This window comes from Nymphaea colorata, chromosome 1 (assembly GCF_008831285.2).
Source record: "Nymphaea colorata isolate Beijing-Zhang1983 chromosome 1, ASM883128v2, whole genome shotgun sequence".
Lineage (NCBI taxonomy): Eukaryota > Viridiplantae > Streptophyta > Magnoliopsida > Nymphaeales > Nymphaeaceae > Nymphaea > Nymphaea colorata.
The window spans coordinates 975259-1115677 of NC_045138.2; the positions used below are offsets into that span (position 1 = coordinate 975259).

The following is a 140419-nucleotide window of genomic DNA, read 5'->3' on the forward strand; positions in this document are numbered from 1 at the left end:
ACTGATAGGTGTCTATAGTCTATATATATTTCTACAGTCATCATGATTGGATAATGTTTGGATCAGTTCTTTTTATGTTGCTACTGTACATATTCTTGTTGCAGTTTCATATCCCCATATGACATTGTCCTCTGTGACATTTTAAGTGGGAGCACATTCATCCCAATGGAACAAAAGTGTGTTATGTTGTCTGTGCGCCACTACCTGCCCCTCCTTTTCTCTCGGCTGCCATATTTCAAGCAACCATAAGCGATCTGTTAGTATTGTTTTGTAGAAGTGACTTTGTTTGGCAGGAGTATGTAACTTTTTTATAAAGAGGGAATATGGATAAATTTCTACTTGGTCTTCACTGCATGCTGTAATGGTAATTCTGCCTTGCATTTGACCATCATTATGGTCAACGTATCTTCTGTTTTAAGTTGCTATGATTTTTCTTTTCTTTGTAGGATGATAGATTTCTGCCATAATGTCAGCACATCAAGCTTACTCCTCATCGTAAAGAAGTTAATGTGCCCATTGCTGAATTGGTTCGTATTTCCAATATAATAATAACGATCCATGTGTCCCTGATCCCTATTGATCAAAATTAGCGTCTTATCTGAACCTAACAAGTAAATCAGGCTCACTTCTGATTTTAATGTGGAAGTTGCATGCCACTGAGGATTTGTTCTTGGACGTGAATTCCTAATTGAGATGGTAAGCTAGCCGACATGTTTCCCTCCCGTGAAGATGAACATTCATGCAACCGTTTACTAGTTTGTCATTTTTACTTGCGAGTTCAATGAAACTGCTTTTGGGGAAAAACCAGCCTACGTGAAAAATGCATGTATAACCATATTGTGCTTCATGTAACTAATGGATGATGGCATACGAACTGCCAATTGTATAGTTTCCATACGTTAGGTTGAAATTTCAATTATTAGTAGTTTTGTCATTTTTATTTCTGAGTCCAATGAAACTGTTTTTAGCCAATAGAGGTGAAAATGCATGGAACGCAAATGATGTGTATTGTGTTTCCGGCAACTAATGGATGACAGAAAAGGAACTGCCAGTGTAGCTGCAGTTGCTGTTGCCGAACATAATCTCTTGAACGTTGTGACTTTGGTGATGTTTGCTGTTCAGCGTTTGTTGTCAATGTAAGACCATCTGATGATAATTCTAGCATCTTAAAAACTGAAAAATTCATTTCAAGGGATATCCTTATAGGATGGCCCAAAGGCGATCAACTTTGATCTACTTTGTCTTCTTTCTTCATTGTTGAAACAGACAGTAAACTGTAAGGAAGTTGCTGATGCAGCGGGTAGAAGTTCCTTTTGCTGGGTTCTCATTTGTCTGTTGGCCCTTCTTCCCTCATCTATTATTAATTATGGATGTTTTCTGTTGAATTTGCTACTTTTAAAGCTTTGAAAAGAAGAAAGTGAGTTATATCATTAATGTGGGGATCAATATAGATGTTGTCATGGAAGAACTGAAAAGCGTTTAGATAGTGCATAGCGGTCATTCCCGTCTGTTTCTTTTCAGATCCTATTCTTTTCCAATTTTTTTCTCTTTTTCCTCCTCAGATTGTCAAGCTTACATCCTTGATTTTAGAGGGGCTGCTCTGCTCTGCAGTTTTGTGGTGATTCCCTGCTGAACTTGCGGCCATGCGCTATGTAAGAAACCACCATAAGAAAGCTTCGGTAGTCAAATGGCAGCGTGGAGACTTGATCCAAGGTCTTCAATTTGACACTTTTCACATTTCTCTTTTATTGCCTGTTCAATAAATGTGGTTACTATGGAAGGGCGTTTGGATTTCCTTTGCAATGGGGAAGCCGGCAAGCGTTCCACGGTGGCCGGCTTTAGACTGTTTATACTGCTGATTAGCGTAATTTGGTATGGATCTGCTTAAGCCCAGCTTGGCGATGAAAAAATAAAATGAGAATCAACTGTTGAATGGTGATGCTTTGACTAGAACGACCTTTCAGTGGGCAGGTGATTGAAGAAAGATTATAATAAACAAAGGTAAAGATGCCGGTCTTATCATCTACAATTTTTCTTGTAGTTTTAACTGGTTTAAAGTTTCACTTTCAGATGTAAGCGTTGGAATTCAAGTGTCAAACTAAGACATATGGGGGTGGCTGAAAAGGTGAACACGGTTGCAGGTGCGAGACGGGACAACTAATTTTGTATTTTCGTAGGTATTTTTTTAGTTTTTGTATTTTTGGGTATACTTTAGTACTTTTTATTTGTTAATATATTTATGAATATAAATAATGAATTTATATGTTTATTTAGCTAAAATTTTATTATTATACGAATATTAACACACACACACACACACACACACATATATATATATATAACACTTGGATGTGTATCTCTATACCTAACTTTTTGAAAATTCCCGGCACCCGTATCAGCACTCAAAACCGGTGCTCGTACTAGAACTTATGTTACTGTGCTGCTAGATACTTGAATGCGACCACCAAGTTTCTTACTTTTCTTTAAACTTGAAATGTCAAAACTGTAGGTTCATGCCTGCATACGCTTGTCAAAGAAACTTGGTGCCCATGGAAATCAAACCAACAACCGGTCTCTTGCGTCTCTTGCCGCCGCTGATCCAACCATTTACTCCAATTTTCTTGGGACTACTGGATAAATCTAGTTGCTTGTTAAAGATCAGTAGCTTGAGTCTACTCTATAATTGATCACTAGTAAGATTAGCAATTGCAGTCGGATGGCCAATTACAGTTCAATATCTTTTCATGTGTGTTACTTCGGGTGAGTGAAGAAATCATACTGCCCGAGTAAAGGCCAACCCCTGGCGGTTCGTGTGTATTACTTGTTAAACCAAAATTACATGTACTTCTAAATGGGGTATACCGTTTGAACCATGCTTTAGTAAAAAAGGTTGATAATATTTGTGTATCTTCTGGGCTCTACTTGCTTCAGTCGGGCTCTACTTGCTTCAGCCATTCTCCCTTTAAAATCTACTTTTGTTACAGAAAAAAATATATTTTTTAGTTGAAACAAATATCAAAAAAGTCATTTTCTATAGGACTGCTAAACACACCTTTTTTTTTCCCATATCTTTTTTAGCAAAATCACAGGAACTTTCTTTGCACTCTTTATTTTTCATTAAAAAGAAATCTGTCTTCCCTCGTGATGAAATAGACAATGCTTTCTTTCACAGCTGCACAAATTTGGCAGGTGCCTTGGAGACCACATACATGAGTTGCATTAACTATGAATAACTGCTGAGATGATACTTGGCCAGGATGGTTGGACTTAAGCTGGCAAATCTGATTGGCTTCGGCCTTTGGATGCCCTAAGTTTTAGGCCCCACCTTTGGTGATAAAAGCCAGTGGAGCTAGGACAGTGTCGCGTTATTTTGTCCTTGTCAAATAATTGACCTGACTAAGAACACCTGGCTTTTCATAAGGCAAATTTTTTATTTAAGGACCCATATTTTGCCTACGTTTCAGAAAACAGTTCGTATGATTTTTAATTTGCTTGATGTATGTCAAACTCTTGTTGCCGTCTGCCAAAAGTGAGGATCTATCTTTTTCTCTCCTAATTAAGTTAAAAACTCAGTCGAGAAAATTGACAGTAATATCATTTTTTATGTTCGTTCACCCGGCTCGGCACGAAATTATGAATAAGCTCTACCAAGGATTGCCAAGCATTTTCAGTGAATTCAAAAGGCCCCAAGGGCCATTGCTCAAATGGGCGAACTTGGGGCGCATTTAACAGCATGTCTCTGGTTTGAATTTGTGGGGACTATATTCTTGTACCATAAATGCAGGGAGCTCTACATACAACTTGTACCCTATACCCTATGTGCAAGTTGAAGTATGTGGAGATCTCGCCACCTGATATCTACAACCTGGGGTCAAGGGGAAGGAGCTTCAACTCTCATTTGGGCAGTGAGAGTGAGATTAATCCTCTTGCTCACCCAGAATTCAAGACTATGGAAAGTAGATTTTTGCTATGATGAGAGTGGACTCTAATATTTGGCACTTATTTGACAGTTGTTAGCTAGGCTTATTTGTTTCAATAAGCACATAAGTTTTAATCTTCTCAGAAAATCCCAGCCAGAAATAGGATAACAAGTAGAAAAAATTCCGTTATTGACGTATAAGCTGGAGACCAGCTAGTGTGCCTGAGCCCTTCTCATTTGAGGGCCAAGGCACCTCTCCACAAAGTCCCTTTGCAGACCATGATTCTGGGTCAGTGGCTTTCCATGTCTCACAAACATCCTATGTGGGCGCAAGCAGGCGCATATACTCACATGCAGACAGATGAGTAAGTGCTTGCAGGCACATGCATGACATGACATGAGTATAAAAATACATACACACACAGAGCAGAAGTTTGTTTTCAGTATTTCACTATAGCCTTACAATTTTCTTATTTCAGAAGGGATATCCCTTCTGCAGTCTGCACACACGCACACACAGAGTACAGGCTTTCATGCTCATCATAGCCATGTAGTTTCTTCAATTCCAAAAGAATCCTATCTACCCACATAACATTAATACATCAGCAGAAGAGTAAGCAGCAAAAAAGAGAATAATACGTACAAAAAAGGTATCCCATAAGCAATATTCACCAGCCACCTCTTTGAGCTTCCACAAAATGGATGTGGGTTCTAAGCCAACCATCCAAACCCACAAGGGTTGCAAAGAGACTAAAAATATTAAGGATCGAATGCTCGATAAGCATCAAGTCTTGTCTCCTGCACTTTTCTCATGGCTTCCATGCTGCAGGAGGTGGTGGTGTCATTGGTGTTATGGGAGGAACAGCAGAGAATATTGTGTTCTTGTCAATCCCATTTGCATTCTCGTGCTTTGACAGAGAGATCAATGCAGCAACCAGCCCAGCATTGCCCGCTATAGTAGGCTCTGTATAGTTGTAGTTGGAGCGAACATCATGGAACCCATCGTTCTTGTCGGGTCCACCAACCATGGCACCAACAAGCGTGTGAGGGTCCGGTTTTGGACTGTCAAGCCATCTCCTTCCACCTTTACAGGTGTACCGGGTACTATCCTTGGGTATTGATGCAGCACGATGATGGACGTGTTTAGGGTAATGATCACCATAGCCAACAAGATAGCTCATCTTCCTGGGGTTCTTGCCAAGAACGTAATCGATCTGTGGAAGCCAGAAATTTTAATAAGTACCTAAATGACTTTTCAGTTACAAGCTAGAACATTTGCTAAGAATTCAACTGTAGCTGTTTATGGAGGAATATATAGAGATTCAGACAAGACCCATATCTTGTGAGCTTAAGATGTAGTAAGGTCTAAGCAGATAGATTATTATTAGCAAAGGTTACTTGAAATAATTACTCTTGTCACAAGCCAAACAGTCTCATTCATGAGACACAACCAGATGCTAGAATTGGACAGTGAACTGCTGGAATTCAACCAATCAGACTCGGTTGAAGCTAAGCTGATGATCGACCGGATTTTTGTCATGAGATGTTCATACCAAGGTTTTAGTAATGTTAACAGGAACTGGTTTCAACATTTCAACTGAAATTGAGCCATAGGATGCAATCACTATAAACTGTGCACCATCCAGCATGAATTGGGAACATTAAATTGAAGGTGCATATCTACTCTCATTGGCATTATCGCCATGAACCCATCATGTTTTTGGAAGTTAAACTCTGTACTTTATGAAGATACGCATTTTGGAGCCAAACCTAAATTGATGGAACCATGAATTATAAGTCAATGGACCATGACAGTCACACCTTGGGAGCTCCTGTCTGCATTTAAGCATCAATATTGATATCATTTGTCTATGATATCCTGTTCTTTGTGTGTGTGTCTCTGTGTGAGAGAAAGAATTGTTCACGTGTGATTTGCACACTTATGTATTGAAACTCAAAATCACATGTTTTGGGCATAATAAGAAAGAAACACTTTAGTACCTGAGTTCTTGCAAAATCCCGGAGAACATCGGTGGTAAAGAAATTAGGCCCACAGTACCAACCAGGTGTATCTGCAGCGTCAAGATAATCACTGTAAACAGAAGCAAGGAAGGCTGCATTGACAACATGTTGGAGAGGTTGTGGCCTTCCGTGGTTCAGCTGAATTAAGCCTCCTGTAAAAATCAACATCCTGTTCATTAATACTGAGATGGCAAAAATAACGGAGAATAGATTAGAAAGGTTCTAACTGGAAGGTAGAAAATACAGACCCTTAGTCCGGTTGAAGCTAGTGAAAACTGGTAAAAATGAACACATAACTATGTTGGTCTGGTTGTGAAACGTCCGCAGTATTTCTTCATATGGATAGCCAGGACTCAGAAACAATCTCAACCTGCTTAACAAAACCTACACAGAGGAAAAGGATAGTGTGAAATCCTAAAGCAAATCCACAAAGATGTAGTTTATTATTTCCAGAATAGTAAGCTCTCCACTCTAAGAACCTGTCAGGAGAGGAAAGACAACAGACTGCAACAAGTCCACCTATAGAGGAACATTCTTGAATTACTATCAAGATTTTCATTGCACAATTATAGATGAAAAGGAAACTGGTTGCACATGTGCACTGAGGGTCTGCCCGCAAAATCCATTTTTGGAAGAAATAGATTCAGAGTACACTTTTAAAATTTGGATTAATCCAATTTCATTTTTAATCAAAATAAGGAAAATAACAAATATCTTACTTGATGCATCATAACTTACCACAACTTTTTATAAGAGGTGAAACACTAATTCCTAGTGTTGAACAATGACATGAAGTCGTTTCTTGCAATATTAGTTCTTTAATTATTTTATTTTTTATTATGGATTCTTTTAGTAAAGTGGCTGCCGCCCCTAATCTTCTCTTAAATAGAAGATTAGGGTTTAGTAATACAATCTTCTTCTTTCTCTCTCAACCCTTGCCGTAACATGGTATCAATATGATGCTGTGTTGGGATCCCATACTGGCAGAATGTCATGATCATGGTAGCATACATAATATATTATCACATATCTCCACAACCAACAAAGGGACTACGCTCGTCCTACTGACAATATTGATTATGGTAGTGGTGCAAAAAGGAGAAAAGGGTCTTCATTTTACCTGAGCACCAGGAAGTTTGTTATCCCAGTTGAATACACCATAATCAGGGCCCCCCCAAAATGCTCCAGCATGTTTAGCAATGCCAGGGGTAGTTGCCAGTTTCAGGTAGGAAATATTCCCAGTTGCATAGTACATCCATGCAGCACCCCACTCATACTCATCATAGTATCCACTAGAATTATAAAAGTTTGCTGGATCAGTGCCAGGAGGACTGTATCTGCCCCTTTGTTCTCTAGAGAACTTGAACAATGCAGTGGCAGCATGAACAAGTTTCTTTGAGTATGCTGCATTGTCCTTAAAAACAATTGATGCAGACGCCATTGTGGACGCCATCTCTGCAGCAAGATCAGAGCAGCTATGACATTGATATACGGGGCGCGGGTAGTTTATGTCTTCTGGCCTCATCCAACAGTAATGATCATTTGGTTCAGGACCCTTGGAGGTGTCTCCAACACCAACCTGGATGATATTCAGAACTTTAGTACACCAGAAAATGGCAGTATGTACAGATCATAAGAATCAATCGGCAGAAACGTGTGAACGAGTATAGCCAATGCTAGCCCAAACATGTGCCCATATAATCATTAGATGGATCATTGTGAAAAGCATTAAAAAGAGGTCCAAAAATTGAAAGGAGAAGTGGAGCAAAAAACTGTGTTTGGATTCACCTGAGCAGCAATCACATCTATGGTATCTGCAGAGGAGTTAAAAGTCTTGAGAAGATAATCTGTTCCCCACTTGATCAACTCTTTAATATGATTGAGTTCACCAGCAGCTTCATACTTCGCACTGTACTCAATTACGCTCCAACTCAACAGGGTCAAGGCATATGACTGAGGAAAGTTGAACTTGATTGCATCTCCCGCATCATAATACCCGCCAACCAGACTTTTACGATAAGCATCATCGGAAAAGCCATCCCTCATTCCAGAGTTTCCTCTCCATGACACATTGTTTCCTTTAGGAAGTGGCCCCGCTGCATCATAAAGTTTGGAACACAGATTTCACAAATGTTAGCATGGATGGAATGCACTATTGAACCAATCAATCCATAAATGGCATGGAGCATTCCAGTTCCACAAATAGTCCTCAGACTAAATACCATTCTCACAGCAGTTATGGCTGCCGATACTGACTGCCTGTGCAGGATTAGGCAGGCAACTTCCATCTGCACCATCTGCATAGATTGGAGGCTTGCACGAATGCATGTGCACGCCTGCACACACACCTGGACACACGAACACACACACGCACACACGGAGAGAGAGAGAGAGAGAGAGAGATGGTTCTACAAGCAGAAACAGACAAGGCATGACCCCATGATACTCGGCAGATGGATTACAAATGACAGATCTCTCTCACGCACATGATGCATATTGAGATGGACAGTCTCCCAGCTTTTCTCGCCATGGCAACACACCAGACACTTTATCAAACGAATGGAAAATAAAATAATCGAATCCCGCAAAGATCAGGGAAATGAACCAAGTGATGATCAAGAAAAGATGTGAAAAAGTTCACAGAGTTGTTTATCTGAAACTGGATCCCCTTCGACTTTTGTAGTTTAGATGAGCAAAAAAGAGACAAATTTCAAGGCATGACGAAAAAGAGGTTCAATAACTCCAGAAAAGAAAAAAAAAATCTAAGTTTCAAAATTTTGTAACATTTAGATGAAACTAAAAGAAACCAAATTCATGCATCGCGAGCAAGAAATTTAATGGACCCATAGTCTTCTTTCGAGTATTTAGATAAAATTAGAACGTATCAAATCTCCCCATCCACGGCAAGAGAAACAAAGAGTCCAATGGGCCTAATTGAATATCAAAATAGATTATTAGATAATTCTCAACACAACCGACTGGTTTTTTTTTTTTTTTTTTTGCTAACACGGCCGATTAAAATGAAAGGACAGATCTGATTACCCATGTATGGTAACCAAGAAATTCAGGATATTGGGGTAGAAATTCTGCTAAAAAAAAAAGGAACTCCCTTAAAAAATGAGAACAAAGAAAAAAAAAATTAAATGACTGAATCAATTGAAAGTATTTGAGGACAAATAGAAACTTAATTGTAGATATCCATGGCATCCGAGAAAATCTGTGTTTGGAAATTTGAAGGAAAACTACCAACTAAGCAAATCAGCCATCTCCGATATCCAGAAAAGGCTGCGATCGATCAGAAAGCTTACATTTCTGAGCATTGAAGAACATGAGCGCCTTGTGGAGCGCCTGAGTGTAATTATCTGGCGGCGGCGCGGGACGGTGGTGGTGCGGCACCGTCTTCACGATGAGGGTGATCAGTCCGGCTAGCAGACCGCAGGCAACGATTGTCCCCACCGTCCAAACGAACAGCTTCCTACTGACGATCATGCACCCGAGATCCACATACTTCTTCTTCTTCTTCTCGGTCGGGCCGAGGAGCCAGCTCTGCTGGGTCTCATCAAGCTGCCGGGAGAGAGCACCACGGTCGTAATCCTGCAAATTCCGGCTCCGATCATCGTCGGTCGCTGAATCGGCGTTGATCTCCAGGGCGCCACCCCAAGGGTCCCTACCATACATGCTCATCTATCACCTGCCTTTCCGGTCAAATATGTGCCAGGAAAATTGAATTCTTCAGATGGTTTCCAGGAAAAAAAAAATGCAGGAGAAAGATCTCGTAATTCTGATAGCCTTTCCCTCAGAAAACTGGAATTCCTAAGAAGCAGTCCACTAAGGCTACTTGAAAGAGAAGGATCTGGTTTCAGAGGATCTTCACTGGGGAAAAGATGATCTTCAGGCTAGGAAAAATGGAATGTTTGTGGGTTTTTTGTAGGGAATTTGGCAACGAGAAGGTGGATCTTTGGTGGGTTTTCTAGGAAGAGAAAGGTGGGACTTTCCTGGTTTTTCCTCTGTTCCCCCGGAAGAAAGATATGAATAATTCTATGCTTCTGCTGTAAGTTTCCGGTAAGAACAGATCGAATTCTCTGGTTGGTAGCAGTGAGCTTCCCCTGGAGAGGCAATGCCGAGACCGCCTTGGTTTTCCGGCAGGGGAATGCCGGAAAATTGGTCAGTTGGAGTGGGACTAAAAAGGAAGGAAGGATGATGGAAAAGGCAGAGTAATGAGTAGAAGCCAAGCAACAGTCTCTCTCCCTCTCTCTCTCTCTCTCTCTCTCTATTATTGTTTAATTATTAATTAATTTTCTTAATGTTTTACTGCTTCGTCTTCCACACTCTTGAGAGAGAGACTGTAACACTCCTACTAACCACTACGATGGAGAATAAGCAGAAAAAAAAAAGAGAAAATTTCCATTGAGGTATCCCAATTTTGTCATAATCTCAAAAGCGTGCTTCACTTTTACCAACAATACGTAAGATCCTATCCTTCCAGACCTTACAAAAACAAGAGCCTTTTGACCGTTATTTCTTCAAAAAGTCATTAGTCAAAAGAGAATAAAAGTGTGCCTGTTTTCGCAAATCGCTTCGTAAATGTGCAGTTAAACGAATATTTGTTAAAACAGAGGCTTTCCTGAAAGGTGATTTTTTTTTTTAGTTATTTTGTTTTATTGGTGGATCTAGATTCTGTCCGTTCGGACGACAGACGGGAGGTTTCTTTCATTCTTAAGATTAAATTAGTGGAAATAATTGAAGGACAGATCTACCCTTCGAAAATTATCAGTTTTCCAGATAACCTTTCCTGTCCGAGCATGCCCCTAGTCGGTTCCAAAAATAGCCGTTCTGCCATTCCGCAATTTGTCCTTTTTGCCTTTGTGTCTCACTGACCGGATCCATGCTTCACAGCTAGATTCACTACCGGAAACTTGAATTTTCAAGTTTGGTTCCGGCGAGGACTTGAGGTTTGGATCGAACTAATTTGGATCCAGTGCGGCCATGAAGATTAAATTTGATGATAGTGAAAAACAATCTTGATCAATGTCATATTGCATCGACGACGAGGTGGCAGATCTAGAAAATTTGGCTAAAGGGCATCATCAATATGTAAGTAAAAAAAAAACTCAAAAATAACAGTACAAAATTAAGAAAATTTTTGGGTTTTGTGTGGGCGACTGCCCACACATAGCCCACACCTCCCTCCTCCCTTGGCATTGACCCATGTCGAACCAATTTGATTACGTGGGGTCTCGTGAGATCCTTTGTTTGGTGCCAAAAATATTGCTGTGAGTGTTTTATAAATTCAACTCAAGTATTACAATAAATTCATGAAACAATGGAATATAATGTTTCATAAATCTAACCAGAGATAAATTAATGAACTACTATAACAAAGCGTTCATATCACATCAAACCCCTTATTAAAGGAAAATTGGTCTAGATTTTGACCGGTTATCAAGCTCAGCATGTGGCTTAGACAACCGATTCAGCAATCAAGTTCAAGATCCAACGAGGATCCAGTCCCATTATGCACAACAGGGTCAGATCTTACCCCTTTCAAATCCGAATCTAGAGTTCCACTCAAAATCAGATTAATGAACTCGACAAAGTCAAGTCCAGTCATGGGCGAATCCAACCCGAGTCCGGACAGTATGCATCACTGCTTTATATGCTAATAGATATCTGATCCGAGTATCGTATTCTTATCTGGATCCAGCACCCATTTCTCACCCCATATCCAGCAGTAAAGGGAAAAGTTTCCGTTCATGAACGTTAAATGGCAGTTTTGTTATACTTTCGCATCTGAGCTCCACTTTCTACCGTTTCTTCTCGTGATAGGACGCTCGTGCGTCATTATGGGAGACGGCAGGGGTACTACCGTAATTTCCTTGCCAGGCTAGCACCAGCTCAGCTGCCTTTGGTCCAGAACCGTTCGTTTTCCCAATTTTTAATTTGTGATTTTAAAATATTTGCACTTGTCTGCTTTCCGCTAATTTATTAATTATTTAATGATTTTCCGGTTTCTCAAAATTTATTTATACCCATTTATTGCGTCAGCTGTCGGTGGCCCTCTCTTTCACTCTGCAATGGAAAGTCCATGGACGCATGTTTAGTCAGAGGTCGCTTTCGGCTCCTCACTGGATCGGGTATGGATCCGGTTCTTTAAGAGTTTGAACCCCGTGGGCTCTTTCAACGTAGAAAGAGTCTCGTGGAATCTGGTTTTTATGATGATCATATCTTCGTATGCTGCCAAACTTGCAGATGATTCGGAGCCGTTTCTAGACTACGAATTAAACGGAAGCTCAATTGGATCTGGATTAAGATCCGCTATTGGAAACCGAGCAGGTAAGGCTTTGTCTTGGGAATTACGACCTATCCAAATCTATACAATCTATTTTAATTCTCTTTATGGGTGTCTTAATGTATATATATTCATTGTTTTTGTTTAATCGTCCATCATATTAGATTAGAGAATCTTATTTAGATGGGAAAAGTTAGAAGTGTGTGTGTTGAGCTTGAGCTCGATTCAGTTAAGGCTCGACAAGTTCGTTTGAATAGAATTTGTATTCATCGTTACATGTTCAGCTCAAGATCGACAAGATTAAGGCTCGACAAACTCGTTTAAATAGATCTAATATTCATCGTTACGTGTTGAGCTCGATTTCGACTTGATTAAAGTTTGACAAACTCGAGTAAAGTTCGAGCTCGACTGGGCAGTTACGTGTTGAGCTCGAACTCAACTCGATTATTTGAACGAGTCGACTCATGAGCTCGAGTGCGACTCGTTAAGCAAATGACTCAACTCAAACTCATTCATGATCCGAGCTTTAACGAATCGAGCTTGAGTATCTCTACTTATTGTTCACCCCTAACTACTAGCCAATGTCAGATTTGGATCTAGATCACCTGGATCTCGAAAATATCCATAGTGGGACACCACCACTGGCACCCAGTTGTAGCCATAGAGCAAGCTGCCTGCTTCCACATAACACAATAAATGACAAACATGAGGGCAGCTCGGTGGTGGGGCCCAGCCTTGACCTTACCTTCCTCTTCCCACCATTTAATGTGCTGTCAAGTAGGTGAGACAGTGAGAGACCTCAATTTAATTGTCATTGAGAGCCACACATAGTGTTCTTGCCATAAATATAGCATAACCTAATGTGATATATAAATTTTGTTAATTGATAATGTGTGTGTGTGTGTGCATGCTTATGAATATGTGTGTATGTAAATGAGGTAATTGTATGGGCAGTTTAATCGATGGTTCATAAGGTGACACATATTCAATTACTTTTAAAATATTATTGATCTTTAATTTTAAAAAATAAACTTTTATTTACACAAAGCTATCAACCAAGTTGATGAAAGTTCTTTAGTTGATTTGCTTAGTTTTTCTATTTATTTGGTTTATATATTTTATGAACTATATTTCTCTTTAATTCCTTGATACTTACATTTCCATGCGAGCAGGTTATTAGTAATGGCCCCTAAAATAAAATGACCAAAATACCCTTGCTAATTAAATGACATACACCGCCCTACCTAATATGTCGAGTTTTGGTTCATATTGAGTTGCTAGGCAGTTTTCGGAAGAATGACTTACTTTGCAAAATTTATAAGGACTGTTTCCAGAAATATGCTAAAGGCTTGCCCTTTCGAGAAAGATTCTAGAGAAGGGAAGCTGCTAACGTCGGCGGTCCACGAGGCCCCGAGGGTCGATTGTTACGTCACGGGTCCAATAAAAACTATTAAATTCTCAACACGCCACTCGAGATCGACTCTCAGTGCCACCGACAGCAAAAAAAAAAGTGATGTTTCGCCCACACGACTGCACTTGAAAGGAGAGATTTTGTTACTTTTTTAATATTTAACAAAAAATGACCTCAAACATTGGAGGAATAACAAAAGTAGGCCCATGCGTGAATGTTTTGCATTCGTCCTCGTAAGTTAGCAAAATATTAATGATAATCAGATTATTTTTGGGATTTGAATTCAATATGAAGTTTTGCAATTGAGTCTTAACTTGCATGTAAATTATCTTATGCTAGATGGATCTGGAGTAAAAATTTGAGTCCAAGTCCGAGATTGAATCTGAATCCAATTAGATGTAATTCAATTCGCCCGAGTTTGAATCATTTGCATGTCAAGCATTTCTTTAGTTTTTTTTAGCAAAATGAGAGTGCAGTATTACCTGTTTTGCATTCAATCTTGCTATGAAAATTTTGAGGCATCAGTTTGATTCTAGTTGATATTCTCTCCTGCCCCGACCCTCACAACCCTAAACCCTAACAGTGAGGGGAAGCGACAGGTTGAGCTCGGCGTCTCATGCAGAGGCCTCCCAGCCCTACGTGTTTGCGTTTTTAAAACATGAAGCTCATTCAAAAAACAAGAATCAATCTCTTAACATGTAGTGGGCAGCAAAGTGGTCCACCTCGGTCCACCTCATCTACGGATTCATATTTGAATATTTGAGTGATTACTGTCACGTTTCAGTACGCATTACATCTGAACCGTAAAAGGTCACAAAGCATGTTTTGTAATCCAAAGAAGCGAGTACAAGGGAGGGCTAGTGGCCTCTCTTTGAAGGGTGGAATGAACCACTCACCCTTTTTAAAAAAAAACAAAAAAAAAAGTGTCGTCGATGTGTTCGGAAACCGCGCTTTATTTTTTTTTTTTTCCATGTGCCAATTTACTTGCCGACAGTGTGCCATACTGGCCCACCTTGCTTTGTTTCTCTAAGCACAGTTTTCTATTATGGCAATTAGACCACGATTATGCACATGGATTTTATGTATTTTAATGCTATGGATTTTATGTATTTTAATGCTCTATCAATGATTTGATATTTTATGCGATCGGCTTGATTGCCGAGACATATGGAAACGTAAGGGGCTTGGATCAGGCATGATCCATTTGACCGGAAAACATAGGGATGTTAATGGATCGAATGACTCTAATTATTGATCTTATTTGAGATCTATTTAGTGGGATCAGATAAAGAAATCCAGATCTGACTACTAATTGGACTGGAATTTAGTATAAACTTACATAATGGAATCTGAACCCGAGTTTTGATATATGACTGGGAACTGATAAAGTTTTAACAGAGTTTAATACATTTAGATGTCAGATCTTATGTTATCCAGATAGGAATCTGGATTTAAAAGAAAAAATCGTATGAACCTGAATCTAAGTACATAAAAATCCAAATTAAGTGAACGCTGGATCCAACCCTAATCTGGACCCTCCGGGTCAGTTTGGCAGCAGTTACAAATTGTTACTATCCAATGAATGGGACAAGTTCATAGAACAGTTATAGTATGTTACTGAGCCCCTTCAAATCCCTACATTGGATCTGAATTTTTGGATTTAGTATAACAGACTCAGACCATTACCGTTCAAATCGAGGAGAGGTTTGTACCGTGATCTGCGTCCAAGATAAATGTGGGTTTCGACTTGGAATCTCAATAGACGTGAAATTTATATCTGACACTAGTCTCTTCGGTTTTGGATAAAAAAGTCATATTGAAATCCAAGTCTGAAACCAAGTCCGATTGAGATGAATCCAGTTAAACTTTGCTTGGTAAAGCAAATCTGACATGGTTCCGTTCAAGTTGATCAGACCCATGACCTTCAAGTTGAATGACGTCAAGAGTTCGATACCAGGGGATTTTGCCCCACTGCATCTTTCTGAATAAGGGTAAGCTGAATATCAGGGGGAATGGCCAAGGACCAAGACACAGTTGACCAGGGGCAGAGCCAAGGGAGGCCGCATGGGTTCTGGCTCCACCTCAATTTTTTTTTTAATTTATGTGTAAATTTTAAAAAATTAATTCAACCCCCCTTATAAAAAAACTTTTAGCGTTGCCCGTATAGTTGATACCAACCCAAGTCCAGATGGGGCGGCCACTGTATGTGCTCTGAGTAATGAACGTGCTGGCCCAGATAAGAGTCAAAAAATTAGCTAGAGCCATCCTGGTCTGCTCCAGGTAATGACTTGAGCTGACCCAGCCGGGTATGAAAGAGAGCTCTTTCCGCACAGGGCCTGGTCCGGTCGGACCCACTTCGTGCGATCTGAACATAAACAAGCCCAGTCCAAGCAGGCTGTGAAAGCTCATCCGAAAAGAACCTGACCCAGATCCTGCCCATTTTCTATTTGAGTTCATGAATGGGTCTGATCAGGCCATGAGCCCAGCTCTAGACGGCCTGTGCCAGCCTGAACCCAACAAGAAGACCTCCCGACGTTAATGCTCCCAGTAGGTGGGGACATGTTGTGTATATTCTTCCCAATGCTTTTCATGTCATCTTCCAAATGGGAGGTGATCCTGAGTTGTAGTGGAAGGTTTATGACTCATGAGTATCAACCTTTTGTGGAGTAGTTGAAGTAAAATTGGTAGAGAGAGAGAGAGAGAGAGAGAGACGATAAAATTGGTAGAGAGAGAGAGAGACGATAAAATTGGTAAAGAGAGAGAGAGAGAAAAAGAGAGTCGATAAAATAAGAACGCAGACAAGAAGTTCCTTAGACACAAGAACAAACCTAAAATGAAGTATAAAGTAGAATGAATGAGAGAAAGAGAGAGAGAGAGAGAGAGAGAGTACCAAATATGAGAAAACATGACAACCAACATACAATATTTCATAGTGAAGTGTCCTTGTGACAAGTAACTTGTCAAGAGAGAGAAAATGTCAAATATGAGAAAGTTCACCAACCACTATACCATATATCATATCATGACAAGTAACTTTTCCTTGTCAAGGGAGATGGAAGAGGGAGAGAAAAAGAGAGAATCAGTATATGAAAAAACGCAACACCTATCACACCATATCTTATAGTGAAAGTCTCTTGGCAAGTACCAGTTCCTTCTCAAGAGAGTCCTCAGTTTGTAAGAAAGAGTTACGCAATCTATATCAAACTAAGGACATATATGTGGGCTGTTGTGAGCATTTGCCTATATATATATATATATATATATATATATATATATATATATATATATATATATATATATATATATATATATATATGCTCCCATCCCATCTGCCTAGAATTTCTGGCGCGGCATTGTAAGAGAAGCCTACTAACACTGGTTGACCAATAAACATTGAGAAAATAAGAAAGTAGCGCCAGTGAATATCAACCATTTGACGATCAATAGGTAAAAAATAAAAAATAGTTGGTGGCATAGTTCATACACCAGAACAAATGTATGATCGATATCTATGCATGCCCAGATCCAACACTAAGATGATCTGCTCTGAACTCGCTTTTTTCGGTACTTTTATCGACGTCTGCAATTGGACGTCGATGGAAATGCAGACTTTAACGATGTAGTGTAGTCACGCATCTTTTCACCAACGTCTGCCCCTGGACGTTGGTGAAAATTCACATTCACTGACATTTGTCTTCGGACGTTGTTAAAAGTCGACGTGCGTTAGTAAATCGTTTTGTTCTTTGGTAGCATGTCCATGGTGACAATGAGAGTCTGAGACTAACTACAATTTTCTCCCAAACTCCGTTGCTCTCAAGGATGAATGCAGGTAGGCTTGGGCGTCGGGCTGGGCCTGGGCGTCCGGAAAAACCTGGCCCGGGCTCGATAGGCCGGCCCAGCCAGTTAAGCCCATTTAAATTAAAAATTTATTTTTTTAATTTTTTAATAATATTTATTATTAATACATATTTTTTATATTTAAAAATATTTTATAATTAAACAAATATTTTTTAATTTTAAATGGGCCGGGCCCTGGCTAGGCTCACCGACCCGACGGGGCCATGCCCGCCTGTATGGGCAATTGCCCACACGGATCAATGTATCTCATTGTCAATCCCAATAGTCAATGCAAAATGTCTTCCGATTTGGCTTACGTCGCAAGTAAATTTTACCTTTAATGATTCAATCAGTAGTTTAACCTCTTGAGAGAGAAAAATGAAACGTGAAGATCATATACAATTAGTTCTAACAAGTAATTAATGTGGGAAGGCATGTGTTAAAGTATTACTATCTCGACATGATATTAAAGTAAAAGATTAATTAATTTAATTATGTTAAACGTTAATATTAAGTATTTTTATAAGGTAACCTCAAATATTACTTTAAAGTAAAAGTGTGAAAGTAAATCGCTCGATGCGTAATTGTACAAATTAACCGTGGCGAGAACAAGTTGATTTATTATAAAAGAAACAACAAAAACAAAAAACATTCTGTAATAAATTATTTAATGATTATTCAACCTAACTGAATGCTACAAACAAAAAGGACAAATATTGATGAACTGTAATAAATTTACTAGATAAATTATTTTATTTTTTCAATTTTGCAAATAACTGATTAATCTCGTTAAAGTTTGTCCAATGTCATTAAAGCAACTGATCAATTAGCTACAAATTAACATCAATTAATTACTCGTACCATATGACTTCGACTTTACTTTAATTAGTAGATGTTGAACCTCACATATGCATTATAGTTCGAATGGTCACTTACTATTTCATATAAGAATTAAAATAGAGTAAAATATTCCACTGTTGTAGCCAATCTAAGCCCAGGAATTTGGCGCTCTCTTCCTTTTCTTTTTCTTTGTTCATTTGAGGTCCAAGAACTCAGGAGCATAACATAACTGGTTAGGAAGGAGTGACGAGAAGGATTACACACAAATTTTAAGTCCTCGTTTCGATTTCCATGTGTATTATTCTCCTGCTCTTCAAAAGGTGGGGGGATGTCCTGTTGAGCGGAAGGTAGCCCATTACCCATGTAAGCAGGGGTGGCATGGGTCCTCGCTCCACCTCAATTTTTTTTAAATTACATTTAAATTTTATAAAATTTTGCTTGTCCTATATAAAAATTTTGGGAAAATAAATATTTCGGCCGGTGTTAAAATTTAGAAACTTTAATTCGGTTCCTTTCATGAAAAATTTCTGCCTCTGCCCCTGCATGTAAGCTTTCCAAGCCGTGAGTTGTTGAACTCTCTCCTTACCTGAAATGTTAGACATTAACAATGTGGCTTCAACTTTTCCACTTAGTTCCGATTTGTTACTACTTAGTTTTTTTAAATACCTCTATTTATGTTTTTATGGTCATTAAAATGAATACGAGGCACATGTGGCATTATTACAAAGTAATAAATTAGCAAATTTATAATAACTCTGTTATTAGTAATTCAGGTTAGGATCACTAATGGAGAAACTTTTATTATTTACTTCTGAAGTTTCTATTTGCCATCTCGATATAGTCTAGCAAACAAAATCTTTTGCTCACCTTATAGAAGTAACTTATTTAAACCAATAGTATTTAATGTTTACATAGATTTCTTTCGTATTGCGCTTCCATTTCAATTCACCTCTTTCTTTGAATAGCAAATATGAATACCCATCTAGTCTTAATAATTTAATTCCTTTTTTCATACATTAATGTTTTTATGCTTTTTATATTCTATTTATCCTTAGTTCCCCTTTTCAACATAATCTTCCAATTCTTTTGGTTCATCTCAGTTGGGGACCATGTCATCGGGACATCTCTTTTCACAATTAAAAGAACGACGTGTACTGAACTAGCAGACTATTTCATTAGCTCAAGCTCAACTGAACTTGAGTTCTTAAAACTCGAACTCCGCTCGATTCAGCTCGAATGGAAGATTGGCTTGAGAAAAAGTTATTAAAAAATTATTTTTTAGAAGAAGAGACATCATATAGACTTGAACATGGAACCTCTCCGTGTATACCCATTTAAACAACCTACTTTTTTTGATAATTTTATAAGGCATATTTTCTTTCTTGAACTTAATTGAGTTTAACCGAGCCGAGCCCACTTAACTCTAGCTCGATTCGTTTACGTTGTCGAGTTCATTTCTTAATTCAAACTCGACTCGTTTAATAAATGAATCGAGTTCGAGTCAAGTTTATCGAACGAGTTCGAGTGGAGCTCGAGTTAGCTCGACTCGCCTAATTTATCGCTTTTCACTAAGGTTCCAAAGTAGTTCACGTGAGAATCCTCTTTCTACTTTTAAGTAAAAGAGTCAAATGTTTATTTTTTTTTTCTTTTCATTATACAAGAGGAAAACTGTTTTTTTGGTATAAAACCTCTAAAACAATATCTTTATGCATCTAAGGATTTCTGGCTTGTTTTGGAGTTTAGTTAGACTTATATGTACCCTTCAACTATATCTTTATGCATCTAAGATTTTCTGGCTTGTTTTAGAGTTTAGTTAGACTTATATGTACCCTTCAACTAAGATTTTCTCGCTTGTTTTAGAGTTGAGTTGGACTTATACTATAACTAAACTAATGAAATGTTTAAAAGATAAACGTTAATAATGATAAAAAAATTGGACCATTAATAATAATTTCATACTTCTTTTTTCTAAATATTTAAATGCGAGAAACAAAAGGCGATTTGAAGTTAATAATAATCAAAACTTGGTCCATTTTTCAATTTTTTAAAACTAATATTTTAAGTTCGTTTGAATACGATAAACAAAAGCCCACGATTCAAATAATCTATCCGTAGACCCTCGTGGAAGAGTGAGAGGGACGGCGGAGATTGCTCATACACCGAGACAACAAGAAAGCCAACCTCACCCAATCGTTGCTCTCCCCGGCCTCCCTCCAAGCGGATAAAAAGTAGGCGCGCTCTTCTGCTCATGCTGGCGAGTTCTCTCCCTCTCTCGCTAGCTCTCTCTAGGAAGCCATGATTGTCGTCCTCGCGGGAGAATCCTCGCTTTCTCCTTCACCTCTCCATGCTCTCTCAATTTCTCCGCGATTCGGTACGTGGTTATCGATCAGATGCAGGAGGAGAAGCAGTCGTCCACGTTGTCTAGGGTTCCATAGAGCGGCCATTTCCAAACCCTTAATTCCGGGGTTTAAGCATGCGTCGGTTACACATTCCCGGCCGAAGGCGGGCAGAGAAGGAACGGAGACGTGGACTGCGGCAGTTTCCGATTTCTCAGATGTGGACGCGGTTGCGGAGATCGCGGAGGGAGTCGATGGCGATACTGTGAAACTCGTCGAGGTTCGGTTCGTGTCTGCTTGGATTACTTTCCACGTTCCTACATTTTAGAAGTGTTCAGCTTTTTTACGTAGTTTTTTATGTTGGAACTTGTAAGTTTCAATTGGGAACTGGAACACTGTGTAGGGTTTATTGCGGGTTTATGTCTGTTGGTATTGGTTGAGTTCGTTTTTGGATGCGAAGAAGTTGATTTATGTACATTGGATAGATCGAGTTCTTTGTCGTAAGTACAGCATTTGGTGAAACGAAAGAATGTGGAGTCTCAACGCGTCGTGGGAAATTGTTATCATTCGGGGAATTTCATTAGATTGAGAATTGAAAATGTGTTACTTCCCTTTGCATGTTGACGGTTCTTTTTCGTATGGCCTCGTTGACATTGCAAATTGGCGTGTTCCTTTTTCTTAATTGCGTTTCAATTATGGAAGAATTTTCAGGTTTGGTAAGTTTCTTGTGTTTACCTAGAGATTTAATATGGATAAATTACCAACTGAAGCAATAGATATTAATTGCAAGAGTCTAAGGTCCTGTGTTATTGGAATAAAACGATTTGTTTTTTTCTCCTGCTATTTTGAAGAGTTCCTCTCTACAAGCCTAGAAGTACCAGTACATCTGCTGCATGCCGCTAGCATCAAATCATTGTTTTAGTTTTTTCTTCCCCCAGAAACTGAAGGATGGAGAGCAAGAAAAATTGGTGAATTTGCAGCGGAAAGCAGACATACAGTTGGATAGGATGCTTACAATGGCCTCAACTTGGAGTAGGGTTCTTCTGTCTCTACAGGGGAAGCTGAAAGGAACCCAGTGGGACCCGGAGAATTCTCATCGGATTGACTATAGTGAATTTCGCAGGCTTCTTGACTCAAACCACGTGCATTTCATGGAGTACTCAAACTATGGTCAGACGGTCTCAGGCAAGTTGTGTCTTTTGACTTCTTAAACATTTTTTTTTTTTACTTTGTTCACCTTTCTTTTGCTTTTAGTTTTTATGATTGGTCCAATGTATTGCAAAAAGTGATATTTTAATATGTTTTCATGAGTTTAATATACTTGCTACTTGTACTGCTATGCTGATAAGTTTTAATTGATCAGTTCACCGAAAGTGCTACTTACATTGTACACTGATTAAAAAAGGTGAAGTGGTTTTCTGTTTAGAAGAGGTTGGTTTTAAAAATAAATCTCAAGCTATCCCTTTTTCCTGCTGGATACATTTGCAGTTATTTTGCCATATTACAAAGATGGGAAGCCTGAGGACACAAAAGATGATTCAAGGAGGGAGATCATATTTCGACGACACGTGGTTGATCGTATGCCTATTGATTGCTGGAATGATGTGTGGAACAAGTTGCACCAACAACTTATAAATGTTGACGTTATAAATGTCAATCCAGTTTCTGCTGAGGTTTATTCCACAATTGCTACTGCTGTCATCTGGTCCATGCGTCTCGCCCTTGCAATTGGTTTATACTTCGCTATTGACAGAGTGATGCAACCAATCTATACAAAGATAATACCCTGTGATTTAGGAAAACCACCAGAAAAAGTTCCCCGGCCCCTTAAACGCCATGCACTTGGTTCATTAGGTAAAAGCAGGTAACTAAAAACATCCTCATCCACTATCATAGCAAGCAGATGTTCCTTTTTTTCTTTCCTTTTGGTAATTGGGATGAAGAACTTTATCATTTTAATAATTTTATGAATCTATTAGTTTGGCATGCTTTAATGAATAATCATCTGTTTGTTTTGCCTCCTGCTTCTCCTTCTCCTTATCTCCTGACCCATCTATATGAACCCTGCTTGGGCTGTCATGTTTTTCTGTTGATTGCATTTGACCCAGGATCGTTAAATGGGTTAGATATTGAGACAACTACTCTAGCAAATTAAATGCAATTTCTAGAAAACTGTAGCTTTTATAGTAAGTCTTGGAAGTTCTATAAAGAAGACCCATACCTGTGAAATCTTGGTCAGGATGAACTTATGGAGAAATATGACCATGGACCATTCCACTAATTGTCCTATTATTTCTTTATTTTTCTTTTTTAAATGGAATAAAAACCTGCGTCTATGACATGAATCAGACTTCAGAGTTACGTGAAAATCTTACTTTTGTAGGCAACTTGTCAATATATCTTCCATAATATAATGGTTCTTACATGATACATCATGGAATGTGCAGTTTCCTTGCAACTTTATCGTGAGTCGTGACTAGATAGAGGGAAGTTCTTGCCAATTTAGTTAGATGTCTGCTAGCTGAATAGGACATTAGTTTGGTGGCTGAAGGGTTGCTGGGTATAATGACATCCAACTTGCAACTGAGGGTAAAAAGAAAGCATTTTAACTTTTAAGGCTCTAATCATGTGTTTTTAGTAATACGTCAGTCTTGGCCAACTCCCATGCACTAGAGTAGCATGTTAGACAAATATTTTGGTGTTACACTCACACCTTGTTTACATGATCTTTCAAATGGTGTGATTTATTTTAACTTTCATGGTTATTTTAGTGTCACACTCACACCTTGTTTACATGATCTTTCAAATGGTATGATTTATTTTAACTTTCATGGTTCTTGTTCTTTTTCATTTTTTTCTCTTTTATTTTTGGGATAATATCCAGGAAGTTATACGATGTTGCTGGTCCTCGTGATAGTTTGAGTCTTGAGATTTATGAACTGAGTTTCTTGTTATAGCTTTGAAAGGTTGAAAGTTTCTTAAAATGTTCAATTTGAGAGTGAAGAACTAAATGCTATTGAAGGTTTAGAAGTTGCATTGTATCTTGAAGAATATATTTTAGCATGTGTCGCTGTCACTGATTGCTTTTGAATTGCTTGTAAATTTTTTTATGTCATTCTAGCTCTTTCCAGGGTTAGGCTCAAAAACAGTTTATATTTGTGATGTTGAATTGGATAAAACTAGAAAATGATTATAGTGTTTAATGATCTTGGTAAGACGACCCTTCAATAAGTTGCTATTTCATATCATTGTTCACCAGGGCCAAATTTATTTCAGCAGAAGAAACTACAGGGGTTACATTTGCTGACTTTGCTGGTCAGGAATACATAAAAAGAGAACTGCAGGAGATTGTTAGAATACTGAAAAATGAAGGGGAATATCAGAGCAAAGGTATTTATTGTCCAAAGGGAGTGCTCCTTCATGGACCTCCTGGGACTGGTAAAACACTACTGGCCAAAGCAATTGCTGGTGAATCAGGACTTCCTTTTTTTGCTGCAAATGGCACAGATTTTGTAGAGGTAATCACTTTTCATTTGTTTATACATGGTCTCGGACCTTATTCATAATCATTTCTGAACTTGTCTTGCAATGTCATTCTTCATCAAGATGGGTTAGTCTATGTTTTTGTGCCGTAGTTTATGCAGTGGCTACCAGTATCGTGTATGCTTCCAGCATATGTGCCTGTATGAGATAGTTTTTTGAATCTTTTCAAAGCATATGTGGCTGTATGAGAGGTTTTTTTTTTAAAATATATTTGACTTTTATATAGGTGACATACATGCTGATGTTGAAAGTTTAAAACCTTGACTTGCAGATGTTTGTTGGTGTTGCAGCAGCTCGTGTCAAGGACCTCTTTGCTAGTGCACGAAGGTTTGCACCATCCATTATATTCATTGATGAGATAGATGCTATTGGAGGAAAACGTGGTGGGCCAGATGTTGGTGGGGTGAGATGGATGAATTTCCTAATTCTCTGGCTTTACTGCATAGCATGACCTTACTGTGTATCTTTTGTGCCTGAAAACAAAGTCTATGTCATCTTCCATTTGCTAAATATATTGCATTTCTAATAAAAGCAAAACCAAAGAAGTGCAAGCTTAAAGCTCTAGTGTTAATATTCTTCATTTAAATTTTTTTCCCATTTTGGCTAGTGAACGCATCCAATTTTTTATAATAAATTGCAAAAGATTGCTGATGTTTATTGCTGTCTTTCCGAGGAATGCTTAATTAGGTGAATCTGATTTTTCTCACTCTCTCTTTGTGTCTGTTCTAAGCAAAACTGGCCTTTAGAAGTTGAAAAATAAGAAAACGGATGAAGCATTTTAACCATCTGTATGTCTTTCTTTATATATGTCATGGGATCAGGGTTTTCTTTGTATCACACGAATCTGTTTGATGCTTATTTTATAGTTCTTATTTATGGCAACTCAGGGTGGAGCTGAAAGGGAGCAAGGTTTGCTTCAAATTCTTACCGAGATGGATGGTTTCAAAGTTTCAACTGCACAAGTAAGATAGAAATGTATATTTCTGTTTGCGAGTTGGAATATAACAAAGAGTATAGCAGGTTCATTTCATATTCTTGCTTTGCCAGGTTTTAGTTATAGGTGCAACTAATAGAGAGGAATTATTGGATGATGCTCTCAAAAGAAAGGGTCGTTTTGATAAAATTATACGTGTTGGCAAGCCGTCAAAGGATGGAAGGTTGGCAATACTGCAGGTTTGCTGTGGAGATTAAATCTTTTGCATTGCATTAATGTTCTGCAGCCAGTTGGCTTTATTTGGAATATAATTGGAGATGGTTTTTACAGGTTCATGCACGGAACAAGTTTTTTAGGTCTGAAGAAGAGAAAGAGATCCTCCTTAAGGAAATAGCAGAACTTACAGTAGATTTCAGTGGAGCAGAGTTGCAAAATATACTGTAAATTTCTGGTTTGGTTTCCCAGTTGTAGCCATCATCTTACAAATACTGGTCCTCTGAAGAAGCTGAGCTTGCTTTGTAGGAATGAAGCTGGAATTTTGACTCAAAGAAAGGATAAGGACTATATTGAGCGAGATGAGCTTTTGGAGGCCCTTAAAAGGGTAAATGTCTTTTGCATGGTGTTGTTAACTTGTTAATAAACTTAGGTATCCGATCTTTTTGTTGATTTTTAAAACTATGACATTTAATCTTTTTGTGGTTTGCACTTTGCAGCAAAAAGGTACTTTTGAGACAGGTCAAGAAGATCAGACACAGATTCCCGAGGATATGAAGTTGCGGTTGGCTTACAGAGAAGCTGCAGTGGCAGTCCTTGCCTGCTGTTATCCAAATCCTAATCGTCCATTCATTGAGGTTTTTTTTTTACTGTGGCTGATATCTATTTAAATGAGTATTTATTATTTTTGTTAGCCTGGCAAGAGTTATCCATTTTTTACTCTTTTTTGTGCGTGATTGTATTTATTGCCTTCACAGACTGATATTCGGACTATACATAGCCAACCAAATATGCGCTATGCTGATGCCAGTGGAAGGGTCTTTTCTAAAAAGTCTGATTTTGTGAACGCAATTGTGCGTGCCTGTGCGCGTAAGTCTTGAATCATCCTCAATTGCTTGTCCATTCCTCCTGTATCTTCCACAATTTTTTTTTTTGGATCAAAGCTTTATCATTAACTGTTGTTTATTATGCTGCTATAGCGAAAAGACTGTTTGTGGACCTGGAGCATATTATTTTTAGTGTTATATGTTATGCTTGGTGAAGACTGTGTTGTTGCATGATGAGCTAAGATTCCACCCTTTTCTGAAGCCATAACCACACATAGAAATGTTTTCTTTTAATTTTCTTTGTGGACATGACTTGGATATTGTGAGGTATTGGCCTTATCTTTAAAGGTTGGAATATTGCAGCATTTAAGAGCCTTTCATTTCGAAGCTGAAAAACACAAGCAGTGACTAGTAACTTTCTTTGCAGCTATGTCACATGGGTGCGGGTATAGTACGGGTGTGGGTACGGTGATACGGGTTCGGACACGAAAATTTTGAAAATCGTGGGTACGCGAATTTTATACTTTCAAAAATGATAAAATAAAAAAAACATTAATAGTCTTATAATCTACAAAAAATCTCCAAATTAAAGAAAAACGAGAGGAAAATATAGAATCTTATTGGAAGGGAAATATAAAGGAAGGGAAAATAAAGAAATAGAGAAAATATAATTTTAAAAGTTTTAAAATGTAGCTGTACCCCAGCCGTACCCGTACCCATGTCGCCGTACCATCCGACCGACATGGGTACTTGGGCAACAGTGCATACCCGTGTCACATAACTTTGTAGAAAAGAAAGCTGAATACCAAAATTTTTAATAGAATTACATTTAAAATATATAAAAATAAGAAAGGAAAGGTCTGAAGGTGTAGAACTATGCTGTTTAAAGTTTGATATTTTAAAAATATTCTAATGACTTAAAAACTTTTTTCTCATTGTATCCCTTACACACACACACACACAAGTTTTTTGCACTCATGTTTCCTACGTTAATACCTTCCAATTAAATGTTCAAACTACTAAAATCATTTGATGAGAAGGGTACTATGTATATTGGTACGAAATGAGTGTTCCTTCTGCATACCTAGGTTGGCTATAGCATGAATTGAGATCCTTTGCAGTGGGTGGTTACAGTTGGTATCAAAGCCATGTAAGGATGCATGTTTCATAAGATGGTAGCATCCCAAATGCGGATGCCGGCATGAGATCTGTTTTACACACAAAAGTTTGAGAGATTTGAATGGCCATATGCACTCAAGTCTAATACTACCTCTATCCTGGTTTCTAACCTCTCTTGGTGTAAACCAAATCCTGCTACGACATGAGTAGGAATTTGCTACAGTAGATTCTCGAGTAAATTTTGAATCAGGTTGCAAAGGTGCTACTTTCCACCAGTTATTACTGTCACGTGACAATTACTGATCTCTTGATACCCTTGTTAGTGTGCCTTACAAATTTACAATGATACAATCAGTTCTTTTCGGTATTTCAATAAAAACCTTTATCAAATTTCTAGTTTACTGAGTTGTTATGTTACTTGATTGTTTTCTTCAATCATTGATGGGCAGCTAGGGTCATTGAAGAGGAGATATTTGGCCTAGACAATTTGTGTTGGATTTCTGCTACGGCGACTTCTGAAGCGGCAAGGCTTGCCGAGCTGTTGGTTCTGCAAAGTGGAATGACAGCCTTCGGAAAAGCATGTTACCGAGTAGAGGCTGATCTCGTACCAAATGTAAGATCATAAAAAGCATTGCTGATGTCATTGTGATCTGTTTAATGTGTCTATGCATAGGTCTGAAGCACGCAGGATTTTGGTCTCATGCCACACAGTACTCACAGTTTATTATTTTGTATCCCACAGCTTGCACCAAAGCTCGAAGCTCTCAGAGAAGAATATGTCCGTTTTGCTGTAGCCAAATGTTTATCTGCTATACGGGAGTACCGATCTGCTGTGGAGACAATTACAGGTTAAGCAAATTAGCATGAATAGTAGAGAGTAGATTCTTTTATTTCTTTTCCAGATATATTATGTAGGCTTTTATAGTTGAAACTAGACTCATTCAAACAAAAGAAAAGAAAAAAAATATGGTGAATCAGTATTTTGAAAGAATCTGATCAAACTATGGAAAGTGACAACTTTCTAATGATGTGGACGGACAAATAAATATCTTATTATTTTATTAATGAATTCATTGTTCTTTCTGCAGATTTTTTGCTTGAAAAAGAGGAAATAAAGGCAGATAAGATCTGGGATATTTTCTCAAAGGCTCCAAAAGTACCTCAGGTGCTTATGTATCTTTGGTTAATGCATGTCCTTTTTGAATTCTTGGTGGACAAATCTGGTTGATGGGCCTAAGAGGCTATCCTGGCTTGCTGCCATTTGGCTGCTTTTAGGAGCCATTCACGATAGGAAGTGTAGTTTCTAACCTTTTAAAGTGCAATCCAACATTGGACCTTTTCTTTTTGTGTGTTTTTTTTTTTTTTTTTTTTGGGGCGGGGGGGTGGTGTTCCAAATCCTTGCTGATGTAATTTTTTTTATTGGATTTGACACTTGCGAGTCGGATAGTGGTTGGGTTATGCTTACCATACTGACAATCCAGACAGAGCCTTAAGAGGCTCAGCATGTCGTTAGCTAAAGCTGGATTTCTTTAGACAACCTTCTCTTGCACAGGTGAAAAATGTGATTGTTTTTGTTGTCAAAAGCACCATCTTGGTCTAACCTTGTGCCTAGGATTGCCTAGGTAGGGCTGGCTTAGATACTTTTAGAAAGAATAGCTGTATGAGTGTATGTAGTTTTTGCATATTTCAAGTTTCAAACTTATGGATACATTCTTGTTTAAAAGTTTGTGAACACCTGGGGAACATCTTTAGATACTTCCATAAAATAGCTCCGTGTACTTGTTTAGGGGTTAATATTTCAAAAAGGTTAGCTGCGTATACATTTTTTGCATAACGCAAATTTGTGCCTATGTACATTTATTGAGAGAACAGGAGAGCTTTGGACCGATCTGTTTTAGCCTTAGTAGGCGCAGACCTTTTTGACTAGGCTGGGCCACTTAGGCACCCAAGTCACAAAAAAAAATCAAATCTTCTCTCCTATTTCCTTCCTCCTCTACTTTAACTTTTTCTTAATTCTTCTACATTTTTCCAGTTTCTTTTCCTGTTGTTCCTCTTCTCCTCTTTCTTCCTCTTCTTCATCATGTTTTTCCTGTCGTATACTATTTGCAGCCTGGGCACCACCCAATGCCAGCCTAGGCCTTCTTGTAGCGCCGTCTGCTAGTGCATTTGGCTACTAAACTTTCAACACAAATTTTGTTTCACTAAGCCATGATTTTTATTTCATTAAGTTCTGATGCAGCATCCTCTTTTCTGGATTTGTTGCTCCCAGGTCAAGCTTGCCGTTAAGTTTTTTTTTTTTTCATACACACCATGGTCATTTAGGAAGCAATAATTATCGGACTAAGCAAAAGAAACATGAAGCTATGTTTCCAGTAGAGACTTAAGCAGTCTAAGACATTCATAAGCCATTTTGGAGCTAATTGCTGTACTTATCCACATACTTGTGAGCACTTTGTCATTGTTGTTAGAATTTCAATCTTTTTTTTTTTTCTTGCAGCCACCAGTGCAAGAAGTTGATGAGTATGCTGGTCTTGTTCACTCGGGAAGGTGGGGAATTCATGGGGCTTCTCTTCCAGGCAGAGCAACTTTTGCTCCTGGTTACGTTGGCTTTGCCACATTTGGAGCACCTAGACCTATAGAGGTAGTCATGATTAAATACGATGTTTGTTCATGATCCTGAATAGGTTTTACTGCACCCTTATTGTTAATGACCTTATTTCGTGTGCACAGACACAAATTATCAGTGACGACACTTGGAAACTGGTGGATGGAATTTGGGAGAATAGAATGCAGGAAATTAACGAGGGCGTGTCATATGAGATTGAGGAAGCCACAGAACTGCCTCACCTGCTTATGGCTGACAACTTCCTTTGATTGTAGTGCGATTTCTGAGGTACTGTTTTTATTTATTAGTCTTTTCCCTGGAAAAACACCAAAGAAAGACTTCAAGTGAGTGGATTGAATTGGTCACATGGATTGTTATGTTTAATTATGGTGCTCAAGGTCCCTTACGTGTCTAATAAGATGGGATAGGACCAGGAGCCCCTCTCCCAGCAGAGTTGCACCAGGGCTAGGTTCCTGGCGTGTCTTGTCATTACGAGATTGATGCCAGGATGATTACCTACCTGCATGCCATTAGTCAATTGGGTGGCTTATGTCAGCATGTCCAAACATAGTGAGCTTGTGTCTTGTTTGAACGCTATTTTTAAATGCACACTTAGTGCAAAGAACAATATTGCATGATTGTGGTTTACTAGTTCACTTCACAGACCTGATTTAAGATAGCTTTTAGAAATAGATTTTAGTCGGACAGCTGGTGAATGGGCCTCAAGTGCAAGTAAACAGAGTGTAATGTTTATTTACCTTTCTAGATCAATTTAGGTCCTCATATAAATAATTGAAAAATCATTTGTTACATGAGAAGACTGGTTACTAACTTACTGCCTGACCTATTCATGACCTAGCTTCAGCTTGTGTGTCAGGCTGAATTCTGTTCGGCAATTCAGTTAGTCATGAATAAAGCACGAGCAATGCTGGCTGATCCTTGTGTAACCAGTGTTATTCTTTCTTGTATTGTTCAAAAGAGGGTAAGACTTCTTCCTATTTATAACTCTCTTACTGGTGATCCAGCGAAAGTGCTTGGGTTATGGTGACCTTAATTCAAGCACAGATCATCCTTTCAGTGTGGTGATTCAAGAAACCTGCTAGGCATTTGGTTTTGCTCAACCAGAAACTGTTTCTGCTCTTGAAAGTATCATACTTTTTCATATGAAAGATCGTCTGATGCTTCTGCTCCAAAATATCACACTTTTTCACATGAATACTTGACTAACTCGTCTCATGCTTCTCTTCCATTCTTCAGGTGCAGCATGTCATTTTTAACGCTTGACAAACAGTCCTGCAGAACTAAATGAACATTATCAAATCTCAGGTGGAAAGCAATTTTTTCCCTCCAGCTAGATGATTCTCTGAGCTTGGCCTGGAAACGGGAGATACCATAATACATTAAAGTGCATCAGATGTACGGGAAAGACATGGAGCTTTTCAAGAAAGCAGCAAGACTTCTGATCTTACATGCAAAAGCGAGCCAAGGGTGAGTTCAACCGCACAGTGAAGATGGTCATGAGATTGAGCATCTCCATGGCAATGGTGTCTTAAAAGCAGTGTCTGGAGGCGGATAGTGAGTGCGTGGTGCAAATTTTTAGTGGGGCTTGCATCATGTGTGGAAGAGCTGGTCAAGTACCAGGGATTTTGTAGGCAGGAAAATAAAATTGGGGTTATAGGGACTGCACGTGATACGCTTCTATATTGTAGAACCATACATTCCAAAAGGATGCAATTTTGTAACATAGTTTTGCCGTGTAACTTCCCTGTTCATGTCTCAACTCCTTAGGTTGGTAGCCTTCCGAACCATATGAGCACTGGAAGGAAAACAAAAAAAATACTGAAGCCGCAGACCTTGTTTGGTTAAGAAGTCTGCGGGATCGGACCGACTATTTGACACCTCTCTCTCTCTCTCTCTCTCTCTGCGCTCTCACTCTGAGCTCATGCCTTCATCTCACATATTTGGTATCTGCTCAGAGATCTTCAGGCACCGACCGAAGCTCCATCATGTCAAAAACCACAAGGATTTTCTAGCCTGGACAGGTCAAGCGCGGTGTTGTTTGCACTGCATTAAGGTTTGGTATTTTTAGATTTCAAAAGCATTATCACAATTATTGCTTTGGAAAAGATATTGACAAAGTTTTTCTTGGCTATTTTCGGTGAAGTTCTTATAAGGAAAATTTTGGGAAAAAGCTTGGCAAATTTTTTAAAAATAAGAATCATAAAAATAGAAAAAATAAAACAAATGAGAAACTAATAAAAAGGTGAACATAAAAAGAAAGAAAATGCAAAATATTCGTTTTTGCCGAGGTTTTCAAAATCTGAGGAGATTTTCTTGATATTTTTCTTTTACCTGAGGCGAAAATCTTTCAATATTTGTGGCAATGTTCAAAAGTGAGGCGGAGGGGATAGAATCCACCATTCCTTCACAACTACATAGTTGCCTGCTCACCTGCATTGTTTAAGTGATATTGAATCTCTGAGGTGAGTCTCGTTACATGTAGATGGACTGCCTACTCAGGTGGCAGGAAAACAAAGATGGCAGTGGATTTGTCCAAAATGTTCATAGTTGAAAATCACCTACTCCACTCTTCTTCCTTCTCATTTATCAAGTTCATGCTCTCAAATAAATCTGATAGGCGATGTGATAGGCGGTGGACGTCAAGTAATAACTAAAATCCAGTCAGAATTTCAGCTCCACAGTCATTATGGTTTCAACAGTCTTTAATATGCCTAATGTGATGGATTCTCTTCCATATTTGTGGGTTCAAAGCTATTGTCATGGCAGATACGGGTTACTGCAGATGTTCAGCTGACCGGGAGTGAGCATGTGCTAGCTGCTCATACGAACAAGGGAAACTATTTAGTTTTGGTTCTACTTTTTCTAAGAAAGGAATCACTTTTTATAAATTTCTAACAAGGGCAATATTCACATATAAACATTGTCCAATAAGGGCTCGAAGTCGAAGTAAACTTCTATTAACCAGAAAAACTAAAACAGTCAACTAGAATGGTAAGAAATTAATTAGTAGTAGAGAGTAGTATTGAAAAAAATTACACCCAATCTTCCCCATTTCTCCAGTTGATGAAGATTCACTTTAAGCCCTTATTTGACAGATTCCATGAACATTGTGACCATAATTAGAAAAACCACAAAGTGTGGTCCTTTGTGAAATCAAAGGTGAGATGGGCCCCAAAATGCCAATTTTTCATAAATACCAGGTGAAAACATATTCACTCTCAGTATCAACAAATGCCCGGATTACTTAAGCTTCCTGTAAACTTGTGGAATGAAGTTGGGTCCCCGCAACATTGTTGCTCCTACATTGCACATATCCTTCAATTTGCAATAGTTGATTCAACCCATCAAGAGTTTCATAGATCTGCCTTCTATTCTGATGCTGCAAGTCTGAAACCAGAAATTCATGAACAATGCCATCCACTTCAATGGAGCTGCATCCAGGAACCTTCTCTATATCACGCTCTCTCATCATCGCTCGAATTTGCAGCACATCATCCCAATCTCCAATCGACGCATAAACGTTGGACATAAGCACCTGGTATGCAGGATTCAAGTGCTCCAACTTCAGGATTTCCTGTTCTGCAATTTCTGCTACTCTGGAATTCCTATGGAGTTTACAGGATCCAAGCAATGTGGCCCAGATTACGACATTGGCCTTCATGGGCATGTTCATAATGAATCCTAGTGCCTCCTCTAGCTTTCCTGCTCTGCTCAAAAGGTCAACTATGCAGCCATAATGCTCAATTCTAGGATTCAGATGAAAATCTCTCTCCATGGATTGAAAGTATCGAAGACCATCATCAATGGAGCCTGCATGGGTACATGCTGAAAGAACAGCAATGAAGATCACATCATCCGGTTCTGTTCCCTCCTTGCACATTCTGTCAAAGAGTGCAAGAGCTTCTCTACTATGTCCATTGAAGGCCAGGCCTGAAACCATGGATGTCCAAGTGATGATACATTTCTGAGTCATTTCCCTAAAAACTCTACGCGCACTGTGGATGTCACCACACTTCGCATACATATCCAATAGTGCATTACCAACAGCCAAACTCATCTCAGATCTAGTTCTGTCAATATAAGAATTTATCCACCTTCCAAGATTCAAAGCACCTATCTGGGCACATGCTGTAAGAGCACTTGTGACTGTCACCTCGTCTGGTTGGAGTTCGGTTACCAGCATTTGTTGAAACAAGCTCAATGCTTCATTATATCGACTGTTGTGGGCATAACCACTGATCATTGCGTTCCATGAAACCACATTTTTCTCTGGCACCTGATCAAATAGCAGACGTGCAGAGAACATGTCGCCGGATTGTGCATAACCCGAGACCATAGATGTCCAAGATACAATACTCTTTACAGGCATTTTTTCGAAAATGTTTTGTGCCGTTTGCATGTCACGAAGCTGGATATACCCTGCAACCATCGAATTCCACGTAACAACATTTCTTTCAGGCATCTGATTAAAAAATGTCTGTGCCTGTTCAATCTTTCCAAGCTTCATGTATCCCGCAATCATGGAGTTCCACGACACTACATTCTTCTCTGGCATAGAATGAAACAACTCCAGGGCTGTTTCAGCATCTTCGTGCGACATACATGCAGCAACCATCGAGTTCCAAGACACAACATCTCGTTCAGCCATTTCATCAAACACTTTAAAAGATGCACCTACATCCCCGCACTTACAGTACAGATCGATAAGAGTGTTCTGCACAAAGACATTGCACTCGAAACCAGATTGAAATACATGGGTATGCATCATTTTGGCTTCGTTTAGATCCTCAAAAGCTTCCAGAGATTTCAGCAAGAAGGTGAAGGTATAGCTGTTAGGAAAGGCACCAACGCCTCTCATATTATTGTACAGAAAAAGTGCATCCCTCTGATGATTGTGTTGGTTGCAGGCCTTGATCATACTGTTGTAGAGGAAAACATTTGGAGATGGTGCAATTTTGAAGACCAAGAGCGCATATTGGAATTGGTTCAACGTTGAGTAGAGGTGGATGAGTGAGCCCAGCAGAAGGTTGCTCCCTTGGAGGCCGTTCATGAAAATTTGTGCATGGGCCTGATGGACTTGTTTCTTGGAATTGCACTTCTTCAATATTTGAAAGATTCTGCTTTCCATTTCAATAAAGATCAGTAGGGCCACCGGTTTGGAAATCCTAGCATGGTTGCTATAGCATAGGGACCAAGAAGAGATTGAAGACCTTGTTGCCTGATAAAAGAACTATGTGAAAGGAGAGCTCAAGGTTCATGCCGAGCTACTAATCTCTGCATCTAGTGAGTTTTCTTTTACTATGGTGGTACCCAGTGAATAACCTAAATGAGGACTGGTCCAGGTTACGGGTATCTGTTATCAGGATGTAGATGAAAATTTCATACAGAATACAGAGAAATTTCTGGACCAATGCCTCGCACTGCTCTGTCTTGGTGTCAGAGAGACGGAGAGAAATACTATGATGGTTTCTAAAAGAAAGTAAATAGGCAAAATGTTAAAATATTCAATGAAGTACAAGAAAATAAAAATTTAATTAAATGAGAACACTCTTGAGTTGGCCCCTGTGTTTAAGATTCAAAGCTGATCTAAGACTGATCGAAAATCTACCAAACGCCTCCCAAATTGGATCAATAAACTACTTATTTGTCATTAAAACAAAATCTCGTGAAAATAATCTACAAACGAGAAAATATTGGTATTTTGCGGGACATTTGACTTCTTTTCCCTCTTTAATCAACCATCGAAAAATATATAATATACGTAACCATGAAGAGGTAACAAAACGAGACCAAAGGTGCCGTCTACTTTTTTGTCATTTACCAAACTTCCCTTCTGATTGGAAAATTTCCCTTGAGTCGGACGCAAGAGTCAATTTTGGACATGAAATGAGACGTAACCCGACCCATTTACCATTTCATGCCGTCAAAAGGAAGGAGGAAGAAGGTCGTTGAGAAGAGGAGGATTCTCTTTCTCGCGAACCTGCAATGGCTGCATCCGTCTTGGTTATTCTTGCAAGTCTCTTTCTCGGCTTCGTGGTAGCGTTGTTTTGCTATATTTGTGCGATGGTGGTCGAGTCTAGGCGGAACAGGAAGCAGGTGGCGGCGGGGTTCTTTCACCCGTACACGAACGACGGTGGCGGGGGCGAGAAGGTGCTCTGGTGTGCTGTGAAGGCTGTCCAGGAGGAGTACCCCAATCTCGAATGCTTCATTTACACAGGCGACGATGCTACGCCGCAGAGCCTCTCTGCCCGCGCCGTCGATCGTTTCGGCGTCGAGCTTCTTCGCCCTCCTCAGGTAGTCTACGAATTTTCGCCTTCTGTTTTTTGTGGTATTAATTCATTGGATTATTTGACCAATAAAGTGCTGATTTTTCTTGGGATTTAGCAAAAAGACATTTAGTAATTCCAGCTATTTACGGATTTTCATCATTGATTTCATAAAAAGAGCCTTTTCTGTTTCTTTTCCATCTATTTGGTGCTTTTCATGAAGAATGTCTAGAATGAACTTGATCTAGAGCGTCGATTGAAAATTTTTATCAACAAAAGGAAAACTCGTCCACCATCAATTTAATCTGATGCATCTTTTGACCTGTTTTGGGGACGGATAAAAGAAAAGGACCGAATCACATTCACCAGCAAAACATTGAAATTGAATAAACTTATTATGGTGGTTATTGAGGAGTTCGTACACTTCTCAAGTAGCATAGATTCTCTTAAAGTGGTATTATAGAAAATTATCTTAATATAACGAATATCTTCATTTTGTTGTGCTTCTTTTGTGGAGAATATCTCCTTTTTTCATGTGAATGCTTTTTATTATGCTTAGTCCTGCAGAGAGTTGTGATGCAGTCAGAGCAGTAGTAGTAGCAGCAGCAATGATAGCACTAAAGTCTAAACCGATAATGAGTTCCTGGAAGCAGCATGAAAGTGGTTGTTCAAATTGTTTATAAAAAATTGCACATATATGAGTGGAGTATCACCAGAACTGGTCAAACATCATTTTTTCAGACTTTCAGTTCATAAATTTCTTTTTTTCCTATCATTTTTTACTTAGTTGAGCATCAGCATTCTTCAAGATTTCCAATTCAAACATAACTAAACGAATCACGGTAAAGATAGAGAAAAGATTGTGCAGTTAATTTGGTTTTATTTATTTTCTGTTAAGAAGCAGTGCATTACCAATTTGTTATGTTTTGATGGTTAGGTAGTTCGCTTGAACAGACGGAAATGGATTGAGGAAAGCACATATCCCCACTTCACCATGATTGGCCAGAGCCTTGGTTCAGTTTTTCTTTCATGGGAAGCCCTGAGGAAACTGACACCTAAATTTTATTTTGACACAAGTGGCTATGCATTTACCTATCCACTTGCATGGTTGTTTGGTTGCAAAGTCCTTTGCTATACTCACTACCCCACCATCAGTTCTGATATGGTTGCTCGTGTTCGTCAGCGCAACTCGATGTACAATAACAACAATCTAATTGCAGGAAGGTATCTTTCTGACTCAAATCAGTTGACTTATATAATCCATTTTCTGAAATCAACTTGTGGTGAGATTCTTAATATGTGGATGGGGTGCACCGTTAGGCACTGGGACTTATGTTTACTTTTTATTAAGATAGAAGTTTGTTTTGTAATAATATGCTTCTGGTTATAATTCTTTCATTGGTAGCATAACATATAAACAATCCCTGTGGTTGTTTCAGTGTCTGGCTGTCCAAGGGGAAGATCATCTACTACATGATTTTAAGCTGGATGTATGGATTGGCTGGTTCGTGTGCACATGTAGCTATGGTGAACTCATCATGGACAAAAGCTCATATTGATAAGCTCTGGAAAATTCCTGAACGTACTAAAAGGGTTTACCCACCTTGCAATACATCAACTCTTCAGGTGGAAAATCTGCCTTTCATCTTTGATTGACTTTCTTTTTACTTCCAGAAACAGGAGCACAACATTCATAATTAACATGCTTAGATTAATGGTTGATTGATAGTTTTTGTTGTTTTATTTGGATACTGACGGCAAGTTATTGTAGTGGATTCATGTGGGACATCCATATCAATTATGTGTAAAGCTTCAAATGGCTCAATATTTTGTCATTTTGTACTTTTCAGTGAAGTAGTGTCTAATATTTTGCTTTTAAGAAAAGGAAAACTAGCGTTTGTGTGACTGACAGCTTCTTGCAACTGTGGCCAAAGGTCTTCCAGAATTGTGGAATGCCAACAAATTACCTACTCCTGTCTAAACGTATTGGTTTATCTGAATATCAGCAACTGCAAGTCTGCATACATAATGTCTCGCAGAATCATGGTGCTTGCCAAAACCTGATCATCTTTTCTTGTCTCATGAATTAAGTGCTTGGCTAACTAGTTTTAATACATTTCCGATTCACAGCATGAAAAATTTGTGAAAATAATATCTCTGCACTGTAGACTGTTCCTGTGAAATGCTTATTTAGAAAAATATTTTTTATGTTCTTGTTGCTTGTTTTCCTTCTTTTCCAATTTGATTATAGTTTGATTCTGTACTGTCCAGACAGGCACTTTCATTGGAGAGGTCCACAAAACCCCCAAAATTTATATCTGTTGCTCAGTTTCGTCCGGAAAAGGTGAGTGGAGGAACTTTAAGAAATTATTGAATGTTTCAACCCGATTACTATGTACTTCATTATATTTTTGCTTCAAATGGATGCTATATTGTGTTCAGGCACATGCTCTCCAAATTGATGCATTTGCACTTGTCATCAAGAAACTACAAGCAGATGCACCAAGACCCAAGCTCCAATTTGTGGGTAGCTGCAGAAACAGCCAAGATAAGAAGAGATTGTCCCAGTTGAAAGAGAAGTGTGCTCAATTAAATATCAAAGAAGATGTAGAGTTCTATGAAGATCTAAAGTACAGGTTTGCCTCCTACTGTTAGTTCCAAGTCCTTGGGCAAGAAATGTCTTCATGAATCTGAAATGCTTTTGCACTCAATATTTTGAGGTATTTTGTGTCCGGTACTATACTCAACTGCTGAAAAAATGGTTAAGGGTCAATATTCGAAGAACATGCAGTGTGAATCAAAGGTACTTTGTCAATTCTTCTGACCTTACTAAGAGTTTATTTTAGGGACCTGGTGCTACTTCTTGGTGGAGCTGTTTCAGGTTTGCACGCAATGATAGATGAGCATTTTGGCATATGCGTTGTTGAGTACATGGCAGCAGGTGCTGTCCCAATCGGTCAGTTACTGCATCCTTGTTACTTTAAAATCTAATTTCATGCTTTTGTTTTCCCAACCATCTTTCATGTTTATGCTCCCAGCTCATGATTCAGCTGGGCCTAGGATGGACATAGTTGTTGAAGAAGATGGACAGCAGACAGGATTTCTCGCCCATGACATTGAAGGATACGCAGATGCCATTGTCAATATCATGCAGATGTCTGATGCAGAGCGGCTGAATATTGCAGCAGCTGCAAGAAAGCGTGCTAGTAGGTTTTCTGAGGAAAGGTTTTATGAAGATTTTAAGGCTGCTGTACGTCCTGTTTTCTGTAACTAAGAATTTTTGGCTGCTCCTCTCTTTCCGCTAATCTATTGATCAAATTTTTGGCTGCTCCTCTCTTTCCGCTAATCTATTGATCAAAAGTTGGAATTTCTATATTCGTGTTGCATGAAGTTGCTGACCAAGATTGTAGTAGTGAGTTGCTTGTACTTGACATAAAGGTGTGATGATGGCAGGACTCAGATGGGCTCTGTAATTTTCCAACAACGGAGGCCGTTGATGAGGCTTGAGTTGTATTATTTGATTAAGGCCATGTCCTGTTTATTATAAAGGATGTTAGATATAATCAAGTTCATTATCTGCAGTGTGGAATTATTCCAAAAACCCAGTCAAACTACCCATGTTTACTTGCAACATTAGTTGGCACTCTTGGAAATCGATGGCTGTCATCATCAGTTACTGTATATTTTTGCCTGTATGCTTAAGCTGGAAATTTCTGGCATGGCTAGATGCTACACAACTTGGCCATCGTTCTTGTTTAGCTTGTAAAGAAGGCAGCGCAGTTTCTCCGAGGAGCTCCAGACATGACAATTGTCTTGTGCCTTCCGTAAGCTAGATAATAACCCTTTGTAGATGGAGAAAAATGAAAATAAACAACAAAATCCCTCGAAAGAGAGGACTTGTTGGTACCCCTTCTCTGCCCACCTCGACGAAAGATCTACCATGGTGCATCAACGATTGGTTCTCAATCTGGAATTAACGAGGGCGTCCATTTTCATGTAACTGAAGAATGATCCCTGCCTTGGCTTCTCTGGCTTTCCTTGGTAGTGCCAAACTCATTGGAAGATTGCTGCAGTCTGCATTCGAGTTTTTTTAATGACTTCCGTAGGGCTAAGAAGTGAGTAGCCGACTGGTCAAAAAGTGGTGCACTTGTTTTTGCTCAATGAAAGGCTCCAGCACCCAGGAGTTGCCCAAGTTAAACCAAGATCAAAAGGACTGAACGGTTAAGTGAATATACATGTCCTCTTATTCATATATTCCTCTTCTTGAAACTCCAGGGTTCATGTATGCCTGAGAATCTGATCTTTCACTGAAAGAGAAACCTCCTGATTTCTTTGGAGTGTATAACAGAATTTAGTGTTCTACTTATTTTTAATTTCTGCAGCTTCTAGGTTCGAATCGATTATGAAAGTTATTTTGCCCATGTGAACAGGCAGCGGAAGCCAAACATAAAGCAATAAACTTTCGACTCGGCTCACATGACTACACTAAGAGCATTAATTTGACAAGTAACTTTCTGTGATCAAGTTAAGGCATAATATGATTGGTTTAAGCCAGAAAAGCAGGCTGATAATACATATGTCACAAGCCAAGTTTAAATGGACACTGATACCCAGATCAGATCCATTTAGACGTGTTTGGTAAAGAGAATAACATCTACTTATAGGTGAGTCAGGGTTATCCTATTACCTAGGTGAGAGCCAAAGCCCCCTCCTTTCCCTCACATTCAGGGTCTAGAGTTGTGTTGGTATAATGTGGCATGATTTCTGTATGCTTCAACTTGTACATAGGACCCACCCCCCTTACGACACGAGCATAGCCCCTCGTGGGTTCACGCCCCTCGTGGGTTCAAGCCGCTCGTGGGTTCAAACTGGAGAAGAACCTCCAATGCACCCCAAGTCCACCTGTTTGAGCTATGCCGCTCAGGGCAAGAATAGTGTTGATTAGATCCAGTTCACAGTTTGCATTGACTCAAGATGAAAAAAAATTCTGACCTTTCTATCGCATTTTACAAAGTTTAACCGCGGAAAAACAGGATTTCTGTTTTAGAAAAGCCAAAAACCAACAACCGATTAGCTCAGGTTGATCTTAGGGGAACCAGCTAGCTCTGGCTCTAGGTGGCATTCCACCTCTAACCACAACTCATCCAAAATACTGGGCCAGACTCAATTATTGTATCATTTGGTTAGTGGTAAGAGACCTGCCATGATGAGAACAGCATTTACCCAGCTAAGTGGGTCAGAAGCTGAAATTAAGGTCTTCAAGTTGAAAGGGGGATATTGTCCAGGGTACAACAAAGATGCAAACCAACTTCAATTATTTAATTCAGTTGCTCTTGGAATCTTGTTCATTTGATCTGAATCCAAGCGCAATAGTCAGATTCAGGTTGAATATTCAAGAACTTCTGATCCTTTTGCTGTCCGGCTCAGATCTAGATCTGGTTAAGGTGTTCAAATCCATACCAGGATCCCCCCAAAAATAGTAAATAAGATAGCTCCATACCAGAATTCTTAGAGAACAAGTATATCACCTAGACATACCCAATATCACTCTATTTCTGTCTGTTACACATCCACGTTTAAATTGGAATATGGGAGAGATGTATCAATATATCCGATCACATATAGAAAAAAATTAATACCGATTAAGGATTCAAATTGTAATTGACATCCGATCAGATTGTGGATATATATATATATATATATATATATATATATATATATATATATATATATATATATATATATATATATATATATATATATATATATATATAAACAATCAATTTGATTTAGATTCAGATTGAATTTAGTTTTTAATAAAATATTGTATATCTATTGCTCTTACATTTTGAAAGTCAACTGGATTCAGTTTAAAATTCAGATTCAAATTCAAATATCGACTTTTAATCAGATTCAGATTGTGAAATCAGATTTTATATTTGGATTCATATACGACTTTTGTGTATTCACATTCGAATCTGAAATGAACATCTGGATACATCCAACTGAAATATAATCTATTGGCATCCTTAATCTCATGAGCCGGCGAGCCTTTGATACACCGAAATATGCCATGAAATTTGTTTCAAAGTAAAGTGATTTTTTTTCAGAAAAAAAATAATCAACCCTCTCGAAGGCGACTCGGGGCGGGGGAGGGGGGAAGCGTACGACAGAAAGAATCCACCGTTCGATGGCTGGGCCGGCCAGCCGGAGATTGATTAGCACCAACAGACCAATTTTCCGTTGTGCTTGGTCAGGCCATGGTGCAAAAAGATGTACAATGTAAACCAAGCTAAGATTCAAATTCAAGATCAAAGCACATGCCTTTGTTGAGTGGGAGTGCGAGTTCATGGATTACTGGTACGCGATAGATGTTATTGAAAAGTGCACCTCTGTCGTACTACAGGGCACTACATGCTTCCTTGGTCTTGGCCAACTCTCACGGCCCTTCTCGTTGGGCCGCATTGATCCAGGGCTACGTCAATAATAAGAGTTACAGGAATGCTCTTCTAGTCTTTGCAGAGAAGCAGAGTCTCAATTTAAGAGTATCTCATCATGCCATCATTCCCTTGGTACTCAAAGCCTGTGCTGCTCTGTCCTTTGCTTTTTCGGGAAAGACTATCCATGGGGATCTCCTCAAGTCAGGAACGGGGTGCAACCTGTATATCCAGACCGCTCTCGTCGATATGTACTCGAAATGCAAATTTCTTGTTGATGCCCGGAGAATATTCGATGAAATGTCTCAAAGAAGCGTTGTGTCTTGGAATGCAATGATTGGTGGATATGCAAAGAATGGTGACATGGGGAGTGCTTTGGAGCTTTTCGAGTTGATGCCCGAGAGGAGCTCAGTTTCGTGGACGGAGATGATTGATGGGTATGCGAGAATTGGGGAGACTGCAATGGCTAGAAAGCTTTTCGACCAAATGCCAGAGAAGAAGAGCGTTATCACTTGGACTGCAATGGTTAATGGGTATGCGAGGAATGGAGAAATGGAAGCAGCTAGGGAGATTTTCGAAGAAATGCCTGAAAGGAACTTCTTTGCATGGAGCTCGATGGTGTTTGGGTATTGCAAGTGTGGGAATGTGATTGAGGCTAAATTGCTCTTTGGTCGGATGGAGGAGAGAAATTTAGTGAACTGGAACACGTTGCTTGCCGGTCTGACACAGAACGGATGGTGCGAGCAAGCACTTGATGTTTTCCAGGAAATGAGGGCATCGGGCGTCAAGCCAGATGGAGTGAGTGTGGCAAGTGCACTTTCAGCTTGTGCACAGTTAGGTTCACTAGAAATGGGGAAAGAGATCCATCTTTTGGTCGAACAAATAGGAGTCAGATTGAACCAGTTTGTGTCGAATGCACTCATTGATATGTATGCAAAGTGTGGGGATATTACAAAGGCGAGACAACTGTTCAATGAAGCACCCGAGAAGAACGAGGTGTGCTGGAATTCCATGATATCTGGTGTAGCCATTCATGGTCATGTTGAAGAGGTTTTGGAACTCTTTGGTCAGATGAGGTTGCAGGAAGTGGAACCAAACAGGTTGACCTATTTGGCTGTGCTTTCTGCTTGTGCCCATGCTGGATATGTCCAGGAAGGCATGGAACTGTTTGCATCCATGCACAAGAATCACAAGATTACAGCAGGAATCGAGCATTACGGTTGCATGGTCGATCTTCTTGGTCGCGCAGGTCTGCTTGAAGAGGCATATGAATTTATCAACAGCATGCCCATGAAGCCAAACTCTGTAATATGGGGAGCCATGCTTGGAGCATGTAGAGTGCATATGAACATGGGGTTGGCACAGAAGGTTGTGGAGAAGGTAACAACAGAACAATGTGGTGATGATGCGCGTTATGTTCTTCTGTCAAACTTGTATGCAGCCTCTGCTCAATGGGAAGATGCTGAGAAAATGAGGATAATGATGGCAAAAAATCAGATTGAGAAGGTACCTGGCCACAGTTCCATCATGGCCTCTAGCAATGTTGAATATCAGTTTCTTTCTGGTGCTCATTCTGAATCTCAAACTCGTCAACTATATGTAGGGAGATGACCAGTGTATGCTTTTATATATGAACATCTATTAATATCTTTGGTATGTACATTGGTAGTTATGCTCCGGAAGAACTATTGCATAGTTGGTTGTTTTCAGACGAGTACGTTGCATCATCAATCAATGCTTCTAGTGTAACAAAAGAAGACTTGCTCATTACAGGGTCAGAGAATCCTCATGTAGAGCTGAATATAAGTAGACGATAACAGTGACAAAATTGTACATTGGACATGAGGTTTTAATAATACATAACAATGCACGGATCCTTGTATACATTAATTTCTAAAGAACATCAATCTCTTGCATGGCTTAATCTTCCAACAAGGTCCTCCTTAGTCCCTCCTCAAGAATCTGTGTTTTCTGCTCAAGTGACTCGAAATGAACTGGAGATCTCCTTTAGATCCTTATAATGTCTTTTCCATTGAAGACCTGCAGAAAAATGGCCAATTTTACAAAGCTATAAGAACCATGATGGATCCTAAAAAGCTAGAATCATAAATTTAATTTAACGCTTACCACTTCCAGTTATGCCAAACATATACAGTCGGTTGCCAGCAGCAGTTGCACTAATAAGGACGTGGGGTGGTTCCAGCTCATAATGATAATATTTCCTACCAAAATGTTCAGTCACAGCCATGCTTAAAACTTTTCCTTCAACATTTTCTCCAGTGATTTCTGGCCCAAATGCATTAATCACTTTTTCAGGAGGTCCAATATCTTCAATTTTTGCATCTTCTCCAAGATCTATGATAAAAAGTTGACCATTTCATTTCAGCACCAGCTCAGAATGATCAAATTGCAAATAAATTTTCAAAAACAAAAGAAATGAGAGCTCAATTTCAGAAACCGATTCAAGAATTGCCAAACACATCATAAGTCAACCGTGAGCTACCATATGATGCACAAAGTGGTATTGTCCCCCACCATGAAATACAAGACCGTAAGTTCTGTTTCAGTTCGTTTTGATATTTTAAGTTTCATGAACCAGGATGCCATATCACAAATTCTATGCATGTATTTCTAGATGTACTTATTTCTAGGGCATCTAAGCATGGAAAAGATGCATGAAATACAGCCATATCAAGTGGTCAGTAGAATTTACTGGAGCATTACTGTGATGGATCTGCATGCACCCATAGAAGATAACCAGGGAGTAGGTGAAACTGTGAAAGGAAAGCATTTAAATATTGGCAGATGGAGACAGATATATTGAGAGACAGGAACAAAGATAATAAAGGCTTGCATAGTGAATAAGAAACCAATAGAATGGTTGTCATAAACACGAAGGGAGCTCCAGAATAGGAAAAAGCAATAACTACACTTTCTGCTATACTTTTTCCATGAGTAGCACTTGAAGTTTACATTTTAGCACAAAGTTAGCGGTTTTAAATTGGACTTTGTACTGTTAAGCTGCTATTGTTTGCTTAAAGTATGGTAATTGTGTTGCAGTTTATATTATTTATGATGTTTGCATCCATCAATGCATTGAGCAACAAATGCTTGTACATTGTAACAAGACATAGGAAAATCTACATTTAACAAGAGCAGCAAGAGATATAGAACTTAAATAAGGAAAATGAAATAGAAAGACAGATACTAAAGTACCTGCAAATCTAAGGACAGGTGCAACAACAACAAATAATCGGCCTTCTTGGGGGTTAGCAAATCTCAGATCAATCTCTGTGCCACCAAGGTCTGCAATCGACACAGGAACCTGTGACATGAAATCACATACATTCAGACCCTCAGACCACCAATAGAATCTCATGGAATATATTTGGGTCTATAATAGCCATAAGAATTTTTTAGCCAGTTTAGTAGCAGATTGGAAATGTTCGTAGCTGCTTTGTGAAGTACTGTACCTCTTCCCAGTTGGGAGGAACTGAAAATGTGTAGGGTATAATTGGACTCCACCCAACACCATGACCCCCAGACTTCTCATCTGGCCTCCTGTAGGTCCTCCAACCTGTCTGAGCAAACACTTTCCCATTAAAGAATGCCCAAGTGCGTCAAATAAAATTTACTCAATAATTTTCTTAAAGGGATTCAAGCGAATTGACAGAAGGACAAAAAGTCATATATAGACCACCGACTTTGCAGCCTAAAGCTTAACCATCACAAGAGTCGGGTAATCATTTTTCATGCATAAGATAATTAGAACAAGTCAGTTGATATAAGAGAATATCGTATGAATGCCAAAAGGTTGGTATAAGAACTAAACAAATGAAATAAAATAGAGAACCCAGTAGTATATTGTCAAGTGGTTAGTCACTGAAATAATCTACAAAGGCGATGAAAACGAAAAGAATAAAGAGGAGTCCCTTCTAAGAACGAAACAAGCATCATATGTCTTAAGTGGGCGGTCCTTGAAATACTCTAAACAGGTGAAAAATAAAAAGAGAGTTCCGCAAGAAGATTGAAATGGGCGCTGATCATATGACAGAAGAAAACCAACCTCTTTCGTCAGGGCCAGATAAACCAGGAATCCTCCCTGCCAAGAGACCCTGCTTAACTACTGCAGATGCATCTTCTTCAAATCCCAAAACAGCACACAACAATGAAAGCCCAGAAGCAATTGCTGACCTCCTTCCACACAAACCAGACGATTTCAGGCCATTGCTGGAAGCAGGTTTCTTCTCTTCTACACACTCGTCAATCACTGAAGCAGCACTGCCATTAACGGTGGAAGATCTAACGGCAGTGGGTCTCTTTGCAGAGTGGCTAGAACCATCGGAAGATCTGATAGCCGAGAAGCAACTTGATAAGAACTTGGTGTTCAATTCGGCTGCTGCTAAGGGAATCATTACGACTGGAAGTAGATAAGAAACTGAGACAGAGCTTTGAAGGTCCTGATGAATCCTTCCTTTTCTGGAGACGTTAAGTAAGCAAGTGGGCTTCTCTCCAGTGGCAGAGATGCATCGTGGCGACTTCTGGATGGAAACACAAAGTGCGGCTCGAAAAAGCAATCCACCGAATAAGAAGATTTTTTGTTTTTAACCAAAGGACCCACAAATTCTCCGAAATTATTCCGTGTAGAATCGTATCTTACCGCTATTCTATAACACATGATCCCTTGTTACGAGAAATAAACTTTGCCAAAATTGGTGGTATTATAAATTGTTTTGGGTCAAGTCGAATTAATTCTTTAGTTTTTTTCGGGGTTGTTTGACATTAGAAATAAAGTATGAATGTTCTATAAATATGCTTTCAAACGAAAATAAATTCATGAATTAAAGTAGATTTATGAAACATAATGCCGAATGCCAAACGGTGCTTTTATTTATTCCGAGTCGTGACCAGCGACTCGTGACAATTGATATTACCCGAACCGACCCGTAACTTGCGGACCATGGACAAACGCGGAGGCGCGAACTCCTGAATTCTTCCCGCCAAAACGAAGCCCTCCTTCTAGCTTCTGCCCGAATCCTCTCTGTCTCTCTCTCTCTCCTCTGTAACAACCATTTCCTCTGAGTAATCACCTCTCTCTCTCTCTCTCTCTCTATAAAGAGGAAGAAACGAAGTGGGAAGAAGAGAAGGGAGAGGCTAGCGAAAGGGACTCTTAAGAGTCGGGCGCAATCTTGGTCATCCAGGTCGCAGAAAAACAGCGGGCAGCTACTCCGGGAGCCGCCGAGATGTTCTATTCTCACTTCATTCTCGCGAGGAAGGGCCCATTGGGGACGGTGTGGATGGCTGCGCATCTCCAGAACAAGCTACGCAAGTCTCAGGTTACGGAGACGAACATTTCTGCTTCCATCGGTGGGTCTTTGTTCCCACTCTCTCGCTATCCCTCTCAGTTAGGTGTTATTGGAGAATTCTTTTGGGGTTGTTGTTGTTTTGCTTATTACATTGTTCATTTATTGTTCCATTTGTTCTTTCCGGGTTTGACTCCTATATCTTTCCCACTTACTGCTTCCAAAAGGATCTCAGGTACCAGATTTGGTAGCTTTGGCAAAACCCTAAGAGAAATCCGAGTTTTTGGGAATTTCAATGGAACCATTTGGGTTATATTTCCATTTTTCTTTGAGGACTACTCTATGTAAATTAATTAATCGAGAGCATATATCTGTCCGTGAATCTGTCGAATTAAGTGGTGTTAAGATTTTAGTAGAAGGTGTCGTTGTTGAAATCAGTCTTATGAGTTTTTGCTGACGTTTGTTCTAAAGTTGAAGGCTGACTCCTAGGGGGGCTAATATTATGTTATTTTATTTTTCAGCTTCTGCTTTGAAGTATAAATCCGTTTGTATGTCCTTTCTATGCAAAGTAATATTCATTTCGTGTTCCATATTTGTGGAAAGGACTTCTGCACTTCTTCTGACCAAAGAATCATAAATTTTCGAGGCTTAGGGAGTTGATGCAGAAAAAGTGAATTTTATCATTCCATTTTTTAGCTAAAATGGCGATCCAGCTGAAGTATCGATCTTTTCTGAAAATTAACGTGTCAGTTGAACCTCTCTGCTACGTTTGACGTTTCCTTCTATTATATCTTCGTTTATCTTTCATTTTTGTTCATTCATTTTTGAAATACTATTTTAGCAGACTCGATCATGTTCCCGGAGGTTCCTATTGCGCTGAGATTATCTGGCCACCTTCTACTTGGTGTTGTAAGAATATTTTCGAGGAAGGTTGACTACCTTCACCATGATTGTAATGAAATATTGACGAAGCTGAGATATGCATTTGCCTCGATAGAAATTGACCTGCCAGAAGATGCATCAACTGCGCCTATCCACACTGTCACAATTCCAGAGACTCTGGAACTTGATGCCATTAACCTGGATCAAGCAATGTATGGAGTTACTGAGTAAGTCCATATAGTTATTGCTACTGCATCTTGTGAAGTTTTTCAGGTTATGCATTACATTAAATAGTGTTAACTTCTTCTTATTGTTTTAACAGGTTTCAGGACATCCATATCAGAACTCAGGAAGATATAACAATACCAGGTCTTCCTTCCTTCCAAAGTCTAAATATATTATTCTGTAATTGTTTGTGTTGAAATTTACTGAGATCAGCCCAAAGCAACTGAAACTTTTGGACTGAAATGCTTCTCAGTCGGGGTTAGTCTTCCCCAGGAGCATCTCAGTCCAATGACGTCCCCTTGGGATGGAAGAGTTGACTGCATTATGCTGGGAGACTAGCTGCATCTTAGGAAAACCTAGTCAAAGCTTGACGCCTCATCATGCCCTACTAGTTTTTTTCCTCTAAAAATGGCAAATTGTTCATTTCAATCTGTCGAGTGATTGTTTTCCTTGGTCTCTTGATTTGGTTGGTGACCCGTTTGATTTGTCAGTATCTACATAGTTTGAAAATTAGGAGCTTTTTAATAACCTTTTCTCTTCTGTGAAATTATCAGATAAAGTTTGTGGAGAAGAAGAGCTGTATGCCACTTTTAATATAAACGAGGTATTCATGTGCTTAACTTTCACCTGACATCCAATTGGACTCAGTGATTCACATTTTTATTTCTCGTGCAGGAATCCAGTTTTGACAGAATTGAGGAGACAGTTGTTGCTGATTTTGGTCCCTCGTATATGGATGTAGAGTAAGCACATCATGTTTGATAACCCCTTTAGTTCACGGTTCTCTTTGAAAATGTGGGCATGTGTTAAGGTCGGTGGATAGAAGTACACACTACCTTGACCACAGAATCAGGGATCTGAAATTGCACCAGTGTTGAAAGCTGACTAATGGCTTCCCTGAGGTGTGTCTGAAACTACTGATGACCTTTGTCTGACCACAGGCAAGAGGAGGTTCTGGCTAGGTGCTGCCATAATGAAAAGTCAACCTAGAGTACTGTGATTTGATTGAATACTGACTCCTGAAATAAGCTGTAAATTTAATATCAAGTAGTACACGGATGCATATGTTTTACTTGCTAGTTCGGCTTGAACTATTTTTAGCTAATAGTGACAATTGTGGCAGTTCACATCCTTATTTTCCAAGTTACGGCGATGTTGCTGCTGATGATCCTACTACAACAGTCAACGTTGACAAGCACGATGAACAGCACTATCAGTATGACATTGTTAGAGAAGATATAGAGATGGAGATTATGCGTGATGCTGTAAATGTTTCTGGGTCAACACAGGTTGTTAGTGAATTTCAAGATCTTGACAAGACCAACGAAGAACCTCATGTACTTGGTGACCAAGTTGCTGAGGATCGCCACCTCTCTTTTATCAGTGAAGAAACTCCAACACGTTTGGCATCTTCATCACCTAATTCACATCAGTTACCCAAAGATTTCTTCTTACCAGAAGCTAGCAAGGAGCAGGAGAACAATTCATTTGGTGTGTGTTCCTAATAGATTAGACTATTTAATAACCTTTTCACCTTCATTTATTATTTTCTGTTGTCAGAACTGCATAGTTGCAAATGCTAACTTGTAGGTGGTGTCTGAAACAAATTGTCAGCTTTGATCCCAACGCCACCAGCTCAACAGCCAGCAACCAAGCCAAGAAAGGCAAGAAAGAGAAAACAACGGTTTGATGAGGTCATTGTGTTAAGTAATGAGTAAGTGTATTTTCTGATGTATCATTTTGTTTATGTTTTTTTTTTTTCATCTTCATCATTTTTGCATAGAGCCAGCTAATACTTCCATTTATGTTCTGTTAATAAACATACTTTTTCAATTGAGTTTGTTTTATTAGATTAGTAATTAATAAGCTCTTCCTCCCCTTGTCTGATCCTTTATAAACTGCAATGTTAGGTATAGATTTTGCAATTGAATATTTTCTCTTAATTGATTGAAAAATAACCATATAGTTTAATGGAAATTGGAAAGTACCGGATCAGAGAGAAGATGAAATTCTCATCTTTGTATTACAAATTATAGGTCCATGAAGAAGCAGCTAGATGACACACGGAACTTAAAGCGCAAAAGGAGAGCTCCTTGCACTGCTGTAAAGATTCTGCTGTCTCATAGGAACTCTCGCTGGGAGCAAATTTTTCAAGAACCCTTGATTTCTGGTAAGCTGGTTGTTGTGGTTTGATGTTCAGTGTCATGTATGTGGTCTTGTTTGACATGCATTACTAACATGGTAAGTTGGTTTGGACAAGTTGAGAATTTGAAGCGTGAGAGGATGCTTGATTGAAGGCAAAAGGTTACCTACTGCAGAACTTTTGCCAAAAAATGTGGGCCACATATTCTAGCCAAAATGAGGAAACATTATTGTAAGTCCGCAATGCCACTTTTTGCCATAAAAACGGGACAAAATTTTTTCGCTAAAAGGAAGGGCAAAACGTTTCTTCAGATTTTTATTTCCAAAGATTTTGCATAGGCGAAAAATTTTGCCTGGTAAAGCTTTTACCAGCAATCAACTGCCCTTTAAGGGGTGTTAAGTTGATTTGGACTTAGGAGTTAGGGTTCAGCTGAGTTTAACTTGTGCTTTCATGACTTCTCTGGGACTGAGGGTGGTGCAAAATCAGAATCTATGTCGTGCATGAACTTTTTTTTCTTTTTTCTTTTCTCTTTATTGTTGTTGCCATGGCTTCAACTGCACTTAAGATACAAAATTAAGCTATGAGATCCACTCTATTCAGGTATGTCTGCAAAACTTGAGGACTTGTTGAAAAGGAAGCATTTCCCCCCACTGATTGGTCAATCTTCTAGCGAGGTCAATTTTGAACATGGAGAAGCTGAACCTCCTATTAGAACTCCAGTGGATGAGCTTGAAATCGAACAGCCCAGATGTGAGGTTGGCTACAGTAATGATATCGCTGCTGAAATCCTACCCTCTAAGAACTTTACTCCCTCAACTGCAGCAACTTTGGAATCAGCAGTTCACACAGAAAATGATTCTAGGATGGGGTTTGATCCTGAAAGAGAAGTACCAGCTTCTGCTGAGCCAAATCTTTCTGGTATAGATGAATCTGCTATGGATGATGCCCATCAGTTTACTCCAGAAGAGACCCCAGAATTTAGGCTTAGACACAGTTCCGAGGTTAGTTGTTTCTGAAACTTTTAATATTACAGAAATATACTTTCCATCTCCTATGCCAGTTTCCAGGCAGCATTTCGGGGACATAATTCTAGCTCTTTTCTGGATCATGGTAATCTCTCGCTTTGGATATGTATATCTGAACACTACTTTGTTGCAGGATCTGGATTGCTTAGAAGCAGATGCCTCTCAAACTGGTAAGATGGAATCATGGAACACAATAACTTACTCTTGTAATGCTTATTTAGATAGCTATGATCACTTTTTTTTTCCCATTTTGTCGGAATAATTAATGAACTAAAATATTGATCAAACTTGTTAAAATTGGCCTGACTGCCTACCGTATTGCAATTCATTACCTGATTGACGAAAGGCTTCAAACTGACCATTTGAAGTTTCCATCAGTTCCATCTATTATTAGACAAAATCATTTCATGTGAGCTGTCTCTCCTGTTGCAGGAACTACACTAGACAGGGTTGAAAGCTGGTCTGTGAGAACCAGGTATGTGACACTACATGGACCACTCGTTCTTCCTTATGGATAAGGCTAGCCAGTGTCTCTAAAGTTGAACTTTGCGTTAGGGCTGTAGCGCAGTATCTGAAGAAGTCTTTTAAGGGTCCACTAGATTCGCCAGGAAGGTTGAACTTAAGCAATATTCTGGAAGGACGAAGAAGAAAAGAATGTGCCCGCATGTTCTATGAAGTTTTGGTAATAGCTGCATTTTTGCTTGAAGTCATACTTTAGTCAAACATTACTCACATTGTACATGTAATTTTGCTTGCATAAACAGTTAGTTAAACATATGCCTGTTTTGTAAGTAACTGGACAGAAAAAAACTAATAACAAACATTTTAAGTGAATGAATTTGTCATCATTTTCTTACATTTTTTTTTAATTTTTCAATGCATTACCTTATTTATATTTGTTTTTTTCCTCGAACTTGAAGTCTAACCACATATGCTAAGGCATTCATCTTATTTGATCTTGTAGGTTTTGAAAAGCAGGGGTTGTATTGAACTTTACCAAGAAAAGCCTTACGATGACATCACGATCTCTCAGGCACCTGGTTTGACAAATACTTGCTTGTGACTTGGTTTTTTCAGTTTTGAGGTAAAGAGCGGGAATCTCTACTTCTGTTTCTTTAGCCTATAGAACAGCAACAGCCAAACTGTGTTCTAGTCTTCCTGCTGAATTTTGCAGAAGCATAATCATTAATCAAAACTTGTGGAAAAATGTGTTGAACCTTCTATGAAATTTCATCTGATATTTCAAAATTTCATGATTCAAAGACTGATATGAGAAATATATTACACCCGAAAGGTCTTTGCTTTGAAATGCCATATTATTGTCCCAATATTACTGGGAAGAAAAGATGTGCTTTGGTGGTACTTTTGTATGTTTTATATATATTCATAGTTTTACATAAGCTAAAATATTTTTTTTCCCCTACAAAAGCATTTTGAGAGTACTCTGGTAAGGGGTCTTCTGAAGCTGAGTTGAACAAAGCCGATCTTGTTTATTCAACTTTCATTTCTACTCAAATGATCCAGTTTATAAGCTCTAGTTAAAACCATCAGAAGCCCAATCTAGTGTCCTAGATCGTTAAAATGAAATTTTAATTTGCAGGAATTAGAACAAAACTTAAACTCCTATGCAGATTGAAATATTTTGCCTTTCCAGAAAAATCAAATTTGTTTATACGACAAAAAAGTTTGTAAAATGGGCACATGATCTAATTACCTATCACTTTATGAACCTTACCAAGTTTATGATAAAGCTAAAGTAAGCGATGTTGCAAATCATGTAGTGATCTACAGTCATGCCTGCAACATATTAATTTTATTGACAATACCATGCTGCCTCAGCTTTTTCCCTCTACCTTCTCTAATCTCTATATCTTGTTACACCTTTAACTATTCTTTCCTTCTGATAACCGGTGTAGTATCTTTTTTGCAGCTTGCTATCCAGGGAGCTGAGATTTTTGTACAGGAGCCGGAAATTGTTCCACAAGTTTGATCAAGATCACTTTATCTCAGCATCCATCGGTCCCTCTTCATTTTGTTAGTATCTTTTTCTAATAGGTTCTTTTTATTATTTTTAATTAATAATTATGTAATATAATATATTTATTTATATGCTACCTGCTTTCTTTGCTGAGCATCTTCATGAGTGCAATGAGGCTATCGGGGCATAAAAATATGAAATAAACCGGTCTTTCTAGATGTCTTTTGTTCGAGTAACGGCGATCGTCTCTTTAGGTGGTTAAGCTTCAAAGGTAGGGCAGTGTGGACCAAATATTGACGGAACTAAATTGTAAACCTTTTGACCATGCAAGTCTTCATTTGTAAATTCGAGGAAATGTCATTTAGAGTTCTCTCTCTAGACCATAAGCCCAAGAATGAACCTCAGTTTTTTGAAATTCTTGATACTGGCTCAACTTTTGCTGATAGCTGCCAAATGCGGAACTGGTGAGATTTTGTACTTCTCCATGATAGCATTTTAGGGACAGAAGTGGGTAGATCTCTCTCAAATCAAGGAGATATTGTCATCTATCTCAGTCTAATTGGGTTTTATTATTATTATTATTATTGAAGTTGTGGCTGCATTTTTAAGATAGGCTCATAGCTGGTATTGTCGGACGGTTTGGGGGAGACCGGCGTTCTGGGGTTGCGTTCACCAGTGAGGCCAAGTTCCTTAAAACAGTCATGAACTTGATTAAGGTTAACATCTGGTGGGACAGAATCAGCGGGTCGTCCTGTCTGAAGAAATTTGATTTTCAAAGACCCCATTTTAGTCCCGTTGAGTCCTGTGTGCAACTTGGATCAGAAATTCTACGTTTCTAGTGTAGCCGGCAGACGCGCCTCTTAGTACAGCAACAGATCGGTGTGGTTATGTTATGTTTGCAATATGACTCCGACAGTTGGGATTTTGTATTGTTTCGTCGATATTTTTGCACCGTTTGGACTTAAAACTTATTGAGCATCCTATACCTGTGAAACCAATCAGTTTTTCTTTTCCTTGGAAAATAATGTATATCAATTCAAGATTGAGGCTATAATGTTGTCCCAGTTATTATTCTGTGAATACCTAAGAACGTATTATTTTTTAATATTTGGGAACTTGACCTCACCAAAAGGGGGTCTGCGGATTCATCTAACCTTACAAAAGTACGTACAAGTCCCCACAGCTTAAAAATCTAATACGCTTTTAGGCGCAGAATAATAATTGGAACAAAGATTATAGCCTCAATCTTGAACTGATACAATTCTATTTTCTAGATGAAGCGACACAAAGTCCCAAGAGCGGGAATTAGTTTGCATGTGAAGAATATAACCTTATGGAACTCATGTCAAGAATAAAAACCACAATTTCTGATTTTGGTTTTTAAAATGTTTTTTTTTTGCAATTTAACCTTATGAATATGATTTTAAGAATGGGATGATGCAAAACGTATACTAAGCTGATGATTTAGATTTTACTGGTGTGTTTATAATAAGAAAAAATGAACTGTTCCTATAGCATGATAATGAAAAAATCAGCATCTTTTATTAAAACAACTTAGAATCAAAACATGTTTTATATCAAAATAACCTTCATAAACATACTAAGATGTTTATATTTTATTTGAAATAGTTTTTTAATAAAAAACCAATGGGTCTGGCTTATATATATAGTGTGAGAATACCAACTTGCTGCACCCTGTCCGATAGGGTGACTGCCTCAATTGCACTTGCGAAGAGAGTCCCTCTACCGTCTCCCCACATTGGGAGAGCAGACGTCATAATTTGCAGTTTAATACATTGGTAAGCAAATGGAAGGAAGCATATACAGTACAAGCCCGATTTCAAGAAGAGAGACATTCTTTCTATAATTCTACGTGGATGGGTATATTTACAGGTGCATTTAATTGATACAAGAGGATTACAATGAACCGTATTAAATGAATATGGCAAAAATAACAAAATTCAAGGGAGCGACATGGGTGGTTTCCAATCATGGAATGGGATCAAATTTCTGTTTACAACAGAGCCATTGTGAAGCCAAAACGTTTCCGCCGATTGATGGAAGCTTCTCACCTTCCTCTGAAGCTCCCACATGATCCCAAGCATGGCTGAGCAGGGCTGTGTTTCTGGAGCATACACCCACAAGCACCTAACAAGTCGTCCACGTGATATCATTTCTTGAATCTCTTTGTCTGCATGTGAAACAAAGAAATCAGACACCTCCGCAGTTCATATTCATAAGATTTTGTCGTACATCGCATTGGGCATAGGGGTGCATGGTTTTGGAGCTACAAGTAGCTAGAATTTTTTTTGGATGCGAGAATGGCCTACATCAAGAGTTTGGGCGTGATTGTTTTGTAAATCAACATTCAATCAAGAGTTTCCGGTTTTTGCTAAATGGCCAACTTGACTTGGATTTGGTAGACCATCTTTGCTTTAACAATTTTCGTAACTTGAATATCACATAAAATGATTAGCTGCCATAATCTAATAGACTTGTTCATACAAGCCTAAACAGATGAATTGATCCAACTTTTACTGTGGTTGCTCAAAAGGCAAAAGCAAATTAAAGCAGACAATCAAGCAATTTGGAGGATTCTTACCTGATATGGATTCCAGATACTCTAGAAGTTCAATTCCAATTCGACTAGCTGGCCACTTGATCGATATCTGGGTATAGTCAATGATATTCTGGAAAGGCAATTCCACCTGGTCTGACAGGATAACAGGAACACACTCCTGTTGACGTTCAACAAGAGCACAGGTTATTGGATTCGTTATTCTGTAACAACACGTGACCAGCATAACTAACCCCACAAAATAATCATTGTTTAGAAAATACACATATAAAATAGGCATGCAACAAAATACGAGATTTTTTATTCAGTTATGCAAGATGTGACTGTTAAATTGATCCACAAAAGAATCACACCACCTAAGAAGTGCATGAGGGCACCTATTGAAGCACCAGGTAATCAATATAGCGACAGCATGAGCACATAAGTGCAAAATCACACAAACATGAATTTGGAGACAAATATGTACACGTGGATCTAAGCTTTCCTTTTTATTTCGATAATAAGGCAGCCAAATATCTAAAATGGGCAAAATGTACATGCGTATCTAAGCATCAAAGTTTCTATTTTATGGTTCCACAGTTAGGCGTCTGAATATAGCATAAAAGTGAGTGCAATTATGATAAGAAATGAGAGATTACCACAAAAAAAGCTTCATAGAAACGAAGAGTCCATGAAGATTCGCCACGTGGAGACAGACAAAATTTTGCATTGCGCAGGTGTTGAAAATATTCCACTTTTCCAAGTTTGTTTGGTCCAGTCAGCTTCAATTCAGGGGCCTCCAGCTACACCAAAAATGAATATGTATGATAATCACCAAAAAATATAGAAAATCATACAAGGTGTAATGGAAAAAAAGAAAGGGTTAATGAACGAACTCCAATGGAATAGGAAACTGAAACACATTTGACACTGGCAAGGCTGATCAGAAGTCAGCCTGTGTTACACCAACAAGTTGCTTAAGGTCAATCACAGAATAGGCCTAACATGCCCTGGTAATTAAATAATGAATAATTCCATATGCTTCCAATAAAACTTTCTGCATCTAATAGGTGACACCATCTCATTGTTAAACAGAGACGGTTTCTCTAGTTGGCCTTCTTTAGCAATAAATGGAAGCCAATTTCACTTGTATAAAGAAATTTTTTTTAGCATTTTTCATAATTGGCCTACCCGTCTGATATGCAAAAGTTTGTGATAATCTGATTTCCTTAATATTTCATGAAAGAAGGAGATACAGCAAAAAAATAAAAACAAGAAGCGTGCATTTATTGGACATTGACAATCGGTAAGTTCTAGGTCCACCTTCTATTCTCCATGCTATATCATATGCTTCATTGTATTTTAGCCCACTATCAAGGACATGAATGGGCAAACACGATTAAATATTCATGGGCAAGCACATCCGTATACCTGCATCTAGAACGGAGCAAATACACGCGGCAATTTCAAACACATTTACACAGGTGCACATGCACGTATCCTCTTTGACACATTTTTCAGCTTATGTAAAGGATTCAATCCTGAGTTTAAGTAGTGCAACGGCAATATAGAAGGTTCCCTTTTATCCCCTTCGCATTACCAAGATTTCCATGAGTTTTTAACACGTCCCTGGGCTTATGGAATATGATTTATTCAGAGATGGATGTGCATGTCTACTACTAATTCTTTACGCTTTATTATAGTATGAGATCAGGATAGAATTTGGGTGTCAGAGATTATAATAAAAGGCATGAATATACAGTGCTGTTAATTTGAGCCATCCATGATAGCTAATTGAGTTGTCCAGTCTTGCACACCTAGTTAGATCACCGGTTCATGGGTTATTGGGAGAAAAACACATTTGAATATGAACACTTTATGTATGCATGTATCAGTACATACATACATACATACATATAGAGATTCTAGTAATGATCCTTACATTAAGCAATAAATAGAATAGCTAATTTATGTTACAATATGTGACTGATGATCCAGAAAACTCCAATATGGTATACTGCACCATGTTGCAAGGAAGAAAAACCAACCTTGTCTGGGAATGCTTTAGCAAGCTCTAACAACTGAAGACGGCCAATCTTGCCCTGCGCTCGACCCAAGAAGTTTGTTAAATGTTTCCTCTTTGATAGTGGGAGGGGTTGGACCATGGTGGTGCCAGAAAATTTTGTCATCCCATCATCAACATTTCCTGGAATAATGATGTCCTTCCAAGTATCAAAAGCAGTTCTGTCTCTCTTATCTGTCCGATCACCCTATATTAATGCAAGAAGGTTGTCATGTTCAGACCATAGTTAGCAAGATTCAACAAAAGAGCAGAGAACCAAATGTGCTTAGCCTCAAAGTTCTCTGTGCTTTCTTGGTATCCATTGTCACAGAATGGTTGTTTCAGCTTTTAAATCCAAGGATGTCTATATTTGCTGTTAAAAGTTTACATGCTTGAAAAATGTAAAAGCAATTAAAAATCATGAGTCTTGCAATCTCACCAACTTTTGCTAAATACAATTGCTGGGTTACCAAGAAGACAAACTAATTACTTGTTATCACACTCAGAACATGCCTGGATTAAAATGGACATGCAATCAGTAGCATCACTAAAACTTTGTAATTGATTCCAACTGGAAGTCTGCCATGACAATGTAGCAAGATGATTTCTGAAAGGAAAGGATATAGACTTACTGGAACTATTACATTCTAGTATAAAGTAATAAAAAATGCTACTTAGAGATGTTCTTTATGTGGAATACTACAATTAGTGCTCAAAAGTAACTCATTCAGCAAAAAGTTGTCATCCAACATAGTAAATGAATTATACCTCTGGAGAGAGAATGATGGATCGATTTAAATATGTTGCCCAAGACCGAAACAGATGAGCACCAGCACCACTGCAGAGCAAAGAAGATCAATCATTCAGCCACCTACAGATCTAGATAATTTATGACACAATAAAATAAAAAGTTAGCATGAAATTTCTGTAAGAGTACAGTTTCTTAAATGAAAATAGAGAAGGTAACTTTTGACTTCTCTCTGTGCCATGTAAAATTAAGTTTATGAGATTTCCACAAACATATCTTAAAGGTACTACACAAGCGAGAAGGATACACTTTTGTCAGGCCAACCAATCAAACATAAGCTCAAGTTATTGCACAACAAGGCCTAATGCAGCAATAAATCAGAAGGCCGACAGCCAACAGGACTGCAGCATGTCCAACCTTAGGTGCAGATCTAATTGGGATTTATTTGTCCATAAAGATTAAGGAGGGCAGTTGATCTTATCATGGAATGTGATGCCCATTTAGTCTCAATAGTTTGGTTACACTTCATGTAAAAACAATTTTTATCTCAATCTGCTACATGTGGAACAGATCCATAGCCTTCTGCAGTACGACATGAATCTATCTAACTTCAAATAGACTAGGGTTGCCTTAATCAGAACTTAAAAGTTTTGCAAGTTAATATGACCCTTGTCATAATATGTGTTGCAGTGTAGAATAGGGTTGGATACCTGAATCTACCATGTGGCATGTGTGTCTCAATGTAAAGGATAATCAACAAAAAAAAAAAAAAAAAAGAGGTATATCTATTCATTTTAAAGGGTTCAGATACCTTGGAAAGACAAAAATGTGATCACGTCCACCAGAAAGCCTGAAATAAGGCATTTGACTAAGGATCTGGCAAAAAAATAAAAAGTATCAACGTGAAAGGAACATAACCAACCACAACCTTCCCTAACAAAAGGAACAATAATCAGAAAAGAAACTAGATATTTGATCACACCTCTCATGAAGAAAAACACAGCCTTACTCAGCATCTTGTTTTTGAATACATATGATAAAACCTTTAAATTCAGAAAGTGCAAAAAAAAAAAGGCAGGTAAAGATAAAAAGAAGGAAAGAAGAGTATGCAAAACATGTGCCAAGTAACTTGGCTTCTTATATGATAATTTAAATCAGAGCCACAGATATCTCTTTTTATTTTTTCCTTGGACAAAGCGTGATATTAGCATTAACAAAGAGAAAACGAAAAAAGTGTGAAAAGGACACATTTTTTTCAGAAAGACGTGAAAGAAGTTTAATGCACTATGATTGTGCTTTTTCGCATCTTGTATTCCAGTTGCTGAAGCTGTTTATAAACTTTTCTTAGTTGTGTATTTGCCAGTTTCCATTTTCTAATTTTCATTTGTAACTTTTCTAGTTTGATATATTGGATATACCTCATGATACTGAGTGCTATGTTAGTCCTAAACTCCTAGTTGTCATCGTTGAAACTTTGTACTTAAATGAAATTATTTAATGTCATTTTTATCATCACTTAAACAAGGCTTTATTATATTATCTAGTTATTTTATTGTCTTATTAATTTCTCATACTTAGTTTTTTAGGATCCTTTCATTTTTTTACATTGCCTATATTTTCTGGGAAAAACAACTTCGCCAAAAGTACCCGAGCAAAACCTCATTGTCAAAAAACCTGAAAACAATATTTGTAGCTACAAGTAAACAAATGAAAGCATGAGAAGAAAGAAGAAACAAGAACAAACTAACCTTAACATATGTTTGGTTGATCTCTTTGTCAGTAAGGCCACCCATCATCCTCACACATTTAACATAAGAAGGGACAAAGAATAGCTGGGCTTTCTGTTTGTCCAATGTACGGAAGCTTGATTTCAGAAGCAGCTGATGGATTTTCACCTAACAAAGTGACCAAGACCATGTCATCTATAGATAGAAAAACAATCATGAGGATACTACCTTTAGCATAGTAAATCAACAATGAATCTTACTTTATGTACTAATTGATATTTCATGTAACTATTATCCCAATAGTTCCCATTTACTCAAAATGGACATGCCGCATCTTTCAAAATAGAATAGCTGGATGGAAGTCTTCAACATAATGTTCCACCTATCAAACCTTGCTCTTGAAAATTCTCCACATTTCCTAGTGCAAGCTATGAACATGAAAAACTCGTGAAGAAAACCTTTCACTATGGAATAGAATGGCTACGAGAGGGAATAATTGTTCACTATGGAACACAATGGCTTGCTACAATGAGGAACATATTCAAAGAGGCAGAGTTCTCCTTGGTAATCAATTGTACAATCAAAACTTATAAAATCAGGGATGTGCACTGTTGAGTTTGTGAATTTATTATATAGACAGGACAACTAATCTGTATCTCTTCGCTGTGTCATCTTTAAGCAACATCAGTGCTTGCCTCATGGATTGAGGCATGGATGCAAAAGAGGCAAATTTGAGAAACTTAAATGTTTGAGAATACAACAGAAAGCTGCTGATGCAGGTCTGCAGACTGTGAAAGAGAAAACAATGGAGACCAGGTACATTTTAATTGAATGGGCCATGTTTGACGGTTTTACCTAAGGGCATGTTTTAGAGTTGGTGGACACAAATTTTTTTAATGCTAAAATGTGGTGATTTAATGTCAGGTTGAGTTATATACTTTCTCTAGCTTTTCACACATTACAGTAAAAGGATAGTCATATCCTTGAACCATAACAAAAAGTATTTCCATACATTGGATAGTAAGAAGGACACCTTCTTCCCAATAATCGTGACCAAACAACTGCGCAGCATGTTGAATATCCTGTGCCCATTCTAATTAACTATATCAAATGCCAATGAAGATGCAACAAATTTGTATCGACAACTGTACGGCATGTTGAATATCTTGTGGCTAATCTAATTAACTATATCAAATGCCAATGAAGATGCAACAAATTTGTATTCTATAAATAAAACTATAAAAGCATTTGGAAGCTATTATAACTTAAATTTTTTGGTGGGTTCTTTGTGATCAAATTACTTTAGTGGTGATTTCATCATGGCTGTCAAGTTTCACCACCTCATCACTATGGAGTGCAACCTTGTACCTCAAAACATTTTAGCTGCTCAAAATTCAATTGGCAGTCATTCCATTTGGTTTTCACTTCTTTCTGCTTATCATTTGGTCTTGCCAATGTTCATATTGGTTTGATCCAATCAATCAGATGACTGAAGTAATTAGCTTATACAAAAAACCACAAAATAATGATTTGCAAGGAAGTAAAGAAAACAATACCAATTCAATGCAAAGGACCACTCAGACTTTTCAAGTCCTTATGTTTATCTGATCGACATGCATCTCTAGCAACCTTGCCTTTCAAAGGAGAAGAAGCATGGCATACATCACCGCAGTCAAAATTCACAAGCTAATACAATTGAATAAAGATGTTATGCATTGTGGCTCACTTTGAGGTTGCAATGTACATAACAGATACCAACATATATTAGAAAGAGCGAAAATGGAAAAAAAGAAAGCAAAGTTGATTAATCTTATCTCGTTCATGATGTGGCAACTTGGTTAGTTCTAGTAGCCTACAGTCTATGTCCTAATTGTTAAGTAAGAAGCACCATACTACAACCTACGTGGCAAGAAAAAGCAGTGTTGTACGTATCGTATCCTAAATCATAGTGGTACGTGGGAGAGCCCACATACCCGGACCAGCGTACCTGTACCTGGACTGGGTATGTTTGGATTGGTTCCAGGTCAGAACCGATCCAAATCACAAAAAAAACATTGTCTTGGTCTATTTATGTTTTTTTTATGAGATTATATGTAAGAACTATGAAAGGAACATTGTCTTAGTGATGCGATGATGTCAATTTTGTTTTTTAAAATGAAAAGTATATAATTATCGCCATACCGCAATACCAAGATTGGCAAAAACGTCGTACCCGCTTCCCCATACCGTACCAGCACTCACACCCATACCTATGTGACATAGAACGTATGGTACGAGGCCGTATCGTACGATACGTACCGTCATCTTTTAAATTTACGATACGATATACCACCTGTATCGCAAACAGGTGATGTATCGTATGTGTATATCATGTATCGTGCGATACATCCTGTATCACATGACACATGTCTATTTTGAAAAATATGGGGTTAAAACCACCCATTTTCAAACTAATTCTTAAACCTTGCCTCCCTCTTCATTTATGAACATATCTAATAGTTGAAAGAAGGGGAGATTGTGACAATTTTCAAAAGAACTAATCACCATGAAACGTCAATTTGAGGGCAGATTTATGCATGGATGATTGATTCTTGATTAGATAAAGAGGGTTTATATCTTCAACGAAAGATGAAAATGAGAATGAGATGATAAAGATTACGAAAGAAGTTGTTTTCATTTGTTATTTGCATTAACATTGAACAATTTTGTTTTGTGATGTGATGTGATGTATAGTGTACGTAAAACTTGGTTTTTGATGTGTTATGGATCTTATGACTTACTTATGAGTTATTATGCAGATTATCTTATAAATTATGTTTCGTAATGTCTTAGTTCATGTTGTGTTACTATATGATATTATGACCACTTACTAATGTTTGTGAAGTAACTTCATACCTATATTAAGCCTGCCATTATGTATAACATGTTTTTTCATTAAAAAACATAATTTTTTATTTATTTGCTTTTTCTCTATTTTTTCTATTCTTGAATTAAAAAATAAAGATACACCTACGATACATTACTATACTTTACGATACAAGGTATCTATTGGCCGGACAGATACGGCTTAAAGTAGGCTTTTTACAACATTGAGAAAAATAACAACAACCCTCCGAAATGCAATCTTAAAGAGCCGAAAAGAGGAGGGAAACATTAAATTTATCAATCTTGTCTTGCTCAAAATGTGGCAACTTGCATAAGACATTTTGATAATCTATAGTCTACGTGTCAATTAAGAAGCATCATGCTGCCCATTAAATGAGATGAAGAAGAAGAAACAACAACGCTCCACTGAAGTACAATCCTAAAGAACCAAAATAGGGAAAGCGGAAGTAAGTTCATCAATCTTGTCAAGTTCAAAATCTGCAAATTGGTTATATAAGTGGTCCTAATAGCCTAAAACTACGTGTTAAGAAGCACCATAGTAAAACTACGTGTTAAGAAGCACCATAGTGCTCACTAAATGTGGCGAAGAAGAAGAAGAACGACAACTAAACTCCACTGAAGTACAAACCTTGTCGCCAGAGACATAAGATAGATTCTCCATCATGAAAGAAGAAAGCTGGATGTCCCAAACTCTATTCGAGGAACTGGATTTGGCCACTATGAAATTTTCATGTCTAAAGGACGAAAAATAGGATTTCGGGAAGAAAGCAATTCGTTGTACTAATAAAGCTTCAACACGTTAAAAAATTAACAAATATCAATCAATTCTCATGCGAAAAAGGAATAAAATCCAACGAAAATCACCTGAGTTCCCCATTGACCCTTAACACACATCTCCGCAGTGATCTTACCGTCCCTCCCGTGCATCAATTCCGTCAACCCGTCGATCTCCGACTCCTCGTACACGTAGATCTGGAGAAAGAGCCGCGATCCATACCCCCTTTTCGGCCAATTCAACCTGCCGTCGCCAAACACGGACTGAAACCTCTCTTCGTCCAGCCAACGGCCAGAAGACTCCAATGCCACCGGAGAGACCGACGACCGCACGAAAGGAGAAGCCGAGGAAGCGAAGCAGAAGTCGGAGTACCGGTCAAGGAGCCTGGTGGCGAAGAAGGTTAGGACTACGAGGATGAGGGCGCCGATCTGATGGGCTCTGGTGCAGTACAATGGCGCCGACGAAGAAGCCCTGGCCCTGGTGTTGCTTAGGGCCTTCATCTCCCACTTCCTCTTCCTCAGATTCACAGTAGAGAGAGAGAGGGAGAAAGATACGGAGCGAATGAGAGAGATCGTTCGGAGTGGCCAGGGAACACCGTTGAAGAAAATAACGGAGATACTTTGAAACTATCCATTTTAATATCCGTATTTACATATTTCCAACCGCCGTCCTAAGTGAACAACTGGCTTATGAACGAGTTGAGAGTTGAGTGTTCAAATAATTGAGTTCAATTATCCGTCAACACATAATTGTCGAATTGAATTGGAGGCTTAATCGAGTTTATCAAACTTTAATCAAGTCAATATATTCAAACAAGTTTACGAATTTGTCAAGTCTTAATCAAGTCGAGTTTAAGCTCAACACGTAACAATGAATATCAATTCTATTCAAACGAGTTTATCAAGCCTTAATCGAGTCGAACTCGAGCTAAACACGTAACGATCAATATCAATTCTATTCAAGCGAGTTTGTCAAGCCTTAATCGAGTTGGACTCGAACTACTTCCGTCGAGCTATTCTTGAGCTCGAGCCGAGTTGAGCTTGAGGTTTTCATTAGTAGACTGAGCTCGAGTTGAATTAACTCAAGCTCGACTTGGCTCCTGTTCACCCCTAATCAAAAGTACCCGAAGTAATTAAAATATCCGCTCACAAAATATCGGATTTCGAGGGTCAATTGTAGGGACAGATGACTCAGATCGGAGAGATGTCAAACGAGTGGGAACGCCGTTGAAACTTGGTGATTCGGATCCAGATTCAGGACATCCAGTATACAATTCAAATTGAAATCCAAAGCTGGCTGGCAGTTTGGATCAGATACGAATATCCAAAAATTGGGAATAGAAATATAAACCGATGCATAGAGCATAACTTAGTTAAACTAAGAAGTGATAGATAATTGAAAAAAATGGAATATGAAAAAATCAACATAACATTTCTTAATATGAGTTAATATGATACAACCAATTAGAGGCTTCAATGGCCTCTTGAAAATATTTCTCATTTTCTTTTGCTTGAAGTGTCAAGCGAGGGGATCGACTAACAATCAATATATTTCATGAAATTATATTATTGTTTTGGATAGACACATGAAATAATAACATAATGTTATTTTTAGGATGAATACATGAAATTAAAACAGAGTTGTTATCACAAAATAGGAACATAATGTTATAATTAGCATTATTTAGTTGTTGCATCTAGAAACAACATTTTACAATCACATAGTTTTTCTTATATACAAGTAACATGTAAAAGTTTTAATTATGAAAAATTTAATTTGGTTGATGTAAAAATTTGTAAAATATTATTGGACTTATGTACAAATTTTAAAAGTACTATTTAGTCATGTAGTGGCTTGGAAGTCATTTGTAGCATTAATGTTATCGATTTCTATGTGCTGGCAAATAATATTCTACTTCTTCTCAAACTCTTGAGTATTTAAAAGTCAATACGCTTCCTTGATCTGTGAAGTATTCAAAGAAATTTAGTTGGCTCGTAAATCGTTATAGAGGCAACTTAAATTCGATGAATAGTTTATAAAGTATCTACGCCTCAAAAATTTAATGATTCATGAAATAATTTTAAAAGTGTTCCATAAATCAGCCTTAAAAATATTCATATGTTCAACCTGAAATGTTTCTATTGTCCCTTCAAAAGTTGAGTAGTTTTGTAAAATATTTAACTTAAAAAAAAAGGAAAATCAAGGGTTTAATTTTTCATATCCAACTTTCCATGGTTGTTGTTATTATCAATTGAATATCATTTTTTTCCTTCTTACCTCCACTTAGAAGAACCAAGTCTGAAGGAGACAGTACCTTTGCTGCAACCTTCATGTTTCAACTTGATCGCTTGGCCACTCTATAATTAAAAAAAAAGAAAAAATCTCTTACTAACTTCATTAGAATACAAAAAAAAAAAAAGCCTCACACACACACATGGCCCAAATGTGGGCTGTTATGGGACGATTGCAGCTCCTCCTAATTGAAAGTTTAATATGAACAGAACATATATATGACACAATATGTTACCATTGAAACAGAGTCCCTCCCTGCCAAGGCCATTATGTCCGAGCACAAAACAAGACTAGGGCACACCAGTTCCACATGGGATGCCAACGGATCAAATATATTTTTAATCATATCCACTTTTTTGGATATTCACATATTCAAATAAAGAAAAGTCATATCCGAATCCGAATCCAAAATCTGATTTTACAATTTGAATCCGATCCAAATCCATTTTTTATATTTATATCCAAATTTGAGTCGGAATTTTGAACCGGATTTTGTCAAATTTCGAAACTTAATAGCATTAGTTACAAGATATTTGTCTAAAAATGAATCCGATCTGAATTTATATCTGAATCCGATTAGATATTTATGTATATCCGAATCTGAATTAGATCAGATGCCATTTATTAAATCTGAATCCGATCCAATTTCTTAATCAAATATTATTTTTTCGGTTAGATACGTATTCAAATAAGATATATTGACTTTGTTTTGCTGCATCCATCACGTCGAACCCCCAGCATTGGCCGGAGTGGTCTTTTCAAAAGTTTGCTGCATCGCTGAAAAAATAAAGAAACAAATTCGAGGTTTTGCAATCCATCAAATCACATAAATGGAGGTGCATGGCAGTAGATTTCAAAGGTTTTACACTTGAAGAAAGCGCTGGGAGGCACGGATGGAGCCAAATTTTTTCATGAAAATGCCCTAATTATAGTTTCGAAATTTGGTAGAGACCAAAATGTATTTTTATATAAAATACATTTATAACTTTGTAAAATTTATATATAATTTTGTTTTGGGGGAGGGCCAGCCGCCCCTCTTGGTAGCAACAATATATGGTCGGTAGTTATGGCAGCTCAAACATCAAATATAACTATTGATTCAGCAGCAGGGCATGTGGAGGAGTAGAAACCCATTTGAAGGGATCCCCATGAAAGATCCCTTCAAGTGTTGAAGCTAAAACTAAGAGAACGCAAGGGAATTGTGGTTTTTCTTCTAGCCATTGAAGCTAAAGCTATCTCTCTCTTTATTTTATTACAACAGAAAATTGAAAAATAACAAAACAAATAGATTTCTTCCTATAATCTTGGCAATACACTTTCATGGCAAATTTCTCATGAAGACTAACGCTCCCCCATAAGTTGGTGCTCCCATGTTGATGAATGTCAACTTGTTTATGTTATTTTAATATATTTGATCCTCTTATGAAAAACTGGATTTGGTGCTATGTGCATTGGATTGGGTCTTGATTATAATAATATAAAATTATTAAACTCTTTTATTCTGTAATGACCCGACCCATTCTCAAACTTAGGTCTCTAGTATGGCAGATCCCAATTCGCCCCTAGCAGTTTCAATTTTTGTCCAAAAATGCTAGGAATTAGGACAATTAACTACTACAACTTCATTTATAATAAGCCCATGAAGATCCCTCCTAATCTTTATACGGAACTAAAATATTGAGGTGTTACAATCCACCCCCCTTAAAACACATGTCTATGTTTCTGGGACCCTAGGTCCGAGTGTTAAACCGGACTCTGATACCACTGTAACAACCTGACCCACTCAAGAGCTCAGGTCCTTGGTCTGACAGATCCTAACCCACCCCCTAACAATCCTGGTTCATAGCTTTTTTTAGACTAAAATTAAAACTACTAGGGACCGGGTTGTGATCCGCCAAACCAGGGGCTTGAGCTGAGACTGGGTCAGGTCATTACACATTCAATCCCCACATCATTAAACAAGTAGCAGATCTACGTTCATTCACAACATGTCAATGCCATTGTCCTATAATTTGCTTCAATTGATGATTTTCATACTGTTATTTATTTCTTTGTTTTTCAAGAGATGAGACTTTTGTCAATCATTATGTAATATCCAGTAGTAGACCACCTGGTCATTTGGCAAAATACCCAATAGGAATCACAAAATTTTGTTATATCTCGAATCTTACTTTGGGTTGATAGTATGATTTCATATGATATGATCCCTTTTATATACTTGCAAAAACATGGCATCTCCGTGAAAAATGTGCACTAATGGACTATGTGTGGCCAGGTAATAACCAAATATATGAGTTTGTTAACCAATTTTGAGAACCTCTCCATTTTCATTGTCAAGTTTTTTTATTTGAAAATCATTTGGTTTTGCTCATGAATAACCTGCTTTTCGTAGAATGCATGCCATGGGTGTATTTTCTATGAGAAAAGAAGACAACATTCTTTGATTTGGTGACTTCGATTTCTCAAAAATGTTTGACCTTGCCATGTAAGTCGACTCTTGCAATTATAATGTCATCAACATATAATACTAAAAATATTTTGTCATTAGTTGTTGATTTTAAAAATAAGAATATTCAGCTTTGGGCTGAGCAAAAAACTAGAATGATAAAGAAATCTTAGGAAACATGTTATGTGATGACTGCTTGAGTCTATATATGGATTTGTTTAGTCGACAAATAACATTATGCTCTTATAGACAAAATTTGGATAGCAAGTGCATATACACTTCTTCAAGGTCACATATAATAATACATTCAGCCTTCATGGCTTATCAGTGGCGAATCCAGAAAATTAGGTTGAAGGGCACCTGTTTAGAAACATTTATATTTAGTGGGGCACCCATATATGTATAAAAGTGAATATTAATTTGACAATGTACAAAAGAATTTTAAAGAGCTGGTGTAGGTAGTTGCCCACGCCAGCCCACATGTGGCTTATTGTCATTTAACAACTTCATGGTTTGGTGGAAAGCAGATGGCTCGATATCTTTAATGAGATTAGTCAAGAAATGCTGATGTTCAAGAGAGTACATGCGATCAACTAAATGGGAAGCAATTGGATAACAAGCAACATTTCCTTTGTTAGGGACCACACTTGTGATCTGAACTGCAGTTAGATAGAATGACAAAACAAATAATAATCCTTGAGTTAGGTATATGGGAGATAGGGATGTCAACGGATCAAGTTCAGATTCGGATATACCATCTACCATATCCGATTTTTGGATATTCATATATTCGGATTCGAACTTAGATTCGAATTCAGATGAAAAAAAATTTATACCATATCTGAATCCGATCTGAACCCGATTTTTAAGTTATATTTGAATCTGATCCGAATCAGAATTTTAACTTATATCTGAATTTGATCCGAATCCGACTTTTAGGCTATAACTGATCCGAATCTGACTTTTAAGTTATATCCAAATCCGATTTATGACTTTTAAGCCATATGTAAATCAGATCCAAATCTGATTTATGTACAAAAAAATACCAAATCCGATTTATATACAAAAAAAATATATAGTAAATATCAAATGAACTATGAAACCCAATCTTCACATTCACATCATACTAGCTCAAACTTGACTGATGATAATTGTTATACAAAAAATTAAAATTTTGCTCCGATTTGCTCCAATTAACTCAGAGAAATTAAAATAAAAAAGTCAAACTAGTAAATGCATGAAAATGTCTTTCTTCATTTCTTCAACCATACCCAGTACTAGAAGTATTTTTCATACAAAAAATTACTATAGGAAGCACAATGTGGGAAGAAAAGAAGTTACGTCAATTGCATAGTTCAGGTTTTCTTAGTAGATGGCTAGTATCCGAGACAATTGAAACATTTTCTTTTCATTTATTTGCTAATAAGAATGTATTTGAGATGTCATTGCGAACGTAAAAAGCAATCAAAATGAACCAAAATCCAGGTAGAAGCTTTCAGTAACCAACTGCTTTCAGAAGTCTGAACAGCCAAATTTGATTCTCTTGCATGCTAATGTAACACATTTTAATGACATAAAAAAACATCAAAATGACCAGCAAGTTTCTGCACTTGTTAGCCTAGTGCCACAAGATTAATGTCCCAAAGTTCAAAGAGTTCCATGTACAACTTCCAGCTACAACATCACAAATCATCAAATATGGGAACCATCTTTTTGCTCACACCAGTTGAAAGTCCAACTTACGATCTTTCAACAAGTATAAAATTTATAGGATGCTATATACACAGTTGCTATGTGCTTCTAGCTTGACTTCCCCTCAACCTTCTCAATTCTTCAGCACCCCAAACTGGCTAGTCCACTATGACTGACTACAAACAGCAATGCAACAAGCAAGAACTGACTACAAGTCCTCTAAGACAGTCCAAGCGGCAATCCAGATTCCAAACGATCTTTCAGGACTAATATAGAACATGTGAAATAGTTAAGAAATCCTTTGCATTGATGTTCTTCGTACCAACCTCTGTTGAAATTGAAAATGATATGATATCATGATTCCATAATAAAAGCTGGATATCGCAAGACTTCTTGGTCAGCTAAGTACTAAAGTCTGTTCTTGCAGATACCAAACCAACTCAGCGGAACATCTTGGCTACTATAGCACAAATAAGTGGAAACTTCAAAATGAAAAGAGTAGCCTGCATAAGATCATTAAAAGCATTTACCTATCATGTATCACATGCAAGTCTAGCAAAGGAAGATACAAACTGGATTACAGCCATAGGCAAAAAGAAACGGCTGAGTTTCCATGTTTACTAGTAAAATAAAGAGAAATTATCTGCGGGTCAAGGCACACTGCTTATGACAGTCATTTATAGTGTTGAAAAAAGGACAAACTTGGTGCATCCGTCAAGAAGTCATCAAAATGTCAAGATACTTCGGCTGAATAATAATTATAACCATTATCAGGATAAAAAGAACTTTCATCAGGAGAATTACAGCAGTAGACTAAAAGCACTTAAGAAAATTAACTTGGTTCAACTCTCCTCCAACTGCATCAGCCAGAGTACCAATAGCATCGTATACAATTCTAAGGTTTCTCCTCTGCAAATACCAAAATGAAAATCATAGGTTAAGAAAGAGAAAGGGGACAACAGATTGGTAGCTTTGGAACTTCACATTTTTAAAATGAAAACATACACCTTACTGAAATGAAAAAACAACTTGATATCTCCAGACAAGGAGCCAACTCTTCTGCAACAAGAATTGGTCACTACATAAGGCCAACAACTATCCGAACCACATCTCTCATATGCTATAAATTTTCATAGCCTATAGACTAAATCTCAAGGAAACAATGAAATTCTACATCAGAGAAAATAACTTACTGTCATACCTGTAGTAGAGGGACCTCCTCGAAACATTGTTCGAAGTAAAACAAGTAATCATGTTGTTGCTGCTAGTGATGGTGTAAATGTTTCTGGAGTTGATCATTTAGCACCAACTTCAGTGGTTCCTGATGCAGTCTAGAATGAGTCCTAGCCATGATATCATGAATCTGTGTGGGGATCAAGTATCAGAACGTACAAAAGCCATTGAAAGTAGGACACAAGGGATGGCAAACACGACAGTTGGCTAGAGACAGGCGATTCCAACACACTGGAGCCGAACATCCTTCTGCGACTGAAACACTAATGCTTCGTCTTCCTCTTAGAAGCTTCGGTCCAGGAAATCCCCACACATACAGTGAAAAAGAGAGAGGGAGATATGACCCCGTCAAAAAAAAAAAATAAAGGTAAGGAAAAAACAAAGGAAACAAAAAATTATGAAAGGGGAGGACCTGCTCCGGCTCGAGAGCGAAACCTTACCAGGAAAAGGATCTGGGGGTTCGGATTTGGATATGAGGTTATTGTTTGGATTCAGATATACTAGTTAACGTAGTATCCGATCAGGTATTTATTTAAAATCGAATCCGTATCTGGTAGGATATTATTTCTGAAATCCAAATACGATCCGATTTTCTTAATTAGATGCTAAATTGCTTACCATATCCCATTTTTTGAAAGCAATTCGAACGATATTCGATCCGTTGACATCCCTAAGAAGCGGCAACAGGTTGAAGGCTTCAAGGTGAATGTGCACTGCCTTTTCTTATTACTAATTGCTTGCATTGGTGCTCTCCTTTTTCTCTTTCCCCTGGATGACTCTACATTGCTTTGGAGCCCTGAAAGAAAACTAAACTGAATGGTTACTCATGAACTAAAAGTCCAAACCCTTACCCATTCAAGAAGGAACCATATTTACTTCTAGAGACAGCCTCTTAAAAGTTCTTTATTTTTAAATAGAAATCTTAAATATTTATTCTTATATATATATATATATTGTAACACTCCAGAAGTTTAGTCCCGTATCGAAGATGTGAGGGATCTTTAAGGGCTTATAATGGGAGGCTATTAATGAGATGATTGTCCTGGTTCCTAGCCTTTTTAGGATTGAAACCGAAATTGCTAGGGGGCGAGTTGGGATCCGTCGAACTAGGGGCCCGAGCTGACAAGTCCCTTTCGACGTTGTATTGACCAAGAAGGCTGGAAGGAAAGTAGAAGAAATTACAATTCCTTTTGATGTGGTGGACGAGTTCACATTACCGAGTGTGGCCGCTAGGGACTTGGTGAGGTTCAGGTTGGTGTGCAAGTCTTGGCGGCAGCTCATCGATGACCCGAATTTCATTAACAATTACTTCAGGATGCACCATGTCCAGCAAGTTATCGCCTACATTTCAGGACAGAACCCAAAGGCTTATATTGCATGGACATAAAATGTGAGGATACTAATGGCCACATCAAAACAACTGGAAGCCTATCAAGATATTGGGATTGGAATATTGCCTCAAAGACGCAGTTGTTTGGGTGCTGGGCGATTATGAGAGCGAGATATGGACTAAAAGGCACCACATTTCCTTTGCAAGCATTGATCACGCACTTGGTGATGTAGACGAAGAAGAATATGTGAGCCATAGTGATTGCGATAGTGAATGCTTTCCAGATCATTATCCAAGGTTTTCCAATGTTATTGCAACTAGTGATGCGATATATATGAAATTTATTAAGTAAACTTAAGCAGCTGATCAGAGGGGTCATGATGATGATCAACATGCAATCTTTGTGTTACTTTTTGCTATCGATCCCTACTTTTATCTTGCTAATACAATTATGTGATCAGGCGAAACCATTTTGGATCATGGATCAGCAATTTCAATGATTAGAGCCCGTCGACCAAGATTTGCTAAAGCAAGTTAGAAGAAATTACAATTCTTTAAAATGTGAGGATACCAAAGGCTTAGAACTCCTCGAATGCAAGAATAAAAGAAGACGTTAAAACTGGTTTAACTGCCTTAACTTTATTTGCAATTTCTTTTCATGTTTTCTGAATCATGCAATATGTGTCAGCCCCACCATCTACCTCTTAATCACTCACCCTCTCTCTCTATCTATTTTCAGCCGCCGCTACCTCTTTCTGTCTTCCTCTACACCCATTGATGCATCATTAGTTGCTCTCTTCTCCCTATTTTAGAAAACCCAACAGCCAAGTTGGTTTTTTCTTTTTATTTAACTTTTAAAGAAAGAATTTCAAAAAAATGTCTGTTCTCCAACCAACCGTACAACCAGATCCCACCATCTCACAAGCCACTATTACAAACCCAATTCGTATCATTTCCTTGTCGTTACTTTGAGCAATATTTATTAATAAAAACTTAAGTTACACAAGAAGACATCATAATCCATTGAGAATTGACAATATAAAAGATAAATAACCACTTGCTCAAAGTAACTTAAAGTTAGAAAAGTGATACTGGTTTTGATAGATGAGTCCAATTTAAAAAAAAATATTGTTTTTAACTGCATTAAAATCAAAATAATAACATGATAATATTGAAGGCAATGCTCGCCATTGTCGTTTATATAAAACCACCACCACAACTTAATTCGGTTTTTTTTTAATTCATCAGAATAAGACTTTCAGGTGTACACCCCATATGTTTAGTCTCGTGTCGAAGATTGTGAGGGATCTTCAAGAGCTTATAAAGGGAGGCTATTAATGAGATGATTGTCTTGGTTTATAGCCTTTTTAGAATTGGAACCGAAACTGCTAGAGGGCGGGTTGGGATCCGTTGAACCCGGGCCCAGAGCTCGGGAGTGGGTCGGGTTGTTACAGATACGCATAATTAAAAAAAAAACAATATTGTTTTTTGTTGTGTTAATATCAAAACAATCACAGGATGATATTGAAGGCAAGACTCATCGCACAATCGTTTCTTTAAAACTACCACCACTTAATTTAGTTTATCTCTAATTCATCATAATAAAGTTTACAATTGGTACATAGAACGGTAACAATATTTTGAGAGCTCTTCTTCACTACAATAAATTTATCTTTTATGTTGTCAATTCTCAATGCAATTTCAAATCCATTGGCGTGGGTTTGTTCATATTGTCGAAGAGTTAAATTTATAGTCAGCCTTTTATACGTTGCTTGCACAAAGTCGAAGTGGAAAAGAACATTGGATTGAGTTAGCTTCGTAATAAAAATTGCATGTTCTCCACGTTTAAATCTACAAAATTCTCTACATTAAGCGGGATAAGAGATAAATAATGTACTTGCCTATTTTTCATGTCTCTTTCAGTGTCGCTACTAGCCATAAGAAACAAATAAATAAATAAAATAAAACAACACACAAAACATAGAAAAAAAACAAAGGGCACACTGAAAACAAAGATAAAAAGAAATTAAAAAGAACTCACCTATTTATAATAAACTACTTAAGAGTTCAATTATTAATGCAAAAAACACTTAAATCGCGAAAATGGTTTTGACAGATACGTACAATTTACAAAAAAAAAAATATTGTTTTTGACTACGTTAAATAATCATATGATGATATCGAAGGCAAGACTCACCATTGTCGTTTCTATAAAACCACCACCACTTAATTTGGTTTTCTTCTAATTCTTCAGAATAATGCTTTGCGGTGACAAATAAAATGCTAACAGTATCTCGAGACTTTTTCTTCACCTGGCACTTGTTCATGTTGTTAAGGAGTTAAATTTATAGCCAACTTTCTATACATTGCTTGCACAAAGGTGAAGTGGAAACGAACATTGAATTGGGTCAGCTTCTTTGTAAATAAAAACTACATGTTCTCTACATTTAAATCAATAAAATTCTCTACAATAAGTAAGATAAGAGGCAGATAATCTACTTGTATATTTTTCATGTCTATTTCAATGTTTCTACTAACTATAAGTTAATGTTTAACAAAGAAAATAAAACAAGACAAGAAAACGAAAGACACATAGAAAACACAGAAAAAAAAATTAAAGAGAACTCACATATTTATAATGTAACCACTCTAGAGATTCGTATTGTTAATGCATAGAGCACCTAAACAGAATGGTTAGAAAAACAATAGTGGTTTAGATAGATAAGTATAATTTACCAAAAAAAATATTATTTTTAACTACATTAAAATCAAAACATTCACATGATGATATTGAAGACAAGGCTCCCAATGTCGTTTCCATAAAAGTACCACAATTTAATTTGGTTTTCTTCTAATTCATCAAAATAAAGTTTCCAGGTAGTACACAGAATGATAACAGCATCTCGAGCATCTCGAGACTTCTTCTTCACAGTAATAACTTGATATTTCATGTTATCCATTTTCTATGCAATTTCAAATCCATTGTTGTGCACTGTTTTTGTTGTTGGGAAGTTAAATTTACAGGTAGTCTTATATACGCTGCTTAAACAAAGGCGAAGCGAAAAATGAACATCGGATTGAGTCAGCTTCTTTGTAAATAAAAAAATGCAGATTCTCTACATTTAAATTTAAATAATTCTGTAGATTAAGTGGGATAATATGCAAACTATATTCATCAAACACTATTTTATAGTCATTCTCCCATCTTGGGGTCCATCCAATCGCGGCTATCCGATGCATTGGGTGGATTTGATATAAAATTTGATGATTTTTTTTGTCTGGATTTAAACAGAGAAATCCTGTAACTTTTATAACACACCACACAATTCAATGCATCATATGACCATGATTGCAAGAAGGTCAAGATGGCTGGATGATATATATATATATATATAGAACAAAATATGACTCGCGGGTCAATAAAATATAAAGCTAATATGAATGACAAAAGTAACAGTTCCACTTAAAACTCACATTCAATGCAGTCACTAATTATGAGGTCATTTAATAGTACCAAATGATAGTTATAACTTAGTTTCGTTTTAAAAAAGACTAATCTCACTTCTCTAAAAACACATTTCGAGAAAGGAGAGTTGGACACTTCCTTCAAAGCAGTCAAAGCTCGGAAACTTGTTTCTTATTTATATAATGCTTGTTGCGTCTAAAATAAGAAACTTGCTTATCAATAAATTATTTTTACTTCTTGGATTCATTTCTCATTTTTCGTTTCTTTGTTTTATCTTTAGCTTTTCCATGATAATGCACAAGATATTTTATTATAACAAGCACAAACTCTTGACCTCGTTATCTACTCATATTCGTACATGCTTACAAACATATTTGATTAGTGTATGAATGTTACATGTGAATTTTAAAAGCTATATACAAATTGTTATTATGAGGCCTAAGGCCCGTTATTTTCTTTGCCTCCAAGCTCCTAGATTGGGTATGACGTTAGGGAGGTATTCAAGTACATCTCACCCTAAATAGCATTCGAGATTAGCACCCACGGTAGGTCGTGTTTTGGCTATGGGGCACTGTTATAGAAATTCTCATTTTTGAATGAACACAACATATATAAATAAGTAAATAATTGTAAAATGTTTATGTAAAAATAAATAAAAATTTTGTTGTTGGCATTTGCTCACGGCTACCTATATGTACGAACGTCAATATATTCGATTTGAATAGGATATCTGATTGGTCCGATCCAAAAAAATTGAATATGGAAAAAAAATTAATATCTGATTAAGAAATCAGATCGGATTCAGATTTAATAAATTGCATCTGATCGGATTCAGATTTAATAAATTGCATCTGGTCGGATTCAAATGCATATAAATATCCGATCGAATTCAGATACAAATTCGATTCAGACTCATTTAGACAAATATCTTGTATCAAATGCTATTAAATTTTGAAAATTGGCAAAACCTGGTCAAAATTTGGATTCGTATATAACTATGAAAAACAGATTTGGATCGGATTTGTATATGACTTTTCTTTATTGGAATTCGAATGTAAATATGTGAATATATGAAAAAACGGATATAATTAATCGTATATATGATCTAAATGTGATTCATTGACATCTCTAACTATATGTAGCTCCATCATTGACGGCAAAAGTGGAGTCAAAAATTTTTCATGAGGAGGGCCAAATTATAATGTTAAAACTTTAAGAGGGGCTGAAGTTATAATTTTTCAATTTTTTTTTGAAAAATTTACATGTAATTTTTTTTAGGGGGGTGAGTGGGAAGGCCCATCGCAGCCCCCCTTTGACTCTGCCTTTGGCCCATGAGAATCGAAACAAGGACGCACCATCTATACAATCCCTAACCTAGCGAGCTATGCCATGCTCCTTCTTCTTATGAACAAGTACCTATTATGTCTTGCTTATAACAGCCATGAACACAAACTGAATTACTCATTAATTAAATTTATGAATTGAAGAACACTTTACTCGAAAGGCCTCATGAATTACATTTAATGACAAAAAGACTCCATTTATTTCTAATTTATTCAAATTCCTCCGTACAATTAGTCAAGAAACAGTGTCAAGCAAGGTAAGAGACATCAATTGAATCTGGAGCATACTCTTCTGATTTCACCCTGGGATCCGGTTTTTACACCGACCCGACCCATCTTCACCATTGCATTCGCGAAATCTCGATGGAAGGATGAACTGGACAAGTCGGGAACGGACCCGCCGCGCAGCCCAAAATACGAATCCACGACCCGTCGGGTGGACGGGTCCTCGTAGAGTTGTGCATCGGATGCGAGAACCGCGAACCCGAACCGGATATTGTTGAGGATGTTCTTGTCGAACGAAAACTCGCTTCCCTGATCCAAAGGCAGCCGGACATTGACGTCGCCGTTCGCCGGGCAGGTTAATTCCAGTGCCGGCAGGAACGCCGGATTTATGGAGCGGTCGGACCCTCCGGCGGGAGTGAATGCATAGAGGCGCTTGGTCATAAAGAAACATGCCGCCGTGCCTATGCTGTGCCCCCCTGCCAAGTTTGGTAAATTGATCAAGTTTAACCACTTACATGGAATTTCAAAAAACTCAAGAATGAAAATGAGAAGCTCATTTCAGGCTCGATCGGCCCAAGCTAAAAAAAGAAAAAAAAACTGGTTCTGGTTCCATTTGACTTGATTTATTTTTTATATTATTTTTAATGATATATATTTATTATTAAAATATATTTTATATTAAAAAAATTATTTTATATTTTAACTTTTTTTTTTTATTTTAACTAGGTTGAGCTGGGCCTGGTTTCAGGTTTTTAGCATCAGAACCACTTGCATGGAATTTCAAGAAACTCAAGAATGAAAATGAAAAGCTCATACTACAGTTTAAAAATTAAAATATTACGAAAACATGTCTGCGTGAGCAACTTTTTTGAAATATATATAGAATGACGCATCAGATGGAAAAACTGCTTCACTGAAATAATTTTCAAACTCAAGCCCGGTTTCCTTTGTATCAATGATATTTTGGCTTTTGTCAAAATTTTGAAATTATAACTCGATTTTCTCATGAAATCTGACGAAAATTTTTTGTCACTGCCCTTAACCAGGGCAAAGTCAAGGTAGGGTCTGCATAGGCCCTGGCTCCACCTCAACAAATTTTTTTTTTTTAAAAGTTTACATGCAAATTTAAAAAAAATTCATTTGTTCTGCATAAAAATTTGTAAAAAATGATATTTTGCTCCTATTCAAAATTTAATAACTGTAATTCGACCCGCCTCATGAAAAATTTCTATCTTTGCGCTTGCCCTTAAGTAGTATTAGTGTTATTATGTACCATCCCGCATTGCCTAATTAGACGCTGCATCAGCTGAAATTTGAATATATAATTTTTCACAGTTTCCAATACCAGATGAAAACCAATATCACAACATTTAAGTTCAACACATTGAGTCAAGTACCAAGAAGAGTTTCCTTTCCATGCAAGAGTTCTTCCCTCAGTTAATGTAGCGGGTCCTTCTAGTTCATAGAATAGTCATTAGCATCATGCTTTGGTTGAAGAGAAAAGTGAGCTCCTTATAGCTTACTCAAGCAGCCAGCCTCACTAGTTGAGCTCTGCTTTATATAAAATTCACATGGCATTGCAATTAATATCTACAACTACTTTTTTTGACTCTTCCTTGCAATTCTACATGTTTAAAATTGCAATCTAATTCAAGCATGTAAACAGCATTCAAACATAAATCTTTCTATTTTCCTTCCCAATTTGATTAATTTTTTTGCAAATATTGAACTTAAGAAAAAGGGAAATTCAATGGTTTAGCTTTTTAAATCTTACAATCCATTGTTATTGTTGTTGAAAATGTGAATTTCATTATGTTTTTATCAGCTTTTTGTTTACTTTTTACCTGCGCTTAGAAGAACCAAGTCTGAAGCAGAGAGTCCCTTTGCTGCAAACTTCGCCTTGAGGACACTGATGGGGTCATTAACATCAGGCATTCTGCTAGCATCAGAAGCCACAGAAGCAAGGCCATCTCTTCTCCCTGTTTCAACTTGATAACTTGGCCCTCCACTCTACAATTCAAAAGAAATTTCTCTTACTAACTCTGTTAGCACAACAAGTGAGACTGAGATTGAAGCTAAGCTGCCTTAGTGCAGGAAGTGAATGTTCAGTATGAGTGCATGATGCAGCATGTTACCATGGAAACAGAGTCCCTCGCCGCCAATGCCACTATGTCCGAGCACGAAACAACGCCGGGGCACACCTGTTCCAGCTGAGATTTCGCAGCATCGATCACGTCGAACCCCCTTAAGCCTGCATGGGCCCGGCTGGTCTTCTCGGAAGTCGGCCCATCAATCAGAATAGACCCTTCACATCCCTGAACAAAAGTAAAAGGAAATCTGAGGTTTTCTAAACCATTAATCACGTAAATGGAGCTGTACTGGTGAAAGCAGAATCGAGAAATTTCAAGAAATATGCATGGTGGAGTCAGAAAATTTTTCTCAAGGGGCACTGATTCAGAGATTTTCATACATAAAAGGGGCATTTACATGTATAACAAAGTAAATATTAAAGAAAATTAGTGTAAACATAAAGAAAATTGAGAAGCTGGTGTGGGCAACTGGCCACACCAGCCACTGGAAATATGCCTGAACAAAGCAGTCATGGAAGTGGAGGCGGAGTAGGGGAGCAGTGATGGTCCAGTCGAAAGTCATGGCGGCTCGAACGGCGGATCTAACTATGGACTCGGCAGCAGGGCAGGTAGAGGAGTAGAAACCCACTTGAAGGGATCCCCATGAATGATCCAGCAGCAAGCTGATGGAGCAGAGAAGAATTATAGCTCTTCTGGCCATTTGAGCTAAAGATTGAGGGAGGAGCACCAGGGAACGCCACCTTGGTGCAGCTCCTTATATAAACAAAAAGAAGCAAAAGACAATGTTGAACAGTGACGAAGGCCATGAATTCAGTGGAATTTTGTATTCTAAATGCATTACTTGTAGGATGTTGCGTAAAAGGGAAATTAGTTTATATTCGGTTTTCAAAGAAAGTGGTGAATGGTGCCTGCCTGTGATATTTTCATCAGGATAAAACTTTTTTTTTCCCTCTTTCTATGTGAGGATATAATATTTTTCTTTGAAGAAAAAGGATGACAAAAAAAAAACCACTAAATTTATCAACAAGTGTGGTTGCTTTTTCTTATTGTAATTGGTCTGCCCCTCTTTTGGTTAGGCCCCTTTAGCAAAAATTGCACCGGTAAGTGTATTTTTAGTAGATGGGTATATTTACAATATTCCTTTCAGAAGATATGTAACTTAATTAGTTATTTTAAACACTTATATGAAGACGCTGAAATCATGGCCGCCCGATGCATGACATTGTACGGACATGATTAAGCACACGACCCGATGCACACACGGTGTTTGAGTTTTGAAGACTGCTTCAAAACTTATTTTTGAGATATATATATATATATATATATATATATATATATATATATATCTTTTTGGGGGTTACATTTAAATTGTTCTATTATTTTTAGGTTAAGGCTCCTTCAAATACCATCCTGCTCAATGGGCTTGTTCTTTCATAAGCATGGTACGGGGACCCTTTCATTTTAGAAATTTAGAAATTTTTATCTTTTAAAAAATACAAAAATATAAACAGGTCCCTCAAAAAATTTGCCAAAAAATATCAATACGTGTCATGAATTCTTACATTCCTCAACCTTCTGCTTAGGTTAAGCAGACACCCCATGTTCTGATCTTCCTCAACTCTTTAAGGGACATTAATTTGCTCTATTTCTGTGCAAGCTATTCAGGTCAGATAGATCCGGAAAAGTGGACGGCAGTTTTACGCAGTTTAGTGGATGGTTTCAACCATTTTCCAAGGAAAATGATAAATTTATACTTGGGATCTTTCAAAGGTTTAAATAATTCAATGCGTAGTGTCCGTATCCTTTGGCATAATTTTAGTAGTAATTGTCTGCCTAACTCTTGAGAATTCAAATTGTTTGACTAACTCTTGAGAGTTCAATAAGTCCTCAGTCTGCCGAACTCCACCTCTCTCTCTCTCTCTCTCTCTCTCTCTCTCTATATATATATATATATATATATATATATATATATATATATATATATATATATATATATATATATATATAAATCAAACTAACAGGTCAGAAACGAAAACCATATGATATTTAAAGTTTTTTTTTGAAGTATAACCTTACCAATATGATCTTAAAGATTACTTACATGAAAAATATATATTAAGTTAATCATTTTTTGGGTTTAAATAATATTTTTATAATAAGCAAAAATGAATATGCGAGGCCCTCATAACATCAACATTTTGATAATCATGGAAAAATCTACATTTGTATAAAAACGAATTCACTCAAACCATGTTTTATATCAAAATAAGTTTTATAAGTATATATTAAGAGGTTTATATTTTATTTAAAATATTTTTTAACGGTTTTTAAATGGTTTGTTTTCATTCCATACCTGACCTAAGTGTCTCGTCCTATTTTTAACAAGTTCTCTCTTTCTCTCCCTCTCTCTCTCTCTTATATATATATATATATATATATATATATATATATAGAGAGAGAGAGAGAGAGAGAGAGAGAGAGAGAGAGAGAGAGAGAGAGGAGAGAGGAAGACAGAGTAACTGACAAACAGATCACTTGGGTAAGAAATAAAAACCAAACCTCTTAAATTCATGTTCAAAAAAAGTGTTTCAGACAAAATGTTAATCTTTTAATATATTTTTAACTACTAATTTAATATAAATCATGTTTTAATTCAAGTCATTTTCGTAAAAATAATTGATCTTGGTAAGCAGTTCATTTTTTAACTATTAAAAAACATTAACGTAAGTAAGAAAACGACCTACTTATATCTATGGAATCACTGTTAAGAGTTCATGTCTGTGGAATCACTCTTAAGATCAAATCCCCTCTTAAGAGATCATATCAATTGTAATTAACCATGCAAATGGCTAGATACAATGCATTAGATATCACACTTAAGATCAAATCACTCTTAAGAGAGCATATCTATTATAAAATTAACAAATCCAAAAATAAATAAGAAAATGGTTTAAACCATCGATATATTTTCGGCTAGCAGGTGGCGCAAATCCGTGAGGTCACTCGATTTCCAAAAGATAAATCCAATGTGTGTATGTCTTCCTTCTCTATCTTGATTTAGTAAATTAAAAATGAATTAAACCTGTAAAAATATCACATGATTTTCTTAACTAATTTTATGAATTTTACGTTTATACTTTTAGTTGCATTCTTATTGTTCAAAGTATGCTTTTACTTGAGCATACTTTTATCTCCTGGTGTGGAAAAAACAAACTTAACAAATGTACAATATCTTCAATTCAATCTTTATTTGCGGTGAACTTCGTCCAGCCATCGGTGATGCAATGTTCTTGAAGCACTGAACTCACACCAGCATTTTTGTTTATTCCACCCGTTTCAACAAGCCTTCAACATTTTCTCCCAGTGAATCTCAACAATAAGAAATATCTGTTGCGGGAGGGTCGGTTCCTGCCTCTTCTTGTCTCTTATGATCTGCATGGATTTGTGGAACAAATATTTGCCAACCAAGATTCACTGAGAAGGAATATAAAACTCGAAAGACATAGACCAGATTAGATTAGATTAATCTTTTGTTGAACTAGATAGTTTCTTCTCTGCTTGAGGTTTATGCTTAAATTAATGATATGTATAGTCGATGACAAACATCACAGACAGTTTGAACAAAACAAAAAAACAAACACCAAACAAGACAAATAGAATAGACAGATCGGACATGACAGAAACAAACATCAAACAGAATGGACAGAACAGACATATATGAAACAAACGCCGGACAAGAAGAACATAGTGTTCTATTCCAGGACGTCCTGTCTGTCATGTCCTAATGGACAGCAATCAAACGACCTCTCACGGTCCATGTTTGAAATTATCCCATGCATACCCTCTAAATCTTGAATAAAGCATCTAAAAAAAACAACTCCCATTTTAAATGAAAGTTGAGGGAAACTATGAAGCCATGAAGATGTCTATTCTCTTAAAAGGAACACAAAACATAAATTAAGAAAATTTAAATGCAAAGACTCACACTTTAATATTAAAACCTAAAATGTCCATACGTCTTAACAAAAACATCAAACGACAGGCAATTTTCCTCACACATATATAGCTCCTAAATTTTGGTTCTAGTATTTTATATCAGAGTTTTCAAACAATGGAAGATATGAGGGGGGTTTTTTCATCAAATTTACTCTCTGAAACATAGCACAAGTTTAAATTAGGAAAATTTGAATAAAATGTCTTGGATTAGAAAAACTTAGATTCGAATACTCTCACTTCGGGTCATACAGCTGGTAGTGCCAAATATTAGACAACATTTGATGCCAATAATAATATTAAAACCTAAAATTACCATCCTTGTTTTCGACACATTGAAACATGAGCTTTTTTACTTCTACCTCTATTGTTGCCTAAAATATTATTTGTGGTATCTTTTCTTCTCAGATGTTTTTTTTTTCTTTAAATTTGATTGCTGAAGGACGAATTCCAGTGTCCTACTGAGCTTGCTAAGGCTGATCTCAAGTTTTTCCAATCCCAGGCTTGCGAATGTATGACAGATGGTGAAGGCGCTCTTCACTTGCTTTTTTCAATCCCAGGCTTCACTTCATCATTTTTACTTGAATTTTTTGTGATTTTAATTATATACTTTTTTGCTATTAGATTGATTTGAGTATAAAGAATGCCGGCATAAGCCAGAAGGGGCGTAGCGAGTTGGTCAGGCTAGAGGCTTGTATAAGGCAGGTCTCTAGTTTGATTCCCGTGGGTGTTATGCTTATGTGTCTTAAGGTTGTAGGGCGCGACATCCAAGTTGAAGGGTGTTCCGTTCTATCACTGACACTAACGCAACTTAAGACCCCAGAGGTAGGGAGAATGGGAGGAGGGCCTTCGAGCTTCGCTTCAAGCGATGAGATTGACCCTCTCGCTTACCCGAAAGAATGCCAGCATAAACGTAACATATAGTCCCACACAAAAGATCCATGCCTGGAATCCCTAATGTGATTCCCCATAGCACTTCTAATTGTCAATCGAAAAACAGTCACATGATGTGTTTACCCTGTGTGATGTGCTCTATCAATAGCTTGATCTTCAATCATTTGGTTCAACCATAGGTCCAACAAGGCAATATGAACCATGTTCACACCATTCACACCTGTTCACAGAAAATCGCATCTCGAATATGTAAATATATGGTCATTAAGTAACAGTAAATTTATATGAACATTATAGGAATCAGGTCTCTAGAAGGGTCTCGAATTCTCTGATCTCTAGCAGCTAAAGTCATTTCCATTCAACTCTTCCTTCGTAATTCATAGATAAGTTCTTCAACGAAATTTCTAGTGTGACCCAATTTTTGTTTCTGGCATGACATATGTGTGAGGCTAAAAATTTCATTGAAGAACTCAATCGTGAATAGGAAAGACCATGAATTTGAAACACTTGATCGGCAGAGATTTTGAAACACGTCTAGAGGTCCGATGCTTGTTATATAACCAAAAATCATATTATCTTGATGTGCTATTGACCGAGCACATCATATACACAGTGCAACCACATCATGTGACTGTTTCTCGATTGACAATTAAGAGTGCCATTCATAATCTCATTTGAAGGGTACGAGTGGCGGCGGGCGATCTTGTTCAAACCATTCACTCCTCTTCAGAAAATGGTTTCTCAAATATGTAAGTAATATAGTCATGCACGATGGTAAAAAAAAAAAAAAAAAAATCTTACAGTTAAAATTTTGCCATATGAGCATTAGCAACTACATCATAGCAACGGTGTATGCTATTTCTAATGATAGTTTATGGTGCTTTGATTGATATGCTTTAAATATTTAATCTTCCAACAATATATGGTTAATTTCAATTTTCTATACTTGATTATACTTGGTGCTTGAGTTTACCTAAACTGAGTTTGAGCTCGGTCATGCTCAATTACAAAGAAGCCAAGCTCGAGCTCAACTTGATATTGTGCTAAGATCAAAGCCATGGTCCCCGGCCAGCTCATCTTGTCTGCAACCCTATTCCAACACCAATTTATCTGTACCAATTAACATATTAGTTTAATATATTCCAAACCACATCTCAACAAAAATGAAACCATTATGTTATTGCAAAGTTTATTCTAAATAAACCATATAAACTTGCTAACACGTCTATAGAATAGCCGTTTAACGTAATACATGATTTAATTCAAGTTGTCATTAGAAAACGTTTACCTCTTTTACCATCATAGTTTTGACATTACAAGAACCATTAAGCTTTTGACGATCACAAAAACACAAGTTAAAGTTAATAACGATTGACCTATTATATAAAAGTTGATAGTTAATTTCACTTGGTTCGGTTTAGCTTCTGACTTAAATGGTCCACATATAAATATATATATGTGTGTGTATATATATATATATATATATATATATATATATATATATATATATATATATATATATATATATATATATATATATATATATATATATATATATATATATATATATCTTAAAAACGGAGTGGAATGTTTTCTCCTTTAATCAAGAAACAATTTTTTGTTGCTTCAAGTCGGGTTAGCTTAAACCGAACGTGAGTTCGGAGGTCAAAAACTTGGGAACTCTGCTGGCTTTGTTTATTTTTTCATGAAAAGGTTACTTATTTCTTATTTTTTGCCTCGTTAGCTAAGCAAATAGCCGCATTGCCAACTAAACAGCAAAATTAAGCTATGATAATTAACCGACTATTTTATGAGCAGTTTATATCTTAGAGGGCAAGATATATGCTTTGTATCGCTCTCTTTCTACCCTTCTCCCATCTGAACAGTACTATTGTGTCTATAAGGGCCTGTTTGATGGGCGGGTGAAAGTGGGCGGGGGAGGAAAAATTTGTACGGGCGGGTGAAATTTCACCCGCCCGGTTGAGAACCCATCAAACGGGGTGGAATTCCACCCGTTTAACCGATGAGGGAGCGGGTGGAATTCCACCCGCTCGAAAGTCCGAGCTTACCCATCATAATCTTCCGCAGTGCTCGAAGTCCCTCCGCAACGCTCGACCTCCCTCCGCAGCGCTCGAAGTCCCTCTGCAACGCTCGACCTCCCTCCGCAACTCCTCCTCCCTCGTGCCTTCTCACTGCCAAGTCTCACCGTCGACCGTCGCAACACTCTCAAGCGGCCGGCGTCGGACATTTTTCTGCCGGTATCTCTCTCTCTCTCTCTCTCTCTCTCTCTCTCTCTCTCCCGGTCGCTAGCTGCCCACATTTCCCCCCTTTCTTCCGCACATTTCCCCCCCTTTCTCTGTGCTGGGTAGCACCCTCAAACGCCCCCATTTTTTTCCCCCCTTGAACGCCCGGCAACGGACATTTTTCCCCATTTTTCTTTCTGCCTCACAGTCCCAACTTCTTAGACTGAAACCATACGTGGCTGAAGTTATCTTTGTGCCTCATCGTCCGTGCCTACTCACTCTATTTGGGAGTAGTTAATGATGGCAAAGGAACAACCATGAGAACACGCAATCGATTTGGGAACCTCCCCATCCGGCGAATTCCAAAAAATCCAAATCCAAAGAGATGACACTGTTAGACGCCATAATCTTCACTCCTCCATTTCCGCTTTTTGTATCTTTGATTTGTGTGGTTCTTTTGTTTTTGTTTTCTTTAATTTCATGTTTTGTTTCTCTTGTTGGGTGTTCACATTTCTTGGTTTTGTTGCTGCTATGTCCTTTATTTTTCATTTATGTTCCAAGTTTGTGGTCATTGTGGGTGTTCGCTTCGTGCCTTTTTGCTTTCTCCACGATTGTGCGAAAAGCTCAAGTTTTCTAATTATATGCGGCAGTCTGTGTAAACGAGCAGCTAAGTAATAGAAGAATTGTAGTTATCCTTATCGTTCTTGAAGTTCTGCAGTTTACTTCGAAGTTTTTGATCTTGGTGTTATTTTATTTAGAGAATGGAAATGGAGAACAATTTCTGCTTTCTTGCTGTTTCTGTTCCGTGATCCCACGCCTTTCCACTCTTTGTTCTTGGTAAGATATCTGTATACAATCGACATTGATTATGTTTGGCAGGAGTGGTGGGGTGTTGATTTTGAGATAAAAAACCATGCTCGCCATATTGTTAATCTGGAACCTGGTATTACCAATATTTGTAACAGTGCCGAGTGAGATTCAGTTTTCTTAAAACCTGCGATAGTCCCTGTCTCTGTCTGAAAACCAACATTCACAATCTTGAGCACTAAAGTGTTATAGTGTGATCAAGGGGCCTTGTGCTACTAAGTGAATAACAGGGGACGTCTTCTCATGAAGAAAACTAGATAAGCTGGTTGAACTCAACATGACACATACAACATGACAAACTAGAACATGACTAACTAGTTGCCTTGTCATATAGAATTGTTTAGGAGCAATCGATGGCACACATATACTTGCTTGGGTCCCTTTTTCAGATCAAGCAAGGTTTCGCAATAGAAAAGGTTTCGTTTCTCAAAACGTCATGGCTGTAGTCGGCCTAGATACTAGATTCCATTACGTTTTGGCCGGATGGGAAGAAAGTGCAACAGACTCAAGAGTATTGTACAATGCACTAGATCATGAAACAAACCCATTTGTTGTCCCAGAAGGTACGTAGTTCCACCAACCAGTTCAGTCTTTTATTAAGAAGCATGTATCAATGTATAAATAAATTGTGTTCAATTGTAGGCAAATTTTATCTGGCTGATGGGGGGGTATCCAAACATTGTTGGTTTGCTTACACCTTATCGAGGACATCGTTATCATATGTCTTGAGTTTAACACTCGGGGAGCACGGTCACCTAGAACAGAAGAAGAATTATTCAACCATAGGCATTCATCACTCCGAAATACAGTAGAAAGAACTTTCGGCATGTTGAAAGGTCGTTTTCCAATATTGAAAATGCACGTTTAGTATCCTTTCCAAAAACAAGCTCAAATTGTTCTTGCTACATGTGTACTGCACAACTTCATAATTGAACACAATCCAAACACCGAGCAATTTGATGATGAAGATGCACATTCGATTGATAATTTCGTCTTAAGCGAACTTGAAATTGCAAGCCAAACACATCAGCGAGGAAACAACAATGCTTTGAGAGCAGCTATATCATCTCAAATGTTTACAGATTATCAATTGAATAGTAAGTTTGTTTATAAATGTTGACAACTTCTTCAGTTTGATTGTCTGACATTTGTTTTCTTTTCAACAGGACAACGAAGATGATGCCCCGCCAAAAGTACTATGTGGTTTTCGAAGGACGTGAGCGAGGCATATATGACAGCTGGGAGCGGTGCCAACCATTAGTTTATCGGTACAAGGGTGCCATCTTCAGATCGTTTGATTCATTAGAAGTAGTAGAAAATCACATGCATGAGTATCTCCAGAACAAGTATGGTGTGCAAGTACGCAGGTCTCCACTCATTGAAGATGTCATCGCAAAGCAAGATATAAAAGACACGAAGTTTGAAGAACGAAAGTGCAGCCAGAAATGTTGGATTACTTGTTTTGTGATTACATGTTTTATTTGTTGGATATGTACTCATTAAACTTTGTTTTTTCTTCTTAGTAGAAAGTACACCCTTTTGTGGATTCGTATTCATGTAACTTTTGTGGATAATTTTTGTTTAATGTTTTTGGGAACAAATATATAACTTTTGCAGTTGTAGATTAAGTTAAGAAGGTGCTTTCTGTTGTAATGTGTTGCTGGATATTTCTTTTTGCTTTTTGTTACATATATCGTGTGAATGGCCCTGTCTTTTAATGAACTGGCTGTATGGTGATTTGTTTTGAGATGATTGATGAAGAAATATATGGGTTCTGCAGTTCATTTTTTATTTATTGGTTTTGGCTTGGTGGTGGTTCCATGAGGTGATGATCTTTCTCGTTTGGTGGTGTGCTTGGGTAATCTGTACATATAAGAATCGGTGATGAGGTGATGATCTTTCTCGTTAGATGTTTCGGCTTCGAAACACAAGCTTTTGTGGCATTTATTTGAGTGGTGATGTTTTGTTGTTTTGTAAGTTAGCATTCCTACTCCTTCTAACGTCAAATTGGGGAGGAGAAAAAAAAACAACATTTTCCAGGTTAAATTTTTCCTGTGCATCAAACAGGATTAAATTTATCACGTTAAATTCTTTATGTTCATCAAACATGGTTAAATTTATCACGTTAAATTTCACCCGACAATCAAACAGGGCCTCGTTTTGGAAAAGGGTAAAATTTCATCCACTAAATTTTTCTAGAAAAATTTACCTTGGTAAACTTACCGCGTTAAATTTTACCCGCCCATCAAACGGGCCCTAAAGCTTTGTATGGATATGAAAAATACTAATTTGTTTGTCTAGTGTGTATATATGTATGGTCTTATCGTTTTCTGTGTGGATCCATGTTGAGATCAGTGGATAAAGTTTGTACCAAGGTGCAGACTTGAACTCAGTTCATGTGCATCTCAAGTAAAACACCAGGTTTCATAATTTCGCCATGTTACCAATAAGAAATTGTTGCATATTCAACTCCAAACTATGAACTTGTCCACAAATTTATGATATGGATCGGTTATGCCAGGTTACACCTGATCCGTAGGGATTCGTAATAAACGTCACCAGGGGTAGTGTTGGGGTAGTGTTTCCCTTGGACTTTCTTTGTTTTTCTTGGACTTTTCTCTCTCTCTCTCCCTTGGTGGCCCATTTGGGAAGAGCGCAACAATAGGGTCTTCAGGGGCACCTTCTCTTCATCGGAGTCTATGGCTCGTCTTGTGCAGGGAGATGTTCATTTTGTCATTCGATTACGATGTTTATTGTGTCATTCGGCTACGACGTCGTCCTTCATCTTTCACTGGGTGATTGTACCTATATATTTTGTCTCTTTGCTTATGTTTTGCGGCTGTTATTGCATTGGAGGACTTCTTGTCCCCAAATTTTGGTATAAATTCTCATTTTATCGTCTCTCTTTCTTTCTCTCTCCACGAGATACACGATTTCTATCGAAGCAAGATCGCAAGGTTTGGTGCTTTTTCCCCGACACGATTTTGTTTTATACCGCTTAATCTTCGTCTGCATTTATTCTTCTTCTTCCTGGTCTTTTCAGACTATAAAATAAAGCTGAGTCGAGCACTATGGAACACAATCGGCACTCGGTAATATTTGCTTACTATTTACATGATGATAAAGAGTCCAAACTCATTAGAACTCCAGACTCACACCTACCAACTTAAGCAGTTTATTTTTGGGGGTGCCGAAAGGCATTCACAAAGACAAAGACACTGAAAAGATACACTCGTTGGTCGCATTTTACTTTTATTTAGTACTAACTGTTTTTATTTACAGCGAAGCTATGCTCCCATCCTTATAATGCATCTCAGGCTTTCCCCCTTCTCCATGTAATCGAACGCTTTGTTAATGTCAGAGAAAGGAATTTCATGAGTTATGAACTTCTCCAATTCGAGTTCCTGCACAAAAAACATGGGAAACTGAATTAGCATTTCTGACTCTGTTCTAGAAAATAAACCTTTGATAGAGAGACATGGAAGAAATGCTAATGACCGATCTGCATTGGAAGAACTGATTTGACATTTTCAAGAGTGTCCAAGAGCATTGACAATTTATTGCAGAGATAAGGAAGGACTGCTAATGATCAGTCTGTATTGGAAGAACAATGGTAGCATGAGATCAGGAATGCAATTTTCAAAGTTAAGAAGGATTCACACCTTGTTCATGTACTTCTCCACAACAGAGGGAATGTCAGAGCGTGGCTTGTAGTTTCCATAGAAAGTTCCTTTGAGAGTCCTTTCATTCAGTATGTTCATGGGGTTCGTCTGAAACACTGCCTCTTTGCTAGGAACGCCAACCAGAACAGCAACTCCCCAACCCTGGTAATCAAAAGGCCACAATGGTAGTTTTCTGGTACTGCTTTAATCAGAAGATGAATGGAAAACAAAACAACTATCATGTTCTAATAGAGCTAAGACCATGATTCATATTGTAATTTGGTCAGTCACCAACCCAGATGCTTATCGAATTTGGTTTAGATAGTGATTAAGAAAAGATTGGAAGACTTCTATTCTCTTGTCAAGATATCAATAATCAAAGAAATTACAAAGTTCTGTTATGAACATTGTGGCGCTTCGCGGCATTTGTCAAGATCAGTACAGGATGCATTCATAAATGGATAATACATTGTGGAGCTTCGCGGCGTTTGACAAGATCAGTACAGGATGCATTCATAACTGGATAACACAAGGCATGTCCTGTCAACCGTACATGGATGCAAGTTAGAAGAGAGAACCTACATCATGGACACACTCGAAAGCAGATATCATGGCCTGAATATTCCCTGTGCACTCGATGCTCCGATCAACACCTCCGTTGGTCATCTCCGCCAGCACCTACAACAACAACCAACCATGCAAATTACTCATTCTCAGGTGACATTATCTTCCTCACTGTTTGTTTGAATTTGAGAAGTTACATATTCATAATTCCATAATAGAGCTGAAGAGCATTTGACCACTAATTTAGCAGGTTATTTTTTCTAGTACATTTTGACAGTTATTTTCATCTACCCGACCTTAGGGACTGGATAAATATACACGAATTCTCCTACAAGATCATCCTTTTTCACCAAGACCAAGAAACAAGTTCTTGATCCTTAGAATAGGAAAAGCTCTGCTGCTTAACTAATGGGCAGCCAGCCAAGTGCACTAACCTGTTGAACAGGCTTGTTAGAGTCTTTTGGATTCACAAACTCTGTGACACCGAACTTCCTGGCTGAAATTTCACAGAAACAATGGTATCAACCAAGTATCAAAAGCCAATGAGAGAATCTGAAGAGCAGTTTTCTTAGCCCACCTGTCTCAAATCTGTTTGGGTTGATATCAATTCCAATTATCCTCGAAGCGCCGGAAACCCGTGCACCTTCAGCAGCCTAACACGATAACGGGAAGACAATATGCCATATAAAGGAGCAAGTATAGTTAGATCAGCAAGAATAAGACATAGATAAGAAGCCTACTGCTAGTCCAACGGCACCCAGCCCAAAGACTGCCACAGTAGAGCCTCTAGGCGGTTTAGCAACATTCACAACAGCACCAAAACCTGAAAGGCACAACAAAACTGCGTAAACAGGGAAGATAATTCAAACACATGGTAAACTCTAGATTCAGAGGGAAAAGAAATATAGTCACCAGTAGAAATTCCACAGCTGAGGATACACACTTTGTCTAGAGGTGCTCTTGGATTAATCTTTGCAACACAACCAGTGTGAACAACTGTATACTCACTGAAAGTAGAAGTACCCAAAAAGTGATAAACTGGTTGACCCTTGATGGAAAACCTGGATTTTCCATCAGCAATCATCACTCCCCTGTCTGTGTTGATCCTCAGGAGTTCACACATGTTGCTCTCTTCAGACTTGCAGTGCCTGCACTCCCCACATTCTCCTGTGAAGATAGGCAGTACATGATCACCTGGCTTAAGGTCTCTCACCCCTTCACCAACACTCTCCACCACCCTGCATAAAACCTTTTCTCAGTAGAGAAACATTGCTTCCACAGGAAGGCCTTGATAATCTGTCCTCAAGATTAAAGAAAACTCTCAAAAGAAGCTTTTTATGCTTCTCCGTTTTATCATTGCTGGAATGATCTCTTAGAGAAATTCGACAAAGTTTCTTTAAAACTAAACGTTTGCTAATGTAGCATATATTTTTAGCACATACCAAGTGAGCCAAAAGTGAATGTAATTCAGGTCAGGAAGAAAGAGGGAGAAAGAGACAGGATCAAATAAAAAAAACCGATCTCAGTGTTTGACTCAACCAAAAATCAAGTCCTGTGATCTCAGGTTGAGTCAAGCTGAAATCTCTAAGTTGGAGCCTGGCTCAAGTTTGGTCTCTTATTACTCGAGTTGGCCCAACTCGGTTCATGAACACCCCTAATTATGATTATAAAATCTTAAGAAGAAAAATTTGGAAACAGGAACAAGCGGGAGTAAAAAGAATATAAACATTACCCTCCTGCTTCATGGCCAAAGATTCTTGGAAACACAGGGGTCTGGCCCTGCATAATTGAAAAAAATTAGGAAGTAAATAGTTAAAGGTAGCTACCAAAAATGGCTCAGCCGTAACAATAGTAGTAAGAGGAGGAGGAGGCAGCAGTAAGCTGCCTGTTTCCATGGTCAGACGGAAGGACATGGAAGTTAAAAAGGTTCACCTTGGCTTCCCAGAAGAAAACGTCAGTATGGCATAGAGCAGTGAATTGAATCTTGATCCTGACTTCCATCGCTTGAGGTGGATGAACCTCAACCTCCTCAATTGACAATGGCTTCCCCGCCTCCCATGCAATCGCAGCTTCACCACCAGAAAGCAAAAGCAGGCACACATGAAGCTGAAGACGACGAATGGTGGAAAACAGGAAATTACAACAAAATTTTGGTAAAAAACGATTACCATGACAACGAATAATCGTGCCTTCAGTAGACATTTTTTTTCTTCCTTGAACAGAGGACTACAGATTTCGGGACACCGATCAACCTGATGAAAGATTTTGGTGTGAGGGAAACTCGATTAACTCTCTTTACCATCTAAAAAGAAGAAAAACAGAAACGGAACTCAGAGAGAAATTGATAGAAGGAATAAGCAGTAGCCTTACAATGCAAAGGCCAAAGAGCAGAGGGAGGCACAGCAGGATGGCATTTTACAAACTACCTCTTCTCAGAAGTTATAGCTATTGGGAAGTCGACTGAGTGACGCATTCCATGAAGTACAGGATCTCTACGTGGAAGGCGAAGCAGAGGTCAGCAGAAGGAAGGCGACCACGTTGCTGTTCACGGGAAGAGGCAGGAAAACTTGTCCCACTTTGAAGTTAAGCCACATGGACTCGGAGCCCATATTTCCGTTCGTTGCGGATTTATTTGCTTCTTTTTTAGTGAAAGGGCTGACAAAATTAACCTTGCTACTGGATTGAACCTGACTTTGTTTTTTCATTTGTATTAAAATTTAAAACTCCTCTTTAATTACTTTAATTATGCATTCAGGTTTGCAGTACCGAAGCTGCGGGTGCCAACACTAGTGTCTTTTGAGCTAAAAAGTTCTGGCTCCACCAATAAGACAAGGAAAAATACAATGGTAGAGTTCTTTAAATGACATTGGCTAGAAAACGAATAATCAGATAGAGAGCTGCAGAAATGATTCGGCAATAGATATAGAGGAAAATGGGGGAATGCTTTATTATATTCCAAAAAGATCACAACCAAAACAACAAATCTTCAATGGCCAATTGACTAGTGAAAGAAAATTTGAACACATATATGGTGGCCTTTGAGAAATTAACAAAACCAAACGGAACTGAGTACTGCAACATAGTTTAATATGCATTCCCTACAAAATTAATGGAGCTGTAACTGATCTAGGATCTGGCAATCTTTCAGTATTCATTGGAAGCTTCATAATCATCATCATTCTTCCATGCTCATGACACAGCGAATGCCCTGACCGCTGAGCATCAGATCGAAGGCCTTGTTGATCTCAGAGAACGGAACGCGGTGAGTCACAAACTTCTCCAACTCAACCTCCTGCAAAATGAACACCACCCACTTGATCAAATGCTCCCAATCACCATCATCATCTATCACTCTACATCTCTTTCGGTTAGTTGATGTTTTAGTATCTTACTTTTCTCATGCAGATCTCGACGACTTCAGGGATGTCAGAGCGGGTCTTGTAGTTGCCGTAGAACGTTCCTTTGAGAGTTTTCTCCACCAGGAAGTTTCCAGGGTGTGTCTTGAACACTGCGTCCTTGTGAGGGACTCCAACCAGCACAGCGACTCCCCAACCCTGTGTTCAAAAGGTTACAAAATCAGCACCAAGAAGTCTGGTTCTTGAATGGCAGTTTGTTAAAGAAATCAATTCAGGTTCCAGTTGACAGAAGCAAGAGATTTTCTCTTCTGGACAGAAATCCATGGATGGTACTGCATGGCAGATGAAGATGAATGGTTGCTTACGTCGTGCACACACTCGAAGGCGGCGATCATGGCCTGGATGCTGCCAGTGCACTCAACAGCCCTGTCAACTCCGCCATTTGTCATCTCCACAAGCACCTGCAAGTTCAGAGAGAATTCAGTCAAGTTTCACTTTTGTAGCAAGATAGACACATTTCACTTGATTTTCTTTTCTCCTTAGGCTTGATGGCGGCATTTTCACAGGATGAAAAAGTTTCAACATCCAAAACAAATTTCACCTGCTTGCCAAACTGTACCCAAAAACAGAAAAGTATCCCAAAAATAAAAGCCAAAGGATGGAGTTTAGAAAGTGACCTGTTGGACAGGCTTTTCATAGTCATTTGGGTTCACAAAGTCTGTGCAACCAAATTTTTTTGCTGCCATATCAGAAGAGTAAAGAAGAAAGGGATTGATATCAGCAAGCAGTCTAGACATGAAATTTCAAGAGGCTAAAACCAATATATCAGAGAAAGAAAATCAAATTAATAACAAGAAACAACACTCAATTGAACAATGAAGAAACTAAAGAAATTCTACTAAACCTTGTTCAAATCTGGCAGGGTTGAGATCAACTCCAATGATCTTTGATGCGCCAGCAAATCTTGCACCTTCAACAGCCTAGTCAATGAGATACACCAACAAGACAAGTCATGCACTACTCCAGGGAGAAAATGAAAGAAATATTCCATCCACAGACATTAAATAGCTAGCGGCTAAGAACTGAAGGAAATCAAGGGAAAAGAAACTTACAGAAAGGCCCACAGCACCCAAGCCAAAGACAGCTACAGTCTGGCCTTTCTTTGGCTTAGCAACGTTTACAGTTGCACCAAAACCTAAAATTTTTGTTTTCAATGAGCCATTGGTCATTCCAAAAATACAAAAAACAGATCATGATTTGCTTTTGCGGAATGAACATCAGCTAGAGAAAATAATTTTTAATTCAGTTCACTCTTAGTCTTAACTAATCAAAGAAAAAAAAAAAAGAAAAAGAAAATGATTGCTTATTTGTATGGGAGTGTGTGTAACAGATCGTAGTGCATGTTTGTGAACATAAAGTGGGGAATAGATGTAATTAGTTTGTGTGAATATCAGGTTATACCAGTACAGAAGCCACAGCTGAGGATGCAGACAGTCTCAAGGGGAGCCTCTGGGTTGATCTTGGCAACACAGCCGGAGTGGACGACGGTGTACTCGCTGAAGGTGGAGGTGCCGAGGAAGTGGCTGATGGGTTGCCCTCTAATGGTGAACCTGGACTTGCCGTCGGCGAGCATGACGCCCCTGTCCGGGTCGATCCTGAGAAGGTCGCACATGTTGCTCTCCTCCGATTTGCAGTGGGCGCAGTCCCCACACTCTCCGGTGAAGACGGGCAGCACATGATCGCCAGGCTGAAGATCAGTCACTCCCTCTCCCACACTCTCAATCACCCTGCCAATTACGATTAAATTTTTTACACGCTAATTTGTAACTATTTGGGAACGTGAGAGTCAGAACTAGAAAATAAGATATTAATCAACGAAAGCTATGCATTCAACAAGATATATCACGGAATCTAGGAAAAAACTTTTAAGATTCAATTTAAAAATTGGATCCGATTCAGGTTTAAAAAATGATATTTGATTGGATTCGGATACATATAAATGTCTGATTGGATTTGGATTTAGATCAAATTTACTTTTAAATAAATATCATATATTCAATGCTCTAATTACAATTTGAAAATATGTCAGGTTCAACATTTGGATTTGACTATGAATGTAAAAAAAAGACTTGGATTGGACTTGAATTGTAAAATAGGATTTCATATTCGAATATGACTTCTCTTTGTTTGTATTTAAATATAAGTACATGAATATCTGAAAAACAAATGCAATTAAGAGTATATCCAAAAATTTGATCCATTGACATCCGAATATCTGAACAATGTGTACCAAAATGGCAAGGTTATGATGTTTCTCTTCTGAAAATGAGATATATATATATATTATTGAATTTTCATATTTATTCCTAAAAGTCAATAAGTCAAACAGACATGTAAAATATTTTTAGGACAAAACACTGTATTTTTATAGAAAATAGAGTGACATCCGACTTCATGTTTGAATAGTGTGTACAAAAATTGCAAGGTTATGATATTTCTTTTGTGAAAATGAGATATATATTGTTGAATTTTCATATTTCTTCTTAAAAGTCAACAACTTAAATACACATGTAAAATGTTTCTAGGACAAATCACTCTTTTTTTTAAAAAAAAATCTCTCTTGCTGACGTTTCTTTTTCCAAAATTGGCTAAAACTTTTGTTCCAATTAAAGAGAAAAATATATAAGAAACATACAAGGAACACAAGACTTCAAGGCCGAGAAAGATAGAAGAAGACTCACCCTCCAGCCTCATGACCAAGGATCCTAGGGAAGATGGGTGTTTGCCCCTGCATTTCCACAAACATTAAGAAGAAATAAAATATATTACAACGCATATCAATTTACCAGCATATATATAGAAGCTGGATTCCTCCAGCCAAGCCCGAGAAATCCTCCGGCCGTTTACAGCATGTGTTCCGACGTATGTATCGAGATATGCACAAGATTAAAGGCAGCTCGATCGGCGGCGTTGATGATGAGAGGGGATCCCTCCATGCTAGAGGATACGTGCCTTGGCCTCCCAGAAGTAGACATCAGTGTGGCAGAGGGCAGTGTAGAGGATCTTGATCCTGACTTCCATGGCCTGAGGTGGTGCAACCTCCACCTCCTCAATCACCAGCGGCTTCCCCGCCTCCCATGCAACAGCAGCTACACCCACCAACACCAACAGTGGCAGAGAAATGAGAAAATTAAAAGAGGAGATTATACACAAGTCAAACTAGAATTTAAAAGATCGAAAAATTATAACTGCAAGAAGTTGCAGAAAATTATTAAACTACAGAACACCACCGACAGATTCTTCACGGGTTAACTTGGGGAATTCTTGCTTTGCTGCCTGACATCCCAAACAAAGGATGGCAGCTCAAAAATGGGGTCTCTCAGTAGAATCTCCAGGTGAACAAAGCAAAAGGCTTATCGATCGACATCAACAATGGAGTTTCAGAGAAATACTTTATATTACTGCAATCCATGGTGGTACTTACCCCTGCATCGGATGACTTTACCAGCAGTGCTTGCCATTTATCTTCAGCAGCCAAGGATAGAAGAAACCAAGAGAACCAACGAGCGAGAAAAGTTAGAGAAAGAAAGAGATCAAACGAAGAGACTCTGAGTCTTTCCTGAGCTCAGGAATTTCCTCGATGCAAAAGCCACTGGTTCTCATAGCTATTTATAGAGATCTACAAAGACAGAGAGAGGAACGTGCATTAAGGAATAGGACGTGCTTCTGATCATCTCCGAACCATCAACAACGGCTCCTGGTTTTCTTTTCCGCACGCAAACTTGGACGTGCTATCATCAGTGCTGGGATGCGAGTCAATCAAAATTTTCATGTTTCGACACGAATCCGTGCTGAATCGGATTCATGTTTTGATGAGTAATTAACTCCAGTTTAGGATTCAATACGCAGTGCAATTGCGTCTGAAGTATGTATTAATTTGTGTTCAAACTTAATTCCAACCCAATTTATTTAATAATATGAATTGCTAGGAGAATAGGAAAAAATCTTGCAAAAGCCAATGCAGCACAGATTAGTTTAGATTTTAACATGAGTCAAAAAATTTATAAATATTACTTCTGAAAAACCCTTATAAGATTTTATCAGACATTTAATCTGTGGCTTTTTAGTCTTTAGCTAGTTTTAAATAGTCTACATCCATTTAAGGGTAGACTTCTATAAAGCAAGACACACAAACATACACACATATATATAGATCTTTACCATTGGGTTCTCCAACATCTCACAAACATCTCACAGTATACCACCCAATACAATACACCAGATACTGTGCCGCTCTTTGCATCAAGCAGCTGTGAATGGAGGGAAGGCTGAATGGCCGAACGATTTCACCACCTATATATATATATATATATATATATACATATATATATATATATATATTCAATTTCTTTCATCGATGCACATTACATTTATATATATATATATATATATATAAATGTAATGTGCATCGATGAAAGAAATTGATTCTTGAACTTTCTCAACACCAAAGTAACTTATTGCTTAATTTAATGAACATAAATGGCCATACTTTTTCGTTATTATTAGAAAATCTTGCTGGCTGGATACCAGAAATTATGCGATGCAATGAATCCCAATTTTGGAGACGACTGTTTAATGAATGGACCACGTTAATCGTCTACAAGCTCAGCCATGACTTCATATTCTTTTCTAGCTAGTGGGCCTGGTTTTGGTCAAATCTAGATTATGTGGGATTCAACTGTATATCAAGCCAAAATATCTAAGAGATAAACATCTTTAAATGGGTAGTAGCTTTATCTTGTCATCGGTGATCAATAAACTAGTTATTAATAAAATTGAGACGGCTAACTGTTCAATGTCAGCATCTTTTTCTTCTTCAAATGAAGAAGAACCTTTCGCCGACTAAGCCACTTGATAGGTCAATTTTATTAAAAGAAACTAAAACCCGAGATGAGCCCCAATGCATCAAGAAGCCTCTTACCATAGAAAAAACTCAAAAGAGTATGGAATGATGTCACTGTTTCTTACGATTGAACGACTCTAGCTAGCGAGAATGATTCTCTCATCAGTCAATGTCGAAGCTCTTTACTTATTTTCCCATGGGAATTAAAATTCCCATGAGCTTTTCCTCCTGTCACGTTTGAATTTGTTCTTCTTAAAGGCCTAGTCTTGAGCGTTGGCAATGACGTGAGAGAAGATGACGTTTGCAAGCACGGGTGGCGCCAAGGTAGGAGCCGCATGGGTCCTGGCACCACTTCAAAAAATATATATTTTTTAAATTTACATGTAATTAAAAAATCACTTGTTTTATATAAAATTTTTTTGAAAAATGATATTTCGAGCCTAATCAAAATTTACAAATTTTAATTCAGCCACGTCTTGAAAATTTTTTAGCTCCACCCTTGTTTGCACGAAAATATTTTCTTAAAGAATGTGTCGTTAAGAATGTACTTAATGATTACAAGGGGTAACCTAAACGCCCCTTGATTGTGAAAGGGAAGCCATGATCACATCCATTTCATATCTTAATTTGGCCTTTGAGAGGCTGGTTTACCATTTAAGCATCCAATGCGTAGAGCGATCTAAAATGTTCGGATTTCATCCGTTCTTAACTTCTTTCTTTGCTGGATTTGATTTAGAACCCATCCTATGTGATTGGATTTGTATTGAAATTCAGATGTTATTTTTAGAAACTGAATTCAGATATAGCTTGTAATGTCCCACTTTGAAAAGTTTAGTTATGTGTCTAATATTATGATATATTTTCAAGGGCTAATAAAGATGGTTATTAAAGTGCTTGGTTATCTTTATTTCTAGCATTTTTGGGGTTGGAATCGAAACTGTTAGGAAGCAAGTTGAGATTCGCTGGTCCAAAGACTTAAGCATTGTGTAGGAGTAGATCAGGTCTATACAATGACATCAGAGCACAATGCAACACTTGAACCTGAGGTATCACACACAAAGACATGGGTGCCTTAAGGGGATGGATTGTAATGCTGAACTTTGAGAAGTTTAGTTGAAGATTGTGGGAGATCTTCAAAAACTTATAAAGGAGATTGTTAAAGTGGTAAATGGTCATGGTTCATAGCAATTTTTGGGATGAAACATAATAGAGGGTGGGTTGAGATCCGTTCGATTGGGGGCTCGAGCCTAATATGGATGTGGGTATGGTTGTTACGTAGCTAACATATAATCCAATCTTTATAAGTAATCAACCGATGGATTTTATACACAGATGAATTAAGATAGCATCCAAATTGTTGGAGTGGTAAAAGTTAAGAATTTAACTACTGAAACTTAATTAACAAAATGAGTGCAATTACATTTAACCCCAATGATGAAAAGATGAAACCAATGGTCATCTAAAATTCTGAATTAAACACATTTCTGTATAGGCACAAGATATTTTGATATTTTGCTGTTGGACCAGATTTACTTGTGAAAACAAGAGAAAGGAAAGAAAAGCTAAAAAGAGTGTTTATGCAGTTTAAACAAATGACATTTTAATAAATAATTTCTATCTTTTTTTTTCTAACCAAACAAGTTTCATGGTCTTTGTTTTCATTTTCTCTCATTTCCACTCATTTTCTCTCCACATTCCCTTTCCTTTTCATTCATATTCAACCAAAAAAGGAAAAAGGGACCCTTGTGCGTGTTTGATATCTCAATATCTCAATATATATATATATATATATATATATATATATATATATCACTTACGCTTGATTTTATTGGCTAAATAGACGTGCAATTGTGCATGAAATCTAATTTAGGCCAGCTTTTGATTCTTATTTGGATATTCTCACACGTTATTAGTTCCATGCTCTATATTTCAATTTTTTTATTGCCTTAATGGAGGGATATACTCCGCACACGTTGTCTCTAAGCTCTAAATTCTCTTTCTTTATTGCCTTCATGGAGGGATATACTCCCTTAGATTCCAATTCTATTGGAAGGTTTATGTATATTAAAAAGTATGTTTACATATAATCACTTGTACTCGAATAACAGTTACTTGGATCAAGGAGCCCGGTTTGAATCCAAAGCATATATGTTTTAAGAAGCATTCGACATGAGCTGAACCACCACTCGAAAAAGACCTTCTTTCCCATGCCTAATGCAAGTAAACTTTTTCATGCAAAAATTGCAAACCTGCTACGAATACTCGGGCAGAGGCAGGGTAGGACCGGAAGGGCCACGGCTCCACCTAAAAAGAAAAAAAAAATTAAAAATCTACATGTAAAATTAAAAAAAAAAAAGTCACTTGTCTTACATTAAAATTTTGAAAAATAATATTTCGATTCAAGTCAAAGTTTAGAAACTTTAATTCAACCCTCGTCATGAAAAAATTATGTCTCTACAAATATTGGATCTCAGGTCGAAAGAAATAATGTATGGATCTGAGTTGCATGAACACTGTATAAACCCTTTACATGGAGACCTAGCTGAGGAGAAGACCTAGCTGAGGAGACTTCCCTTCACATGCAACACCCTCCCCTGGGCAACACTTATCTCAATGTGGATAGTAGATAAATTTTTTTCAATGGAGCAGGAAATATATAATTAATAAATTTTCAATTGGGCTTGAGGGCAACTACCCAGGTCTCTCGTAGGACTGCCCATATAATTAGACCCAAGTCCACCAAAATCGATAATGTAAATTCAAAGTTTTGGATTGAGCTCACCCAATCTCATTCCAGCACATACCCCATAGAACCCCCATGGAAGCTGGATCAGGATCATTTGAAATATTAAAGGTGATCTAACACCAGAATTTAAAATCTTGCCGTCACCACTTCGGGTAAATTAATCAGATTGTATGCAATCAGGTTTAAGTCTGGACTCGGATTCAAATCTAATAGACATATATGTAATTGAATTACTTTTTGAACAGATGTATCCCAATCAGATTCGGTTATCAAAACTGCTTGCATGCCAATACCAATCCAGCTAGTCATCAGGTACTGAATTTCTTTACCATATCCCTCTCTCTCTCTCTCTCTCTCTCTCTCTCTATATATATATATATATATATATATATATATATATATATATATATATATTCCTGATCAGCATGACACCGACAGTCTTTTCATGTGTCGCTGATCGCTGATGGTTCTTTTAAAAACTCTCGCCAGTGGTTTTTGAGATATTAACATATAAAATATTAAGTGTCTTAAACATGCATGAACATCAAATAGGTAAAGTTTGATAGCCAAACCCGACATGATAACTAATCTGCCCCGACACTTAGCCCAATGCCCAACCTTAAATGGGATAGTTTAAGACGGACTTGCATGCGATGAAAAACTATGAGTGCTTTTTTTTAATCTTTTCTTTTTTGTTCATCTTTTTTGTTCAGTGAAGAAAAGAGAGTCAACTTGCCCCCACAAGTTTAACGCCCACTGGGATGAAATTGAACCATGTTAAACACTGGCACGTTCAATCTGTTCAGCACGTCTTTTTTTCTCTCTCTCTCTCTAAAAAGGTCCACTTTACGAGGCTATAAATACAACCACAATCTCCGACGGCTTCTCGGTCAAGGGTAGCTTGGTTTCTCTCTCTCTCTACCTTGTGCCTTTCTTGGGGACCTCTTGGTCTTGATCAGAAGACATGGCAACCGCCGGTCAAGTTATCCGATGCCAGGGTAATCACCTTCTCAAACCATTTTTCTTACTTTTTTTTCATCCTTGGATTAGATGAAAAACCAGGAGAGAGATTTTTTTTTTTCTTTTTATCAGTCTTTCAAGGATTACATACTTGAGCACCTTCTTCTTGTTCACTCATGAATATAGCATTATAACATTATGATTAAGTGCTCTCTCTTTCCAAGGTGCTTATCATAGTTGGTTGAGTCAATGGGCAGGTAAATGATCTGTATAGATAGCAAATTAATTTGTTTCCGCTGCAGATTCTTAGCACCATGTATTAAGTTTTATTGATTCCTTAACCTATTTGAAAAGAATGAATAATTTTTACACTTTTCTATTTATTTTTCTAAGTGTTTGTTTTTTTAAAAAAAGTTTGGCCGATTCAAAATGAATTGAATCGTTGATCCACCGAATCCGCAGCACCATCGATTTGGTTTACGAATCGAGTTGAGATATAAACATTTAGGAGACGGTTTAGATATTTTGATTCTATGTTCTTTTGAGTTAGATAGAGCGTGGTTTTCAATGTACCATCGAATTAAGTCTCTCGAGATGTCCATCAAACACCTTTTCTCCCTAGCATGGATCTGATCCAGTTGAACTTGATAAAGACAATCAAACGCGAATCCGAATAGCTTACAACTACAATTTGTGGGTGGCAGAAGGACCACACTGAGAATCTTCATGTCAGTCCAGTCCTATATGCAAGTGTTCTTTAAAATTTAAAATTGGGACTGTTAGTAACTCCTGAGACTCACACTTGAAAGCTTTCTGTTGAAACAAAGGAGATGAGAAAATTTTCGCATGGCCAAGCAAGAAATAACAGGAGTACTTGAAACGAAGGCTAAAAATGCTGATCACCTTTCTTTCTTGTACTCATTTTTGCCGCTGGGTGGTATAGCTGCTGTTGCATGGGAGGCGGGGAAGCCGCTGGTGATAGAGGAGGTGGAGGTTGCACCGCCTCAGGCCATGGAAGTCAGGATCAAGATCCTCTACACTGCCCTCTGCCACACCGATGTCTACTTCTGGGAGGCCAAGGCATGAAGCGCTCTACCCTCCTAATTGTTATTATTCTTCAAAGAACAACTTTACACACACGTAGTATGTGAATTATCAATAAAATTTACTAAATAACTCACAACGAGGGCACTTAGTGTTATATATATATATATATATATATATATATATATATATATATATATATATATATATATATATATAAAACTCTAGAATCATCAGTCACCTGATTAGAGACGTCCATATGAAAGAGGTAGAAAAGTGAGAGAAAACAAAAAAAGAGAAAAAAAAAGTGTGAACTATATTAGATGACATAATACTCATAAGCTTTTTCTTTTTGTTTTTTTCTTAACTTTTCATCATATTAAATCATATAACTCTATTTAGATGGTTGGGTAATTTTGAAACAAAAAGTATATATATATATATATATATATATATATATATATATATATATATATATATATATATATATATATATATATATATATATATATATATATATATATATATATATATATATATATATATATATATATATATAAGAATGCTGATTTTAACTATCTAAAGTTACCTAGCCATCTAATCAAAGCTGCTCATATGATATAGATGGATTGTTGAGAGAAAAATATAAAAAAAAATGTAAAAGTTAATGCTAGATAACAAAAATAGCAATCATATTTTTCTCTTAGCCAACCACCATGATAAATCCAACCATTCTTATTAGATGACAGAATAACTTTAGAAAATCAGAGTCACAATTATATATATATATATATATATATATATATAAGTCTAATTCACTTTTTTTTTAATGTTTCGCCCTTACATTAATTTTATGCAAATGCAGGGGCAGACACCCATTTTCCCAAGAATCCTTGGTCATGAGGCTGGAGGGTGAGTTTTTAATCTCTTTCTTTTCCCACATAATTTCACAAAAAAACATAAATATTTCAACTTTATTGCACAGGTTTGTACACTTACATTTCTAAATTATCTTTTTATGTACCCCCTGAGAATTCTTACTGTACCAATATAATCACCAATTTACAGAAAATAGAACTTTATTAATACTCTTCAGCTTCTCTAGTCTCACTCTCTCTCACCAACCTGCTTGATCTGAAACATTAATGGTAATTGGTAGGGTGATTGAGAGCGTGGGAGAGGGAGTGACTGATCTTCAGCCCGGCGACCATGTGCTGCCCGTCTTCACCGGAGAATGTGGTGACTGCGCCCACTGCAAGTCGGAGGAGAGCAACATGTGCGACCTTCTCAGGATCGACCCGGACAGGGGCGTCATGCTCGCCGACGGGCAGTCCAGGTTCACCATTAACGGGCAGCCCATCAACCACTTCCTCGGCACCTCCACCTTCAGTGAATACACCGTTGTTCACTCCGGCTGCGTCGCCAAGATCAACTCAGAGGCTCCCCTTGAGACTATCTGTGTTCTCAGCTGCGGATTCTGTACAGGTATATATAGATCATAATCAATGCAGAATCGCAGATGCTTCATGACACTCAAAGTAGCCTTGTTCTGTTCTCTGATGATATTCCTCACACTAAAACTATAGACAGATGGCCAGCAGCAGGAATTTTTAGTTGCAAAGCCGATGAGTGATGATGAAAAATTTTACCGACACTTTTTGGCCGTCAATGATTCTTCCATTTTTTTGTATCCCCAACTACAGGTTCAAAACTCTAGCAGAAGTTAAAATATAAATTTCCAATTTTTTTATATAAGTTAAACTAATCTTTGAAAATCTACCAGTAAAATTTTCATTTTCTAAAAGCCTGCAACTCCCTCTTGCCTCTGCCCTTGAATTTTTAGTTGCAGGAGCCGATCGGTGATGATGATGTTTTAGCACATTGTCTGGCCATCGGTGATTCTTCCTTCTTTTTTTTTTTTTTTTTGTATCCCCAACTAAAGTTTCAAAAACTTTAACAAAAGTTAAATATAAATTTTTAACTTTTTTATATAAGTTAAACTAATCTTTAAAGATGTACAAGTAAAATTTTTATTTTCTAAAAAGTCTGCAACCCCTTCTTGCCTCTGCCCTTGAATTTTTAGTTGCAGGAGCCGATCAATGATGATGATGTTTTGCCGACATTTTCTAGCCATTGGTGATTCATTCGTTTTCTTGTCCCCAACTACAGTTTCAAAACCTTAACAGAAGTTAAAATATAAATTTTCAATTGTTTTTTATATAAGTTCAACTAATCTTTGAAAATCTACAGGTAAAAATTTTAATTTTCTAAAAATCTTAAGTTCACTTATTTTTCTGCTTTTGTTTCTATGGTTTTACTGAAATTATTAGAGTTCTTCTAAGCTATAGTTACTGAAAAATATTTCAGGGTTTGGTGCAACCGTGAATGTTGCTAAGCCAAAGAGAGGCCAGACTGTGGCTGTCTTTGGATTGGGAGCTGTCGGCCTTGCTGTAAGTTCCTTCTTGCTCACCTTCTCTTTCTTGGTAGCTAAGTCGCCATTGATTTCATTACTCTTACCTTGTCATATTACATTCCCTTAACTTTCTTGGGGAGGAGGCGAAAGAATACATGGTATAGCTTGTTAATTGGATTTAATTACAGGCTTGTGAGGGCGCAAGGTTTGCTGGTGCTTCAAGGATTATTGGGGTGGACATCAACCCTGATAGATTCGAACAAGGTAAGTGTTTAATGGCTTTTATTGAATCCATATATTTATTTCAAAACTTATGGATTGGCCTAATCAGTCACCGCACAGGAGTTGCTATGACTTAAGTGTGAGCCATTGTCACATATATCATGTATGAATATTATACCACGACCAATTTTTTGGGTATAATACCACAAAGTTGTATATCTTGAAAATATCTTAGAAAAATCTCAACAGACTTTTGAATTTAAAACATTTGATAAATCTTTAAAATTATAAAAAAATAAAAATAAAAAAAAACAGTGTCTTTTTTCACATTTTTTATTTTCTTGCATTTAAAAAAACGCATCTATTTGTTGTTTTATACTGTTGACTTACTTTTTGGGTATTATAAATTTTAAAAATTATAAAAAAATAAAAATACCAAAAAAAATTGTGTTTTTTTTCACATTTTTTATTTTCTAGCATTAAAAAAAAAACACATCTAATTGTTGATTTATTCTGTTGACTTACTTTTTGTATTTTTTTCGAAAAAAATGAGTTTTCTATAATAATAGTGTGAGTGCAGGTGCAGATCCTGTAGCTGCAGAAGCAAACGGTTTTCTCTTTCTTTGTTGATAGAATGATAACTTATTAATTGTTAATTTTATTTTTTGAGGATTATATGTAGACATGAATCCACATACACACACTTATCATACATTCATACCCTCAGACCACACTTGTGTGACAACGCTCAGAGGCTGGAGGCAGAAAGTTTGGCCAATGGGCACTAATTATATAATTTTAAATTTTTAATGGGACGCCTGTATATAAAAAAAAGCCCTCTTGAAGTTTCAATATAAAAATAAATACCCTTTGCAGGCATGTGTGGGCAATTGCCCACACTTACCTCTGCCCCTGCATGGCGGCTCTGACTAATGCTGTTTCTGGGGGTAGACTGCTGACCTAACCTTTTGCTTTTCTTTTGTTTCAGCAAAGAATTTTGGCTGCACAGATTTTGTGAACCCAAAGGACTATGATAAGCCTGTCCAAGAGGTACCTTTTTCTCAAACTTCCATATTCTTTTTGTAAATACAGCACAAAAACAATATTCCTGACATTATGTATGTACATAGTTTGCAAATAATTTTTTTTTAGTTTGCAGACATATAAAGCAGAGTAGAACTGATGCATGGACACATTTAGCATAGGGAGATCGAGTAATATATATAGATGGAAATCTTAAACTGTTTGGAACTTGCAGGTGATTGCTGAGATGACAGATGGTGGTGTCGATAGGGCTGTTGAATGCACCGGCAGCATTGAGGCCATGATCTCTGCCTTTGAATGTGTTCACGATGTGAGTTATATGTCATTCATCTTCACCACTGCCTTCTGCAAGCAATTATGAATTTCAGTTCAGAAAATAATGGTTTCTGCTCTTCTCTTTTATGAGAATTACCTGACATTCTTCTGTAGCTTATGAAATTTATGGAATGCCATTCAGAGACGGGTGATTGCAATTTCTAACACCATTAATTGAAAACCTCTCTTTTTTGTTCACACAGGGATGGGGAGTTGCTGTGCTGGTTGGTGTTCCTCATAAGGATGCAGTGTTCAAGACGCACCCGGGGAACTTCTTGGTGGAGAAAACTCTGACAGGAACATTCTATGGCAACTACAAGACCCGCTCCGACATCCCTGGTGTCGTTGAGCTCTACATGAAGAACGTACGATTTCCAACCTAGAGAGAGAGAGAGAGAGAGAGAGAGAAGAATACCCAAATCGTTAATAGGCACCTCTGAAACAGGTTGACGATCAAAGAGGGAACGGGAAGAAGCCGCTATCCAATTCATGAACATATATGCACATCTGAAGCAGGAGAGAGAGAGAGAGAGAGAGAAGAAAACCCAAATCGTGAACAGGCACGTCTGAAAAAGGTTGAGGATCAAAGAGGGAACGGGAAGAAGACACCAACCAAATCATGAACATATATGCACATGAAGCAGGAGAGAGAGAGAGAGAGAGAGAGAGAGAGAGAAGAATACCCAAATCGTGAACAGGCACCTCTGAAAAAGGTTGAGGATCAAAGAGGGAACGGGAAGAAGACACCATCCAAATCATGAATATATATGCACATCTGAAGCAGGAGAGAGGAGAGAGAAGAAGAAGAAGAAGAAGAAGAAGAAGAAGACGACGACTACCCAAATCGTGAATAGGCATATCTAGAACAGGTTCAGGATAAAAAAGACAATGGCAAGAAAAGAAGACACAAACCACATCGTGAATATGCACATATAAAACAGAGAGAGAGAGAGAGAGAGAGAGAGAGAGAGAGAGAGAGAGAGAGAGAGAGAGAGAGAGAGAGGGAGGGAGGGAGGGATTAATTAATATGATGGTGGTACTGACGACTTGTGTTCATGCATGTTTCTGCAGGAGATTGAGGTGGATAAGTTCGTGACTCATCGTCTTCCATTCTCTGAAATCAACAAGGCCTTTGATCTCATGTTCAATGGGCAGGGCGTTCGCTGTGTCATGAGCATGGAAGAATGAAGATCACAGTGATGCATCCAGTTATTGAACAAAGAAGAATACTCGGTGATACCAGGGAGAATTTGCTCTATGCCTCACCGGTGTGCAAGTTTAATTTTAGCAGTGACGGGCTCAATTAATTTGATTTGTGTGGCTTCGATCTTGATGATATTGATTTGTTTCTCAATGTCTTGGTTTTGTAATTTGATCTGCATGGCCTTGGCAGTTTCTGCTTACAGATTTTTGCGTTCACAATAAAGCATTCTCCCAAGTTTTTTGCGTTCATTTTGTTAATTTAATACTCTTTATGGACGGCAATTCTATTCGTCTCCCAAATACATAATTTGATATTCTTTTATGTTCCAATAAAAGCGACGCATCTAGGGCCAGAAATATATGATCATTCAAACACGAACTATTTACATATGAAGTTTTGAGTCTTTTGATTAACTTTGGAGTTTCTTATTATTGTGCGTCTATTAAAGTTAATTCAATTATGATGAACCAGTTTTACATGAGTCTAGTTTAAACGAATCGAGATCTTACAATTTGAACTTGACTCAGTTAATATTTAGGGTATAAATTAAACTCCAACTCAAGAGTTGGCTCAACTCATTGTATAGCCTTATATATTAACAAGACCCAAACTCAATTGATAATCAGTATGATTATTAGCTATATTAACCTTATTATTGGAGAGGACTTATAAGGCGCATTTAATAAGAACATGATGGTCTTCTTAAAACGTATATTCTCAAAACACTTCTTCAAATAGTACAATTAGTGTTCCTCTAATTTGAAAAAAAATATAATATAATTATGTCCCCACCTTCGTAAAAAAAAATTGTTTATTATAATGATTACATCATGTTCCTTAAGACAAGAACATAAAGGTTTTGGATTATGTTTTTCAAGAACATATGTACTAATTAAGAATGTAATATTCACATTATTGAACACCCTTGCTCTATGTTGCTTCATCAGAAAATTTAGCAAAAAAAGAAAACAAAATATAAACAACCGAAAGACTTCCGGGTGAGCGACAGACTTATCCACTGGCACAAAAATATTGAAATAAATTACGTAGCGGCATTTTAATATTGCGCAATTAACAACTGCCTACTTAATTTTTAAGAGTTAATAAGTAGGTGCTTGATACGAGTCTGCCTAGTCCTCCTTGGAGCACAATGTTTGAGCACGCCAGAGCTGAAGGGCTTGAGAACCAAGTCGAGCAAGGCGCTATGGCAGTTAAAAACGTTCAACTAGAACTTAGTGCACAAGCAGTGGGTGGTGAAGATGGAGATCCAAAGGCCCTAGGTCCAGTTATATTGGCAGATGACCAGCACATCGGAATAGATCCAACTTCAAAAGGCCAAATTGATAGTCTTACCTCCGGTTTTGGCCCAGTCCACCCTAGTGTCAGTCAAGATCAAAATCTTTCGAGGCAGCATAGGGCTAGCATAGATAGTAGACTCTGTTGAGCCTTTACTTCACTTAGGTAGGCCGAGTTAGTCAATGAGGAAATCCGAAGTCTAGGCGGCAACCCAAACAATTCCCTCACCTTGCGCTCACCAAGCGCAAGGGTTCATTTTATAGGTTAGGGGCATTACACCCAAATTGATATGTTCATTTGCTTATGCATTTTATTTCATGCTGATTGGACCGAGATGGTTTGTATCTCGAGCCATTTGCTTTGAGTATAAGTGAACCGGTTCGATCCATCTGTGAACCAAGTCACTTAGGAAAGTATTTAAACGTTTGTACTTTGTTTTTCGTATGCAATCAAGAGAATTGAATTTCATTTGCCAAGTTTCTCTCTCTCTCTCCTCACGTCTCTCTCTCTCTCTCATGTGCCCCCTTCCTCTCCTTCACCTTCTTCAAGTGCCGGCCTTGGCTGGTTTCTTCCCTCACGCAAGTCTCTCCATAACTGGCGGTCAATTTTCTTCCTCCCCTTAGTTTCTTGTTCTTTTCCTCAACCACCCGACCAACACGGAAACAGATCATGTTTTTCCCAACCAACTCACGGAAATCTAGGTGCAGCCTTCATCGAACACAAGTGGAGGTTAGAGGCCAGATTAGTCTAAGGGAAGGCTACTATCACCTAAGGCAACGCAACAAAGGAGATTGTGGCGTGCGAGACTCCTCGAGAAACTCAAAGGTTAGTGCGTGTTCTCTTTTGGTGAAAGGGTGTAACTTCGTTGGATAGTTTTAAAGTTAGGTTCGGCCAAGGACATGGTGTTCACTTCGTAGGCAAAATCTCTAGAGTTTGATCAGCAACTCTCGACGGTTGAAACTGGTTTTAAAGTTGTTTTTACAAGTCACAAAGGATCCTAAGAGTAAATGTCTCTTTGCTTGAGAGTTTGAGGAGATTCTACCAGCGAAAATCCATCCAAAATATCAAGTTCAAGCCACTCTTAGGAGCCTGTTATTCATGCTGGAAAATAACAAGAAAACAGTGAGAAAAAGCATTGACAAGGGCATCAAAAAAGTGAAGAAAAACTAGAAGTAACATCATCCAAGAAAAGGAAAAAAAACGTGAAATTTTGGTGTGATGGAGCCAAAATAGTGAAGCTTGGTGTTCACCGAAATTCTGAAATTCTGGCAAATGCTACTACTTTTCCGGCAACCTCTGCTACTATTTTGGCGAACATTTGGTCAGCATTGGCATAGGACAAAGTAGAAAAACACGTGGTTTAGTTGGAGGCTGTCCTAGGGTTTCTTCAACCTAACGGCCAGTACACATTTGGATCAAATGGCTGCCAACTCTGCAAATTTGGTAAGTGGTTCTCTCTCTTGACCGTTTGAAACACCTGCCATCCATCAGAGACACGTGGCAACATCCCAAGGAAGAAGAATATGAGCTGACCTAACTCGATTTCTTTTAACATTTGGCACACCACTAACCGCGCCATCCATTTCCTTCATTTGGGCTAGAGATCCTCTCGCCCACTCCTTTCCTCAATTGGTTGGCCACAAGTGCTACCTCGCCTTACAATTGAGGATCCATTAGTATAGGTGACCTACATTTTAGGAAGGCTTGACCCCAGCCAATCATTTGACCTAAACCCAATCCCGTTCACATCGTTTTTGCCCTTTCATTCCTCATGTGTTGCCTTATCTAACCCAGTGGCCACCATCATTCTAAGAAGTTTCCTCGCCTTTCTTCATACATTTTGGGAAGGTAGCCCCTACCTCCACAGCCATTGTCTACCTTAATCCTAATTCGGATTATATCTTCAGGCGACTTTCCACGTCATTTCGGAACTGCCGGCAGACGATTCTTACAGCTTGTGCCGGACTTCCAAGTCTGTCTTGGAAAGATACGTTTTCCTTTAGCTTCTCATTGGTTTGACTCAAGGAGAGTTCTTTCGTTTTTGGTTTAGCATTTACATTTGAGTTGTTATGCTCTTGTAGTTCTTCGGTGGCCACTGGCCTCAGATCCTGCTGCAAGTCTTTAGCATCTCTATTGCTCAATTTTTAGTGGTTGTTTTTCTGGATTCCATTCAGTTTAGTCTAGTTTTTTTCTAATTGCGTTGTTTGACCTCACATTAGTTAGCATTTCTTGTAGTAGGTTTCCTTTGGGTTTGTCTTTCTATTGGTTGGCCTTAAGCGCCTTAAAATCTTGGGGATAGGACCAGCTGTTGGGAAGCGTCTAGACTTATTCCAGAGCCAGGTTCTACCAGTGCTCCACTTGTGAGGTAAATTATCAAAAGACGTGGACGAGACAGAAAAAGTTGATATATATATATATATATATATGACCAAAGTATCTGCCGTAACCTCCAAAAAAAGAAAAAAAAAACTGGATTCATGCGTGAAAAAATTGCTGTCGGTAAAGGTCCATTTTATGGACATTAGGAGGTATGTCAGTGAAGATTGACTTCACTGACGTCTGGATGTAGATGTCGGCGTCTATCTATCATGAACAATTGACCTTCACCAACACGTGGGATAGGTCGGTGAAAATATGTTTTTACCGACAATCAAGAAGTGAGTGTCAATAAAAATAACATTTCATCGACACGTATGTAAGTATTTAAGGACGGCCTATTTTATCAACGTTTTCTCACAGTGGGTGAATCCAGGTTTTTTTTGTTGTCAACTTCTTCTTTACTGCCAAAAGTTAACTTTGTGATTATGATGTGTAGGTTTTATATCAGATCAACAACAATAACTCCTATAAAGAACCACGCCTTCCATATCTAGGCATAAAAGTTAATATTTCAATAAGTAGGTGGTTCTTTCAAATTTTTTTTTCCAGAATTGAACGAAAAAATTCCCTTGAAAGTTTAGGAGTGCCTATTTGGTAACCTTTAAAAGTTAAGCCGCGATTTTTTCTGTAACTTTTTTGTTAAAGTTCAAATGCAAAAAAGACTAAAAAAACGGTCAATTAATTAAATCTTAAAAATTTGGGTACTTGCAATATCTCAAAATGAGCTTCATCTAATCTATAATTAACCAGTAAAGCTTCCTACTCAAATCTTCAAGCTAAAGTAAGGTAAGAGTTCAATGCCTCGAGCGCGTCTCTTGGCATAAACGGATAACCAAGCTTGCTTGTGAAGCGTAAAAATAAAGTAATATCCTTGAGTCAACCATATCATATAAATCGAATCATAATTGATAAACTAAGCCTACCAAATGACGTATCACATGACATTTCAAGACTCCGATCCCACAGTATTTGGTTTTGAACTTAAGAAATATATTTGCAATTACCCAATTGACTTTGATCCAGCAGTCAATTGGAGATGATCATTAATTTGAAGAGTGCAGTCTACTCCACCTAGTTGCTTCCTTGATTATACACTAAGAATATCCCTCTCTATGCCCAAGAATTTAAATATATTAAGAAATTGACAATTTCGCACACTATCTTTTAAATGAAATCTCATTTGGGTTTGATTTTCCTTGCTAATTGCTAATGCAGGCTTATGTTTTTTCTTACTTTTCAATATGAACCTGCTTTAACTTCGGGTGAAAACAGGAATTTTACTTATTTATCTTATTTTGAAAGTCAAAGCTCCCATCCAACCCATTGTTTAACTTGTGCACCAGTGACCCCATCCCTCCTAAACTTGGGCATCGAGTTGGGTACCCAATGAGTACTTGGTACCCAGCCCGATCGAGCCCCTTCCCCAAAAAACTGGCTTTGGTTTGCCTGACAAGGGTCCAATTCCGCCTAACAACTTCCAAATATTATTTTTTATTTACTTATAATATATATTTTATTACTAAAAATATAATTTTATATTTATATTTTATTATAATCTGGCAAAGACTAGGCTCGGCTCTTATCGGGCGGGCCCCATGCTAGGTCTAATCCCTCTTAGGAAAATTAAGACATTTTTTGGGTGATGATCCAAGTTGGGTTTCTAAAAAACCCGGTTTTGACAACGCAATGTATTGAAAGGGACATCATTTATAGAAAACATAATTTTTGCCTTGTCCGTTGAATACAAAGCAAAAGTATTGAAAGCTTGTTAAGAACATGGTTATCACAAAACAAAGTTTTAACACAAAATCCTTTCATGGAGGTGTCACTAATTCAAAGATCCCCAACAGAGCCTTAGAATTTTTTTTTTTTAATTTTTTACTTTTTTATTTCCTAAAGCATGTAACAAATAATTTGGTGCCAATTTAAAATGAACCTCATTGGATTGTTCATTTTACAAGCATCGATCAAGCTTGTGGGTTGGTAAAAGTTTAGTCATCAGTTCAATTCAAACATGGGTGGGTTTTGTTTCTCTGAACTACAAATGATAGATGCACTACATTCTAATCTACGGTGTCACCCATTCCACCCAAATCCAGAAACTGCTCCAAGACCTTAGAAGTGGGGAAAGGAGAAGTTTAGTTTCAATAATAAAAAAACAGTGGATGCAAAATATCAAGTGTATTTCTGGCTTTCATTGAAAAATTATTCCAAAAATATCTAGATTATAATATTATTATAAGCCTTTATGGGGGACTTCCCTTCCTCACAAGACCCTCCCCCATCGTCAACTCCTTAACGTGAAGGAACATGGCAGCCAACAGTTGGGCTGCTTCCCCTCAAAAATGTTATATATATATATATATATATATACCCACAGATTTAGTTGCCAATGTTAATGCTTGGGATTCCGATCAATGTAAGAGTTTTCGAATTTAATACAAAATTGGACAATTTAAATTCGTGAAAAGTTGGGCTTTCCTTGAATTTGACGCTGCCCAGAAGGCCAAAATCCAGAAACTGACCATGTGTACATTTCAAAAGTTGGATTTTGCTGGAATTTAGTACAGATTAACAGGAGAATCCAAATTAATACATCAAAAATTGAACATCTCTCGAACTTGGGGGCAGCTAAATTCCCAGATCAATTATTAAAAGACCCTAAAAAAGGTTGGTTCATATCTAAGACTCAGAAAATCCGATCAAATAATTAGATGATTTGATGCAATTGTGGAATCCTGAATTCCGGTTGGTCTACTTAAGATCCAACTTTTACATCCACAAATTCTGATTTAGACGGATCCTCTCCTGTTTCAGATCCAACAATCTGAAATTAACTTGGTTTATTTGATTAAACAATCCGATTCAACTTGGATTTGGGTCGACGAAGCTTGATAAAATGAATCCTCTCGCAGATCCAGGCTGGTGTGAATTCTTACTCGGACCTTCGTTATCATCATATATCGGATCCTTCATCCACGAAAACACCATATCAGATCCCATATAGCGGCAACGAATCTGACGGCTAAGAAAAAAAAAAACCGGGAGCGATTGTTGGTTGGTTTAGTGACGAATATCATAAGCACGTTCTATTCCTCAATTGCACGTTTCTCTCTCTTTCTCTCTCTATAAATAGCCATGGAACCAGTGGCTTTTGCATCGAGGAAAGACTCAAAGTCTCTTCGTTTGATCTCTCTCTTTCTCTAACTTTTCTCGCTCGTTGGTTCTCTTGGTTTCTTCTATCTTTGGCTGTTGAAGATAAATGGCAAGCACAGCTGGTAAAGTCATCCGATGCAGGGGTAAGTACCACCATGGATTGCAGTAATATAAAGTATTTCTCTGAAACTCCATTGTTGATGTCGATGGATAAGCCTTTTGCTTTGTTCACCTGGAGATTCTACTGAGAGACCCCATTTTTGAGCTGCCATCCTTTGTTTGGGATGTCAGGCAGCAAAGCAAGAATTCCCCAGGTTAACCCGTGAAGGATCTGTCGGTTGCGTTCTGTAGTTTAATAATTTTCTGCAACTTCTTGCAGTTATAATTTTTCGATCTTTTAAATTCTAGTTTGACTTGTACACATAATCTCCTCTTTTAATTTTCTCATTTCTCTGTCATTGTTGGTTTTGGTGGGTGTAGCTGCTGTTGCATGGGAGGCGGGGAAGCCGCTGGTGATTGAGGAGGTGGAGGTTGCACCACCTCAGGCCATGGAAGTCAGGATCAAGATCCTCTACACTGCCCTCTGCCACACTGATGTCTACTTCTGGGAGGCCAAGGCACGTATCCTCTAGCATGGAGGGATCCCCTCTCATCATCAACGCCGCCGATCGAGCTGCCTTTAATCTTGTGCATATCTCGATACATACGTCGGAACACATGCTGTAAACGGCCGGAGGATTTCTCGGGCTTGGCTGGAGGAATCCAGCTTCTATATATATGCTGGTAAATTGATATGCGTTGTAATATATTTTATTTCTTCTTAATGTTTGTGGAAATGCAGGGGCAAACACCCATCTTCCCTAGGATCCTTGGTCATGAGGCTGGAGGGTGAGTCTTCTTCTATCTTTCTCGGCCTTGAAGTCTTGTGTTCCTTGTATGTTTCTTATATATTTTTCTCTTTAATTGGAACAAAAGTTTTAGCCAATTTTGGAAAAAGAAACGTCAGCAAGAGAGATTTTTTTTTAAAAAAAAGAGTGATTTGTCCTAGAAACATTTTACATGTGTATTTAAGTTGTTGACTTTTAAGAAGAAATATGAAAATTCAACAATATATATCTCATTTTCACAAAAGAAATATCATAACCTTGCAATTTTTGTACACACTATTCAAACATGAAGTCGGATGTCACTCTATTTTCTATAAAAATACAGTGTTTTGTCCTAAAAATATTTTACATGTCTGTTTGACTTATTGACTTTTAGGAATAAATATGAAAATTCAATAATATATATATATATCTCATTTTCAGAAGAGAAACATCATAACCTTGCCATTTTGGTACACATTGTTCAGATATTCGGATGTCAATGGATCAAATTTTTGGATATACTCTTAATTGCATTTGTTTTTCAGATATTCATGTACTTATATTTAAATACAAACAAAGAGAAGTCATATTCGAATATGAAATCCTATTTTACAATTCAAGTCCAATCCAAGTCTTTTTTTTACATTCATAGTCAAATCCAAATGTTGAACCTGACATATTTTCAAATTGTAATTAGAGCATTGAATATATGATATTTATTTAAAAGTAAATTTGATCTAAATCCAAATCCAATCAGACATTTATATGTATCCGAATCCAATCAAATATCATTTTTTAAACCTGAATCGGATCCAATTTTTAAATTGAATCTTAAAAGTTTTTTCCTAGATTCCGTGATATATCTTGTTGAATGCATAGCTTTCGTTGATTAATATCTTATTTTCTAGTTCTGACTCTCACGTTCCCAAATAGTTACAAATTAGCGTGTAAAAAATTTAATCGTAATTGGCAGGGTGATTGAGAGTGTGGGAGAGGGAGTGACTGATCTTCAGCCTGGCGATCATGTGCTGCCCGTCTTCACCGGAGAGTGTGGGGACTGCGCCCACTGCAAATCGGAGGAGAGCAACATGTGCGACCTTCTCAGGATCGACCCGGACAGGGGCGTCATGCTCGCCGACGGCAAGTCCAGGTTCACCATTAGAGGGCAACCCATCAGCCACTTCCTCGGCACCTCCACCTTCAGCGAGTACACCGTCGTCCACTCCGGCTGTGTTGCCAAGATCAACCCAGAGGCTCCCCTTGAGACTGTCTGCATCCTCAGCTGTGGCTTCTGTACTGGTATAACCTGATATTCACACAAACTAATTACATCTATTCCCCACTTTATGTTCACAAACATGCACTACGATCTGTTACACACACTCCCATACAAATAAGCAATCATTTTCTTTTTCTTTTTTTTTTTCTTTGGTTAGTTAAGACTAAGAGTGAACTGAATTAAAAATTATTTTCTCTAGCTGATGTTCATTCCGCAAAAGCAAATCATGATCTGTTTTTTGTATTTTTGGAATGACCAATGGCTCATTGAAAACAAAAATTTTAGGTTTTGGTGCAACTGTAAACGTTGCTAAGCCAAAGAAAGGCCAGACTGTAGCTGTCTTTGGCTTGGGTGCTGTGGGCCTTTCTGTAAGTTTCTTTTCCCTTGATTTCCTTCAGTTCTTAGCCGCTAGCTATTTAATGTCTGTGGATGGAATATTTCTTTCATTTTCTCCCTGGAGTAGTGCATGACTTGTCTTGTTGGTGTATCTCATTGACTAGGCTGTTGAAGGTGCAAGATTTGCTGGCGCATCAAAGATCATTGGAGTTGATCTCAACCCTGCCAGATTTGAACAAGGTTTAGTAGAATTTCTTTAGTTTCTTCATTGTTCAATTGAGTGTTGTTTCTTGTTATTAATTTGATTTTCTTTCTCTGATATATTGGTTTTAGCCTCTTGAAATTTCATGTCTAGACTGCTTGCTGATATCAATCCCTTTCTTCTTTACTCTTCTGATATGGCAGCAAAAAAATTTGGTTGCACAGACTTTGTGAACCCAAATGACTATGAAAAGCCTGTCCAACAGGTCACTTTCTAAACTCCATCCTTTGGCTTTTATTGTTTGGGATACTTTTCTGTTTTTGGGTACAGTTTGGCAAGCAGGTGAAATTGATGTTGAAACTCCTGTGAAAATGCCGCCATCAAGCCTAAGGAGAAAAGAAAATCAAGTGAAATGTGTCTATCTTGCTGCAACAGTGAAACTTGACTGAATTCTCTCCGAACTTGCAGGTGCTTGTGGAGATGACAAATGGCGGAGTTGACAGGGCTGTTGAGTGCACCGGCAGCATCCAGGCCATGATCGCCGCCTTCGAGTGTGTGCACGACGTAAGCAACCATTCATCTTCATCTGCCACGCAGTACCATCCATGGATTTCTGTCCAGAAGAGAAAATCTCTTGCTTCTGTCAACTGGAACCTGAATTGATTTCTCTAACAAACTGCCATTCAAGAACCAGACTTCTTGGTGCTGATTTTGTAACCTTTTGAACACAGGGTTGGGGAGTCGCTGTGCTGGTTGGAGTCCCTCACAAGGACGCAGTGTTCAAGACACACCCTGGAAACTTCCTGGTGGAGAAAACTCTCAAAGGAACGTTCTACGGCAACTACAAGACCCGCTCTGACATCCCTGAAGTCGTCGAGATCTGCATGAGAAAAGTAAGATACTAAAACATCAACTAACCGAAAGAGATGTAGAGTGAGAGATGATGGTGGTGGTTGGGAGCATTTGATCAAGTGGGTGGTGTTCATTTTTGCAGGAGGTTGAGTTGGAGAAGTTTGTGACTCACCGCTTTCCGTTCTCTGAGATCAACAAGGCCTTCGATCTGATGCTCAGCGGTCAGGGCATTCGCAGCGTCATGAGCATGGAAGAATGATGATGAAGCTTCGAATGGACACTGGAACGACGCTGAGTTCCAGGGGATGTTGCCGACTGCGTTGATGATTTAGGGAATGCACATGATCAATGTCGCACTACTCAGCTTTGTTTGGTTTTTATCTGTCGCAAAATCAAATAACCGAGCTTGTGTTGTTTTGCTTGCTGCAATTTTGAACCATAATAAAAGCATTCCCATTTTCCTTTTCTCTCCCAAATTATTCCCATGCTTTTATTTTTTATTAATTAATTTATTTACTTCGTAAAATGTCGACAATACCCTTCCAAACGTGTCTAAGTCTTGGAAAATTCAACTGCCAAAGTCTGTTTGCATATACCACCGTCTGGCAGAATGCGGGGCGGTTTTGTCTTTTCAGAAACAATGGTTTCTCCGTTAAGGGTGTTTTGGTCATTTTGACTTATCTTGCATAAATACTATAAGTAAAAATTTCTCACTGTTCTCCTTAGGGTTTAAGATTGCATTGGATCATGTTGTTTTTTTGCTTCAAGTTGTTTTTTTCTTTTTCATGACTGACTTTTAATTACAATTTTTTGAATTTAACAGGTTAAAAAAGTTGAGAAGGTTGCCCGGCTATTTGTACAATGAATCATCCCATTCCAAATAATGTTTATACTTCCAACCTATATAATGTTTAATTTTGTCAAGTCAAATAGGACCTCTTATTATTATTATTTTTTTAAGTTGATTTTTTTTCACAAAATCATAGGCAAAAAATAATTATGAAGATAAACATTAATGAGACATTTGATTTCTTTGGTAATGAGTTAATCGAGCCTTAATCGAGCTCGATAAGGATGAGTACGAAACGAGTTTATCGAGTCTTAATCGAGCGCGATAAGGATGAGTACCAAACGAGTTTATCGAGCCTTAATCGAGCTCGATAAGGATGAGTACCAAACGAGTTTATCGAGCCTTAATGGAGCTCGAGCTCAACAAGTAAGGATGAGTAATTAAACGAGCTTATCGAGCTTAATCGAGTCGAGCTTGAGCTCGACAAGTGACTATCGAGTCGAGTTCGAGCCAAGATAGTCGAGCTATATTCGATCTTGAGCCGAGTCGAACTTGTGTCTTACTTAGTTGAGCTGAGTTCGAGCTGACCGAGCTCGGGCTCGACTCGTCTCGTGTTCAGCCCTATTTGGATGCCCATTTGTAACAACGACAACGGTGTTAGGGCGAGTAGAACTCGGCAACCTAAACGAGTTGAGCTCGACTTAGTCGGCTCGGCTGGGTTAAACTCTTTTAAGTTAGAAAAAGATAATGTATAAAATACTTTTCATAATAATTGCTCAAATGAGTATATATGTGATTTATATGCCGAAGGTATCACAAGTCTATGTGCTGCCTCTTCTTTTATTAGATTTTTTTTTTTAATGAAAATACTTGGCTGGGCTCAAGCCAATTAAGCAAGCAGAGTTCAAGTTTTGAAAACTCAAGCAAAATCCAACTTGAGGTAATGAAATCAAACTTGAGTTGAGCTCGTGTTAGAGCCGAGTTCGAGTTTCTTTCATGACAAGCCTGCCAAACTCGAGCTAGCTCAAGTCGGCTCAAACTTACCCATGAACAGCTGTAAATGGTGAAGCGAATAAATTTAGGAATCCAATTCTTTAATAGCACAATTATATATTAATGTGCAAAAAATGAGATCTATCAATAAAAAAAATTATAAGACTAGTGTGGGCAATTGCCTACAGCTGCATATATGTGGGGCTATCACTACAATGTAGTGATGTAAAAGGCGATAAAATGAGGTGAGGCGTTGAGCCTCTGATGAGGCGAGGTGAAGCGAAGCGTTAATTGTAAATTTCATAGACAAATTTGTAAATTGTATAATATTCATAAAAATAACAACAAAACTGATAAAAATAACTACGTACTAAGCAGTTCCCTTAAAAGGAGAACATGTTTAATCTAGAAATGAAGACAAAAAAAAAATAAAAAACAAACATAAAAAAGTTATATATAGTAAAAAAGATAATTTGTGCTAATGTAAATTTTTTATTTATATAAAACAAAAGAATGTAACAAATATTCTTCAATTGATTCCGTAAATGATTGAACATAGCTACTATGAAGCACAAAAAAATAATTTGAAAGAAAATATAATAAGTTAAAGATGCAATTACAAACATTTAGATAAAAGAGAGAAGGAGTGAGAAGGTCCCAATAAAATAAAGTAAGAGTCTTCGTCATTCACAACATTTTCCCCTCTTTTTATTAAATTATTGTTGCTGAATTATTATTGTGACCACTTTTTACACTTTTAACTATTTTGTATCTTTTGTAGAAATTTTTATGAATTGATTATGTGTTGTGACCAAAATAATGTAACAAATATTCTGATTCAATTCAGCTTATTTCCTGAATCATAAGCTTTTGGGATTCGATTCGGAAAAATTTGGTATTGACCATAGATGAACAAGTAAAGATCATAATAAACTAACAGTACTTGCAACACATGGCATAATAGATGAACATGTGAAATAAAATAAACGCATGAATGACACGCATGGAGAAAATAAGTTTTGAGTCCAAAGTCTTCTTTTTTGCAAGGCGGTGATGATCCCACCTGAAGAAGAGGGCAACAAGTCAACCTTGATCTGGTTCCTGTATGCCCTTGACATCCAAGATGCTGCCGTAGACAAGAAGGATTTTTTTTTTATATTGAAAAAATTTAAATTTTTTTAATTTTGCCCAACGTATCGCTCCTTGCTTGGCCCGACCCTAGAAAAAATCCTGGTTCCGCCCCTCGCATAGGGTAAGAGTCCTCGGGGCAGACCAAACTTAGACGACAACTCATGCATGCAAGTCCCGTTTGCTGGCAACGCAATTGCCGGACGATAGCCGTGATTTGGATTGAGGAAAGGAAAATTAGGATACAAGCAGAGTTTAATTAGGCATAAGTGTGAAGCCTACTTACTAATTAATCTTTTAAATTAAAAAACTAAACAGACTTGAGGAGTGCGCCTCAAACAAGGAGCACACCATGGATGGGGGCGTACGCCTCATTTGGTAGAGGAGCAAGCTTCACGGACACGTGCGCCTCACACCTCTGCTTCAAAGCATTTTTTTTTAACACTTTGAGTCGCACTTTTTTTGTGTGAAGCACACTTCTCACAACATTGCTACAATGTAACCCTTGTTGTCCACCAATTAGCACAGCACTCCACCTCATTGGCACAAAGGGTCTAGTGCTCAATTCTTTTAACATATCGGGTTTGACAGCACGTGTTCATATTGCATGATCAAACTATACAAGTTGAAGCATAGCGAAGGTATCACTCCGCATTAACCAAAGCAAATTTTGTACCTTGAGGGATGGGGGTCTCCGCATTCTTATTGGGCAGTAGCAGGGGTAGAGTTAGGAATTTTTCATTGTAGGGACCAATTTTAACTGGGTCAAAATATAAAATTTTAATTCTTTTATGTATGTTATGCTAACATTTTTTATATTTATAAATAAATTTTAAAAGTTTTTAAAATTTAAGGTGGGGGCCAAGGCTCTTGCGGGCCTCCATTCCCTCCGTCCCAAGCCCGATAAGGGTCGGGCCCAAGTCAGCCCCACGTCAAAAAACCGAGTCCAGCCCAATCCGACTCGCTTAAAATGATTTTTTTTTTAAATATAACATAAAATCTTTTGAATATAAAATACATTTTAATAATAAAATATATATTAAAAAATAATTTGGTGAACCGGGCCCCATTGAGCCTGCCCAAGCCGGTTTTTTCGAGGTTGAGCCTAAGCCCGAACCCGATCGAGCCGCGTAGTCAGGTATCTGAGCACGACACCCAAGCTTAACTAGATCTGTAGAAGGTGATCTACAGTGCCTTGTCAAAACTTTTGAGAATTTATGAAGTCTGATATAAATATAAATATAAATATAAATAAATATATATATATATATATATATATATATATTTATATTTATATTTATATTTATATTTATATCTAAAGGGCTAGTTCATTGACTGCATACAAAAACTTTAGATGTGGCATGGATTTGAAACCGGTCACTTGGTTATTTAATTGGTGGACTTCACCTAGTGTGCTTCGGATCGGAAAGGTGTGAGGATCTCATTAACGTGGACCTAAAATCGACGTTACATGGATCTGTGATTGTAATTTTAATAAGTTACTTTGGTTATATGTTATGACCTTAAAGGTAAGACTGCACAGCAAGACTAACCAACTCAAGCTCATGGTCGACTCTTTTATGAACTAACCTAGTTCGAGCTTACAAAGATACTCGAAATGATAGAATGAGTTGAGTGAGTTTCAGAAACTGGACTCATTTATACTCAATGCAGACTCTCCAAAATCTGTACACTAAATCACTAGTTTTACTTTTTAAGATAAAAACAAATTTTCACAAGTTACATCAGTTAAAGCTTACAAGGGTTGCACAAGAGTTAATGCTAAACGAGTTAAATGAGTTAAACAATTCGAACTAAACTTAGACGGCAACTCATGCATGCAAGTGTTACTGTTTTGTTATTTAACAAGAGGATTATGACTCACAACGGTGAGTATCAATAGTGACAACAGTGCACCTTTCAACTTAAGCTCAATATTCCATCAATCTCGATACAAAAAGATAGTGCCTATGAGAGTCGAACCATAGGCATGCCTCATCACATATCCTTACCCCGGTTAGCTACACTATTAACTTTTTATGAGAATTTGAAATTAAATCCAAATATAGGTCCAAGTAAGGGGATAAGATGCTTACCAAAATAACTTCAAATTTGTTTAATTTAACTTGGAATTTAACTCACACATGTAACTAGATAACTATGGATCAAGTTTGACTTGTTTGAATTTGGATATCTATCAAAATCCACAAGAAGGTCTTATGCCCATGGGCGTAGTAAGGGGGGCTCACATGGGCCTCAGCTCTGCTTAGTTTTTATTTTTAAAAAAATTACGTGTTTTATATAAAAATTTTGAAAAATGGTATTTGGTTGATATTAAAATTTAAAAACTTTAATTTTACCATCTTCATGAAAAATCTCTTGCTCAACTGGACCTTTTTTCACTAGATACCAAAGTGGGCAAATCAAAACTTGATAGAATTGAAATGTGTTTGTCGCAGATAAGCATTATATAATTGTGTAATTTTTTTTTTTTGGTATTTGATAGTTTTGAAAACTTTTTTTTTTGTATTTCTTTATTCAAAAATTGGCCTCCTGGTGCTGAATTGACACATATGGCCACAATTGACTCTTTATTTGGCATTTGCTAGTTGCTACTGTTTTGGAAAATCTTTTTCTCTGCTCTCCCAAGTCTTTGTAGAAAAAAAGAAAAAATGTGGAAAAGAAAATTTAAGGCTTGCCACGAAATCGCAAAAGCAAGCTTATATTATTTATTTTCGAATATGAGCCTCACCTTTATTGGTAATTGCTAAAAGAAATTGAAGTTAAATCACCCCGGCCTGTATTGATGGCCGGAAAATTAAGTTATATGTTTAAGAAAGGATGCCCTTCCTATATAAATGTCAATATATTCGATTTTAACTAAACTTTTTTAAAAAATAGATACCAAAAAAATTGATATACAAGTAAAATTGGACTGAATCCCAATCTCAATATTCATTGGATTTTGGATTCTGATTAAGATACAAACAAACGCCTGATTGGATTTGGATTCAGATTCAAATCGAATTGAGTTTTACTTGAATATTCTATATCCAATGTTTACATTTTGAAAATCAACCCGATTCAATTCAAAATTCAAATTTGAATTGTGAAATCTCAAATATAACTTTCCATATTATAATCCAAACATATGAAAGTAAAAAAAAAAAAAAAGATTAACAATATACTCAATTCCAATCCGATCGATTGACAATCAGTTTATAACCCAGGATGGGCATGGGGCCGGCCCGTTCAGTTTTAAATTTTTATTAATTTATATATTAAATTATATTTTTATTTGTTATTTTAATGTATTTTTAAATTTAATCAAGGCGAGCCTTTTTACACAACAATTATGCCTATAAGCCATTATTATTATTATTATTATTCTTTTTTACTCCAAGACGAGGTTTAAGGGAAAAGCAAAATCGGCAAAATGGACGGCTGAGATTTACAGTTCAAACTCACCTGATTTGAAGACGTCAGCGCGTGCGTCAAGACCCCCACAGCTCCTAAAAGTGGGTCCCACTGTCCATTAGGCCCCAGCAGGGCAAAGCCTCAAAGATTTTTTTCGAAACAAGGAACTCCGGTAGGAAAAACGGCCCTCCAAAACTGGGGACGGACCGCCGTCCCCTGCGTTCCGGTCCGGCCTGGGTTTAGAACGTTCCAGAAGCAAACGTCCTTTTGACTTATACATTCAACGAAATTGAAAATATCGGCAGTTAAATTCATCTGAGACATTAGAAGGGAAGACAATTATAACGAAAAAAAAAAAAACAAATGAGGCGAATTTAACTTTCTCTTAAAAAATCCAATAAGTTCAATCCCCACCTAATTTACAAAGTATTGTTAAGTTTTTTTAAATTGAGTTAATTTTTATATATGTTAAATTTTCTGAACGACCCAATTGATTGACCGGAATCTTTGAATTTTGGTTTTTTATTTTAATTTTTCAAATGGGATGATAAGGTCCCTTCTTTTTAATTAAATTATAAATATTAAAAAAAAAACTGTGGTGATAAAATAAAAATCATACCTTGGTTTTAATATTTTTATAATTGTTTATAAACACATAAAAAGAAAGATTTTTCAAATTTCTTTCATAGTTGTCCAAATTCAACTAAAGAGAATGATTGTGTGTCATTTATGACAACAAAAGGCTCATATGGAAAAATATAAAAATAAACATTTATATTTAAGTTTATAAAAAAAACAAGTGGTCTCATATTTAAACATTCATTACAAATTAATAAGCACTCATGCATGCAGGTGGACGTCCAAGTCCTTCCTACTACACCCACATAAATTAACATATAAAATTTAATGATTTGATAATCGACCTTGTAATTTGGCTTCATTAATTAATATTAATTTTGAGCAATGTTGAGTAAAACCTGCTAAGATGATATATATATATATATATATATATAAGCCAGACAATTTAAGTTTTATATTTAAAGTGAGTATTTTACAATTTAACCTTAATGATATGATCTGAATAATAGGTTGATGCAGAACGTATATTAAGCGGGTCATTTTTTGTTATTAATAGTACTTTTGTAATAAGCAAAAGTAAGTGGCTCCAATAGCGTCCGTATTTTGATAAAAAAAAATCCACATTTTTTCAAGCATGTTTTGTATCAAAATAGTTTTTATAAATATATTAAGATGTTTATATTTATTTAAAATATTTTTTCCTAAAAAAATTAAAGGTTCTGTTATTTGGTCAAAGTTTTAAGGGTTTGGCATCTTCTCTCTCTCTCTCTCTCTCTCTCTTGACTATGTGATCAGTCTATTAGAATTTCAAAACCGTATATATTTTTAAAATAAAAGTGAATAAATTGTGGCTTTTTTAAAAAAAAAATCTTTTATTCTCAAAAGAGAAACTTATGTTTCTTTAGGATCATAAATAAAGTCTCTTTTATGTGGGATCCATAGAGTAGATCAATATTCCATTTCACCATTATATAAAAAAATTTCAAATCCTCAGTATGTAGCCAAAACTTCATATGACCTCGAATCATCCAATTCGAAATTCCTTAGAGTCTCAAATCATGTCAAACCTCATGTCTAAATGCTCATAGATTTCAGTACTTTAAACACTTTCCAGCGAAACAAAATTTGACCTCAAATAATCGGATTTGGAATTCCTTATAAACTCAAATCACGTCAAATCAAAGATTCAAATGCTCGTATTCCACTGATACAAATTCTAACTTGTTTTTTGTCTCTCGTTAGTTGAAAAAATCGGTTCCTCAATTGAATGGGCCGATTCATCGCTTCTTTGAATCAATTGTGAAATGGATAAAAATGTTGAAAATATCAATAATAAAAAAAAAGAATTAGAAAAACCAAATTCGTTGACATCAATTTCTGTCAGGATCGGTTCCTGCATAGTTTTGAAGTCATTAATGGCATTTCGATCATACCCATTTGCCCGTATCAGTTGTTTTTGAGATATCTTCTTAGATTAACAATAATAGAAGAATTAATCATAGAAATGGAAGATTGTTCACTTCTTAGGTTGGTATGATGGGACCATGGAAAAGCACAAGAAAAAATGGCAGAATTGTAACTTGCAGGACGATCTTAAACTAATGGGAAATATAAAAAATATCTTTCTCTCTCTCTTGGAAGAAGTAAGGAAATTCAATCACCAGCAAAGCAAAACCGGGAGCGGTATGCTGTCTAATCTGAGGCGCCGTTGGATCTTTGGGTGAAAAAGCGAAAACAAAACTCCCTGTGAAAACCAATGAAAAGGAAGCCGCAGGCAGACACGGAAAGCGGTATTGACGCGTGCTTCCTCCCCGAAAAACAACCGCCGTTAGTCTCCCCCTTTTTCTTTCTCTCCGTTTAAGCCCCTGTGCTAAGGTTATAAATAACTTTGAGCTCCTACACTTTGGACATCGAAGCGATTCGGATTGTTCAGGAAATACAGATCTTTACCTTGTTCGTCTCTCTAGATTTTCTCTCTTTATTGGGTGTTGAAGCGAAATGTCTACTGCTGGTCAGGTGATCCGATGCAAAGGTGTGCATTGTGTGCTTAAAAAAATCTCGTTGATTTCTTGGTGGGCTTTCAAGTTTTGGTCTGATAGGTGTTCGATTATTATTAGTTTTCTAGTTTCTTTTGTGCGGTTTTAGAATGAAGAAAATGTTGTAAATCTTGGTCTATCTTGACGTTTGAAGATTTCCTTCTCGTGGGTATGCGGCGAAGTTTGCTGCAAGGTTTTGGGGTTCTTTTAGATTAGATTTTAATGGAGGTGATCGAGATCAGAATGAGGGGAGAACCTTTGTTTAGATGGTAGTTCTTCCTGTCTTTTGTTGGGACACTTTCATCTGACATGCCTTTCTGCTTGTGTTGGTGTTAGCTGCTGTTGCATGGGAGTCAGGCAAGCCGTTGGTGATGGAAGAGGTGGAGGTTGCTCCGCCTCAGGCCATGGAAGTCAGAGTGAAGATCCTCTTCACCTCTCTATGTCACACTGACGTTTTCTTCTGGGACTGCAAGGTAGTTTTTAACACCTTCTCCACTGATACTTTCTTCTTCCATGTCTAAATCTGTACCTTCTATAGAAGTTGTACGGTTAGAATCGGAAAGAAACAAGAACGACAGTATGCTTCACTGGCGGTTCCTTTGACTGATCTCTTCTTTCCTTTTCTGAATTTCTGCGATGCAGACCCAGAAGCCTTTGTTCCCTAGGATCCTTGGACACGAGGCCGGAGGGTGAGTTTTTTCCCTTATTCTTTAATAGTTTTATATTTTTATTTTGTTGACTCCAGGTGTGTCTCTGTGTGCATGACTGCATGGTGTTTCTTATTTTTATAAGGTTACTGCGATTTTTCTAACTTGATCTTTCAAATGTCCATGATGTTTTTCTTCTTCCCTGCATTGCTGGTGCTCACTTTCTTGATTAATACATCCATTATCCAAGATCAAGGGAAAGGCAGTAACGTTCTTTAATTAAATCCAAATGATCGTCCATTCGCAGTCTCTGCAGTTGTTTCATTTGCAAAGATGGCCCTTCTCATAAAAAATAAAAAAGAAACTCCCTTAAAGATCTTACTTTCTGATGTTTCTTGATATGCCTAATCTCCACAAAGTCGCTTGTTCTGGTTTCGGATTTGCCATGTCATCTTCTCTTCTTTTATGGTCTTCCACTTCTTCTTTTTCTCCATTGTGTGTGTTGCCCTTAAAGCATGACCTGAATTTACCAGGATTGTCGAGAGTGTTGGTGAAGGTGTGACAGAGCTTAAGCCTGGTGATCATGTTCTCCCTGTCTTCACCGGTGAATGTGGGGAATGTGCTCACTGCAAATCAGAAGAGAGTAACATGTGTGATCTCCTTAGGATCAACACAGACAGGGGAGTGATGCTTGCTGATGGGAAATCAAGGTTCTCCATTAAGGGGCAACCCATCTACCACTTTGTGGGTACCTCCACCTTCAGTGAGTACACAGTTGTGCATGTGGGTTGTCTTGCAAAAGTTAACCCAGAGGCACCTCTTGACAAGATTTGCGTCCTTAGCTGTGGAATTTCAACAGGTAACAAGACCATCTCACCCCTCCCATCTTCTAAATTCTTTCTTGATCTTGCTCAAGGCATGCTGGTTTTCTGCAGTAGTATTGATCATATTTGTTTAAAACTTGTTTTCAGGATTTGGTGCTACTGTGAATGTTGCTAAACCAAAAAGAGGTCAATCGGTAGCTGTTTTCGGATTGGGTGCTGTAGGCCTTGCTGTAAGTTTTCTTTCCCTTTCTGATTAATGTTTTATTATGAGTATGCGTTTTCTTATCAATATCTTTATGATGCATTCTATTAGGCTTGTGAAGGTGCAAGAGTTTCAGGTGCGTCAAGGATTATTGGGATTGATCTGAACCCCAACAGGTTCGAAGAAGGTAAACTATGATAGCAATGTAATAGATCGTTTTGTGGTGATTTCAAGGTGTATATCACTGACCCTTTCTTTTTCTTTGATTTCAGCAAAGAAATTTGGTTGCACAGAGTTTTTGAACCCCAAGGACTATGACAGACCTATTCAACAGGTTAGATTCCAGATATGCCAAGTCTTTGCTTCCCTATGGCATGCATCCTTTGTTTTAACAAATTAAGGATGCGTTTCTTAGCTTCAGATTAGACAGTAAATTTTGATTAAGAATTTACGGATGCTTTCAGGTGATTGCTGAGTTGACAAATGGAGGTGTCGACAGGAGTGTCGAGTGTACAGGACACATTGATGCGATGATCTCAGCTTTTGAATGTGTCCATGATGTAAGTGATTTCACTGACTACTATTGCTTGATCTGCATTGACCATCCACATTTTCCTGATCTCTCCTTAAAAGGACAAAAGCTTTGCATTTATATGCTTGTGAATGCATATTCTGCAATTACTTTCGGTCCCCAAAAAACCCATAAATCTATAAGGAATTAATCTTCTTCTAAATACCGCTGTGTTGCAGGGATGGGGCGTGGCTGTCCTGGTTGGTGTCCCTCACAAAGATGCAGTGTTCAAGACACACCCCATGAACTTCTTGAACGAGAAAACTCTGAAAGGAACATTCTACGGAAACTACAAGCCTCGCAGCGACATCCCCGGGGTTGTGGAATTATACATGAAGAAGGTAATCTCTCCCTCCCTTCTGAAGACAAATTCAGAAGGGTAGTTGCCATTTGCTCATTATCTTCACAGGGAGATGCGAACCAGAACTCATTTCTACATTCAAATCATGATTGCAGGAGCTCGAGTTGGACAAATTCTGCACTCACCGCGTTTCATTCAAGGACATCAACAAGGCTTTTGATTTGATGCTCAGCGGCCAAGGCATTCGCTGCATCATCAGCATGGAGGATTAGGGATGAAGGATGAGGAACTGGTGCTGCAAAATTTACAGATAATAAAGTAGGAGATGCTGTTGTGTTGCTTCGTTGCAGCTTCTCGGAAGAGTCAAGCGATCTTTTCTTTTGCAGGGGGTCCAAATTTTCGAGTTATTTTGGTTGTTTTGTGTCATAGTCGCCGTCTCTTCTATGCTGTATGGATTCTGGTTGTATACTTGGAAGTTCCCTTCATACGACGCACTTATTAATCTTTGTTTATCTACTTTGTTTTCTGAAACTTTTAAAAGGAACACAGTACAAAGTCTCTTTCCTATTCCTCAAGATTTAAGCAAAGAAACTCTTCCCTTTCTTATTTATGTCCATAGAATATAAAATCTGCTGAACAGAAGCTACGGAGATAAATTTAAAGAACACAAAAAAATGAGTGCTTAAATTATTTCGTCCTCCTGCGACCAATTCCTTGTCACTCGATTCATTTTCAAGTATAAATAAATGTACAGTGGTGAAGAAACTTCCGAACTGCTTACCATGTATCTGATTACCGACAGTGATGGTCTTTTAAGGCAATTGAGCGAAACAAGAAATCACTCGAGCTGGATTTGTTCATGTGATCATAAAATCTTTGCATCTGTCCAAAGTGGGCTCACTCGAGAAATCCAAATGAGATTGACTTGAGGTGAGGCAACTTGAACCTCGTGTTGAAGTGATCTTTAGGCTAATCAGACATGAAATGGACTTCAGGGGAGCAGGTGAAGGCTGGCCAGTAGCAAAGACATGACAGAAGAAAGTGAAAGAGCAGGTAGCAAACAGGTAGTAGCTGGGATTGATCTTTTGATTCTTTTTGTTCAAATAAGCCAGAACCCATGAATCCATTATACATCAACTTAGATACATTTAACTAAGGAGACACCTCATTAAGTAAGAGATACCTTGAAGAAGCCGAAGCTTCTCTTTCTCTTTCCCCTTATTCCAGGGTTCAGGCTGCTTTAACAGTTCTTCATGAGAACAACGTTCATCAGAGTCGAACTCATGACAGGAGAATAACACTCAACTCATGACAGGAGAATAATGCTCATGAGAATTAAATTAGAAAAAAGCTCATAGAACTTTCATTGTTTTATCAATTTGACCAACTATACTAAGTCTAAGTGACTAAAAGAGTCTGACAGCTGCAGATTGGGCCAAACTGAAGCAAATCAATAAATGGACGACTGATGGTGAGGCTGGTGATCCCACAAGGAGATAAATTTTCAATAATTAAGTCCAGAGGCTTCCCGCTGTATTTTGATGCTGTTCAACTACTGTAGAAACATGCCCACCATTTGTCGTCTTTCTTCCTAACTTTCTTCCCGTCTTTGTCGCCACTTCACCACGTACTCCAACTAAATTCTCTCTCTCTCTCTCTCTCTCTCTCTCTCAAGCCAGTATAACTAAATTTTAAAATGGACTTCAGTTGTCAAGTTCTTTTCCTTTCTTTTATTATCATTTATAAAAATTAAGATGATAATTAAGATGATTGGGAAAAAAACAAAAGGAGAGAAGAAAGAGAGAAAAGATTGGTTTTCAAACGAACAACCCTAGCTTTTCGGCTTGAACTCAATTTAAGCATCAAATTTTCAAGATTGGTTTTTGTTCATTTTTATATACCTTTTACCTATTTATATGATTACATTTATGAGGAATGGCTTAAGAGACTGATAGGCATGCACAAGTACTACATATGGAGAGGCATATATTCTATACGTAGGAAGAGAGAGAGCCGTTCACTAATTTAGTTTGGGCAACTTGTCAAAATAATAGATACGTGAGCATTTTGAACTTTGAAGCCAGCATTAAGGAGCTTTAGAAAGAAAAAACAATCAGTGTTGGTGTCAATTTGTTCAAGATTATCAAGAGACGTCAGCCGGTTGAAACCTGCAGTACGGGTTTAAGAAACATCAAAGTTGGTCTGAATTTTTTTTTTTTTTAGATGAAAACGCCCCGTCTATGCATCTATGTGGTTTCCTTAATTCTTTCATTTTTCGGACATGAATAATGCATCCATTTAGTTAATTTTGAAAAAAAACATATGCACAAGGAAACACTGAGTAGTGAAATATATAAAATCAATAAAACTTATATTCTATAAAATTTGTTAAAAAAATAATTGTATATCTTTGGATTTCTTTGTTTGGGTTTGGATAGAAAAATCTTTCTAATGTATTATATAGGGCAGTATGTTTTAATCATGTTTGCCATATGCAATATATATATATATATATATATATATATATATATATATAAAATGGTGACTCTCAATTTTTAGAGTCACTCAACTATTTAATCAAGACCCTTCTATCATGAGGTGATCAACATTTTAGTTATTTAATATTAGTTCTCACTTTTTTTTTTTTTATGTATGAATAGCTTTGATTAGATGGTTGGGTAACTCTGCGAGAGTCATGTTCACTAACTCGCTTTAGTAAAAAAAAGAAAAAGAAATTAAAGTTTCTAAAAAAAGTTAATAAAGGACGTCCATGCACTCTTCAATCAGCCGCCAAATTAAATCAAGATGTCATCAATTTGGTTCCAATGTGACAGCTGAGGAGGAATCTGCCAACCATAGAAAGCAAAAACCCACCACTTGCCAACTAGTAAATACCTTAACTTTGGTCAGATCCACACCACACTTGAACGCAATTTAACTTGGCTCCATGTAATTGGAATTTGTACTTATTTGTAGCAACAGAATCCAGATCTGATTAACATAACATCCGTAAATTGGGTTCAATCTTTATCGATTCGAGTCGAACACAATGGTCCTGAGAGGCATCGCTTAATTGACAAACTGGTGGGTTTTTGAAAGTTCGGTCATGAGTTTGATAAACTGTTGTTTTTTTTTTCCACGAGTAAGAGGAAAGGAAAAAGAAAAGGCTTTGACCTCTTAATAATATCTCTCAACACTGAATTTGGATTCAATCATGAAACATCATTCTGAATCTATATTTTATTAACAGTATATCTGGGTTTCTCCATATGATCCGACTTTGTGAATTCAAAACCAAGGCCAATTCTTTTAATTGTTAATAATTTCAGCTTAATTGACTAGTAAAAATGCATCTCCAAAGAAGTCATTGTCACAAATGCATTATGTTTGATCATGGTGGAAATTGTGTGTCTGTACTGGGGAAAGGCAATAATGGCTGACTATGTGGGCCCCTTTAGAAAATAGTACGCAATTTCTAAAGGTCCAAATAATATAAAACAAAGCAACCTGGATAACTTTTGGACGATCTTTTGGCAATAGTTTCAAAGGTGGCTTTTCTGTCACACACACACATATATATATACACCCCCCCTATATAAGGCATAAAAACCAGGTCTCATAAGTTCATGGTAAAAATGGTTTCAAACTAAATATATGAACCTTCTAATGTGTTCATAAATACTAATTTAATATAAATCATGCTTTAGTTCAAGTTTGGTAAAAAAAAATTTGATATTTATACTACCAAAATTTTAATGTTATTAGAGCCGCTCATTTTTTTACTATTAAAAGAAAACAACTAAATTAATGTTTGTTCCTAATCAAATCACTCTTAAGATCATATCTATAAAGTTAGTTTTCAAAAAAAATTTATTTTTAGTAATTAATATCAATATATCTGATTTTTGTTTCTTACCCAAGTGATCTGCTTTTATCAATTTCCTTTTATATGTATATATATATATCCAAGGAGTAGTAAAAGCAACCTACATATTGAAAAAAGCACATTCAGAAAACATATTTAAAAAATATTTGGCAGTTGCATAAGTATTTGATTATTAAGCCCCGGATGAACAATGTTCCCTTTCTCACCGAAGAAGCTCGAATTCACCTGTTCTCGTAACATTCTCAAGCATAAAGCTTTTGTTCATGGCCTCAGTTTCTTCAAAGAATGTCGGTCATATTTGAAAGTAATCAATCGAGCTAATAAGGTATGACCAAAAGGCATATTACATTTTTCTCAGGGGATTATTATTTTTATTCAAAATTTTTACGGGGGCCGGGGTAAAATTTTTTAAACTATTAGCCACTAAAATTTTATTTTTCAAAATCTCTTATGAGAAACCATATTATGGGAGCATCAAAGACTTCGTTTTTGATGGCTATCCAACTTTATTTCTATTTAATTAGAAAAAATTGACTCCTTAAAATTAGAGCATTATTTATAATGATGATTATCAATAGCGTTCATACTTGCTATTCAGGGGGCACGAGATACCTTCTTATTTTTCTATTGGGAAGTAAGGATGCCAATCGATTGGATTTAGATCTTATTTCTATTAAATATTTGACTGAATTGCATAGAAAAGATAGGATATGAAAAAAAAAATTGACATCTGCTCAAGAAATAAGATGGGATTCAGATATAAAAATTGACATCTGATCAGAACTGGGTTCAGCTTTAAATAAATATCTGACCAGAGTTGCATTCAAATTCAAATTTATTTCAAAACAAATGTCCTGCATCCAATATCCATACATGCTGAAAGTGGGCTTTCAATTATATAATAGTGCAGTTCGGATTTGTTTGTGTATTTAGTAGTTCGATTCAGATTCGTTCGCGAGTACAAAGGTCAGATTAGAATCAGATTAAAATTTCAAATTTAACATTTAGAATGATCTTTAGTAAAATGTTGTTTCAGACACCAACATAGGGAATAGAACGGAAAAGGTTGGGTTTTAATCCTTGCTCCTAAAGCTTCAGGAGAATGGTGATAGGAAGAAACAGCAAGAGACTATAATTTATTTAGGCTATGATTTCATGAAAATAGAGGATACATGTTTTACTATCAAATAGCCAACAGGGCAAGAGGTTTAACCATATATCATGACACCCGAGTAGTGAAGAAATTCACTATAGCTATGTTCTATTTGCACCATCCTGTACGATGGTTAAGTACTGAGTAGTTCGATCAGCAAAGAACTACTCAGTGGCCAAGAACCTGAGCTCAGTCCACACATTTTTCAAAGTCATGTTTGTTCTCAGCTGCTCTTCGTAACAACTTAATCGACTTACAGAAACACAAAGATGCTGTAGTCCGAAGTCTTTCCGGGTGACAGGAAGTTTACAACACACTGCCTGGAAAAAAAACCCACCACCACCCAGAAAAGAGGCCTGAAGCCACTGACACAATAACTTCAGCTCATATATCTGACAAAGAATGCAACTGTTTGCAGTATCTTGCACCTACTCTGCCGCTAAAAATTCGAAATCAAGCATGCCAGATATTGAAAAAAAAAAGAGAAATATACCATCTGAAATCTGCAGTCATGTTTAATCAAAAGCATATTAAGGTAATACAAAGCACTAAATTTCATTCACGACCACTCAGATTAACATTATGAACTTTTTTGTTACAAGCATACACATTAATAGAATTACACACGTAGAGAAGATGCATGGACCCTAGCAGGATACTAACGAAATGCAGCAGGTGACAGAATACAGAATCATCATTGTCTGCCTCGTTTATCACTCGATTTCTTCAATCATCATAATCAAAGGAGGATTGGAAGGCAGCCATGACACTTGGGTCTTCCCACTTCAGTCTATCCAACCAGTCCTTCTCTCCCCTTATACTTTTCAATCTCCTAGATTGCTTGGGATCCAAAGGGAGCTTCTCTAGCATTGGACATTTGCTTACATCAACGAATTCCAGAGAATGCAATGCTGAGGTACCATCATATATGATGGACAATTTTGGCAAGTTACACAGACTGAAGCCTGTTAATTTAGGGAGAACTGCCTCCTCCCTAACATGGCCTTCAATTATGACCTTCATTTCACTACAGTCAGATACCTCAACGTAGTTTAGATTCTGCAACTGTTTCAGTGATGCACAAGAAAATAAGCTTTTCAACCTATTGCAACCTTTAACTGTCAACTTTTCTAGTTTTTGGAAGTTTATACGGCCTTCAGTTCCTATGCAAATGCGCTCTAGTTTTGGTAGCGCCTCCAGCTGAAGCAAGCGCAGGTCTGGAAATATGACCTCCTTAGCATCGATTCCATTTAAAATTTCCTCTAATTCTGGGCATGAGAGCATTGAAAGTGCACGCAACCTTGTTAACTTGCATGCCTGAAATAAACTGATTCCCTTGAAGTTTGCACAACTCTCTATGGCGAATCCTTCAAGACGATCTACCAAACTACTGTTTAGAAGCCATTCAAGGCTTTCGCCGCTGTTATCGATGGTGATGTCTAGAGCATCGAGATGTGCTAAGTTCGCCAAGTCCAGCAAGTTTAGCCTATACAGAAACTCGTCTGTCCTTTTACCATCGGATCTTGTTTGCCAGTATCCATAGCTTCTATACATGTTCAGTACCTCTAAGTTTGGCAAACAAGCAAACAGGTTAGGTGGAATTTTCTTGAGATTGAGTGTGAATCCCAACCTTAGTATCTTCAGGTTCTGCAAATTCAAAAAACTTTCAGGTAGCTCTTTAACAGCAGTCAAATACAGATCCAGCACTTGAAGATTGTAAAGATGTCCAACCACCTCTACATCCTCCAACATTTTGCAAGCGTAGAAATAGAGTGCACGAAGATTTTTCAACGAAGACACGGAAGATGGCAATGAAGCAATTCCTGTCCTATTGAGATTAAGTATCTGCAATGCATCCATGGATTGAAAGAAATCACTTGGGATCCGTGTAAGCCTCTGATTTCCTTCTAGCATCAAAATTAGCAGATGGGGACAAATTGGCTTTTCTGGGAGCCTGTCTATAGAAGTTCTCATGAGTGATATTCTCTTGGCTTTCTCCCATTCTTCTTCTTCTGGCGGCTCATGTACTCCAGGACCTGTTCTCGT

At 37.5% G+C, this 140419-nt stretch overlaps 16 protein-coding genes across 31 annotated transcripts in view; 8 read left to right on the forward strand and 8 right to left on the reverse strand.

The window, feature by feature from the left end:
• Window positions 1-2876, forward strand: part of LOC116266871 (uncharacterized) — a 5459-nt gene extending 2583 nt beyond the window's left edge. For 3 of the 12 annotated variants that reach the window (XR_004175464.2, XR_004175472.2, XR_004175471.2), the window contains 3 exons: window positions 1563-2001; window positions 2071-2177; window positions 2510-2876. The gene's annotated coding sequence lies outside the window, so the exon portion shown is untranslated. Of the gene's footprint in view, window positions 350-1562; window positions 2223-2509 lie in introns of those variants that run through there. The other 9 variants (XR_004175467.2, XR_004175466.2, XR_004175465.2 and 6 more) reach the window with 9 other exon arrangements.
• Window positions 2877-4343: 1467 nt separating this feature from the next.
• Window positions 4344-10178, reverse strand: LOC116256424 (endoglucanase 25-like). The gene is made up of 6 exons (XM_031632792.2): window positions 9250-10178; window positions 7730-8037; window positions 7062-7520; window positions 6190-6325; window positions 5921-6093; window positions 4344-5133 (listed from the first exon to the last, which is right to left on the reverse strand). Exons 1-6 carry the CDS (start codon window positions 9623-9625, stop codon window positions 4729-4731), a joined length of 1857 nt encoding a protein of 618 aa, XP_031488652.1. The 5' UTR covers window positions 9626-10178; the 3' UTR covers window positions 4344-4728.
• Window positions 10179-20550: 10372 nt separating this feature from the next.
• On the forward strand, window positions 20551-31793 carry LOC116263060 (probable inactive ATP-dependent zinc metalloprotease FTSHI 4, chloroplastic). The gene is made up of 17 exons (XM_031642644.2): window positions 20551-20934; window positions 21593-21839; window positions 22143-22518; window positions 23914-24172; window positions 24469-24600; window positions 25085-25159; window positions 25245-25370; window positions 25462-25571; window positions 25654-25732; window positions 25845-25982; window positions 26103-26214; window positions 27740-27903; window positions 28033-28138; window positions 28379-28455; window positions 29788-29931; window positions 30021-30183; window positions 31153-31793. Exons 1-16 carry the CDS (start codon window positions 20614-20616, stop codon window positions 30162-30164), a joined length of 2610 nt encoding a protein of 869 aa, XP_031498504.1. The 5' UTR covers window positions 20551-20613; the 3' UTR covers window positions 30165-30183; window positions 31153-31793.
• A 1155-nt stretch (window positions 31794-32948) lies between these two features.
• On the reverse strand, window positions 32949-35629 carry LOC116246139 (pentatricopeptide repeat-containing protein At3g29230-like). The gene has a single exon (XM_031617850.2). It carries the CDS (start codon window positions 35042-35044, stop codon window positions 33161-33163), a length of 1884 nt encoding a protein of 627 aa, XP_031473710.1. The 5' UTR covers window positions 35045-35629; the 3' UTR covers window positions 32949-33160.
• A 140-nt stretch (window positions 35630-35769) lies between these two features.
• On the forward strand, window positions 35770-39757 carry LOC116246141 (GDP-Man:Man(3)GlcNAc(2)-PP-Dol alpha-1,2-mannosyltransferase). Of its 2 annotated transcripts, none has more exons than XM_031617851.2 (7): window positions 35770-36210; window positions 37120-37406; window positions 37622-37808; window positions 38458-38526; window positions 38625-38818; window positions 39029-39138; window positions 39221-39757. In XM_031617851.2, the coding sequence occupies exons 1-7, from the start codon at window positions 35902-35904 to the stop codon at window positions 39454-39456; spliced, it is 1392 nt and encodes a 463-aa protein (XP_031473711.1). In that variant the 5' UTR covers window positions 35770-35901; the 3' UTR covers window positions 39457-39757. The 2 variants fall into 2 exon arrangements, with proteins under 2 accessions (XP_031473711.1, XP_031473713.1); XM_031617853.2 differs by having other exon boundaries at window positions 35976-36210; window positions 37124-37406.
• Window positions 39758-42292: 2535 nt separating this feature from the next.
• LOC116246237 (pentatricopeptide repeat-containing protein At3g21470-like) lies at window positions 42293-44279 on the forward strand. The gene has a single exon (XM_031617999.2). It carries the CDS (start codon window positions 42554-42556, stop codon window positions 44228-44230), a length of 1677 nt encoding a protein of 558 aa, XP_031473859.1. The 5' UTR covers window positions 42293-42553; the 3' UTR covers window positions 44231-44279.
• Window positions 44280-44422: 143 nt separating this feature from the next.
• LOC116246238 (psbP domain-containing protein 4, chloroplastic) lies at window positions 44423-47187 on the reverse strand. The gene is made up of 5 exons (XM_031618000.2): window positions 46686-47187; window positions 46093-46196; window positions 45836-45944; window positions 44747-44974; window positions 44423-44659 (listed from the first exon to the last, which is right to left on the reverse strand). The coding sequence occupies exons 1-5, from the start codon at window positions 47032-47034 to the stop codon at window positions 44595-44597; spliced, it is 855 nt and encodes a 284-aa protein (XP_031473860.1). The 5' UTR covers window positions 47035-47187; the 3' UTR covers window positions 44423-44594.
• Window positions 47188-47632: 445 nt separating this feature from the next.
• LOC116245648 (sister chromatid cohesion 1 protein 4-like) lies at window positions 47633-54346 on the forward strand. Of its 2 annotated transcripts, XM_031617132.2 has the most exons (14): window positions 47634-47986; window positions 48767-49031; window positions 49127-49173; window positions 49584-49633; window positions 49705-49772; window positions 50153-50520; window positions 50644-50743; window positions 51066-51199; window positions 51773-52173; window positions 52331-52367; window positions 52630-52672; window positions 52753-52879; window positions 53162-53281; window positions 54128-54346. In XM_031617132.2, the coding sequence occupies exons 1-13, from the start codon at window positions 47863-47865 to the stop codon at window positions 53258-53260; spliced, it is 1863 nt and encodes a 620-aa protein (XP_031472992.1). In that variant the 5' UTR covers window positions 47634-47862; the 3' UTR covers window positions 53261-53281; window positions 54128-54346. The 2 variants fall into 2 exon arrangements, 1 of the variants encoding a protein (XP_031472992.1); XR_007574781.1 differs by lacking the exon at window positions 54128-54346 and having other exon boundaries at window positions 47633-47986; window positions 52761-52879.
• Window positions 54347-55951: 1605 nt separating this feature from the next.
• LOC116246120 (probable glucuronosyltransferase Os01g0926600) lies at window positions 55952-65536 on the reverse strand. The gene is made up of 8 exons (XM_031617826.2): window positions 65020-65536; window positions 61291-61437; window positions 60354-60418; window positions 59563-59632; window positions 58781-59002; window positions 57392-57535; window positions 56778-56913; window positions 55952-56366 (listed from the first exon to the last, which is right to left on the reverse strand). The coding sequence occupies exons 1-8, from the start codon at window positions 65428-65430 to the stop codon at window positions 56137-56139; spliced, it is 1425 nt and encodes a 474-aa protein (XP_031473686.1). The 5' UTR covers window positions 65431-65536; the 3' UTR covers window positions 55952-56136.
• A 13326-nt stretch (window positions 65537-78862) lies between these two features.
• On the reverse strand, window positions 78863-81747 carry LOC116245737 (peroxidase 43-like). The gene is made up of 4 exons (XM_031617253.2): window positions 81544-81747; window positions 81093-81272; window positions 80802-80967; window positions 78863-79433 (listed from the first exon to the last, which is right to left on the reverse strand). Exons 1-4 carry the CDS (start codon window positions 81745-81747, stop codon window positions 79000-79002), a joined length of 984 nt encoding a protein of 327 aa, XP_031473113.1. The 3' UTR covers window positions 78863-78999.
• A 10299-nt stretch (window positions 81748-92046) lies between these two features.
• Window positions 92047-95679, reverse strand: LOC116247825 (alcohol dehydrogenase 1-like). Of its 3 annotated transcripts, XM_031620174.2 has the most exons (11): window positions 95641-95679; window positions 95439-95522; window positions 95203-95339; window positions 95003-95049; window positions 94183-94508; window positions 94011-94093; window positions 93848-93923; window positions 93705-93766; window positions 93289-93384; window positions 92707-92868; window positions 92047-92448 (listed from the first exon to the last, which is right to left on the reverse strand). In XM_031620174.2, the coding sequence occupies exons 2-11, from the start codon at window positions 95470-95472 to the stop codon at window positions 92332-92334; spliced, it is 1140 nt and encodes a 379-aa protein (XP_031476034.1). In that variant the 5' UTR covers window positions 95473-95522; window positions 95641-95679; the 3' UTR covers window positions 92047-92331. The 3 variants fall into 3 exon arrangements, with proteins under 3 accessions (XP_031476034.1, XP_031476051.1, XP_031476043.1); XM_031620191.2 differs by lacking the exons at window positions 95003-95049; window positions 95641-95679 and having other exon boundaries at window positions 95439-95583; XM_031620183.2 differs by lacking the exons at window positions 95003-95049; window positions 95439-95522; window positions 95641-95679 and having other exon boundaries at window positions 95203-95424.
• Window positions 95680-96203: 524 nt separating this feature from the next.
• Window positions 96204-100254, reverse strand: LOC116247821 (alcohol dehydrogenase 2-like). Its single transcript, XM_031620159.1, has 10 exons — window positions 100111-100254; window positions 99639-99775; window positions 99368-99414; window positions 98088-98413; window positions 97739-97821; window positions 97531-97606; window positions 97304-97365; window positions 96992-97087; window positions 96663-96824; window positions 96204-96562 (listed from the first exon to the last, which is right to left on the reverse strand). The coding sequence occupies exons 1-10, from the start codon at window positions 100145-100147 to the stop codon at window positions 96446-96448; spliced, it is 1143 nt and encodes a 380-aa protein (XP_031476019.1). The 5' UTR covers window positions 100148-100254; the 3' UTR covers window positions 96204-96445.
• A 4985-nt stretch (window positions 100255-105239) lies between these two features.
• On the forward strand, window positions 105240-111461 carry LOC116248578 (alcohol dehydrogenase 2-like). Its single transcript, XM_031621457.1, has 10 exons — window positions 105240-105273; window positions 106179-106315; window positions 107145-107191; window positions 107439-107764; window positions 108647-108729; window positions 108881-108956; window positions 109903-109964; window positions 110173-110268; window positions 110477-110638; window positions 111345-111461. The coding sequence occupies exons 1-10, from the start codon at window positions 105240-105242 to the stop codon at window positions 111459-111461; spliced, it is 1140 nt and encodes a 379-aa protein (XP_031477317.1).
• Window positions 111462-118080: 6619 nt separating this feature from the next.
• LOC116248570 (alcohol dehydrogenase 2-like) lies at window positions 118081-122295 on the forward strand. Its single transcript, XM_031621447.2, has 10 exons — window positions 118081-118451; window positions 118789-118925; window positions 119150-119196; window positions 120151-120476; window positions 120742-120824; window positions 120957-121032; window positions 121198-121259; window positions 121463-121558; window positions 121726-121887; window positions 121989-122295. The coding sequence occupies exons 1-10, from the start codon at window positions 118415-118417 to the stop codon at window positions 122103-122105; spliced, it is 1143 nt and encodes a 380-aa protein (XP_031477307.1). The 5' UTR covers window positions 118081-118414; the 3' UTR covers window positions 122106-122295.
• Window positions 122296-130601: 8306 nt separating this feature from the next.
• LOC116261547 (alcohol dehydrogenase 3) lies at window positions 130602-133850 on the forward strand. Its single transcript, XM_031640370.2, has 10 exons — window positions 130602-130785; window positions 131126-131262; window positions 131432-131478; window positions 131970-132295; window positions 132408-132490; window positions 132574-132649; window positions 132735-132796; window positions 132927-133022; window positions 133213-133374; window positions 133490-133850. Exons 1-10 carry the CDS (start codon window positions 130752-130754, stop codon window positions 133604-133606), a joined length of 1140 nt encoding a protein of 379 aa, XP_031496230.1. The 5' UTR covers window positions 130602-130751; the 3' UTR covers window positions 133607-133850.
• Window positions 133851-138903: 5053 nt separating this feature from the next.
• Window positions 138904-140419, reverse strand: part of LOC116261539 (disease resistance protein At4g27190-like) — a 2870-nt gene continuing 1354 nt past the window's right edge. The window contains exon 1 of the mRNA XM_031640357.2: window positions 138904-140419. This exon is cut by the window's right edge and continues 1354 nt beyond it. Within this exon, the coding sequence (XP_031496217.1) occupies window positions 139100-140419 (1320 nt within the window). The 3' untranslated portion in view covers window positions 138904-139099.

Coding starts and splice junctions, on each gene's coding strand:
- LOC116256424 (XM_031632792.2), bottom strand. CDS start 9,625: ATGAGCATGTATGGTAGGGACCCTTGGGGTGGCGCCCTGGAGATCAAC. Junction 8,038..9,249: donor GTTCTTCAATGCTCAGAAAT/GTAAGCTTTCTG, acceptor TTTATGATGCAG/CGGGGCCACTTCCTAAAGGA. Junction 6,326..7,061: donor ACAAACTTCCTGGTGCTCAG/GTAAAATGAAGA, acceptor TCCTCTGTGTAG/GTTTTGTTAAGCAGGTTGAG.
- LOC116263060 (XM_031642644.2), top strand. CDS start 20,614: ATGATTGTCGTCCTCGCGGGAGAATCCTCGCTTTCTCCTTCACCTCTC. Junction 25,160..25,244: donor TCAAAGTTTCAACTGCACAA/GTAAGATAGAAA, acceptor TTGCTTTGCCAG/GTTTTAGTTATAGGTGCAAC. Junction 26,215..27,739: donor AATTGTGCGTGCCTGTGCGC/GTAAGTCTTGAA, acceptor ATTGATGGGCAG/CTAGGGTCATTGAAGAGGAG.
- LOC116246139 (XM_031617850.2), bottom strand. CDS start 35,044: ATGGAAAGCAGAATCTTTCAAATATTGAAGAAGTGCAATTCCAAGAAA.
- LOC116246141 (XM_031617851.2), top strand. CDS start 35,902: ATGGCTGCATCCGTCTTGGTTATTCTTGCAAGTCTCTTTCTCGGCTTC. Junction 37,407..37,621: donor AACAATCTAATTGCAGGAAG/GTATCTTTCTGA, acceptor TGGTTGTTTCAG/TGTCTGGCTGTCCAAGGGGA. Junction 38,527..38,624: donor CTCAGTTTCGTCCGGAAAAG/GTGAGTGGAGGA, acceptor TATTGTGTTCAG/GCACATGCTCTCCAAATTGA.
- LOC116246237 (XM_031617999.2), top strand. CDS start 42,554: ATGTTATTGAAAAGTGCACCTCTGTCGTACTACAGGGCACTACATGCT.
- LOC116246238 (XM_031618000.2), bottom strand. CDS start 47,034: ATGATTCCCTTAGCAGCAGCCGAATTGAACACCAAGTTCTTATCAAGT. Junction 44,975..45,835: donor ACCTGTCCTTAGATTTGCAG/GTACTTTAGTAT, acceptor TTTTTATCATAG/ATCTTGGAGAAGATGCAAAA. Junction 44,660..44,746: donor GTTTGGCATAACTGGAAGTG/GTAAGCGTTAAA, acceptor ATTTTTCTGCAG/GTCTTCAATGGAAAAGACAT.
- LOC116245648 (XM_031617132.2), top strand. CDS start 47,863: ATGTTCTATTCTCACTTCATTCTCGCGAGGAAGGGCCCATTGGGGACG. Junction 50,521..50,643: donor GCAGGAGAACAATTCATTTG/GTGTGTGTTCCT, acceptor ACAAATTGTCAG/CTTTGATCCCAACGCCACCA. Junction 52,174..52,330: donor GGCTTAGACACAGTTCCGAG/GTTAGTTGTTTC, acceptor ACTTTGTTGCAG/GATCTGGATTGCTTAGAAGC.
- LOC116246120 (XM_031617826.2), bottom strand. CDS start 65,430: ATGAAGGCCCTAAGCAACACCAGGGCCAGGGCTTCTTCGTCGGCGCCA. Junction 60,419..61,290: donor TCAACCAAACATATGTTAAG/GTTAGTTTGTTC, acceptor TTTTTTTGCCAG/ATCCTTAGTCAAATGCCTTA. Junction 56,367..56,777: donor GTATCTGGAATCCATATCAG/GTAAGAATCCTC, acceptor TTTCACATGCAG/ACAAAGAGATTCAAGAAATG.
- LOC116245737 (XM_031617253.2), bottom strand. CDS start 81,747: ATGGCCAGAAGAGCTATAATTCTTCTCTGCTCCATCAGCTTGCTGCTG. Junction 81,273..81,543: donor TCCATGACTGCTTTGTTCAG/GCATATTTCCAG, acceptor ACTTTTGTTCAG/GGATGTGAAGGGTCTATTCT. Junction 80,968..81,092: donor CGAGGGACTCTGTTTCCATG/GTAACATGCTGC, acceptor TTTGAATTGTAG/AGTGGAGGGCCAAGTTATCA.
- LOC116247825 (XM_031620174.2), bottom strand. CDS start 95,472: ATGTCTACTGAAGGCACGATTATTCGTTGTCATG. Junction 94,509..95,002: donor TTTGGCCATGAAGCAGGAGG/GTAATGTTTATA, acceptor GGTTTTATGCAG/GGTGGTGGAGAGTGTTGGTG. Junction 93,924..94,010: donor TGGGTGCCGTTGGACTAGCA/GTAGGCTTCTTA, acceptor TTATCGTGTTAG/GCTGCTGAAGGTGCACGGGT.
- LOC116247821 (XM_031620159.1), bottom strand. CDS start 100,147: ATGGCAAGCACTGCTGGTAAAGTCATCCGATGCAGGG. Junction 99,776..100,110: donor TAAAGTCATCCGATGCAGGG/GTAAGTACCACC, acceptor TGGTGGGTGTAG/CTGCTGTTGCATGGGAGGCG. Junction 97,088..97,303: donor ATGAAAAGCCTGTCCAACAG/GTCACTTTCTAA, acceptor CTGAACTTGCAG/GTGCTTGTGGAGATGACAAA.
- LOC116248578 (XM_031621457.1), top strand. CDS start 105,240: ATGGCAACCGCCGGTCAAGTTATCCGATGCCAGG. Junction 106,316..107,144: donor TCTACTTCTGGGAGGCCAAG/GCATGAAGCGCT, acceptor ATGCAAATGCAG/GGGCAGACACCCATTTTCCC. Junction 107,192..107,438: donor CTTGGTCATGAGGCTGGAGG/GTGAGTTTTTAA, acceptor GGTAATTGGTAG/GGTGATTGAGAGCGTGGGAG.
- LOC116248570 (XM_031621447.2), top strand. CDS start 118,415: ATGGCAAGCACAGCTGGTAAAGTCATCCGATGCAGGG. Junction 118,452..118,788: donor TAAAGTCATCCGATGCAGGG/GTAAGTACCACC, acceptor TGGTGGGTGTAG/CTGCTGTTGCATGGGAGGCG. Junction 121,260..121,462: donor ATGAAAAGCCTGTCCAACAG/GTCACTTTCTAA, acceptor CCGAACTTGCAG/GTGCTTGTGGAGATGACAAA.
- LOC116261547 (XM_031640370.2), top strand. CDS start 130,752: ATGTCTACTGCTGGTCAGGTGATCCGATGCAAAG. Junction 132,296..132,407: donor TAGCTGTGGAATTTCAACAG/GTAACAAGACCA, acceptor ACTTGTTTTCAG/GATTTGGTGCTACTGTGAAT. Junction 133,023..133,212: donor CTTTTGAATGTGTCCATGAT/GTAAGTGATTTC, acceptor GCTGTGTTGCAG/GGATGGGGCGTGGCTGTCCT.